This window comes from Pinus tabuliformis, chromosome 1_1 (genome assembly GCF_031772625.1).
Source record: "Pinus tabuliformis cultivar Carrire ecotype Pingquan chromosome 1_1, CPIR1, whole genome shotgun sequence".
NCBI classification, from domain to species: Eukaryota; Viridiplantae; Streptophyta; class Pinopsida; order Pinales; family Pinaceae; genus Pinus; species Pinus tabuliformis.
Window position 1 is genome coordinate 380,326,329 of NC_142297.1, and position 144,179 is coordinate 380,470,507.

Below are 144,179 nucleotides of genomic sequence, written 5' to 3' on the forward strand. Positions count from 1 at the left end.
TAGAAGGCTTTGAGAAGATGAAAACTTCGAAAGGAAAGACAATTTCAAGAGGAACGACTGCTTTTAGGAGTGATTCAATTGTTGAATTGAGGCTCATGTGATCCATATCAAGTTTAAGAGAAATTCTTCGGTGTAAATCACAAGATAAATCATTTGTTGACGCGTTTCGAACCAACAAGTGTGGTTCATCGTCAGGGCAAGTTGAAGAAACAGATCCAGCTTAGCAAGTTAAATAGTCTGAGCAGAGACTCCAACGGCTATGTTGACTAACGACTAATTTTGAATTTAGGACCAGAGTCAAGATTTAATGGAAATTAGTTAAATTATGTGAATATATAAATATAAATTAATTTAAAAATTGTTAAAGGTTAGTTAAAAAGGTATTGTTTAATAATTAAAAATTATAATTCGTTATTTAAATGGGACTTAAAGCGTGTGTATATATATATATATATATATATATATATATATATATATATAGATATATATATATATATATAAAGAAATATATACAAAGGTTAGTTAGAAAGATAAGATTTTCCTTTGGAAGTATAGAGTTACATGTGATACCTAAATTCACATGCAAGATTATGCTAAAGGGTCAGTGGGTCCCATGATAAAGTAAAAGTTTTTGAACAGTCGCAAATACTAAAGAAACCATATTTATGATTAAACACTTCAATCCAAATTCCAAGAGCACCAATAATTCAGGTTTGTTTATTTTTCAATTAATTAAATCATATTGGCAATGTTCGAAAACAATGCCTCACCAAACTCATTCGAAAACAATGCCTCACCAAACTCATTCTTGTGTTCGTGTACTATTTGTCACGACACAAATAGTACAGCGAATCAAATAGTATAGTGCTTTGCTGTAAAAAATTCTGTTTTTTTGTTTTGGAGATGGATTTTCTTTTAGGATTTGAAATTTTGACAAAATGAATATAGTCCTATGGATGATCCGAATCATAATTTTCTAATCAATAATCACAAAAAGTTTAAAATGTACCTCTACCCCTTTGCGCGTGAAGAAATCCAAGAAGAATAAGCCTATTCTGAAGACTTTGATGCAAAGCCAAACATTTGAACTCGTGAACAAAGGGGGTCGCGTCCGCATTGGGCGGCTCGCCCTGCAATCCCCGCGCGGTGTACTGACATTTAAGGTCTTGTTTTGGGTGGTACCGCTTGGGGGCCGCCCACGTGGGCCTCGCCAGTCCCGTGTGAAATGTTTTGGCGCGTAATATGACATGGGCCCGCCCACCCCATATGCACGCAGGGAGAACTGAAAATGACATGCCGCTCTCATCAAATATTTTCCCTGGAGTTGTGGAAAAACTGATTGCCCTAATTATGAATGTCGTCAAATATTTTCCCTGGAGTTGTGGAAAAACTAATTGCTCTAATTATGAATATCTTTATGTCTCTGTAACGCGGACCTGAAGATTTCGCGGTCAAAGATTATGACCTTTAGTGTGGAAAAACAACTCAGTCTTAATTATTGAAGTCTATATGTGTGGGGAAACTGAAGGTAGCGTGGCAATTCTATTGAAATAAATTTTCAAAAACTTATTAAAAAAAAACATTTATTAACAAGATTACCAAAACCTATTTTACATGAACAAATTTATTATTATCTTACATTAAAAAAACCTCATTATTAATAATAATTAAAAAATATACCACACATATATTTTTTTAGGAGTACAAAGCTACATGTGATACCTAAATTCAATACAAGATTACCTCATTATTAATACTAATTAAAAAATATACCACATAAACTAGATTTTCATGTTACCTCCTAAAGAAAATGCTCTTCCATTGAGCTAGCACACTCTAAAAAATTATGTGAAGAGTTATGCCAATCCTTAAAATTACATTTATTGTCATTGATTTTAAATTAAAGAAAAAAGGTAAAAGATAAAAATTAAAAACTAAGAACAAACCCAAACACCAAACCAAGTGAAGAGTTATGGCAATCGTTAACATTACATTTATAGTCATTGATTTTAAATTAAAGAAAGAAGATAAAAATTAAAAACTATGAACAAACCCAAACACCAAACCCAAACAGCTTGTGGAAGCTCTGAAATTTGTGACCAAGGCACTAGTGTCTTTGCACACCCTTTTGTTTATGCACAGGGATCTCAGGTGGGATAACATGATGAAGAACATTGAATCAGATGAGTGGTTTATAAAAGACTTTGAGGATGCCATTGGTGCACCTCAGATTTACCCTCATAATCTTAGTGGCTTGAACCATGCTCGAGATGTCTAGGGGTGTTCATGGGGTTAAAGTTGATGTGTGGAGTACTCGACACCTTATCAGGACAAGTGGGCTAAATATGTTTGAGTTTTTGAGGAATTTATAGAATAGATGCTTGGAACAAGACCCAGATCAGAGGCCTTCTGCTACAGATTGCTATCATCACCTTCTTTAGTTGCAGTATTCCCTTACTGAGATTAGATATTTTCAACCATGGTCAATTCTCATTATTACTATTCATAGGATCCAGAATCACATGATTATTGAATGTTGTATTATGAGAAAATTTGATATATCTAATGAAGAACTTGTTTCAGATTGTACACAAGGAAGACACCCCTTCCTAGAATGTCATTAGTTCACAGTGGCGATCTCATGTAAACATGCTGCATTTTTCATAACATTAAGCTGCTTATCATAACCTTGTCACTCAATTCTAATGGAAATAAGCATATTTCGATGGTGTTCCCTGATAGGGGGATTTTTAAAAATGGGTGTTCTGATTTGTAACTTTGATATAATTCGATTTTTAATTCCATGAACTGTATGCTTATTCTATTATACAGTTTGGTGTATGCCACGCTAGAGAAATTGAAACAACAACTCTCTCCCTTTTTTTCATTCAAATAAATTATATATAAAGAAAGCTTTATTTTTTTATGGTTTATGGTGAAGGGCGCATGATATTTAATGCTTAGCGTATCAAATAGTGTTGAATGTTAAAGACACTGTAGTGAAAGGAAAAGCACAAAGAAGTGCAGATGATATTTAATGCTCAGCGTATCAAACAATAATGAATGTTAAAGATCCTGTAGTGAATGACAAAGCATAAAAAATAATTGAGGACTCAATTGTCCATAATACCCAAGTGCAATTTACCCATGTAGAAGGCCCCACACAGTTTGACATCATATAATAGCTAAAAAAAATAATAACCTGAATGACTTGAATACAAACATCTCATGTAAGACTAGTGATAGAACAACCGAGAGTGCACCTGGACATTTTCAATTCATTTGGAGACCGATTTCTGCAGTCTCATGAAAGAAAAAAGTTTTGCAGTTGGCCCCCATTTCTAACATTCAACATCATTGGAGATGAATAGCCAAAAGAGAGCAGCTCAATGCACCCTTTAAAATTTTCACTTTTTTTCCATTTTTCTCCATTATATCATATAGACATGTTATGCTCAATTGAAAAAATGATTTATCACCACAGCCACACCAAAATCTCACTGTTTCAATCCACTCCAAACTTATCTCATCAACTACACAGGTTTTCACACACATGCATCTTATGATAGAAGAGAAAAAGGCTCTGCTAGGTACTGGAAACTTTAGATTCCAAGTAGAAGGAAAAAATTAAATCCATAGCTACAACATCGCTATATAAGTGGGAAAAGGGAAAACAAAAGTGATACAATGAATCTAGTTCTTCCTCAATTGAATGAAACTATGAAATTACAAATATGTAATGTAGGAATACTTTGATTGTCATGCAGAATCCAACTTAAACTCTATCCACTAATTCCTCCAAGAAAGCTTTCCAGCAACTAATAAAAAGACAAATGTAAGAATAAGCCAACTGTCAACAACCATATAGGTAGGGCAGGTCTACCCTTCCCTAAGGGCAGGTGCCGAATACAATTGTGAGCTTTTGCCATTAAGTCCATCAACCTTGTTAGATCCTTTGGGGGCAGTGACTATGCCGAGAGTACCCTAGGTGACCAGGCGGCTATGACCTTATCATAAACATGCAGACTGTAATTGAGACCAACTGGGATTTAGGAGTGTGGCATACTACGTTGAGAGAGCCTTAGGTCACCAGGTCATTATGAACCTAATCGTAAATAGGAAAACTGTAACTGATCAAGAATTATCGCACAAAATCTTACATTTGTTTAACCTCGAACATTAACAACTGACGCCCAAACAATAAATGGATATGGAAAAAAAACTGAAATAAGTAATTTGAGGATGTTCTAGTTTCAATTATTCCTTGAAATAATTTGCTCGACACTATTGGAAAAACAATATATGTAAACCAATCAAAATTTCCATATCCAAAAGACTGAAAGAATATGAAGATGAAGTGTGAGTTTACTGAAAAAACCACTCTTTTCCTCAAACCCCGTCTTAAGGGTTGTAACAAATCATTCTCAAGCAGCACACGGACAAGCAAAAATTCAATCAGTCCACAGATGTGTAGAAATTTTTGTTTTCCCACCCCGGTTTTCAGTTTCTCCTTATTTCTCCCATATAGTTAAATGCCCTTTCCCATAACCATACATTTAACAAGCTGAAAAAAATAAATTTGCTGAAAACACAAATTCTGGAAATTTTACAGAATGCTGGAAATTGCAGAAATAAAAATCAGCAGTAATAAACAGCCATTAAAACACATTTAAACACTGAGATTTTTGGTCAATGTGACCCTGGAAAAACCCCCTACAACTCTTGGGGAAAACCAGTTTGAGAGCTCTTCTTTATTTCTGAAAATTGCCTTTTACAGTGAGAAATTTTCAGCAAAAAATCAGCAAGAAAATTTACAACTTATCTCTTTTCCCATGCTTCACAGCAAACTAGAAATTACAGCAAACACGACAACAATAAATGTTGTACGGTATCCTCGATTTTTGTGCCCACTTTTAGCATTAAATGCTGCTATATGGCCCTCGTTTTGCGTGCAGAAAAACCAGCAAACTGCTCCTCGATTTTTGTGCAAACCTCTCCTCGAAAATCTTGCCAAAATCTGCCTTTCACTGTGTGCTGAATCAGCTCTACAAATCTGCTCAACTGCTGCCTTGGAATGTGTGCCAAGATGCTGTCTCCTTCTCCTCCCTGCTCAGAAATTTCTCTTACTCTCTTGCTCTCGTTCTTCCAATCTGCTCATGAAAGAATTGAATCGAATGTGATCTTTTCCTCCTTTTCCTCCCTTAATATAACTCCAAATGACTTTTGGGTGACCCAAGTGACTTTTGGGTGATCTCTAAATCCAATGGTTGAAATAGATTTAGATCAATGGCTGAGATTAAATGCTCATTTAAATCTCACTTTTTATTTTTTAATTCACGCCACTTTAATAAAGTCCCACTTAGTCATTTATTTCCAAAGTCACTTTTCCTTTCTAATTTTTCATTGACTTTATAAAAGTCACTTTAAAATTAGACTTAGTAACTTTATCACTTAAAGTCACTTTTAAATTAGATTTAACTTTATAAAATTATAAAGTCACTTTAGGAGAAAAATTAAATTCTTTTGGACACTTTTCCCTAGGCCAAAGATCAAAGCCTAAGGGAACCACTTGTCCTCCGGTACCAAATTTCAACACTCCCTCTTACCGAGGAAGGTGTTGCTCACCACACCCATCTTGTCTCTGAAGTAGACATGCTTGCCCCGTGGTAAGGCTTTGGTGAGGATATCTGCAACCTGCTCATCAGTGGAAATATACTCAAGCTTCACAACTCCCTTCTGAACATAGTCTCTGATGAAATGATATCTGATCCCGATATGCTTTGACCTGTCATGAAATACTGGATTCTCCGTGAGTTTAATGCAACTCTGATTATCATAGTAAATCACTGAAGGTATTAACGGCTGACCAAATAAGCCAAACAACATCTCGCGAAGCCAGATAGCCTCACAACTAGCTATACTGGCTGCCATATACTCTGCTTCCGCTGAACTCACTGCTACTGACTGCTGCTTTCGGCTGAACCATGACACTACTGCTGAACCCAACCCAAAACAGTACCCTGAAGTGCTCTTCTTATCAGAAGCACAACCTGCCCAATCAAAATCAGTGTATCCTGCCAATCTCACTCCATCTCCCTGCCTGTAGTCCAGACCATAATCCACTGTCCCCTGCAAGTATCGCAAAATGTGTTTTGCAGCCACCTAGTGAACCTTCCTAGGCTCACACATAAACTGACTCATCATGTTGACTACAAAACAGATATCTGGTCTATTGTTGACCAATTACATCAAGGAACCAATCAGCTGCCTGTACAATGTGGGATCCACCAACTCGAAATCCGAAGCATGAAGCTTCTTCCAGTTGGTGATCATTGGTGTCGACATGGGTCTATAATCCTCCATGTGGAATCTGCTAAGGATGTCCACAATATATTTCCCCTGCCCCAGGAAGAAATGCCCCTCCTCCTGCCACACCTCCAAACCCAAAAAGTAATGCATCAAGTCGATGTCCTTCATCTCAAACTCCGTCGCAAGATCTCTCTTGTAGTGCTCTATGAGTCTCTCTGCACCTGTAATGATCAAGTCATCCACATACAGCACCAGAATGAGAGGCTCCTCACCAATCACAATAAAGTTAAGGTTCGGATTTGCCTCACTCTTTGTGAAACCCATCCCCTGTAAATATGTATCTATCCTGGAGTACGAAGCTCTGGGAGCTTGCTTCAGGCCATAAAGGGCCTTCTTCAGTCTGCACACATGGGACTCCTTCCCATGCACCTCAAAGCCCTGTGGCTGCTCAATGTACACCTCCTCCTGTATGAAGCCATTGAGAAATGCGGTCTTCACATCCATCTGGTGGATCTTCCAACCCATCTCTGCTGCTATCGATATAATGGAGCGGATCGCAGTATATCGAGCCACGGGAGCGAAGGTCTCCTCATAATCAACTCCCTCTACCTGGGAGAACCCTCTAGCCACAAACCTCGCTTTGAATTTCTCAATGCTGCCATCTGCAGCATGCTTTACCTTGTAAAGCCATCTGGAAGTAACCACGGATTTGCCCTCAGGCCTCGGCACCACCTCCCAAACATCATTCTTCATGATAGAAGAATACTCCTCCTGCATGGCCTCTCTCCAGACCTGCTGGCTAGCTGCCTCCTCATAGCTAGAAGGCTCAGAGTCAAGGATGCTGGTAACCATCGCCATATAGCTACAAAACCTCTCAGGTGGTCTACTCTCTCTGACCGGCCTCTTCGGCTCAGCAAGAGATGTGGCATCTCTCAGGGTGTCCTGAAGCCACTTGGGCTTTCTCTTCCCTGGGCATGCTTCTCCCATAGGAGAATGAAACTCCTCCTCCTCATCACCATCAGTAGCCTGAACTCCTGACTGTCTATCTGTTGTCCTCCTGCCTGCACCTAAACCTGTAGAAGCTGAGGCACTGTGTGAACTGTCCATCAATGGACTCCCTAGTGAACTACACTGTGAACTGCTCTGCATGCTGCCCGGAGCACCACCCCTCTGGCTCGATGAGCCACTGCTCACTGACGGACCTGACATCCTCATAGATGTACCTCCGGATCCTTCTGATCCCTGCCCACTAGATCCCTGTGACTAACTCAACTGCTGCTGAGGGTTTGGCTGATCCAGATACTCTAACTCCCGTGACCTCCTAAAGGCCCTGTCCTCCTCGAACTTCACATCCCGTCTGACAACAACTCTCCTCTGTGCAGGAATGTAAATCCCAAAGGCCTTTGAGGTCTCACTGTAGCCCACAAAGATACCCTTCTCTGCGGTGGGCACTAGTTTGGTCCTCTTCTCCTTGGGTATATAGGAGTATGTAATGCATCCAAAGATATGAAGATGACCAATATCAGGCTTCTTCCCAGAGAAAGCCTCCTCCGGAGTCATGTGCCCCAAGGCACGATGCAGACTCCTATTCTGCAAGTAAACAGCTGTGTTGCATGCCTCTACCCACAAGAATAATGGCAACCCCTGATCATGTAACATGGCTTTGGCAGCCCCTATGATGGATCTGTTCTTCCCCTCCGCAACCCCATTCTGCTAGGGGTTGTAAGGAACAGTGAACTCCCTCCTAATGCTTGCCTCCGCACAATAGTCAACAAACTCTCCAAGGGTGTACTCTCCTCCATTGTCCGACCACAAGGACTTGATCTTTCGACCTGTCTGAGTCTCCACAAGAGCTCTGAACTCCTGAAACCGCTTGAAGACCTCACTCTTGGTCTTCAAAAAATAAATCCAAGTCCTCCTAGAGTGATCATCAATGAATAAAACATAGTACTCATATCCACTCAAGGAAACATGAGACATCCGACCACTCACATCGCAATGAATCAAATCAAGTATCCCTGTCGCTCTGCTATCACTGCTGGGAAAAGGGGATTTGGCAAATTTGCCCATCGCACAACCTCTGCAAGTATGAAAGTGATCAGTACTGAAATCTGGCACACCTGTAGTGATCTCCCGCAATGTCCTCAAGGCTCCATGATACATATGTCCCATCCTGCAGTGCCAAATCTCACACAGCTCAGAACTGCTAGCTCTGCTGTCGGTACTACTGCTCAATGCCAAAAGGGGCTGGAATGCAAACTTGTACACCTTTGCATGGTGTACACCTATCACTCTAGCTGAATCAGCTGGAGTGCCCCTGGGATACATCAACACCTGTCCTCCCCTGAACAGTACCTCATATCCTCTGTCCTCCAAAGCTGAGATGGATATGAGGTTCTTCCTCATCCCTGGCACATAAAGAACCTCTGACACCTTCAAGGGAGGTTTGGACTCCCTCTGAAATGTCACTGTCCCCACCTCGACTGCTCTAACAACTCTGTCATCACCGAGTACTACCTCAATATCAGTGCCACTCTCTGAAAGCTCTGAGAAGTACTCACGGACTCCTGTCATATGACGTGAAGCCCCACTGTCCAAATACCAGATACCTGAAGATGCTCCGCTAATCGAGGGAAAAGCATGCTCCCTCTGAACCTGTGTGGCAGGTGATCCTGCACTAGAGGACTCACACGTAATGAACACAAACTCTCGGTCAAAACGACCAGCAAAGTCCTCAATCTCTACTGAAGCTGCCACGTCCTGGTTCTTCCCCTTCTTCTTCTTCTTCTCCGGACACACAACTGCATAGTGTCCCATCTTTTGACAATTCCAACACTTCACCTTGGAATAGTCCTTCTGTGTGTTCCCCTGTTTACCTTTACCTTTGTCTTTCCCCCACCACTGCTTGTGGAAGCCTGCTTCTTCCCTTTGCCTTTCTTGCCTCCTGCCACCAGTGCTACATCCTCATCCTGCTCAACTGGCTTGGCTTCCCCAAGCTGACCTTTCTTGATCTCTGTCTGAATGCAATCATCCCAAAACCTCTCCCATGTGGGAAGGGTCTCACGTGCACAAACCCCATCAGCAAAGTTCAACCATGAACGGGGGAGGCCATTCACTGCAATCCGCACCAACTCAGTGGGTGGAATGGCCTCTCCAATCGCTGCCAACTCATCTCTCACATTAGTAATCTTTGTGAGATATCCAGCTGCACTATCATTACCCATCTTAATGTTCTTCAGCTTCTCCTTCAGGACCATCTTCCGGTTCTCATTGGTACTCTGGTAGAGATTGGACAATGCTATCCACATCTCATGGGCATTGCTCTTTCCTCTCACATGAGGAATGCAATGGTCTTTGATTCCATCTAGAATCAGCCTCTTACCCTTGTTGTTCTTTTTATTATAAGCTGTCAACTGAGTAGCATCAATAGGCATAACAACATGGTTCTGTGTGGTATGCACCATGATATCCCAGACTTCTGCCTCCTCAAAGATACTCTGCATTCTCTCCTTCCAAACACTGTAATTTATATACCCATCCAGCCTATCCTCCACCCTCAATCCCAATGACATCCTGCTGTCCTAAAACTGAAAAATAGCACTGCTGTAGTAAAGATAAAACTATTGTTTATGAAAAAATCATCTCGCTGGAATTTTCTGAGTGAAAAATCAACAACTGTAATTTTTCCTTTTGCTGTCCCAAACTGCCCTTCAGCACTCAAGCTCTGATACCATGTAAAAATTTCTGTTTTCCCACCCCGGTTTTCAGTTTCTCCTTATTTCTCCCATATAGTTAAATGCCCTTTCCCATAACCATACATTTAACAAGCTGAAAAAAATAAATTTGCTGAAAACACAAATTCTGGAAATTTTACAGAATGCTGGAAATTGCAGAAATAAAAATCAGCAGTAATAAACAGCCATTAAAACACATTTAAACACTGAGATTTTTGGTCAATGTGACCCTGGAAAAACCCCCTACAACTCTTGGGGAAAACCAGTTTGAGAGCTCTTCTTTATCTCTGAAAATTGCCTTTTACAGTGAGAAATTTTCAACAAAAAATCAGCAAGCAAATTTACAACTTATCTCTTTTCCCATGCTTCACAGCAAACTGGAAATTACAGCAAACAGGACAGCAATAAATGTTGTACGGTCTCCTCGATTTTTGTGCCCACTTTCAGCATTAAATGTTGTTGTATGGTCCTCGTTTTGCGTGCAGAAAAACAAGCAAACTGCTCCTCGATTTTTGTGCAAACCTCTCCTCGAAAACATGCCAAAATTTGCCTTTCACTGTGTGGTGAATTAGCTATACAAATCTGCTCAACTGCTGCCTTGCAATGTGTGCCAAGCTGCTGTCTCCTTCTCCTCCCTGCTCAGAAATTTCTCTTGCTCTCTTGCTCTCCTTCTCCCAATCTGCTCATGAAAGAATTGAATTGAATGTGATCTTTTCCTCCCTTAATATAACTCCAAATGACTTTTGGGTGACCCAAGTGACTTTTGGGTGATCTCTAAATCCAATGGCTGAAATAGATTTAGATCAATGGCTGAGATTAAATGCTCATTTAAATCTCACTTTTTATTTTTTAATTCACCCCACTTTAATGAAGACCCACTTAGTCATTTATTTCCAAAGTCACTTTTCCTTTCTAATTTTTCATTGACTTTATAAAAGTCACTTTAAAATTAGACTTAGTAACTTTATCACTTAAAGTCACTTTTAAATTAGATTTAACTTTATAAAATTATAAAGTCACTTTAGGAGAAAAAATAAATTCTTTTGGAAACTGTTCCCTAGGCCAAAGATCAAAGCCTAAGGGAACCACCTGTCCTCCGGTACCAAATTTCAACAAGATGCACCACTAAATAAAAAAACTAATACATAGAGAATGGAATGGGCAAAATGTTTTAAAAAAAGATAAGAAAGAAACCAATTTAAAAATAAATAAATAAAATAAAATAACCCCCAAAAGCAATTTTTAGAGTGCATGAGAACTTACCCTCTCAAGCTCATCCTAGATTTCCTGCAACTTTTCAATGGAGAGCACAAGCTCACCATCTATGTGCTCTTCCTCTTCCCCTTTTGATCTCTTGGACTTGTCCATCTTGCCGAGTCCTTCTGACCCAAAAGTCCTAAAAGTCCAACAGAGTCGAAGGCATAGGCAGAGTGGTGGAGAGGGAATGGTCCTAGCATTCATTATTACCTCCAAAAACGTTGCACGCTCCATCTTACCATCATCAATGAAGAAAACTTCCAAAGCTTAAAATTTAGATCCTATCATTCATTATTACGTCCAGAAATGTTCCATGCTCCATCCTGCCATCCTCAGTGAATAAAACTTCAAATGAAATATTATCATTAAAATACCAAACAAGTTGTTGATTATTTATTACTTCCACCTACAAATGAGCATTTTCCAATCTAGGAGATATGTTTTGAAATAGTACCATTGGTTGTAGTGTGTGTGCTGAGCTACCAGGCTGCAATGGTGGCACCTAATTTACCAGGAACGAAGCTTAGGAAAATGACTCAAAATAGATGTTCATCTGCATCTTATTAAACTAGCAATATTTATAGTAAATAGAACTAATATCTCAACTATTTTCACATTTTATGAACTACACCTATAGAGGTCCAGCAGCTACAAGACCAAAAGAGTTATTCTAAGCTTCAAGCTATAAAAAATTTGACCATCGCGCCATCTAAGTTTTCCATTGATATGAAGGCCTTGACATACTGATGATGCAAGTAAAATAGGCAATGGAGGCCTACACAAAGAATTAACCAAATATCACAGGTTGCTTTAATCAGGTTGACACTTATCATAGTAAATAGAATTCACATCTAACAACAATAAAGCTAATTTTTTCCATTTGTTATTTAAAAAAATGAAATGGAATTGACTATCTAATACCCACCCAAAGCCTACTACTCACTAATCTCTAGGGACAAGTGCATTGCCTAAACCTATCAAATAACCAAGAAGATCTAGGACAGGAGGTGGAGTTGCTGCTATGGGTACTACTTTTGATTGAACATTGGGACCATTGGCAAGTGAAACATTGATTTCTATCTCAGTGGCTGATAATTCTTCATATGGAAGGTAACAATTTACTTGCAAGTTTGGAGGTAACAAGGTACATTGGTAAGTAACAACGTACAACGTACATATGGAAAGACATATGGGAGGTAACCTGTACAATCATAAAAAGTTGTTAGAAGAATATATGTGTGCTTTGACTTCTCAACAACATCAAGGAAAGACTTAATTTCAAAAATAAATTCTTTAATGATCTTTGTACCTATTACTTACCACTTCAAATAGAAGTGTTGAGCGTGACAACTGCCAAAAAAACATATTATTATTAGACATATTGGAAGTAAACTTCTTGAACTAAGCATAAAATATAATACTTATACTAGAAAAACCTATACAAATGCAAACATCTCAAACAATTGTAGGAATTTATAGGGTAAGTTCCTTAGACAGAACACCAAAGGACACCGCTCACAACCAGATCACAGATCAATACACCAGTATTTTTGATGTGGTTAAAACCCTCAAAGAGGGAAACAGTCCACGGCCTGAGCCAACACGGCCACTTCAGGAAATTTATTAATAAAAGAATGAAAATTTACATAAGCTTCTCTCATAGATGGATTACCCTACAAATGACCCTCCATGCGCTTTAAATAGAAATCATGGACCAATCGGGTGTCAAGCCACGGATCAAGTGTCGGTAATACCAAGGAGAGAATGAACCGTCGGATCACTACATATTGTGACCGTCGGATTGTAAGTTACAAAATGTACAAGGTAAAGAAACACACTTTACCTAACTCTATACTAGACAAAGTTGTACTTAACTATTTCCTATGTGTCAGAATATCCTAACATCTCCCCTTAAGAACAACTTGGGATAGGATTGAAGGATTTACAAATATGACACAATAGGAGAAGGAAGGAGGCACTAGAGCCTATCCCCCCTTAGTGACAACTTCCTGAACTCCAACCATAAGTCAAAGTTTAGTGAACTTCGCCTCTGTGAGAGCCTTTGTAAAGATGTCTGCAACTTGATCATCTGTTGAACAATATTGCACTTCAAGAACATGGTCATGGATGAGCTTTCTGATGAAGTGCATGTGCAATTCAATGTGTTTGCTGTGCTGATGTTGGACTGGATCTTTGCATACCTGAATGGCACTTTGATTATCACACCAAAGTGTAGTTGGATGCTGCTACTGAAAGCCAAACTCTGATACGATCTGACGAAGCCACAAGGCTTCCTTACTAGCTTCTACGGCACCACGATACTCTGCTTCTGCTGATGAAAGAGAAATGGCACCTTGTTTCTTGCAAGCCCATGTAATAGGTCTTGAACCAAGAGTGAACACATAACCGGCAGTAGACTTCCGATCATCAGGGTCACCAGCGCAATCGGAATCAGTGAAACCAACCAATAGAGGAGATGCTTCGGCACTGTAATGAATCCAAAACTGAACTGTACCTTGAACATAACGAAGTATTCTTTTAGCTGCTTTCCAATGACTTTCACGTGGTTTTTGCATAAACCGAGCAACAAGGCCAACGGCAAAGGAAAGGTCAGGTCGAGTATGGGTTAGATACAAAAGTTTTCCTACAAGTTGATGGTATAAGGTAGCATCAACTTCAGGAGAAGTACAAGTGATTGAAAGTTTGACTCCAGACTGGAAGGGAGAAGGGGCTGGCTTACAGTCTTCCATGTGAAAATGGCGTAGAATATCACATGCATACTTGGACTGGGAAAGGGCAATACCCTCCTTGGATTGCAAGACTTGAAGACCAAGAAAATAATGTAAGTGTCCTAAGTCTGTCATTTCAAATTTATTTTTAAGGCTGAACTTCACATGGTTTATAAGGTTGGGATCACTACCGGTAAGGATAAGATCATCAACATAAAGAACAAGAATGATAAGAGACTTGCCCACTTTCTTGGTGTAGACAGTATTGTCAGAATGACACCTAGAAAAGCCAGATTCTAAAAGAAAGCTATCCATTTTGGCATACCAAGCTCGAGGAGCTTGCTTGAGACCATAAAGGGATTTCTTAAGCACCAAAGGACACCCTCACAACCAGATCGCAGATCAATACACCAGTATTTTTGACGTGGTTAAAACCCTCAAAGAGGGAAACAGTCCACGGCCTGAGCTAACGCGGCCACTTCAGGCAATTTATTAATAAAAGAATGAAAATTTACATAAGCTTCTCTCATAGACGGATTACCCTACAAATGACCCTCCATGCGCTTTAAATAGAAATCATGGACCAATCGGGTGTCAAGCCACGGATCAAGTGTAAGTAATACCGAGGAGAGAATGAACCATCGGATCACTACATATCGTGACCGTTGGATTGTAAGTTACAAAATGTACAAGGTAAAGAAACACACTTTACCTAACTCTATACCTAACTCTATACTAGACCAAGTTGTACTTAACTATTTCCTATGTGTCGGAATATCCTAACAACAATGACAGATGAACTTAAGCCTTTTCATTGAAATAACTTACCACTTCTTTGGTATCCATTTTAGAATCCAAACTAAATCCCAAAACTTAGAAGACTGGCCATTGTTGAACTTCTTTCCTTCCCATTCTCAAGCTTAAAATGGTGATCCCCATGCTTATGATCATAGGGCATAATAGAAATGGCATCCAATAATCCAGATAATGCCATCAGCTGCAAATCCTTCTATGCTAAGTATTTATTGTAGCTTTTATGGAGGATATAGAGCTTGTACCATGCATAAGGATGATACAAATGACTTTCTAATATCTAAAATATCTTTGTTAACTTTGAATAGTAGATTGTCATCATTGGAGGTTTAGGAATATTCTTGACCATACACAAGGCCATGAATATCTTCTATAGAGTGAAAAGCTTCCTACATATCATATGCCATCTGTCATAAGAAATAGTATAAGGAAAAAATATATTAAAAATAAAAATAATTTAGCTCACAGACTCTATAGTAGGTTCATGAAATTTCACTCAACCCAAATCTTCCTCTGCAATAGGGTATTCTCGAATAATTAATTCCTACAAGTTCAAACTATATCAACCTTCCCATCTAGACAAATATAATCCTATATCTAATTCAATAGATAACATTTTAGATTTCTACCACCCATTCGATAGTGATAACTTCTTAAAGGTGTGCCAAAAATCTACTCAACATGACATCATAACTATTTACATCATGGGCAATATTGGTAAACACCCAACCAAAGATAAATGGTTTCTAGAATATGATTTTTCTACACATTTCCCTGATCCCAATTCAAATTTCCCTCATCCCATTTCACAGTGGTAGCCAACAATCCAGATGATGCCATCAGCTGCAAATCCTTCTATGCTAAGTATTTATCTTAGCTTTTCTGGAGGATATAGAGCTTGTACCATGCATAAGCATGATACAAATGACCTTCTAGTATCCAAAATATCTTTGTTAACTTTGAATAGTAGATTGTTGTCATTTGAGGTTTAGGAATCTTCTTGACCATACAGAATGCCATAAATATCTTCTATAGAGTGAAAAGCTTCCTACATATCATATGCCATCTGTCATAAGAAATAGTATAAGGAAAAAACATATTAAAAATAAAAAAATTAGCTCACATATTCTACAGTAGGTTCATCAAATTTCATTCAACCCAAAGCTTCCTCTACAATAGGGTATTCTCCAATAATTAATTCCTTCAAGCTCAAACTATATCAGCCCTCCCATCTAGACAAATATAATCCTATATCTAATTCAATGGATAACATTTTAAATTTCTAGCCCCCATTCGATGATGATACCTTCTTAAAGGTGTGCCAAAAATCTACTCAACATGACATTATAACTATTTACATCATGGGCAATATGGATAAACTCCCAACCAAAGATAAATGTGTTGTGCCTTTTTCCCATAAGCATTTATTAGCATACCCTTTTTAGTTGAGAGAAGATCCTTTGGATAGTGGGATACAATCTTTAGTTCTTGTGAGGGCATCCAAAAATCACCCTTGGATAATTGACTGCTAGCATCTTTACAACAGTTTTTGCTCACTGAGTTGATACTTGTCTCAGTGGAGCTTTCCTTGAGGGTCTTTTGCCCAACACTTTGCCTTAAGGTAAAAGTGTGTATGCATTGTTGTATGTAATCTTGATCTTCCATATTATCAATACAAGGAGATACAGATCCACCAGTTGAATATGCAATAAGTGTGAAATCAAATAGCTCAAACTATTCACACTTTGTGTTTTCATCGAAGTTGGCTGATGTTGCATGTTCTTCATCAGAATTTGTCCATATTTGTCCATACTGTTGTATTTTCTTTTTCTACAGTACAACTTTCATCCACACTGGCCCCTGAATGTGATTTCTCCTCATTCATTTCTTCAACCTTATCCTCATTATACATCATACTGGACAATCATCATTCTAGTATAGAAAAACCTCTGGATGTTATTGGTGAATAATTATAGTTAATGGGTTCTCATGTAATGATTCCCAATACCAATGGAACAACATATAATTTGAATCACTCAAGTAATGAATCTCAATTTAACAACATTATAATATAATTACATTCTACCATAAATACACATCAAGAATGCTTTGCCTCGTAGATTTCAGCACCCATGTATTTGATGGATTTATTGGAATGAAGGGAAATTAGAAAGCCAATGATCTCCTACAATTATGTATTGCCTTGTCTAGTAACCATGGCCTCTTAGACAACCAAGATTGAGCTCCAACTCACCCCAGCAAATGAAAATAATGCTCAGCGGAGAGGGAAACAACTCTAGTAAGTAGAAATCCACCCAAGAACGCTTAAGAACACTCCAGGCAAGGAGAGAGAAATTTTTAACAGTTGTATAGAAAACAAATTAGCAACTCCTTGAGGAAATACAATAGCTCCAGAACCGTGGCAGTTGATCTCTAACTCAACAAGAGAGTGGATTATGAGTAACTTAGAGCTGATGCATTTCATAGAGCATCAATCAATCAAGAGTTTCTGAATGATGCTAATAGAAATTCAATGGAGAGTTATTTATTTAAGCCATGAGCACAAAGACAGGGAGCACATATAATATAACTAAGGAGTAATAATGATGATAACTCATACACCATAAGTTTATTATATCTTAGGAACATATATTAGATGAGAGCCTAGCACATTGCCTTTATTGTTAAAAGAGAGATGTCCATGTGCAAATTAACCCTCGCTCCATGTGAGACTATTGTAGCATAGCTACTATGGGAAAATGAAGGAATTGTTCATGGCAGTTTAACACTGAATTGAGAAAGTTTTAGTGTTTTCCAATTAGGGCTATTACATCTTGTCACAGGAAAAGATTGTAGGACATTTCAATATTACAAAGGCAACAATACAGGCATAGTCACTCTTTGTTTAGTTAAGTCAAAGCTCATGGAGAATGATATCTAGGTGTTTTAGCCTATATTAGACCTCTTTTGGGTAGAAACAAAGAAAGTGAAAAAGCTCGAAGTCTGTAATCCAACGGGAGAAGAAAAACTGAGGATAAAAAGAAGTTTACAACACTTGAAGAAACCAAAGTCTGTGACTAAGCCGAAACTCAATCTAAAGCTATCTATTTGTAGCAAGATCTGAATATCTATGGTAAAGAGTCAAGGTTTTGCTATAGTAGTGAAAGATCACTAATAGAAGGCAAAGAGTCTAAACTGGAAGTTAGTGCATTATAATAAGAGACTAAACCTGTAATAAGGACAGAAATTCAGAAGCTGCTTCTAACTTTGACTAGGCAGAGACTCAACTATTGACCTTGACTTTAAGAGGAGGGCTGACTTGGAGGGACTCTTTGGTCTTGTGTTGGATATCTCATTTTGAATAAATTCAATAAGAGGAGGATTGTTGGGATTTCCCCTATTGAGAGGTTTTGCCCTGGGTTGAAAGCCTAAATCTCTGTGTCTCGTACTTCTTTGTGTTCTTGGAAGGAAAATTTGTGTAATTACTTAATGAAAGAGAAATATTAACTAACAAAGAAAAGAATACTTATATAGGAGTTTACTTCCAACTATGAAGGAATGCAATGAGGACATAAAATTTGTAAATCTTAAACTTGGCTAGGCCACTGCACCTCCAAAAAACTGACTCATTAAGCCATAAACTAGAAACCTTCTGTGGAACTCCAAAAACAGATGAATTAGAATGAATTATCAACGAAAATCTAGGGCCTTTACATTTCCCATATTGAGAGGTTTTGCCCTGGGTTGAAAGCCTAAATCTCTGTGTCTCGTACTTCTTTGTGTTCTTGGAAGGACAATTTGTGTAATTACTTAATGAAAGAGAAATATTAACTAACAAAGAAAAAAATACATACATAGGAGTTTACTTCCAACTATGAAGGAATGCAATGAGGACATAAAATTTGTAAATCTTAAGCTTCGCTAGGCCACTGCACCTCCAAAAACCTGACTCATTAAGCCATAAACTAGAAACCTTCTATGGAACTCCAAAAACAAATGAATTAGAATGAATTATCAACCAAAATCTAGGGCCTTTACACTTTACATTTGACAATCTATTGCAGTATGAATATTAAGGTCATAACTATTCATTTATATTGCACTGTTGTAAGAAAGGATGATCATATTTTATATATTTCGTCTAGTAAGGCCTGCACTTCATCATTGCCAGCTCTAACCAAGGTTTCATGTTCCCATTGTAATTAACAACAGCTGCATTGTCAATCTCTAAATAGTCCATGCTAGGATTATATCCTAAACCTAGCACATGCCAAGACTTGTCCAAAGGATGGGTCAAGCCATAAAACGTTCAATCCAAGGGGTAGTGTTCCAAGCTTCCACAACACTCTATCCTCATTCTGACATACAATAAAAGAAAAACTTAGAAATCGAACAAAGAAAAACCCATTAAGTTTTCTAGCTAATTACTTTAGATTTACTTCAAATACTTTAAAGTAAGCATCACAGGAATTAACATAAACAAACCACACTACACACTTACCGTGTTCTACCACTTGTGATATATTCCAATTATATCTTGTTTCTCCCATTATTTCAGATCAAATACATTCATCCGATATGCCCAACCACAAGAATTAGGATCAAAGTGCCTGGATATGTGCAGATTGGAAAAATTAAGGTATTTGTCAAACCGGTGAAAGCTTTCTCCACAAGTTTCCACTGAACCATTATCCTTTCCATGAAGATCTAGTGACCACAAGGGCGTCAAATCTTTCTACACCACAATATCATCTTCCAAGAAAAGGATCTTGTCCATTTTGGGATAAACTTGTGGAAGATAGAAACGAAGATGGTTTAACATTGATAAATATTTTGGATTTATATATTTGAAATTGGAGGAATGTGCTGAGAGTGTAGTCGAGTGATCTTCCTTAAAATAGTACTCTTTCATAGATGCAGATTCAAGTTGGTGAAGTACAGGGCAATAGGAGGAATTGAGCCATTTAAAATCATCAACATTTTCTACATGTATCACAACTTTCCTTGGGCGATTAAATAAAAACCACATTTTCATGGCCCCAAAATTTAACTTGTCTGTTATGAGATGAAATACATGTTTCTCATATTCCTGCAAACACAAGTAAATCACCTACAATGAAATCCAAATATTAAATGTAAAATGTAGCAAAACTATTGGACTTCCAAACTTTAGAGTAATTTAAATTAATAACACTTCACCTTAGCATTCATGATAGTTGAATTAACAACCACAGATGCGGCCAATATATTATCAAAAAATAATGCATAGTGATAAAGAGTCAGATCCTCGAACTTGTCCTTTTTAGAAAATTATCGCTTTTCAAGAGGAAGAAAGTAATAATCTATGGTCAATCCCATGGATAGACAGTGCAAGCCCTTGGGAACAGACTTTGTTGCCACCTGACTTAAAAGTTTACTTTGCTTTTCCAAGGTCCTTGCTTGTTTGGAGACTGAAGCATGGCTTGCAACTTCGTTGTTACTGTCGCACAGCCATAAAATTGTTCTCTAGCCTTGTATAGGACATGATCCATAGCCTTGATCTTCTTAGGTGCACTGAAACATTCATATCAATTATCGGTCATGAAAAAGAGAATGAAAAACAGAAATATTGACAAACAAACTGCAACTTTAAAAGAAACAAAGGATATGAACACCAAATGCAAATGGAAACACTTACTACTCTTGATTTAGAAGCAGCCAATGCGAAAATCTAGGGGGTAGTGTTCCAAGCTTCCACAACACTCTATCCTCATTCTGACATACAATAAAAGAAAAACTTAGGAATAGAGCAAAGAAAAACCCATTAAGTTTTCTAGCTAATTACTTCAGATTTACTTCAAATACTTTGAAGTAAGTATCATAGGAATTAACATAAATAAACCACACTCCACACTTACCATGTTCTGCCACTTGTGATATATTCCAGTTAAATCTTGTTTCTTCCATTCTTTGAGATGAAATACATTCATCCCATATGCCCAACCACAAGAATTAGGATCAAAGTGCCTGGCTATGTGCAGATTGGAAAAATTAAGATATTTGTCAAACCGGCAAAAGCTTTCTCCACAAGTTTCCACTGAACCATTAACCTTTCCATGAAGATCTACTGACCACAACGGGGTCAAATCTTTCTCCAACACAATATCATCATCCAAGAAAAGGATCTTTTCTAGTTTGGGATAAACTTGTGGAAGATAGAAACGAAGATGATTTAGCATGGATAAATATTTTGGATTTATATATTTCAAATTGGAGGAACGTGTTGAGAGTGTAGTCGAGTGATCTGCCTTGAAATAATACTCTTTCATAGTTGTGGATTCAAGTTGGTGAATCACAGGGCAATAGGAGGAATTGATCCATTTAAAATCATCAACATTTTCTACATGTATCGCAGCTTTCCTTGGGTGATTAAGTAAAATCCACATTTTCATGGCCCCAAAATTTAACTTGTCTATGATGAGATGAAATACATGTTTTTGAGATTCCTGCAAACACAAGTAAATCACCTACAATGAGATCCAAATATTAAATGTAAAATGCAGCAAAACTATTGGACTTCCAAAATTTAGAGTATTTTAAACTAATAACACTTCACCTTAGCATTCATGACAGTTGGATTTACAACCACAGATGCAGCCAATACATTGTAAGAAAATAAAGCATAGTGATAAAGAGTTGGATCCTCCAACTTGTCCTTTTTAGGAAATTTCACTTTTCAAGGGAAAGCAAGTAATAATCCATGGTCAATCACATGGACAGATAGTGTAGGCCCTTGGGAACAGTCTTTGCTGCCAGCTGACTTAAAAATGTACTTTGCTTTGTCAAGATCCTTACTTTCTCGTCTGCAGACTGAAGCATGGCTCGCAACTTCTTTGTTACTGTCGCACAGTCATAAAATTGTTCTCTAGCATTGGATATGACATGACCCATAGCCTTGATCTTCTCAGCAGCACTGAAACATTCATATCAATTATCAACCATGAAAAAGAGAATGAAAAGCAGAAAGATTGACACACAGACTGCAACTTTAAAAGAAACAAAGGATGTGAACACTAAATGAAAATGGAAGCACTTACTACTCTTGATTTAGAAGCAGCCAATGCGAAAACTATTACCTTTGAGGTAGATCAGAATCTGCATTAGCCTCACCCAATGTACACTAACATTCTTTAATACAAAGCATCAATTCATGGTATAAATCAAGATTAATCCTAGCCTAGGAAATGCTTGAATACACCCTAGCCATGATCAGTTGGTTTCACATTAATCTAACAGTGGAGTCAGAATTCTCGTTCTCATTCTCCTACCTCCAAATGCTATATTTTCCTAGGACAACAAAATCTACCTCCTTGGAACATTTAATTGCTACGTTTTCAAGCTCAACTCGTTTTTCTTCATCCTGTTGAATCAACTTTGTTGACCATTCCTCCCTCGTCTTTTGTCTCAAATGCTGTAAGCATTAAACTACTATAAAATAAAGCATACTATGCTAAAATCTAAGATATATAAATTTTTTCTATTGGAGAAGTAACATTCAAAAAGGATTTTGGAAAATAATATAACAATTCCCTTTTCCATGAGAACAAAAAGTAGCGATCTAGTGCAGTAAAGAATTTTACCCTCCGCAAAACTTTTGTTGGACTTCCTTCGAGCTGCAAATGGTCTGCATTACAACAACCATTGTCCTAAGAGTTTGACTAGACATTACCTTACAGTAGGCTACCAACATCATAGACCAATTAACTAGGGAAAATCAAAACTTACCATCAAGATCATTCTCTTTGACGTCTCGATGTTCACTTCCTATGTCAACCTCTTGAAACCTCATAAGAAGTTCTTCGTCAATGGAAGTTTTTTTCTACACCTCATCATTCATTTTACCCCCCTTAGGATTTTCCTTGCCTTCTTCATTGAAGATCACACCATCTTGTTGCGAATGTAACTTTTCTAAGCTGTCTCCAGAAGTCATTTGCCTCTGCTTGATGTACACCATTAGAAATAGAGAAGCACCCCTGCCAATGTCAATTTTCACTTCCTGCTTAATACAACCCTACTCAACTACATAGATCATCATCACGTAGGTTTCCTTACATGTTCAGTAGAGAAAATAACCAAAATCTTCGCCAATCGTACCTCAGAGTTAGTAATATCCCTTTGGTTTACTTCGGAGGGCTTTTCTAATACCCATGAGGAAGATAAATCATTTCGTCCAACAATATTCAAGCTTATAGTTCCCGAGTCCTCTCTGTTAGCTGTTATGACATCAATCACCTGCCCAGTAAATAAAGTTTATTTTCAATTCTATGCTCAATAGGGGAGAAAACAAATTTAAGATATGCAAATACAGCAGGTTTCTTATACTTGCCTCCTTTGGGAAGAGAGAGTCAATGCTCTTTGTTAAACTCTGCTTTCTCCAGTCATCTACCTATTCCTATGAACACCACAAACAGATAGACAAGAGTGATTTTAAACATATGACAGAGCTCTAGTATCCTCAATAGTTCCTCTCTATTTCGATCCACTCAAGTTGATTAAATTTCAGTTTAGGGACACTATTTATTTTCTAGGATTATACTAACGTAAGTGCAAGTGCATTGCCCAGATCCTGAAAAAGAACAAAATGGCCATAGAAAAATAGAATCGGTTTTCAAGATGTGGAAAGAGAATACAATTCTAATAGATCCATCTCCTGAGATGTTGTGCCCTGTTTTTTTAAATGACAAACAACGCATAAAAGGTTAGGTAGAAAGACTTGATGGAGAAGAATATCTATAAAAATACTGAAACACTAAAAATGGGGTTGCTTTGCTATCATGGATATGCTAAGATCGAGATTTCATTACACATGAATAATAAAATGGTGTGTATAATATCTATCATTTTTTTGGCCAACGTGCTCTGAACACTATGGGAATAGTGTGAAAATGATATGTATAGTAGAAAGTAGCTGGTGAACAAGATTGTCGTTATGAATTGGGTCTAGGTTGGGTGGATCAGAACTGGTTTTAGCTTGACTGATGAGAAGTGGATTTAGCTTTATGGATGAAAAGTGGGTCTGGATTGGATAATGAGGGGACGGGAAGAATGATTGTTACCTTTCCCACCCAAATTCAATTCCCATGAGTAAGATGTTGAAATGAACTCTTAACAAATATATTTTTATAATACCCATCCAGCTTATGTAGAATCTAGTGCACACTTAGTACCATCCTCCTTAGAATGAGGAGTTCCCAGCGAATTCACCAAGCAGTTGCCCAACGAATTTACTAGTCATATGCATTTCCCTTTGTTAAAAAATGGAAAGTGCATTGTTATTTCTTGCTATCAGGATGAATGGTTTCATTATCTTTGGCAAGGGTAATTACTCTAGGGGCAGTTGGTAAAACCTTTGCTCTTGCATGAGAGAGGTACAAACTTTGAGTCTTTCTCCTGGTAGGTATTGTACCGTGTTAGTATAGAGATGGAGTTCATAGCTTGACATAGATCAAATGAAAGGAAACCTATAAAGAAAACTCACAAAATGTCTAGAAAAATGTTAGAGGTGCTAAAATTTTGACTATAAGCAAGGAAATTAAGTTTGATAACATCTACGCCTTTAGATCCCATGAAAAAGCTAAAAGGAAAATCAAATTCCAAAGTAGGTCCATGGGGTTTTGGTTCAATGGTTAACTGGGGGTGGTGAAGGCAAATCAAATTTCGAAGCAGGTCCATGGGGTCTTGGTTCAATGGTTAACTGGGGATTATGATAATTCCTCGCCAAGGCTCAGATCACATAAATACATTGTTCAGTGGTTTCTCAATGAAAGGGATCTTTCTAAAATAGTATAAGACGACTACACTTCACTGTAATGGAGATCTTACTTGAATGTTGTAAGAAATCTACACTTCATTGTAATACTACCAGATTAAGAAAGGGCATGCTTGCCAACAAAGATAAATTAAACGTAAACCCACCCCAAAAAAAGAGATAGAAGCAACCTGACGAGCAAGGAGGGCAGGAAGAAGCTTACCAGTGAGGGAGGAGGGTAGGAAGAAGCTTACTAGCGAGGGAGGAGGGAAGGAAGAAGCTTACCAGTTGTAGATGTAGATATGGAGTGACGAAACCTAGCTTCCAGAAAAACCAATGGCATGACCACAAAGATAACAAGGAATCCCACCATAGCTATTCAATGATGAAAAGCCTGACCTCCCCATCCTCCATTTCTATCGTGCTGGTAGCCCTGCCACCCTCCATTCCACACACCTCCTCTTTTCACAGGCATCTTTAGCTCTCAACCCTAACACCACATTTCTCCTTCTCCTCATCCTAAACAGACATTGAGTAATGCAACCCTTACTCAATCATAATCCTCTACATCAAACCCATATCATGGTTAGCAGAAAAATACGAAGTCAGCAACAACCAAAAAAACCCTTAGATCTCATATATACTTTAGAGCATTTGATAGAAAATTTTACCAAAGGCATTACGAAATGGATAGATTAATTGATTTCGTGCAATTTTGAGAAAGAAAGGGACACTGACATGGTAAAAACCTAGATGAAAATGGGCATAGGAGTCGAAAGTAGACAGATTTGAGGGTGTCTATCTCTGTTAGCCTTTTTAAAAAAAAAAACAAAACATATAATTAAGGGAAACACATCATTCGGATTCAAATGCCAACATAGATGTTATTATTAATGGGGATCCTCGCCAGTCTAGCTAATTTTTCATACACTACGACATAGGAAGAGGAGGAACAGGCAGGCAGTGTTGGGTATATATGACACCCCTCAACTTACTAATTTAACTGAGCAGGTATCAACTTGGCCTGCCTTGCATTGAGGCATGTAAAGGTAAAGGGAATGCTAGGGGGGTAATTTGATGCAAAGAAAGGGTGAATTATGCCTCCTTGAATGCACATCATGAGACTTCGTTTAAGATTCGCGATTCTGAAGCTGTGAGAATACTAGAGTGTAAGCACAAGAGAGAAGCTAAACATATTGTGATCTAACATTTAAAATGGTGACTTGTTGATTTATTTCTCATTCAGAATGAAGAGAAAAAAAAATTGATGATTGGGGGAGAGAAATGATGAGTGTTTTGTTGAGTAAAGGAAATACATCATTTTGAGGCCATGGATAGATCTTAATGGCCTGAGATGCCAGTGTTAGTAAAACCTTACCTAAATGCCTTATGACTGCTACGTGGATGAGTGTTACATTATTGATGCACTAACCATAGGGAGATGGTATAATATTCATAGTTATGGGTGCTTACAAAGCTGGGTTTTCATATACCTATGAACTGAAAGGGAAGCAAGTACCCTTTCTTCAAGATAGGAGTAAGGATGTAGATTTCAACTCGCCGACAATTTTTTTTTTTTTAAAGAATACTTTTTACACATCTTGTGTCCATTAGTACGAACTGGTTTATAAACATAGTGTTGGATTAATGTCATAACACTTATAGACGTTGTTTTGATTCTCAGAAAACATGTTGTATGTTGCCATCTGCTTCAAATTTTGCACAAGAAATAATTGGTACTTTAACAAGACTTGAGTGTGCCAACATGGACTGAAGAAGAGGTTATTAGCATTGCAAACCCTCTTCTCAGATCGGTATGTCAATTTTAAATTTAGCAAAAATTGGCAATAAAACATATGATGTTCTAGAAGATAAAAGATAGATAACACAAGAATCTACAACTTCTTACCTCTATTGTTGTCATGTTTAGCATGCCCCGCCAAAATGGCATCAAAGTTAAGGTGAGAGCAAGGTATCAGAGCTAAGGTGAGGGCAAGCCCAAGCAAGGAAGAAAGAAATCACAAGAAGTTTTCTGACAACACTGACCTCCTTCCTCTTCAAAGATCAGTCATCGTGAAGCACTGAAAATCCTACTGCAAAATTCTAGGTTGCATATCCCAGAAAGGAAATGAGATCAAGGCGTCACCAATCAAGCATCTCTAGGATAGAGCTCTCTATCAAATTGTTGGTCAAATGATCTATATATAAGGCCTTTTGTAATGACTACAGCCAAGAAGCTTTGGTTTCTTTAGGGCCAAATCTTCTATTATGAAATCACCCTTGAATTGAATTTGGTTTGGAGATAGTGTCTCACTCAGAATTCATTCTCTGTTGCAAGTTTATATAAAATCATATCTAAAGCTATAAATTTCCCAACATCTAAGTTCATATATATAATATTATTCTTGAGCTCATTGACATGACTTCAGCCTTGTATTGGGCTTTTTCTGTCTCATAGAGAAGTATAAAAGGCTACAAAAGGTGAAGTATCCTCAGCCCTAGGACATCAATCAAGAGGGTTTGAAAAATAGTGTTCGTGGTTTTCCATTGGTTAGATGCTTATTGAAGGTATAGGATCAAGCTTTGTGCGTCTCTGAGATTCTAGTATCAAAGGAAAGGGGGTTCATGACAAATAAAGATCATTTCAAGGATCTTCAAATCTGAAACACAATGTTCTAAAATCTCATTTAAATAGGTATGACTGTTATTGGTGTCTAAGCCAAATGCATCTCAAATTTTTTTCTCATATCAACTCATTGAGGCAATCAGGACACACACGTGGGTTTAGCCTAGAGCCATCACTTTTTATATGATTTTTACATCTTGGGTTTAAAAAACCTTTATATACTCTAACTAGTAATTTCTAGTACCCATGCTCGGTGCATGTTGCACATTAATTTTCATAGCTGCCAAATTTACATTCCATTAGTTAAAGCTAGGATGGAATTAATCTTAGTCAAAGAAGTCTATTTTAATTGATGGATTCGAACTAAATTTAATTTACTATGGTTTTTCCTTTCCTTTAATTTACTCTGGTTTCAATAACCATCAAATCTTACAAAGACATAAATTCGATAATAGAACTGGAGTCAGATAGAGACTTGCCGCTGTGAGAAATGCATACAATCAAAAGTTCTTTCCCAAGGCTTGGCGGGTCGATGGGCTCCATGAATTTTTTTCCCTCTTCCCTAGATTTATCAACGGACTTTGTTGCAGTAGCCTCAGAGGGGTTTTTGTTGCTTGTGCTAGGGAAAATGTATGATTCCGAAGGGGATGTCCAACAACCGAAGCTTTTTCATCAGTTACTCGAGTCCAGAATTTTTGGAATAGATCTATTAACCTCTTTCACTGCCTTGGGGGAGAAGGTGACAACCTATAGAGAGAGGGGAATTTTTTGGGTGATAGTGGAAAGGAAAAGCCCTGTTTGAACCTTATGTGGGTCTAGGGTTCCGTAGCGAAATCATGAGCCGAAAAAGTTCTAGTTAGGTGTCCCATTCCATGCACAAAACCCCAACAATCCCCTACCTCTATCAAACTGGAAGGGAAAAATAGGATACTCCTAGAAAAACGTTGGTCTCCATTGCTAAAACCTCCTCCAGAATTCAAAAATTCATGGTTTGAACAAAATTGCTGAAACCTTCTCCAAAATTCAAAAATCTAGGGTATGAACAAAATTGCGTCACCCATTGTTCTTCTTCCATTCTTGAAAGCTCCTCGAGGGTGCTCCTTGAGGGTTTGAACAAAAATGGCATCGCCCACCTAGAAATTTTATTTGGTGACTGGTACATGGGAGACAAAATGTCTTAAATAAAGTTATTAAATTTCCACGGTATGTTTTAACAAGCTCTTATGAAAATATATATATATATATATATATATATATATATATATATATATATATATATATATAGATATCTTCTAATGCCTCTCAATGTCTTCCATGGGGAATTTTGATTATGATAAATTTAATAAATAAAATGAAATTTTAAGATGAATTCATGTAGTAGTGATTCGATGGGATGGAATCATTTTTAAATGATTTGGAAACTTTTTTTCATGATGTTTTCAGATATATATTTTTTTCTAGACAGTTTCACCTTTTTTAAAGGGGGAAGAGGTGATAGTCTCTTGTAGTAGTGATTGAATAAAACGTAATCATTCTTAAATTTTTGGAAACCTTTTTCCATGATGTTTTTAGACATTTACCCTTTTTCTAAAAAGTTTCACCACTTTTGAAGGGGAAAGAGGCGACAGTCTCTTGTTACTCTTTCACAAAAGGTGTCATGTCACTCCTTGTCAAAGGGACTAGAGTGACACGCTTCAAAATGTCACATTCTACCATGGTTTGAGTCCAGATTTTAAGCCAGTGAGGTGGAAGGGTCTCTAAGCTTGTTTAGGTGTACAGTTAAAAATGAACATTTCACTGTCATTCTCATCTTCAAATAAAAGCTCATGGAAGAGCTCAGTCTTCTCCTTTTATCAATCTGATAAATAGTTTACATATGGAAGAGGGTATATCTTCGCTACAAACATGGGCTATAAAGTTTGGGGCGTTATGGGAAAACAATAAAAAGGTTTGTTGACAAATGTAGATCCTCCCAATCTCCCCCAAGGAATAGGCCTCGGTGAAAAATGGCTACATGAATCTTCAAAGGAAATTTAGGATGAATATTGTGCTTGCAAGCTGAAGTTTCATGAACAAGAGATGTGAAAGGATATTGTTGGGATGTTTAGGAAGAATTTAAAGCAAGATACGTAAGCAAAGAAACCCCAAGGAGGAACCCAAGATAAACATATGAGGTCTAACCCTTGTCCTAAGTCATCAAATGCTACTTCTTAACAAAAATTCTTTTATTGGTGTTTGTGGATAAAAAAAATGAGAGGGATGCTAATGATAGGGAAGGTAGAGTGAAGATGAGATAGATGAGATCGAAGTTTCCCCTAGACAATGCCATTTCCCCTATCCCCCAAAGTCTGTTTCCTCTTCTTAATGAAAGGCATATTACATTAAATATATAAATAGTTATAAGCCATGCATTTTGACGCCCTTGTACATTATTTTTTATTAATGAAAAATATTCGACTTACAAAAAAAGATAACACACTATACTCACACACAATGCAATAAGCAAGCCCCCATCAATGTTATGCGCTACTTTAAATGGGTTTAATAGCCTTGGATGGCTCTAACAATCATATTTGAATGTATATGATGTTAACTAATTTAACCAACAAAACATGCCTTCGACAATGGTAACTAGACTTACACTCCACTTACTGCATTAAGCAATCATGTGAGGCTTTGATAATTGTAACCAAACATACAAGTCATTGAACATGTTAACCATCCTAACACAACTTTAATAGTGATAACCAAAATGTACATGTTACTAATCAATTGACCATTGTGTCATGCCTCTAACATGTGCAATTGAACATAAATGTTGTTGATGGGGTTGACCTATCTAACATATCTCCCACAATTGTAGTCAAACATGCATGTTGATTCGGTTAATCTCCGAGACAATGTTAATCAAAAATACATATTAATATCCAACCTAACATGTCACTAATAGTGACAATGGAATGTGCATGTCAATGGCTAAGCTAATTGACCTTATATGTTGTTCATTGAGATGATTAACACATAGCTCACTAAGCTGACCAAGTTGACAAACCATTGGTTTTGTCATTGAACAAACATGCCTTTAATAGACACAACTAAATGTACATGATGTTACACCAGTAAACCATCATGACATGCCTTTAACAGTAGTAACAAAGTGTGCAAGTTCTGGATTTGGAAAACCAAACTAATATACCTATGATAATCATAATTGACCATACATGTTTTTTGTGATCAACCCTTCAAGTTTTCCCTTGCTTCTATACAAAATTAAGCATTCCATGCAACTCTCAAATTAACTTTGATACATATAGAAATTAATTTTGTATTTACATGTTCGATTTGTGTTAAGTGTTTCCCCTTGAAAGGTCACAGGATTCAATCCGATGGAAATTAATGTATGTACACATCCATGGATTAAATAGTTAAAGCATTGAATGGAGGGCATCCCTTGTCTCACAAACAAGGGGGTCTCATATGTCAACTTGGCAGCTACCTACATTATAACTTAATATTAAATAATATTCTTGTTTTTTCAATTAATATGAATGCTTCTAATATTTAATATATTGTTAAGGATATTACACCTTCACTAATTAGTGAAGTATTTAATATTGGATGAGAGAGTTGTAAGGCTGAAATTTTTCCTACCACAGGTTAAGTTTGGTGTTTGTATTATATCAATGCAAAATTAGATTTCACACCTTTCCAGGAATCAACCAAAATCATTTACACATACGAATCAAAGGCATTCAATAGATGGTTAAAGAAGAGGTTGGGAGGAGTTCACTGTCATATCCATCCAAGGGTTTCCAAACTAGAGAAACAAGGGCATGTGTTTGATTTATGGGCTAACATTTGAAATATTGCTACGAGGAGAGGAGTTTGTGTGTTTCCGGGAAAACTAGTGTCTATTCAGATTTTCTAGTCCCACTAAGATGGGTAGCTATCTTAGAAACAAACAATTCAAAGTAACTTGTGTTTTCCTTTATGGGAGATAGATGAGAGAGAAGCAGAGAGCACCAACCTTAGTCTTTCGCTTGGCTCCTTGCTTGTTTCCTCTCTCCTTTGATAGAGCTTCACCACTCCTTTCTCACTTGTCCCGCTTCAAAGAACACCTGTAGAGTCAAAGTAGCAAAATACCATCAAAGCATAGAGATCTATGATACCATAAACAATGTAGAATCAAATGTACACTAACCATACAAATGCATACACAAATACAAGATTCATAAGTACACAAGTATATGGAGGAAAACTCAAATAGCTTTATCGATAGTAGAAGTAAAAGAGAGGATTACAACCCAGTTGTCTGATCCAGCATCATCCTCCAAGCATGAAAGCCCTCTTCACCTCATGAAAAGCTATATCACACAATAATACAATGTTTCACAGAGAAACGAATAGCACTTCCTTACAAAATACAAAATTCCATCCTCTGGATCTCTAGGATGAGGGATCCATTTATAGATATTTGCAGAGAGGTGAGTCAACTTATGGGTTTTTGATTAGTGTCATTTCACTAATAATTCTTGGTTCCACTTGGAGATTTCATGATCTCTTACTCATCTCTGGGTGAATTCAGAGAGGTAAGTGTCATATGAGCAGTTTCTAGAAGATTCTCTGAGTTTCCACCTAGCAAACTGCCTCTTCCATTTGTTTTCTCTCTCTCATCATACCCTATAGAAGGGCTTTTCAGTATGCATCGCACCCCTTGTACGTAACAAGTGAGATGCATCACACCCTTAGCATGGAGCAGTCTGTATGGTCCAGTTTTGACCAGTTCTGAGTAGTTTTTCAGGGACAACTTCTGGGAAATGGTGTAATCAGTCGTCCTTGATCCTTTAGGGTTTGAAACAACACTTTTAGGGGTTTGATATCCCTTGGTTTATTGACATATGTGATTGGTGTTGCAGTGCCCAAATATTTTTATAACAGTTGCCCCTTAAAGCATGAGGTCATAAATCTTTTGATGTCGGGTGAAATGCTTTATCATGAGGATCCGAGGTTTTTCGAACTGGAAGGTAACCTGTAATAAGATACAATACAATACATTATCTTCATAATATTTTCATGATCTAGCTGAGGCGGGCATTCCCATGCTCAGCTTTATAAATTCATTCTCATGTACATAGGACAGACAACCGTCTGTGTGGCAAACTTATGATTCTGGTAGAGCCATCATCCCTTAGCTTGGATGATTATCTGTGCAACTATGGAGTACATTTGATGTCTTTATTTTCCTGATTATTTCACAGCCCGGATATATGAAACTAGATCTGGGGTCTTCAAACTCGTTCAATCTTCACCCGATGTACAAATTGATCCATGTGAAAAAATGTTCTGATGTTGAACATGGAAAGACATCACCTGATTACTAGCCAATGATGTACGTTGTTAACAGGCGTGAGAGGAATCACCGATAATGATAATGAACCTCAAGGTACTACAATTTAATTCATGTGGTGTGAATACATGAGTCGATGTCGAACACCACACAAAATCTTTTTGTCGAAGGCCATTGATGTAAACCTATCGCCGGAAGTGAGAAACTTGCCATTGAGGCATGCAAGCTTCAAAGTACTGAAAGGGTTGTTCCTAAGTCAGCTTCTTAGTTAATGGGCTGATGTCGACAAGAAGTGACCTGTCGTGGGAGGGCCTTAATGAATCCCACATCTACGACATGGAACAAACCAAATGATTTTGTGGAGGTGAAAACAATTTGATGACACAAGGTTCAGGGATGTGGTCATGAAAGAATGGAGCGTGAAGGTATTGCAGTGGATGAGGCGTTACCTGGGTTGGTGAATTCTCTGAGCGACTTCGCTTGAACATATCGGTGACACTAAAATGGATTGGTAGCGCTAACCCCAAAAATGGATGGTACAGAGGACCAATGGTGATATGACTGGTGAATGGAATAACCCAACCTGACTCAATCATCGCGATGGAGTGAAAGTGTCATGTTCAAGAGCGACCTACTACCAATGAAGTTCTTCAAGTTTTCTTCCCCTTTTCTCCAGTCATTGTTGACCAGTACCTCTTTATTTTTTTCAATATTGACGAGGATAACATATGCTTGTTTTATAATTTTCCCTTCAGGCAAACCTATCACTATGTTTTAGTGAGCCTAGTGACAGGGAAACTCGCTCTTTTCCCGATGGACAAGTTTTTCGCTATGGTTTTAACGAGTTTAATGACAAAGATAACTCGGTCCTTTTCATGTTTAGAGAGTTTGAAAAGAGACGGAAAGGAAACTCCAGTAGTCCTTTTTCATGGTATAATCCCTTAAGTCCGAAAAAGTATAAAATAATATGAAAGGGATGAATTCTCGATAGTTTTAGCAAGCCAAACAAGACAAGCACTCGATATTTTTGTGTAATGATCCTTCAGGTCCAAAAAGATTAAAATATAGAGGAGCCATGGCACTTCCCTTTACTTTAACGAGCTGGAAAGGCCAGTAGCTTGGCAATATTTTCATATTTTACGAGTCTAAAAAGAGCTTAAAAGAGACTCATTTTTGAGGAACGAGTGATATTTTCGGGTAGCAACTGGTTCCAGGTAAGTTTGGAAATTTTCAAGCACGGTAGTCTAAAAATGGTGGCTAACAGAATCACTCATCACAGCTGTTCCTCAAAAGGGTAAACAATCAAGTGGAAGCATATGATCGACTAAAAGCGTGGAGGTGACGGTAAGAACAAGACCAAGGCTCAAAATGCTAATAGGAATGTGATCACAAAGGTTATTTATCGAGAGGCAGGTTTATTTTTTAATGAGCTTGAACTTTGTGCCAACATGTGCTCAGTGTTAGGTTTATTTTTTAACGAGCTTGAACTTTGCGGAAACATTGCTCGTACCAGCCATCTTTTAAAGATGTCTCTTATTAGTAGGTTCATTTTTTAATGAGCTTGCCCCATGCGAAACTTTGCTCATGAGCCTTTTGTATGCAGGCTAGGAACAACCAACTACAGAACTAAGAGTTAATAAACTACTAAGGTTAGGTAGGATAGTTTCGTACAAAACATTTCCTTTGCTTTGCCGGGCTACCGACAAAGGTGAATGGTGGATCAGACCAATCACCTAACCTAAGTAGTTGAAGTTAGTAAAATACTACGGGGTTAGAGTTATGATGGTTGCTTTTTACTTGCATAAAAAAGGTTTGCATGCCCCCAAGTATAAAGAAAAGTAGAGTTTCCAGGTTACCATATGGAAGTCCTTACATTAAAGCAAGATTGTTTCGTCTGCATAGCAGACAAAACACTTCCTTGGCTTTGTCCATCGAAATAGACAAAGGTGAATGGTGTGAGCTTCCAATCACATAACCATCGAGGAGATCTTGTTTCAAACTGATCCCATATTCTATATGGACTGGTGTGTCAGACCAATCATATAACCTACGGCGAGGAAATCTTTTTCCAGACTGATCCCATATCCTAAACGGATGGGTGTGTCAGACTGGTCATATATCCTACAAGGAAATCTATCTTTTATCTGGGTTTTCCTACCGAAGCAGACCAGGGTGCATGCCCCCTGGGTTTCGTCACATTCACTGAATCACTCGTGGTCATTAGGTGGATGGACTGGAGGTTGATGAGACATCCCTTGTGCAAAGAGACCATTCAGGGATGGCATTTGACTAGTAGCCATGTTTGAACTAGGGAATGAAAGTTGGTCAACAAGTTGTACCATTCTGCCTTCATACAGGAAACACATCACCCAAAAGAGTGAGGAAACAATAGCTCCCATGCTGTAAATGTAGTCACACCCAAGGAGTAGATTGTAATCTAGTGGCCCTTGGACTACCATCACGTTCAAATGAATAGTTTTCCTTCTCAAAGTTATAGGCAAATTTGGAAGGATCCCTAATGGTCGACTAGTTCCTTTATTGAAGCCTGACAAATTTCGAATCTCAGGTAGAAGCAATGGCGAACCAAGCGCTTTCCAAGCAGTTGAGGAAAGGATACTCATGGAAGCCCCTTCATCTATGATAGTGCTAGCCATGATCATTCTGTAAACTTGTACTATGATTCGGAATGGTACATTAGATTCCAATCAAAGGAAACAACTAGATTGCTTGGAGGAGGGACCAAATAAATGGCCAGATGAATCTATTGAAATGGGGAAGTTCCCTCTTGTGGTAGAGGAATGGGTAAATTTCCCCCATGTTCATCAGACTCTGTATTAAAAAAAAAGAATTTGAACGATGTCATTCTCATTCTGTTTGGAGACTGTATCATCTGAAGGTGGACCTTCTAAAGACAAGAGTGGGTCGATTGCTGTCTTGACCTATTGAATTTGGTCCGGTGTGGACTTAGAGGGTTTATCTTCAATGATAGGTATTTTGACCTGTAATAGAGGTATGTTAGTTAGATTTTCAACTAGCAATGGGCTTGGCAAGAGTTTCTTGTATCCAGGTGGAAGTCACTGTGGTGAAGTAGGATGGTTATCCAAGACTCCTTTAGCTTCGTCTAGAAAAGGACAATGGTGGAGGGCATGATCACCTTCACACAACCTACAAGGAAATTTAGATCTTCCTTTTTGTCCATTGACTTCATTTTCACTAGTTGATGGTGTACTCTCAACATGATCGACAAAGGTTCAAGACACCAGATTGTGCAACTGGGGAGACTAGTCTCTCAAGATCTGCGGGATGCAAGGAAAATATCGATGATAGTGGTTTCCTTTGCAAATGACACATGGAGATTTGGGTTTGGAAGGTGCAGTGTGTGGATTTTTTCCAGATGATGCATGGTTGCCCCCTTGCACAGCTAGCTTCTTCTTCTTTTTCTCCTTCCCTTTCTTCTTCTTCTCAGCTACTTGGTTTTTAGTATCACTAGTTTCACCAAGCAAAGAGGAAGAAGGAGAGGGAGAAACAAACGAAGTAGAAGGTGGGGGAGAAACTCCAGTATCATCTGGTTACTGATTTGATTGTTGAGGAATTACGATGTTTTGAATGACAGAGGTCAAGAATAGCCATACTGGCAGGCCAATTGTGAGTCCTAGAAGGGACAATGTAGCCATGTATGGAGCACCAATATCTCCCCAAGAAGAGAAAGGACTAGGATTTCCCCCAAGGGGAAATCCTTGATTGGTGGACTCCATTATCTCAACCTAAGACCAACGAGGGAACAATGATGTTGTTCCAAATTAAATAAATTTTATGACGCCTTAACACAACTTTCTTTTTCAATTTTTAAGAGTCAACAAAAAGCTAAAGGTGACTCTAGTCGCCTTCGATTTTTAATGAGCCTGAAGTGACAAGTTCTCAGATGGAACTTTTCTTTTAAGGAGTCGAAAAGGAACGAAAGTGACTACTCTGGAAATATAGACAGAGGGATTACCAAACCAATTGCAAAATTGCAATATACACCTCCGTGGTAAATTATAGAGAAATTACCGACGACTTTACGTATGGCAGTCAATCTTCTCGAATTCTATGTTCAATGCATTGAGATCGATAGGGCGGTAGACATGGCTTCCTAAGGATAAATGATATCAACCTATTGTGGTCTCCCAATATATACTCGACGGTACGTTGGAGCACAAGTCCGTACTAGCACTTGTCGTATCAAAGAGGAGGAATCACCCAACCTATGATGAAAATGATAGTTACCAGGCTCTACGATGTCAGAATACGTCTCTAACCTAGACTTCTAGATGTTGTGCGTTAGGTTCCAAAGCATTTTTATGTTCATTGAGGTTTATTTTATAGTTGATCTTTCTTAAGAAGTTTTCCTTTCAAGGTTCACCATGTGATGTAGATGTAAAATTCCTAAATATGCAATCTAAAATGATAAATAGTCGTTTATTTTCTTTCAGTAATGAAAATCCTAGCTACTAAGGAATGAAGAGTAAGATTCTTTCAACAGAGAGTAGAGAGCACACACTAAATGCACTTTTCCTAAATCAATTTCTGCATGCAATTTAAATGCAAATGAACATGCATGTATTTGTTTTTTTGCTTGCTTAATTTGTGAATGCCAAAAAGGAAAATAAGTATAGATCTGAACTACTTTCTTCAAAGTGACACTTTAGCAATTTCTTTTCAAAAACGAAAGGAAAACTAAGACGACACTTTCAATTTTGAATGGAAAACTTCTTTCGACACTTCAAAGAATTGACAATTCAAATCAAATACAATGGTAAAGCACAATCGACTATATAAAAGAGGAATACTTTACGACACTCTTTCTCTTGACTGAAAATGACAGTTGCAACACTTTCGAGTCAAAAGACGATAGTTCGATTAAGCTACTTTTTGCAAAGGAGGACTGCAAATGACGAAAAATACATAAAAACATTCACAATTCCTTATCAATGGAGGCTGAATAATGTAAAGGAAGAAGGCTTCAATAGTTATATACTGATCATAGGCTGCAAAACTACTGAATAGAGTTGAAAACAATGAAGAAAAAACCAAAATATGGAGAGGGAAATAGTCTCATTCAATGATCGCACCTGTCCTTAAGGGAAACAAGGATGCATCTCACCTGCAGCACACAGGAGGTGTGATGCATCTAGACTGCCAATGAGAGACAGTGCGATGGTCCAGGGACAAGTCTAAGCTTTGTTTTCACCCATAGTTTGCAGCTAAGTTCAAGGATTTAGGCTGAGCTTATGATAGACAGTAAACACAAAGTATAGAGGTATGATCTAATGAGGTTATTGAGCTACCACCAAGGCACTTAGGATGTTTGCAAGTTAGATGTTCAGTTCATAAACCAACCTGGAGATTGACTAAAGCAGCGTTGATCTACTTTGCAGTTGCATAGCAAAAGCAGTTCGAAGGCTAGCTAGCTTAACTTCAGGCTCTGTCTGTAGTTTATAAAGCAAACAACAGTAACAAACAAACAAACTATTCACTCCCCAGTGGAGTCACCATTTTGTTTCTGGGAAAACTAATGTTTATTCAAATCTGCTAGTCCCACTAAGATGGGTAGCTATCTTAGAAACAAAAAATTCAAAGTAACTTTTGTTTTCCTTTATGGGAGATAGATGAGAGAGAAGCAGAGAGCACCAACCTTAGTCTTTCGCTTGGCTCCTTGCTTGTTTCCTCTCTCCTTTGATAGAGCTTCGCCACTCCTTTCTCACTTGTCCCGCTTCAAAGAACACCTGTAGAGTCAAAGCAGCAAAATACCATCAAAGCATAGAGATCTATGATACCATAAACAATGTAGAATCAGATGTACACTAACCATACAAATGCATACACAAATACAAGATTCATAAGTACACAAGTATATGGAGGAAAACTCAAATAGCTTTATTGATAGTAGAAGTAGAAGAGAGGATTACAACCCAGTTGTCTGATCCAGTATCATCCTCCCAGCATGAAAGCCCTCTTCACCTCATGAAAAGCTAGATCACCCAACAATACAATGTTTCACAGAGAAACCAACAGCACTTCCATGCAAAATACAAAATTCCAGCCTCTAGATCTCTAGGATGAAGGATCCATTTATAGATACTTGCAGAGAGGTGAGTCAGCATCTGGGTTTTTGATTAGTGTCATTTCACTGATAGTTCTTGGTTCCACTTCGAGATTTCATGATCTCTTACTCATCTCTGGGCGAATTCAAAGAGGCAAGTGTGATATGAGTAGTTTCTAGAAGATTTTCTGAGTTTCCACCTAGCAAACTGCATCTACCATTTGTCTGCTCTCGCTCATCGCACCCTACAGAAGGGCTTTTCAGTATGCATCGCACCCCTTATGTGTAACAGGTGAGATGCATCACACCGTGAGCATGGAGCAGTCTGTATGGTGCAGTTTGGACTAGTTCTGAGTAGTTTTTTAGGGAGAACTTATGGGAAAGGATGTAATTATTTGACCTTGATCCTTTAGGGTTTGAAACAACATTTTTAGGGGTTTGAGAGCCCTTGGTTTATCGACATATGTGATTGGGGTTGCAGTGCCCAAATATGTCTATAACAGGTGGGAGTCCTTATTATGAAAAGGCCCTACACCTCTTCATTTATTTCTTAAGGTAGGCTTGAAATAAGTGATTATAGATATATGATACATATAATATGCAAACCACTCACAACACAACAATATTGAACATTTGCATGAGACATAACTTAATTTATTTTCAATATATTTTTGCTTTAAAAAAGGCAAGATATGCTACCATGATGTAATACAATGATTCACCAATATTGGGCACCAAACAAATGACTTGGACCATAGACGTTATGTACGATGAAAATCATCCACTATAAGCTACGATTATTAGCCACTCTGACACCCCTCATTTATGGTCACTCATTGAACATGCACATGAAATTTGAGATCATTGGACATGGTTAACATGCTTTGGTTAACACAATCTAGTATGTTGTGAGGGCCTTGCCTACAATGCAAGCTTTCTAATGCCCTTTACAACAACATTGCTTCACAAAAGGTGACATTTGACATTGATTCATAATTTTGCCTTTTTATATGAGAAATAAACTAAATGGTACTTCTCCCTTATCCAAGATAATGCTCTTCATTACAAATTGAACAATGTATCATGGCACTGCCTTTCTCTCTTTGTGTGAACTTGCTCAATTAGCATCTAGATACCTTGTGAGACAAAACTCAACGTATGTATTGTATTTGGTATTGTGTCAATTATTCAATTTTTATGTCTTAATATTGTGTTAATGGCCTTCCAATGCATGGTCTCTCTTGAATCAGAATTTTGACATGGAAAATCCCAATTTTACAATTTTGGCAATTAGAGGCACAATGTTGGGACAATGTGTAACCATCTTGGTGGACAATGGGGCAAACAAAATTTGTATTGATGCACAATTGGTGGAGTGTAGAGGCATTCCTAGATTGATATATATCCTGAACAACGTGGGGGAGAGAGGATTCCCATGCTTCACCTCAGTTGTCTTCTTGATTGTTGGTTCGATATGTTGAGGATATGGTTGATGATTTGATATTGAAGTCCAAATCCTTCCTTGACCCTTTAGCCAATGAGGTGTCTCCTAAAGTATCTCCAATAATATCCTATGAAGAGCCATAACATTTAACCTAGAATTAGGGCCCACCACGATCATCTAATAATTAATTGAAATAGCACTAAACCCTAATTTACAGATTGGGTGAATCATATGGTCGAACTATGCCAGTGGGAACCCTAAATAAATGTCTTGAAAACCCCTTGATTTTCTACCTTGATGTCATTCATCTCCCAAATTTCTTGTTGGATACAAAAGTCCTAGAAAACATGACAAGGAAGATGAGACGGAGTTGACAAGGACATTAGGTTGTCCTAGAACATCATAAGGTGCATACACATGGATGAACATGGAATGGGAATTAAGGCCATAAAGTATAATAGAGTGTTAGACAAATAGGGTGCATCAAAATATTTTTGGAGTGTCCCAAAGGGCAATATACAATTCTTATCTCCTCTAAAATACAATATACATTTATTGTGGTGATAGTAACCACAAGATTCTTAGAACTAGTGGTATAGTGTTTGGCCATGAATGAATATGTGGAAAATAAATCTAAAGCTTTCGACTCACTGGCATAAAATAGTTCATGGGGCAAAATCAAAATTTCAAGGGACATGTCAAGGATCTCTGGTAGAATGGGGTTAGTAGCCAAAGGATACCTTTCAAATAATTTAAGGAGGGTAGCGAATATTTAGAGGAGGCCAACTCAAGAAACCATAAAAAAGAAAAGGGGGAAGGTATCTAACAAATATGGTTAGAGTAGGCATCAAAATCCCCATCCTTGAATGAAATGGTGGTTTACATAGGGCTCATGAGAGAATATGGGAAGGGGGCTAGATTGGCATGGTCAAAAAATTAGAGAAGGGTTTTATCTACTAAAGGAATATGGGATGGAGGTTATGTCTAAGTTCAAGGAGGCCTTTAGCTTTTTTGACAAGGATGGAGGTGGATGTATCAAAACAAAGAAGCTTGGGACAATAATGCATTCTTTGGGTCGAACCCCCAATATATATTGGAAGTGGTCCAAATTGAGAATTTCTTGCTACATTTTTTAAGACTGCCTCTCTACAAGAAAGGGATTATCAACCACCCCTATCCTACACCTAAGGAATTCGAACTTCCCTCTTGACAAAGATTTTGTCAAAATGTCAACATCTTACTCCTCTATTAGAATGGAGTGTAGCAACATCATCTGCCTCTACACATAGTCTCGTAAATGGTGATATTGGATATCTATATGCTTGGATTGATCATGAAATATAAGATTCCCAGAGAGATTGATGCAACTCTAATTATCACAATTGGATCCATCATCTGACCAAATAGTCCAATAAATATCTTTCTCATCCATATCGCCTCACATGTTTCTTGACTTGCAGCCATGTATTATGCTTTTGTCTAGTTGAGCACAACAGATCTTTGCTTCCTATCGTACCAAGAAACAACTACAAACACAACACTAAAAATTACACCTGATGTACTCTTTCATTCCAATGGACTTCATGCCCAACTGGTATCTATGAAGCCACACAACTTCACTCCCTCTGCTCGTCTATACCGTAGCCCAAACTGGGTATCACCTGTGAGGAAACGTAAAACATGCTTCGTTGCCTTCCAAAATAGTTTGGCTGACCTAACTATAGTGTGTCTTAGCTCGTTGACTGCACATCACATATCTGGTCATGTGTTCACAAGATACATGAGTGGACCCACTAGCTATCGATAAATGGTAGCATCGACTTCACCTGAAGTGGCATCCACCTTCCTCTAGTTTTTCGTTAGAGATGTTTCCATGGGTTTACAACTCTCCATGCAGAATCTCTGCACTATCTCATTTTCATAATTTCCTTGAGAGACAAATAATTACCCATGACCTTGTCATACTTCCAACCCGAGAATGTAGTGCATGAGACCCATGTCCTTCATTTAAAATTACCTTGCAATGTCCTCATTGCAAGATATGATCAACGTCTCATCACTAGTTAAAATAAAATTATCAACATATAAGAAAATAATAAGAAATTTACCTTCTATCCATACGTGATGAGGTTTACATCTGGTTCACTTATGGTGAGGCCCAAACCGGTGAGATAACTATTGATCTTGGTGTAGCAAGCAGGAGGTGCTTGCTTGAGATCATACAGTGCTCACTTGAGTTTGCACACATGAGACTCTTGATCAAATGTCTCAAAACCTTTTTGTTATTCTATGTACACCTCCTCCTTAATAACCCCATTCAGAAATGTTGTTTTTACACCCATCTGGTGGATATTCCACCCCATCTGTGTAGCAAGATGAAGAATTGATCTAATGGATGAGTACCTTACTACAAGAGAAAATGTCTCCTCATAGTCAATTCCCTCAACTTGAGAGTACCCCTTGGCCACAAATCTAGCCTTATACTTCCCTATTCTTTTGTTTTTTGCCAGCTTCACCTTGAATATCCATCTCAAACCCACTATTGATTTATATGTTGTTCTTGGGATCTTTTCCCAAACATGGTTCTTTGAAATGGATCCATATTCCTCCACCATTGCATCAACCCATACAAGTTTCTCTATTTCTTCCTCAAAATAGGATGGCTCAATCTATATAAGCTCAGTCATAAGAGCCATGTCGCCAGTGTACCTCTCAGGTGACCTCCTTTGCTTACGCAAATTTGAAGGGTATCCCACATTCTCCCTCACATCTTGAAAAAGTCTATCAACTTCCTTAGTTCTTTTTCTGCCTTCTCTAGAGGTTTTGCTTTAATGAATGTCTCCACTCTCTGCTCCACAATTTATGGTTGCTCTACAACTTCTTGAGGTTCCTCTTTTTGAGATAAAATCTCATCTTTTGGTGGCATCTAAAGCTCCCTCTGAAGAGAGCACCACATAGATTTATCCTCATCAGCATTTACATCCCTTCACATAACTATCATTATGAGTGATGGCAAGTACACATGTTAGTTGTGGGGAGTTTTTGTGTAACCCACAAATACACTGAATTTTGCTATTGGCTAAAGCTTCTTCCTTGATTCTTTGGAGACATGGCAGTAAACAGAGGCTCCAAAAATCTTGAAGTGCAACACATCCGGCTTTCTTACCGAGAAAGCCTCCTCTGGTGCAATATCATGCCAAGAATCTGATGAGAACTTCAATTCTGCAAACAAACTTTTGTATTGCATGCCTCAACCCACAAACGCAGAGGTAGGCCTTGGTCATGCAACATAACCCTTGTTGCTCCCAAAATGCTATGGATATTTCTCTCAACCACCCCAGTTTGATGTGGGTTGTGGGGTGTTGTCAACACTCATCGAATGCCTTCTTTCGCACATAAATTTTTAAATTCATTCAACACATACTCACCTCCATTATTACTCTAGAGAGCCTTCACCTTCTTGTTGGTTTCTTTCTCAAACAGTTCCTTGAATTCTATGAACTTTGAGAATGTCCCATCTTTCTTTCACATGAAGAGTTCCAACACTTATTTGAGAAGTCATCAATAAAAAGAACAAAATATTTGTGTCGGGTAGTGGAGGCTATAAAGAAATGTCCACAGAGTTCAAAGTGGATCCTTTCCTGGAATGCATGCGCTTTGTTGCCTCAATCATGAAATTTAGATTTTATGTACTTCCCCATGGTACGTCCTTTGCATACATCCTGCTGCTCAAGTGTTCCTTTAGGGAGGCTAGTGGATAGTTGTTGTATACTATTCGAGGTGCCATGATGCAAATGGCCAAGGCTTATGTGCTAAAGTTCACCTACGTCATGGCCCTGCACTTTCTCTTCCTTAGTTTTTAATGCAACACAATATTCCACATCTAACTTATATAGATTCTTCACATAAACCTCTATCTTCTTCACCTGTCTTGTGGCTATGTGTCTCAGGAATGTTTTTCCTTTGTTGAAGATCACGTCATAACCATGGTCCTCCAAAACTGCAACATAGATGAGATTTTTCTTTAGGCCTATAACAAACATGACATCCTTGAGCCTGAGAGGGGAGCCTGACACCCTCTGAAAGTTAACTGTACCAATACTGGTCATGTTGTGCCTTCCATCGTCCCCTAGCTTGATGTACATATGGAGATCTTTCTCCTCCAAGTCACTGAAAAGTCTCTACACCTTGTCATGTGGAGCAATCCACCTGAGTACTAGTACCACACGATCCCCATCACTATGTTGGACATGCATGCGATAAGGGTAAAGTCAAGGTCGAACTATGAATCCAAGGCTTCACCCACTGCTCCTCCTAAGGTCTACTCACTTGCCTCTTTCTGTGGGCACTTCGTGGCATAGTGCTTGTATTCGTGACAATGGAAGGATTTAATTTTTGACAAATCTTTCTTCTTTCTCCCATGGTTGGATTCTGGTTTGGTTTGAGATTTCTTCCCATTTTCCTTTCTTTCCCTTCCCGACCAATACAAATTTTTCTTCATCCTTACCCTTGGATGAGGTCCCATCTCTACTATTCTGCCTTATTTCCTCTTGTACCAAATCGTACCATAAGTGTTCCAAATTTGGTAGTTTCTCCCTCCCGTTCACTTAATCTTGATAGGTATGCAAACACTTGGGAAGGCCCAGAAGGTATATTATTACCAAGTCATCCTTTGAAAGAGTAACACCAACTCTTGCAAGCTCATCATGAACTTGTGTGAACCTCATCAAATATTGAAGCGTAAAGTCATTCTTCTACATCTTGATATTTCAAAGTTTATCCTTGAGCACCAACTTTTTGTGGTCACTTACTATTCTAGAACAGATTTGTGAGTGCCTACCACATTCCATAAGGATTTTCTTTCCCATGGAGATTGCTGACAATGTGGTCTCGTACTCCCTCCAATATTATTATCCACACCTTGGCTACAACTTTCTTCCACTGAGCAAGGTTTTGGGCATCAGATTTTGCTGGTTTTGTAACATCTCTCTTGATGTATTCTTGCAATCCATTGTCATTGAATACCTCCTCCATGCGATCATTGCAGTCAATGAAATTAGAGTTGCCTTCCAAGGAATACTCTAGCCTCAGCCCGTTGAAGGTCATATTTTTAGTTCTTAAGAGATCTTTCTACACTAAAATGCAAATTCGAACCTCCCAAGAAACAAATTTGAAATTCTTGCTATAATGTGAATCCTGCTATGATATGATGTAGAAATTATGGTGTAGATTTGCAGCTCATCTTGAAACTTTTTCAAAATCATAAGACACAGACCTACTCTACTACTCTACAAAAGCTAATTCACAATTTAGAACAAAAATTTCAGACATGCAATAAGAAATAAAACACATGCACACAATATTTTTCATGGGGAAAGCAATCTTCTAATAACTCCAATTCCTTCTTGCATCAATATAATGAATATAGATGTATTACAATTGATTTACTCAATTGTGCACAACCCGTAAATGAATAACCTATCCCTCTGCTCACTAATAATCTCAAACCCAAACTTTGTCAATTTCTACCTCTGCTTGAGCCCTTATATCCTTGTGCAATTCCTTGAGAAATTAGGATACTATTATTTAGGTTTTTTCCAAAATGGATTGCACAATTCCTAAGGTTGATCATGTGACTACATGCAAAACCTGTACACTCAAGACTAGTCTACAACTAATATTACACTGCCTTGGAATCTCCACCATAGCTGGGGAACTCGAATTGTTTGCATGCACTAGAAATTTTGGGATGATTGATCACTTAACTAGATGATCACTACATTTGACTGAAGTCTTACTACACAACTAGCCTTCCACTAGTTCCTCCAACAGTTAGACCTAGTTTAACTGAAAACAACTTGAGATAACTGACTTTGACTGGTACAAATTAGAAATCACACATGCTTAACTAAATTCTAACTCCTCCAACTCGAATTGATTGAGTAAAATGGGTGACACAAACCATGTCATACAAGCTAATTGCATCCAAGTTGTCTGTTGATGTGGAAATTTAAATTTTCTCAATTTAATCAAGGAAAAATGAAATTGAGAATTTCTTGCCACATTTTTCAACAATACTTCAAGTGAATCTAATCCATGTTGCCAATCTAGCACAACAATTTGCTAATAACAATAACCAATGTATATAAGTAGCATTCAAAATAAATAAAACAGTAAAAAAACACATATTAAAACACAATCGATGGAGACCCCAAAAAGTACTCCAACTATGTTACCACCCATTAATGTTCTTCGAAAGTTCCTCCATCGCTCCTCTCATGACGCACACCTTTGTTTTCAGCCTCCATCACTCTAAATCCCATTAGTTGTTGTCAACATCCATCACTCTATTAAAAAATTGTCTTAAAATTCCACACCATGTAGTAGTCTAGAATGCAATGACATACTTTAGGAAATTGGTTCACTAAATTATTGCCTAAGGTAAAAGAAGGTTTTAATATGTAAAAACCTATCCTACATGCTGCATTTTGATCAACCTAGTAATACATGACTAGGTGATCATTTTTTGGGTGATAACAGATTGTTTCCCAACATAAGAGTTTGAGGGGAACATCGTATGATGGAAATATGTTGTAGCTTCACTTTCGCAAAACACCAAAGGGGAGTCACAAGGAGAGAGAGAGATCACTCAAGTAATAGGAAGGAGTGAAGTTGGAGGGGGTGAAACCTACCTGTGAGATAAAATTTTCCTTTATTGATGAGTACAAGATCTCAATAAGGTAGGGAAGATATACCCATACCTACGAGATAACCAAGTACAAATGATAATGGTGTGCCTAACAATATATTTCTGAGGTACATAGTACATGATATATGATATGCTGGCATCAATGGGGAAAATATGATACAATGAGATAATGATCCCTATATACATAATTTCCTCGAATATAGTGGCCAGGATTGATACAATTAAGTATGTTGATTTAAGGAAATGAGACATAATTCCCCCACGTTGGTGTGGTGAAGGGGGGGAGGCGGCAGATCACAACCAAAGAAGCCCTAATGAATAAGAGAGTTATTTAAAAATCTCAATGGACCATTTTAAATAGAGGTTCATGTTGTGAGTTATGCAATCAATAGAAGCAAAGCCATTGAAATAAAATTAACTTCTTTTGAGGCTAGATCGTAATTTTTTGACATCTAGGTATGTGAGGGGATACCTGAAGGGACATCCCCTCGTGAGGTCTAGAACATCTCACACACACCTCAGAAAATCTAGGAAAATCTGCTAGATCACTGAACCACCAAGTGCATGTTTCTTGTGTTAGGATATTTCGACACATAGGAAATAGTTAAGTATAACTTGGTCTAGTATAGAGTTAGGTAAAGTGTGTTTCTTTACTATGTACATTTTGTAACTTACAATTCGACGGTCACGATATGTAGTGATCCGACGGTTCATTCTCTCCTCGGTATTACCGACACTTGATCCATGGCTTGACACCTGATTGGTCCATGATTTCTATTTAAAGCGCATGGAGGGTCATTTGTAGGGTAATCCGTCTATGAGAGAAGCTTATGTAAATTTTCATTCTTTTATTAATAAATTTCCTGAAGTGGCCGCGTTGGCTCAGGCCGTGGACTGTTTCCCTCTTTGAAGTTTTTAACCACGTCAAAAATACTGGTGTATTGATCTGCGATCTGGTTGTGAGCGGTGTCCTTTGGTGTTCTGTCTAAGGAACTTACCCTGTAAATTCCCACATGGTATCAGAGCTATTTGAGGGCCGCGTCCGTTGGTGATCCAAATCTGAAGCTGGTAGAACTGCATCCAACTGTCGTTTCCTAGATCTACTATTTCTGACTACTTTCGGGCTGAGAGGACTGCTCTATTGTGTTGGGAGCATCTGTTCCAGTGAGGAACCCATTTCATTTCATGCAAAAAGGTTTCCGGTAGCCCTAGCTGCGTCATTTTTAAGATCTGGAGGTATACAATGTTTATTTGCAGTTTATAGTTATTTTCTCTCTGTTTATTTTGGTTTCGGTTTATTTAGCTTTTTTTATTACCAGATCTATACCTTTCATTTTTGCGTCTTCTCTTTGCCCTGTGACTCTGTGCGATTTGGGCAAATCAGAAATAGAAAGGAAGGATTTTTCTCATGCGTATGCTCTTTTCCCTGCGCCTTAGTGTGATCTCGGAAAATCAGAAACATCGAGGAAAATATTTAGTTTCCGACTAAAGCTAACTTCGAGCCGTAAGGTTCATTTTCTTTGCATGTCCGTGTTGGGTTTTGTGTTTTTTGTTTTGTAGGAAAAAAGAGCTTTCTCAAAGCAAGCACGCAACCCAAAGCTTCAACCCCCCCCCCCCCCCCCCTCTCTCTCTTTCTCTCACTCAAATTTTTCTCTCTCACTCAAATTTTTTGTATAGCTCAATTGGTTCAAAGCTAGTTTATGAGAGTAGAGGTCTTGAGTTCAAATCTCCATTTTGTGGGGGCGTTTTTTTTTCATTTCCGAACATTCCCGCACTTCATCGGCATCTTCAACAACTTTTCTTCAAAAATCCATAACTTCTTCATCCGGAAGCTGTTTTCAGAGCCGTTTTTTTTAAACCAGCCTAATTTTTCGAGATATTTCCATTGGAACACTTAGTTTCAGTATCTATAGTTTCAATTTTATTTAAAATGGAAAGTCCATGCCAAGTTATTCTTGACAGCACCAACTAATTCCAATGGTTGTCCTACATGGAGGATTTACTTAGAAGTAAAGGTCTCTACAGAATAGCCTCAAGCCAAGAAAAGAAACCGAAAGATGAAGATAAGGTTGCTAAATGGGAAAATAGGCAAGATCAAGCACGTGGTTTGATAGGGATGTCTATTTCTCTAGATCTTAGATTCCATATTGCAGAACTTGATACTCCTGATGAAGCAATGAAACAGATCAACAAAGTTTTTGCAATTAAAAATGAACTTAGAGCTCATCAACTTGAAAATGAGTTGCTTACATTGGACCCTAATAATTTTTCTTGCATTGAAGATTTCTTGTGAAAATTCAAGACCCTTAGACATCTCTTGGAAGGTGTTAAAGTTAAGAAAGAAGATAGTAACCTTATCTATTCCATTCTTACTAAGTTGGGACCAACCTATTCTGTGTTTGTTTCCACCTTCCATTCTACAAGAGAAGCCTTCATTTCTCAAGGACAAGACTACAAGTCCCCTTCCTTTGATTCTTTTTGTGATTCTTTAATAAGAGAACAAGAAAAACTCTTACACCTTGGTCTTCTTAAACTTGGAAACTCCTCCAAGAAAGCGTTAGCCGCCTAGCAGCAACCAAATTCAAAGAATCCTAAGAAGTCATATCCTAAAAAGAATGGTCCTAAACCAAATAAGGGTCCTAAGCAATCTCAGCCTCAAAATGAAAAATCATTTCAGCAAAATGATAAGACAAATAAAAACAAAGGGAAGAAGTCTGATAGACATTGCAACTTTCATAATCGAGATGGCCACTTAGAATCCAAATGCTTTAAGAAAATGGAAGCCTTGGAAGCAGAAATGAAGAAGCATAACATCCATTTGGAGCACTCTTCAACTTGAACTTCATCTTCGGGAATGGCACTTTCTGCATGTGGTTGTCAATCATCTTGGTCTGGTTATGCACTAAATGTATCTTCTTCTTCTCATTCTCATGAGTGGCTCATTGATTCTGGAGCTTCTTATCACATGGCCAAAAACAAAGCCATGTTTTCTTCTTTAAATGATTGTAACACCGAAAATATATATGTTGGTGATGATAGATCTATTAATGTTGTAGGGACTGGAACTGTTCATCTAGACAATGGTCAATTTAATGATGTATTATGTGTTCCAACCTTATCCTGCAACCTTCTATCTGTATATCATATAACTCATTCAGGTGAAGGTAAAATCGTTGAATTTTCACCTCACGATGTTGTAATTAAGGACCTAAGAGATCCTAGACAGATTTTAGCTACTGGCATTGCTGATGATTCTACAAGGTTGTATAAGTTTCACAACTTTGGGTCATCAAATCTTCCCTCAGTATTTGTTGCTCATAACGATGAAGTGAGCAAACTTTGGCATGAGAGATTTGGTCACTTAAACTATCACTCTCTTCAGCATCTATGTAAAGAAAATATGGTGACAGGTCTTCCAATGGTATCTTGTAGATATGGTGTTTGTTCCGGATGTGTACTCGGAAAACATCATCGGGACAGTTTTGAAACACGTGCCTCTTGGCACGCCTCAGCCCCTTTACAGCTTGTGCATAGTGATTTATGTGGTCCACTTCCAGTTGTTTCATTCTCTGGCTGCAAGTATTTCTTAACTTTCATTGATGATTTCTCCAGATGCACTTGGGTATACTTCTTAAAACTCAAGAGTGAAGCATTTAACACATTTTTGGCCCTCAAGGCCTTTGTTGAAAAACAATCTGGACATAAAATTCTTAAGCTAAGATCTGATAATGGCAGAGAATATGTTAAAAACACATTCATCAACTTTTGCACTGAGAATGGAATTCAAATGCAACATACTGTTCCATATACTCCACAACAAAATGGTGTAGCTGAAAGGAAGAATCGCACCTTAAAGGAAATGGCTAATTGTATGCTACAATCTAAAGGACTTGGTCTTAGTTTTTGGGCAGAAGAAATTAACTGTGAAAATTACACAATAAATCGCACTCCTACTAAGGTTTTAAAGAATATCACTCCAAAAGAAGCATGGAGCTCAATTATACCATATGTAAGTCACTTTCATGTTTTTGGAAGTGAAGCATGGGCCCATATTCCAGATGAAAAGCATAACGCTTTAGAACCTAAGAGTGAAAAATGTACTTTTGTTGGATATTTTGAAGATGTCAAAGGCTATATACTTATTCCACTTAAGTCCAAAAATGTTATCATTAGAAGAGATGTAAAATTTGCTGAAAATATATCGGCCTGCGAGCCTAGTCCGGCGGATGTGCCACCTCTCCCTATCTCTCCTACTTTTGAAAACATTTCTTCTTCAGATGATGAAAGTGAGGATGACAGTCCTTCCCCACCATCTCAAGATCCTCCTTCAGCTCCTCAGTTTCCAAAATGGGTCCGGCTACTCGAGATGCAGCAGGTGATCTTGCCGGTGATCCTACAGATCAACAATGTACACATTCTCAGTTTGATAGAGCCTCTTCTTTACTGGCTCAAGCTCCAGTGAATTATGATCCTAACACCTTTGTAGAAGCTTCAGGCCATCTAGATTGGGAAGTAGCTATGAATGAAGAATATCATTCATTATTGGCAAATGATACATGGGATCTTGTTCCTCTACCAAAGGGACGAAAACTTGTTAGATGCAAATGGGTTTACAGAACCAAGTATGGACCATATGGGAAAGTTGATAAGCATAAAGCTCGTCTTGTTGCTAAGGGTTTTTCACAAGTTGAAGGCATTAACTACACTGAAACCTTCTCCCCTATTGCCAAAATGAACTTTATCCGCCTTGTTCTTTCCCTTGCTGCCTCTTTCAAATGGGAAGTCCATCAAATGGATGTTAAATCTGCCTTCTTGCATGGGGACTTGCATGAAGAAATCTACATGGAACAACCCATTGGCTTTATAAAAATGGACTCCAGCCTTGTATGTCGGCTTAAGAAATCCCTTTATGGTCTCAAGCAATCTCCTTGAGCTTGGTATGCCAAAATGGATAGCTTTCTTTTAGAATCTGGCTTTTCTAGGTGTCATTCTGACAATACTCTCTACACCAAGAAAGTGGGCAAGTCTCTTATCATTCTTGTTCTTTATGTTGATGATCTTATCCTTATCGGTAGTGATCCCAACCTTATAAACCATGTGAAGTCCAGCCTTAAAAAGAAATTTGAAATGATAGAATTAGGAAACTTACATCATTTTCTCGGTCTTCAAGTATTGCAATCCAAGGAGGGTATTTCCCTTTCCCAGTCCAAGTATGCCTATGATATTCTACGCCATTTTCACATGGAAGACTGTAAGCCAGCCCCTTCTCCCTTTTAGTCTGGAGTCAAACTTTCAGTCACTTGTACTTCTCCTGAAGTTGATGCTACCTTATACCGTCAACTTGTAGGAAAATTTTTGTGTCTAACCCATACTCGTCTTGACCTTTCCTTTGTTGTTGGCCTTGTTTCTCGTTTTATGCAAAAACCACATGAAAGTCATTGGAAAGTAGCTAAAAGAATACTTCGTTATGTTCGAGGTACAGTTCAGTTTGGGATTCATTATAGTGCCGAAGCAGCTCCTCTATTGGTTGGTTTCACTGATTCTGATTGGGCTGGTGACCTTGATGATCGAAATTCTATTGCCGGTTATGTGTTCACTCTTGGTTCAGGACCTATTACATGGGCTTGCAAGAAACAGGGTGCCATTTCTCTTTCTTCAGCAGAAGCAGAATATCGTGGTGCTGTAGAAGCTAGTAAGGAAGCCTTGTGGCTTCGTCAGATCCTGTCAGAGTTTGGCTTTCAGCAGCAGCATCCTACTACACTTTGGTATGATAATCAAAGTGTCATTCAACTATGCAAAGATCTAGTCCAACATCAGTGCAACAAACACATTGAACTGCAAATGCACTTCATCAGAAAGCTCATTCACGACCATGTTCTTGAAGTGCAATATTGTTCAATAGATGATCAAGTTGCAGACATCTTTACAAAGGCTATCATAGAGGCGAAGTTCACTAAACTTCGATTTATGCTTGGAGTTCAGGAAGTTGTCACTAAGGGGGGATAGGCTCTAGTGCCTCATTCCTTCTCCTATTGTGTCATATTTGTAAATCCTTCAATCCTATCCCAAGTTGTTCTTAAGGGGGAATGTTAGGATACTCCGACACATAGGAAATAGTTAAGTATAACTTGGTCTAGTATAGAGTTAGGTAAAGTGTGTTTCTTTACTATGTACATTTTGTAACTTACAATCCGACGATCACGATATGTAGTGATCCGACGGTTCATTCTCTCCTCAGTATTACCGACACTTGATCCGTGGCTTGACACCTGATTGGTCCATGATTTCTATTTAAAGCACATGGAGGGTCATTTGTAGGGTAATCTATGTATGAGAGAAGCTTATGTAAATTTTCATTCTTTTATTAATAAATTGCCTGAAGTGGCCACGTTGGCTCAGTGTTATAGACATTTTTGTGCCTTACAGCTCTAAGCATGAAATGTCCATAAACTAAGGGATCCTAAGTCCCTAAAAGTGTTTTTCCGACCCCTAAAGGAACAAGGTCAACAAATTACAGCTTCTCCCAGAAGTTCTCCACCAGAAACTGCTCAGAATCAGTCAAATCAGGATCATTTCAGCTACTCCACTAGCTAGCTGCATTGCATAGAACCCAAGTACACTAGCTAGGTACATTTCAACGCACCTAAATGCACTACCAGGGTGCGTTGAGCGGGAAATGACAAATGGCAGTGCCATTCCGCGAGGTGGAAAGACAATGGAAACTTCCAGAATCTTCTCCAATGACACTTGCCTCACTGAGTTCGACCAAGGATGAGTAAGAGGCTCTCAGTCTCCAAGTGGAAGCAAGAACTGACAGAGAGAAGACACTAGTCAAATGACAAGCTGACTCATCTTCCTTGCATACATCTATATATGGATCCCTCATCCTAGAGATCCAAAGGCTGGAATTTTGTACATTGCAGAGAATTGTTGTTGGTTTTGAGATAGATATCGGAGTATTGGGTGATTTATGATTTGTTGGAGGTGAAGAGGGGATTCTTTGCTGGGAGGTTGCTGCTGGATCAGGAATCATCGGTTGTAACTCCTCCTGGATCTTCTTGTTATATCAATAAAACTATTTGAGTTTCTCCTACATGCTTGTGTATCATTGATGTTTCTTACATTTGTATGTTTAGCTTAAATCTGATCCTAAGCTATTTATGAATATAAATCCATGTCTTTGTGTAGTTTCCTTCTTCTGTGATCTTACAGGAACTTGGTGAAGCTGGGCAAGTAATGGAGCAGGTAGCTGGAAGCTGTCAAAGAGGAGAGAGATTGGATCAAAGGACTAGCGCAAGACACAGGTTGGTTCATCCTATTCCTCTTCGTTTATAGTTCATAAAGAAGAATACGAAAGTAGTTTTCTCTGTTTGTTTCTAAGGTCACTGTCACACCTTAGTGGGATAGGGTCGTTCTGAATAGACACTTTTCCCGTTAACAAAATGGCGACTCCACTGGGGAGCGTGTCTAATTAGTTTTTTTGTGTTTCTCTTGTTGTTTGTTTCATAAACTTAGAGGTAGCAATCGAACTGCATTTGCCATTAACAAATGCAAAGTAGACATCTGCTACTTCAATCCATTCATTGGATCTATTTATGATTTGAACAACTGATTCACAAATGATCTGATTGCCCTTTGTGATAGCTCTTAGACCTCTTTTAAATCTACCCTCTGATTGTGCATTACTGATTGCTTTTACTCGGCCAAAAACCATAGATTAAATTGCAAACCGTGACCCAGAACCCGGATAGAATTCTCGTTTCTACCCCAGCGCAGGCACTGTGAAGAGTTCCTGCATTTCATCGTAGTTCCCGAGAGGGAAACTTGCGCTGCAATCCAGTTCCTCTGTGTAACAGGTGCGCTGATCAGCCTTGCCTTATGCAGCTGAGGTTCTTTGCTTCATTCTTTCCAGTTTTGTCTATGATTTTTGCAGCCTGTGATTAGTGTATGTGTCTGTTTAAAAACCCCTTTTCTTTGCCATAATTCCGCCTCCTTTGTACAAAAAGACTGTAGATGTTTTTGTGTGTTTGTGGCGTCATTTACAGTTTTCCATTGCAAGAAGTAGAATAGTCATACTGTCGTCCTTTGATTTAGATCTGTCGTAAGTGTCGGTTTTGATCTTAGGAGGAAGTTTATTTGCTGTTGACAGTCGATTATGCTTTTACTTTTGCCTTTGGTTTGAATTTGTGACTTTCTAGTGTCGAAACGAGTATTTATTTCAAAATCATAAAGTGTCGTAATCATCTCTACTTTTTTATTTCGAAAAGAAGCTTGTTTGTGTTTGTCACTTGAAAGCAAATTTAGATTTGTACATCAACTTTCTTTTTAGGCATCAATATTAAGAAAGTGAAAAACAAATACATGCACATGTGCATTTGCATATTGACAGTCTGTTTGGCTTGATTTAGGAAAGTGCATTTACAGTGTGCTCTTTGCTCTTTGTGAAAAGATTGTGTCTTTCTTTTCCCCTTGTAGCTAGGATTTTCATTGCTGAAAAGAGATAAAAGTTTGCTTATCATCTTTAGATTGCATTTTAGGAATTACATCTACATCTCGTGGTGAACCCAAAAGGCAAACTTCATAAGAAAGATCAACTTAAAATAAATTGAATGAATCTAACAACGCATTGGAACTTAACGCACAACATTTAGAGGTCTAGGCTAGAGACGTATTCCGGCGTCGTAAAGCCTGGTAACTGTTGTCCTCACTGATGGTTGGGTGATTCCTCCACTTTGAGACGATAAGTGCCAGTATGGACTTGTGCTCCCACGTACCGTCGAGTATATATTGGGAGACCCCTATAGGCTTAAATCCTTTTATCCATAGGAAGCCGTGTCGGCCGCCCTACTGATCGCAATGCACCGAACACAGCGTTCGGGAAGATTGACTATCGTACCGTAAAAAGTATTCTGCTGTTTTGCGATTGGTTTGGCACTCCCTCTACCTAGATCTCCATAGCAGTCCCTTTCGTTCCTTTTCAGACTCCTTAACGGAAAAGGTCCATCTGAGCACTTGTCACTTCAGGCTCATTAAAAATCGAAGGCGACTAGAGTCATCTTTTGTTTTTTTTCGACTCTTAAAAATTGAAAAAACAAGTTGTGTCAAAGCGTCTAAAATTCATCTAATTCGGAAACATACTTCCCCTTTATTTTTAGTTGATCGAGTAATCCGCGATCGTGGAAGAAAGTCAATCGAAATCGCTAGAAAATCTTTTGGATAGACTAGATATGTCTGAACAACCATCGACATCTAGGAATGTGTCATCTGACGCAACAGCGGCAGAGCCTCCTGCTGCTACTCCAACGATGTTCGCCGGTATACCATCTGTCCTGGAAAGTTGTCAACAACAAGCTGGAGTCCAATCAGGGACTGTTTCGACGACATGGTTAGTTCCTATTTCTTCATCCAGATTATCATCTGGTATTTCTTATGTTGAAACTCAACAAATTGATCCAATATGTCTTCAAAGGCCAATCTACCCTTTAAGTACTGGATTGCCACCATATGGAGGGCAGTATTCCTTTTCATTGTTCCCTCCCAGAGAACAACCATATGGGAGTTTACAACAAAGTTCAGGTCAAACTGGAATTACATCCAGCGGTTGGGTACCAATACTGCCTCAGCAACCAAGGGTTGTATATTCAATGCAACCAGTCCACCTTGTGTCGAATATTCCCACTATACCTGATGTGGTGACTGCGTCGCAAGTACAAGTGCTACCTGTTGTATGTCAACCCCAAGTTTCTCAGGTTGCAATACAACAACCTCTTGTCTCGACAGCTCAATCACAACCTCAGGTTAGTGCCTCCTTATCTGGAGCGACTTAGGCTCAAACAAGTACTGTGACTCCTCATCTTGGTCAATCATCTAGTATTGGGCATCAGCAAATGGTCCAACAACCATGGCTGGTTCAATCTCAACAACCGCCATTCCAGCAATCATATCAAGGACCTGAGCAACAAGTCTTTGTAAGTAATGGGCAACCCCATTTCCAAAGCGGTTATCAACAACCATATTATAATGGTTATGCCCATAAACCTTGTCAAAGTTGCCAGCATCAGATACACTATGCTGGTATACAAAGACCCACTGCTCAGGCGATTCCATCTTATCCTGGGTATGCTTCGCCTAACCTGAATCAACAGTTGCCCTTTGTAGCAACTCTAGAATTACCAGATCTAAACTGGCTGACGAATGATCCAATTGCTTATGCCCCTTGGTGGCCAGTGATTCCGCATAAACTTCCGTAAGATATTCCTAAATTTAATGGAAATCCGGGTGAAGACCCGTCGAATCATGTGATGACATTTCATCTGTGGTGTTCATCAAACACCCTAAACGATGATTCGATTAGGCTTCGCCTTTTCCAGAGGACGTTAACTGGTCCGGCAGCAAAATGGTATATTGAATTACCTAGAGCTTCGTTTGACAACTTCAGTACCCTAGCCACAACCTTTTTAACCCATTTTCAATTACCGATAAGGTACGAAACGGGAACGGAACTCCTTACCAACTTCAAACAAACGACGGCCACTCACATATCTGATCATATACATGAGTGGCGACGTCATCGTAGAATGGTAAAAACGTATGTTCCCGATCAGCTCTTAGCTGAATGGTTTATCAAGTCATTACTACCTTCCATCACAGAAGATGTGGCAAAAGGGGGAGTCGTCACAGAAGAGCAAGTTATCGCTCGTGCGCAATATTTGGACTTGATTTACACTCAGTCCGGCACACTCTACGATAAAATACCTGACGCCCCTAGACCGGAATTCTCAGTTCCTCCTCCTCCTAAATTAAACAATGACTCTCATGCTGGCGATGGCATGATTGGCGCGACAGACACGAAATTGACAAAGGTTACATCCAAAAAGGCCCGTAAGGTTTCTAGTCAAAATGCAAATGAGGAACTTCTTGCCTCGGAAGTAAATGCCGTGTCGACCGACAAGGGAAAACAACTAAAGCAACTAGGGGGCAAGAAGAAAAAGAAAGGGAGAAAAAAGAAGCACGATAAAGCTTCTACAAACCCTTCTGGGCAAAGGAAACCCCCTGCGGGGTGTCATATATGCGATGAGGATCATCGGACGAGAGATTGTCCACATAAAGCTGAAGTTAAGAAACTCTTTAAGAGTTCAAAGACCTCAGCAGTATTGACTAATCCGTTTCCAAACCCGGGAATCAAACTGGTTGCTAATCAAAATGCTTCCCGATCCCAAGTGCTTATGTTGTCTATCTCAAAGTAGCAAAATGATGCTTTGACAAGGAATAAAGATTACGGGAATCCACAGCTGTCGAATAACAAGGCTAATGAACAACCTAGTAGTTCGACAACAAATTTGACCGAAGTTGTGCCGCCCATCATTCCTGAGCCAATGATAAATCTGCCAAAGGGAGTAGTACACAAATTGACATTTAATCCTCGTGCCAAAGTAGCACAGAATTATAATATAATAGAGGACCTAGCCCAATCGCCGTCCGCTATGTCGACACTTGAGGAACCGCAAAATTGCCCCTCCCAAGAGCAAGCTTTATTATCAACAATAGGTGGGATTGACCCAATGGATTCCAATCTTGTGGCCTTTAATCATAAAGGATATGACCCTCAGTTACCAGCTCAACTAACTTTCCTTATTCAAGTGAAAGCCCTCAACAAAACTGTTCATCGAACAATTATTGATGAGGGGTCATCTACATGTATTATGTTGATGAGGGGTCATCTACATGTATTATGTCGATGAGTTGCTGGAAAAATTTAGGCTCACCACCCTTGTCGAGATCGTCAACGACATTAAAAGCATTTGATGGACGATCATACACTCCATACAGGATTTTAAGTAACTTGCAAGTTGAACTGGGGGGCAAAACAATAGAAGTTGATGTTGAAGTAATCGACGGAAACCTCGATTACAACATCCTACTGGGAAGGCCCTGGATATATGCCATGGCCGCAGTTGTGTCGACCTACTTCAGGAAGATTGCATTTCCCTTCCAAGGGAAAATTACAATAGTCGACCAACAAACATTTCTCCCCAACAGTTCACAAGTTACGAGAAGCATTCCAATGGTCTATGGAAGCAATCATTCGCTTCAAAATATTGGAGTAGGCCTCCTAAAAGACCCTGCCTTAATGGGTACTTTTGCCCTACCGCCTCCGAGTAATCTGACGGAAGTGGCCACAGTGGGAACCTGCAATATGAAATCTTCTATATCTAATGGATTCGGAAGATTCCTAAACATTTTGTCAGCATGGATCATCGCCCTAATAGAAATATTGTAGCAATCAATTTTCTTGGCCTGGGGGGCAAACCCAAATCAGCGCTCATCGAGTGTTTGGATAGATAGGTCTAAGGAATATGGCACCTCTTCAAATCCTTCGTCGCATGTACATTCAACAGACGAAGGAATCATTCATTCAATGATAGGAGAGGCACCGTGGGAAGATTACCACCATGGCTCCCGTCTTCCAAATTACCACGAAGGTTATCATCCTTAATCATCCTTAATCATCCTTCAGTTTTTGATTCTCTATCAAATACTATAAATATGGTAGATTTCGAGGATGGTTCTTATCTCATGTCGACCTCGTTAAAAAATGAAACAAGGAGTCATGAGGATAGTTCTTTTACTGTGTCAACCTCATTAAAAAATGAAACGACTCCCTTTCCAAATCGAGTCTTTGATTATGATCTCGTAAAATCAAAGACGAGTCTTTCGAAGATCTCGAAGGTAAACCTTCATTCCAACCACCGAGATGAATGAAATGAAGCTTGGGGGGCATGCACCTCGATTTGCGTTATTATACTGGGGGCATGCAAACTTATCACGAGCAGTGTTACTGCAGGGTTCAAGCTTGTTAAAAAATAAACCCGCAACGAGAAATGTTACCACAGGGTTCAAGCTCGTTAAAAAATAAACCTGCATCGAGCAGTGTTACCACAAGGTTCAAGCTCATTAAAAAATAAACCCGCACCGAGCAAGTGTTTCCACCCGCGTTTAAGCTCGTTAAAAAATGAACTATTCCCTGGTAAATAACCACCGTGAATGTAGTACTTCAGCCATTAAAGCCTTGGTCGTGTTTGCACCATCACCTTCACTTTTCCATTGGCTGATCATTCACCTCCATTTGATTGTTTACCCATTTTGAGGAACAGCTGCGAAGAGTGATTTCACTAGCCATCCTTGTGACACTGCCGTGATTGGAAAATTCCAAACCTTACCTGGAATCAGCTGCTACCCATTTTATCACTCGATCCTCAAAAGACGAGTCTCCTTTAAGCTCTTTTCAACTGACTCGTAAAATATGAAAATATTGTCGAGTCCTTGGCATTCCAGCTCGTTAAAGCGACGGGAAGTGCTATCCCTCTTCTAGATTTTAATCTTTTTTGGACCTGAGGGATTATTGCAGAAAAAGATCGAGCGCTTGTTTTGTTCGGCTCGTTAAAACTATCGAAAATTCATCCCTTCTGTATTGTTTTATACTTTTTCGGACTTAAGGGATTAGATGACGAAAAAGGAATTTTGGAGTTATCTTTACGTACCTTTTCAGACTCTCTAAAAATGAAAAGGACCAAGTTATCTTTGTCGTTAGACTCGTTAAGAAGATTAATAGCGACAAACTTGTCTTTAGACAAGAACGAGTTTCACTATCGCTAGGCTCGTTAAAACATAGCGATGGGTTTGCCCGAAGGGCAAATTATAGAACAGGCATATGTTATCCTCCTCAAGCTTGACAAAAATAAAGAGGTACTGGTCAGCAATGACTGGGGAAAAATTGGGAAAAACTCAAAGAATCTTTATTGGTAGCAAGTCGCTCTTGAACATGACACTTCCACTCCGTGTCCGAGTCGGGTTGGGTTGTTTCATTCACCAGTCACATCACCATGGTCACGCCATACCATCCAAATTTGGGGTAAATGCTACCAATCCATCACATAAGTGTCGCCGACATGTTCAAGAGAAGTCATCCAGAGAAGTCACCTGTGTCCCATCCACTACCATACATTATACTTCATTCTTTCATGACCGCCATCCCGAACCGTATATCATCAGGTTGTTTTCACCTCCATCAAAATCATTTGCTCCGTTCCATGTCATTGATGTGGGATTCATTAAGGCCCTCCTTTGACGGATCCCTTCTTGTCGACATCAGCTCATTATCCAAGAAGTTGATCTAGGAACACCCCATTCAGTACTTTGAAGCTTGCATGCCTCAATGGCAAGTTTCTCACTTCCGGCGACAGGTATACATCAATGACCTTCGACCGAAAGATTTTGCGTGGTGTTCGACGCCAAGTCCTTTATTCACACCACGTGAATTGTACTGCAGTACCTTGAGGGTCATCATCATTACCGGTGATTCCTCTCGCACTTGTTAACAATTTACATCATTGACTGGTAATCAAGCGATGTCTTTCCATGTTTGACTTCAAAACATTTCTCACATGGATCGACTTGTACTTCGAGTAAATATTGGACGAGATTGAAGACCCCGGATATAGCTTCATCCATTCAGGCTGCGATATATATTCAGGAAAATAAAGACATTGAAATGTACAGCATTGCAGCACAGATAATCATCCTACCAAAAGGATGATGGCTCTATCAGAATCATCAGTCTACCATCAGACAATTGTCTGTCCTATGTACATGAAAATGAATTTATAAAGCTGAGCATGGGAATGCCCGCCTCAGCTAGATCATGAAAAATAGTATGAAGATAATGTATTGTATTGTATCTTATTACAAGTCTCCTCCCAACATTGAAAGAACTTCAGATCCTCCTAATAAAGCATTTCACCCAATAAACGACCTCATACTTTAGGGGGCAACTGTTATAGACATTTTTGTGCCTTACATCTCTAAGCATGAAATGTCCATAAACTAAGGGATCCTAAGTCCCTAAAAGTGTTGTTCCGACCCCTAAAGGAACAAGGTCAACAGATTACAGCTTCTCCCAGAAGTTCTCCACCAGAAATTGCTCAGAATCAGTTAAATCAGGATCATTTCAGCTGCTCCACTAGCTAGCTGCGTTGCATAGCACCCAAATACACTAGCTAGGTGCGTTGCAACGCACCTAAATGCACTACCAGGGTGCGTTGAGCGGGAAATGACTAATGGCAGTGCCATTCCGCGAGGTGGAAAGACAATGGAAACTTCCAGAATCTTCTCCAACGACACTTGCCTCACTGAGTTCGACCAAGGATGAGTAAGAGGCTCTCAGTCTCCAAGTGGAAGCAAGAACTGACAGAGAGAAGACACTAGTCAAATGACAAGCTGACTCATCTTCCTTGCATACATCTATATATGGATCCCTCATCCCAGAGATCCAGAGGTTGGAATTTTGTACATTGCAGAGAATTGTTGTTGGTTTTGAGATAGATATCGGAGTATTGGGTGATTTATGATTTGTTGGAGGTGAAGAGGGGATTCTTTGCTAGGAGGTTGATGCTGGATCAGGAATCATTGGTTGTAACTCCTCCTGGATCTTCTTGTTATATCAATAAAACTATTTGAGTTTCTCCTACATGTTTGTGTATCATTGATGTTTCTTACATTTGTATGTTTAGCTTAAATCTGATCCTAAGCTATTTATGAATATAAATCCATGTCTTTGTGTAGTTTCCTTCTTCTGTGATCTTACAGGAACTTGGTGAAGCTGGGCAAGTAAGGGAGTAGGTAGCTGGAAGCTGTCAAAGAGGAGAGAGATTGGATCAAAGGACTAGCGCAAGACACAGGTTGGTTCATCCTATTCCTCTTCGTTTATAGTTCATAAAGAAGAATATGAAAGTAGTTTTCTATGTTTGTTTCTAAGGTCACTATCACACCTTAGTGGGATAGGGTTGTTCTGAATAGACACTTTTCCCGTTAACACTCAGGCCGTGGACTGTTTCCCTCTTTGAGGGTTTTAACCACGTCAAAAATACTGGTGTATTGATCTGCGATCTGGTTGTGAGCGGTGTCCTTTGGTGTTCTGTCTAAGGAACTTACCCTGTAAATTCCTACATCTTGATCGTGTGATAATGAGTTGAATTTGAGCATGCGAGGAAAAACCAAGTAGAAGGGAAATAATGATTCACTTTGCTTGATTAGAGGCACCAAGAAAGGATGAAAGATGAAACCAAGGTACACCATCATCTAGACTACTCTCCTAGAATAAATGTGTTGATGTTAACAAAAGTAGGCCCACTAGAGTTTAGGAAATTATGAATCCTCAACAAAGGCACAAGGATCATAGTATTATGGCTAATAATGACTAACATCGGGGATGATAATTGGAAGATATGGGGACTTGTGGAGTTATGATTTACCTTGTCAGAGCATAACATGCAAGGTTGACCTTGTAGCGACTGACACAATTCCATAAGGGATGGTCAATTACTCAGACAGAGGATTTTCAGAGGTACATGAGGATAGATGGAGGTCAAATATAAGAAAAATGGCATGAATGCGACACATAGATGGATAATATATTGTAATAGGACTCAATGGGACTTTGAACAGACTCCATAGATGTGGGGGTGACTCATCTCTAATGCTTTGAAGAAAGGTGACTATATGATGCTTCCACATGGGAAAGGCCCGCATCGCGCCATAATAGAATGAGTAAATAGTGATTACTCGTGACAGAACTTGACTCATAATTCTAAAAGTTCAAAGGAAAAGTGGTATGAGAGTACATGTGACTCATATTAAGAGATTTGATTTAATGCGCCAAAGTGAGACCTCATGGAAAAAATGGCTTTGTGGTGAAGTTTCAAATTAGGAGAAACATGGAGCAACATTGTAGAGATCGGTGAGAGAATTCCTTCAGTGCTGATGGTTTGTCAAACCGAGCTACCATTTACTCCTAATGGCCAAAAAAACCTAGAGTTTTTCCTATAAAAGGGCTTCTTGCCCCCAATTCCAATTCATTTGTACATTGATTTGTTGGAGAATTTAGAGAAGAGTAAGAGGTACTAAATCTTGGTGAGCTCATAGCAGAGTCGTTGGATTTCGAATATATGACTTACTAGGTGACCTTACTTGTCTAGAAATGGATGCCTCTTGGAAGGATGGTTTCTCATGAAGAATTAAGGAAAGAAGGTTGTCCATTTAATTTATGAAAACAAGACATTATGTATGGAAAATATACAAGTGAAAAGATGTTTATTTTTAGAATAGACAATATCTCCTATCTCTCTCTCATCCCAATCCCAAAATCAATAAGGAATATCATTTAAATTTAATGCCATGAGCTACATTTTTAAGACATAGTTAGGATTCTTAAGAAAATTACCCAAAAGGTAACACAATTCTTGTTATTGTTAGACCTATGCATTAGGAATTTCTCTAACATCCACTTTAACAAGCATCTTTCCATGTGCTCAATATTCTCAATAAAAATAACATACTTTTTGGTGTTGACGAGTAATTTCTATTAATTTTATGCTTTTATGGATCTTGGGGAATTCCTAAACATAAAATTCTTAGACTAACTAAGAAGCGATCGATTTGTAATATTCTTTTTTTTTGTGGATATGGTTAAAGTGGACAGAATCTACCCATGGTATTTACCGTGGTAGTTTCCCATAGGATTGACCCATGGCATTTGCCTTCATTTTTCAAGTGAAAACAATAAAATAAAGTCTCTAGAGATTCAATGAAGCATATAAAAGGGGATAGGATCCTTATAATGTAATCATCGAGAGTTATTTATCTATTTTTCTTTTGTTGAGAGCTTGTCAAGGCAAGTTCTAGTTGATCCCAAGGATGAAAACCCCATGGGAGTAATTTCTCTAACGGATCCATCGAGGATCTAAGATTGTGCTTTAGCATCTTTAATTTCTCTGTTGATGGGAAGCCATACATGCCAAGGCACGAGCTTTAGTATTGCTTCTGTGGGCATGTAATTTTGTTTATATTTATTCACATAAATCAGAGGTTGTATTCTCAGATCTTTACTGTGTTCAGTGTTTTTACTGCAAGAATTTTATTAGAACACCTACAATGTACCAGAACTGATTAAAATTTTGATGATTGGGAAATTACAGTGGTATCAGAGCTGTGCATCCCGAGAGTTATTACTTTATTGCAAACAAAAGAGAAAACATTACTTTGCCAAATTTTTAGATTGGACTTGGGTCTACTTTACGATATTTATCCATTCAAGTTTACGGGGTCATGATCGAACCCCTATCGGATTTGAGGGTCTCTTTTCAATTGTATTGCAAGGCTGTGAGATCCGTTGTAGGAAGTATTACCATCTTGACTATAATTTGATTACCGTCTATAGAAATCCAATGGAAGAGTTCAACTCCTTCAAGTGGGTCAAACACCAAGGGTTCAAAGGCTAAATTCTAAGCACAAGTATCATATTGGATTATATCCGTTTCATTTCAAGATCAATGGTATGAATATATTTTTGTAATCTATATTGGAAAGGACCTGGATCATTTAAATATAAGTAGGAGACCCTGCCTTTCGATGCCATTTTTAACTTGCTCATAGATCTAAAGAGTCTCCTTGAAATAATTGTGGATTGATTTCATTGGAGGTAAAAGATGTCAAATTACAAAGGCTGGAAGGTCGAGCTTCTAAACTTGATCCCAAGGAAGAATATAAATTGTTTAATCAAGCTCATCCTAGGATTGAAGTTGAACCCATAGCCAAACTTAGAGATTGATCACTTGGAGGCCACATTTCTTTTGCAAAGACTGAGGGTTTCAAGGGTCCTTGCTCCACGCATTTTCTAGAATTCTTTCTCTTGTAGTGTTTTCTTCTCAAAGATGTACGAAAAGAACCCACTTAAGACTGTGGATGATAAATAGTATCAATGGAGTTCATCAATGAAAATAATCAGAGTTACAATAGTGAATGCAACAACGAAAATAGTCAAAATGAATAATGAATGGAAAACCCTTCTATTTATAACAAAATATTGAGTTATCCTCGAATAATGAGCAATAATAAAATATTTTTAACCCCATTCTTGGAATAATGACTTGGAATATTTTATTGTATTTGGTTGGGAGGGAAAAAATATTTAAACTTTTATTTAGAAATAATAAATAAATAAATGATTTATTTATCATCTCAACAAATTGGTTAAGGAATAATAAAGAAATAATTATTTATTTAATTATTCCCAAGGGATGTTTCAAATTTGACAAGGAATAATAATTAATTATTCATAGAGAAAAATAAGATAATTAATAATTTATCTGTTGAATTTTCATAATTGGGTCAAATATGACAAGGAATAATAATTGAACAATGGTTTAATTAATTATTCCTAGAAGAAAATCAAATAAATATTGATTTATCTAATTATTCTGCATGAGTTTAATCATAAATTACTTAACAAAGGTGGTTTATTAAGTAATTTTTCATAGTGAAAGAAATTTTACTATTATAAAATTCGCTTTACACGATGTAGTTCGATCCATCTAGTAAATTAGGCTAGATGATCAATATTTTGGTGATAACAGATTTCCCCCCAACATACAAGTGTTAGGAGGAAAACATATGACCGAACTGTGTTGTAAAGACACAATCACTACACAACAAAGTGGAGAGAGAGAGAGAGAGAGAGAGAGAGAGAGAGAGAGAGAGAGATACCAATACAACTGAATCAAGAGGATAGGGACAGAGGGGTAAGGCCAATGCAAGTAACCTTTTACATTGTGGTATTGGACCTCAATGAGGTGGGGGAGGCATACATATACCCACCGAGATAACTTAGTACAGAAATAATGGCGTTCTGAGAAACATCAAACCGAGTAATGAAGTACATGCTAAATGGTACATGGCACGTTGGCATAACTGACTCAAAAAATAATACAAAATGTCCCATATATATAATTCAACTAAAAATATATGAGCCAGGATTCAATATAATATGAACTGATTACATGAGAGATAATGGCCCTTCCCTCAAAAAATGGGTTGGAGGGAGGGTAGAACAACCGAAGAGGCCATCTTGAATAAGGAAGGGATCTGCAACACTAAATGGATCATCTGAAGGAGATGTGCATGCTATGAACAATGTGATTGGTAGGAACTGAACCCATTATATTTTCAGAACTGCATCTAAGGCTGTAGCATAATAGGAATGCATCCGAGCATGTGGGGGGCTACCTAAAGGGCCACCCCCTCATGAGGTCTCAAACATCTCACGCACACCTAGGAACCACTGGTACAATCTGCTGCATCACTGGACCATCGAGTGTATGGATCACGAACATGAAACAACCAAGTCAAAGGGCAATAATGTGTCCCTCTACTCAATCCAAAGTACCAAACAGGGATGGAAGTTGGAGCCAAGATACACCGCCCTCTAGGTCGTTCTTATGGAATAAATGAGTTGATGTCGACAGAATAGGGCCCACGATAGGTGAGGCAATGAGGATCCTCAACTAAGGTATGAGGGAAAATAGTAATGTGACTGATGGACTGACACCAGGTATAATGGAAAATGAGGGATTGAGGGACAAATAGAGGACTTCCCTTGTCAGAGCATAAAGTGCATGGTTGACCTGGCAGCGACTGACTCAACTCCAGATGGGATGCGAACAATATGAATGGAGGCCAAAATGGCAAGACGAGATGAACAATATCAAAATATGGATGGAATACTGTGAGATGATATAATGGGATATGAAACAAACTCCATGGATGCAAGGGTGACTCATCACGGATGCTCTAAACAAGAGTGACTCAATGACGCTGCCACACAAAATAGGCCCGGTGGGGAACATGAAAAAATGAGTAAATGATGGTTAAACACGATGAAAATTAACACACGAGATGACAAGTTCCAAGGGAAGGTCGTCCCCAAATTACAAAAGTCGCATATGAAGAAATCCAATTTTGAGAGGCGACGAAGTGACCCTTCTTGGAAAAATGGCTTCCTAGTAAAGTTTCAAATCATCCAAAACTGAGAAACACTCATTATAGTAGTCGATGAGAGATTTCCAATGATGTTGATGGTTCGTCAAGCTGAGCTACCATTTGGTCAAAGTGGGTGACAGAAAAATTGTGGATTTTTCTATGAAAGGACATTTTCCCTCCAATTGGAATTCATTTTTTAAGTGAGTTGTGGTAAATTTGGAGAGGAGGAAAAGGCCCTAAATCTTGTGGAGATCATAGTGGACAAACCGGCTGTCAGAATTAGGATCTGCGACTTTTAGGTAGGTGGCCTTACTCATCTCTTCAATTTCAGTTATTTATTTCCTAATTTTTGGCTACTAGGAGACCCTTCCTCCTCTTCACAGTCTAATCACACCTTTTGTGCCTAGAAGTGTGATTTGGGTTACAGGAAACAGGTGAAAACCTGTGAGCTCACACTTTTTGGGCATAAAACTGCGATTCGGGGCTGAAAAGAGTGGTGGTTTACTCACTTGGTGGGGGTTGTAGGTTGATTAGTGTAGACCAGTGTTTTCTTCTCTCAACTGACAAGACATGTGGTGTTTTGCAGGCATGGCAGAGCTAAAAATCAACTGGTGTGAGTGAGACTTGGATACCCTCCGATCCGAGATTCATATGGATCAGGGGGTTCGAGGGGTGTTGGCTCACTATGGGGTTCTCAAGTTGGTAGAGAACCCATTGATGAGGGCAAGTGAGCCCTTGCTATTGAGAATTGTGAGCTATTGGGATCTAGACCATGAGGTATTTGTCATGCAGGGGCACAATATTGAGCTCACATTACAGGATATTTATTTCTTCACTGGACTCCCTCCCCTTAGAGTGGTGGGGGATATCCATCTGGTGTTTCCTTGTGGGAGGAACATTACAGAGTTTGTGGAGTGCCATTGTCCACAGGATGTGCATGTGAAGGGCATGACTATCCTGATTGGTGATTTAGATCAGCTAGAGACACAGGTTGTTTCCACAGTTGTGCTACGGGTCTTGGGCAGCCATGCATTCCACAACATCACTGGTGGGTAGATGATGTTGGTTGAGAGTGTTTTGGCTAGGACCTACTGTGGGTGGGCCAAGATGATGTTGTCATTGGTGAAATGATAGTTAAGTCTATGCATGTGAGCCATGACTATGCTTTTGGTACAATACTATGCACATTCTTCTTTGAGAAGATACCCACCATCCTTCCTCATGTATATATCCGATATGGGGGCCCACAGGAGCCCAGGATCTGCCACTGGGGGCAGCTACTGCAGAGAGGAGGACAGGGAGTTGGACAGGTGTTCCAACCCATGTTTTTTGCACATTGGGATTAGATGCCCCTCTAGATTGACGATTATCCTTATAGCGGGATGAACTATCAGGGAGATCCTGACTTGCCACATTCCCTCAGGCAAGCATGGGGACCAAATGGTAATTTTTAAGTTGCTATTTTTATGGTGCATTTCATATTTTTATCACATGTATATGGTACTAAGTGTAAAATATGTGGTATGCAGACATAGCACCGGTAAAACCGGCAAGATGTGGGGTACTCTTGACCAGAGTTTCTGAGCGCGGGTGGCATTAGCTAGACAATCGATACATATATGAGTGTAACGGCCTTCCCTTAGAGTGGTGAGGTATGATGCTGCGCATGGCGATGGCTGGTCATGCAGTAGATGATCTATGTGTAGGTGGGGCAGAGCCTTTGGTGCATGATCCTTCGAATAGTGACTAGATATGGGGGCATGTGGGTCCCTTTGATTTTGTTTTAACATGTTATGGGCATGTCGGATGTATTTAGAGCTATGGGCTTCGAACACTTATATGATACATAATATGATTATGCATTTTTATATGATGATGATGGTTTTCCATGTGTTTTGTTTATGGTTGTCTTTTGTGGTATACATGTGATAAATGCCAATCTAGAGTGTTATTTGCAATGGTATCTACATAGTTATTTTCAGCTCTAAGAACTTGACTAAAAGTAGTGGTTTCAAATTCATGTACCAACAGCTTAACAAGCAGATATTTTCTAAATATGACTTGGTTATGCACATGATACACACCATTCAATTGCATGACAAGTAGCAAGGAATATAAACGAACATGAAGATGAAGGATGCGATGAGAAAGGGAATCGACTAACAAACCTATCACTGCATCATATTCGGCCTGGTTATTGGTGGTAGATCCAATGCACACGTCATTCATAACGACAAATGTATGCAAGGGGGTAAAATGGCCTAGGATGTTGAGACTATATTCCTGGAGAAGCGACTTGCACCATCAACATGACCGATATATGATGTGGATGATGGATCCATCTGAAAGGTGCAAAAGACGACAGATTAGATGATGCATCCTACGTAACTTCATGACAGAAATAAAGACATGCAAATCAAAGAGATAAGATATAAGAAAATTTTATTTAGGTAGATTGCATTGGGATTATTAGGAAGGAAATGGCCTTTAGAATCCTCCATAAAATATTCTCTCTTGCCTAAGTGCAAGGGTAATTAGGGGTAGACATAGCTTCCATGATGTCCTCATCAAAATGGAAGATGAGGAGATGAGAGGAATATTGACTACATCATGCGACACAGTACCTAGTGCATCAACCTGAGAAAGAAGGTTCACATACGCATCATATGGAATGGTAGACGACGAGATAGTAAATGAAGGATCTATGTATGTTGAGACTTGGGATTCTGTCGAAAGAGGTTGAATAGAAGCGCGCTTAGAAACATTAGAAAGGATTGCCTATGAGGAACTCAAGGATGATGACAGGTAAAAGATATGGCCCGTGGTGTCCATCATCTCGACATCTGGGGAAGGGATCACGATGGTGGGACCGGATTCCCCCTATTTTGGTTTACTATTGGTACAAAAATCCATAGGAAGAGGAGAAGGTGATCCATTATGAGTGGTCTCATATTCGCGATGTGCCTTAAGGAAATCACAAAATTCGTTGAGATGAGGGCAATAATGGGAGTAGTCACGATGATGATCACATAGGGTTCAAGGGTGATTTTTGCGTAACGTTCTGAGTTTCTTGCATGGAACCAGTAAGTTAACATGGACTTTAGGGATATTTGACTCAGGGAACATTTCATGAACCAAAGGTTTGAGATGAGGAAGCTCAAGATAATTATTGGTCGTGTGCCCCACAACTTTACACAAAGCGCATGGAGGTGACGACTTTGGGGCCTTGGGGATTGGAGGAGGTTGGGGAGCCTTGTCCTTACGTTCTTTCCTCTTAGATTTTCCCTCCTATCCAGATGCTTTCACAACAAGAGTGGGTTTCTCTTGAGGTTGTGATGGAACCAAAGTAGTGGTAGGGGCTGTAGGGACCAGTTGAACCAGGGTCAGAGCATGTTAAGGTCTTAGATGACTATGAAGAATGCTTACAAGGGGATCAATGTACCATATGGGGATCCCTAAAGTCGTGTTAGGAAGGACCAACGGAGGCATGACAGGGACATAAAATATTGCAGGAGGGGGAAATAAGAAAGGTATCTGGCCTGCAAGGTAATGTCCCAGTGGAACAACAATTGGATGGTTGAGACCTAGAGGAACAGTTCCTGTGGGAAGATAGGAGAGGCACCAACAAATGGAGGAGGTCTTAGGGGATGGATCTAGATAGCTCGGATGGGATGGTAACCGCATGGTGTGGAGGAGCTCATTGTGGATCGAATGTACTAGACTGCTTGAGGACAACCCGTGACGTTGAAAGATTTAGGCTTTAAGATGAGAGGGGGAGGACCAAGGAAAGAACACAACAATGAGGAATCTTTATAGACTCTCAGTGAAACACCAGTGAGAGGAGTTGAAGACTTCTTATCTAACACTGATGAGATAATGGACTTGGGGGTCGTGACCGATGCCGGTTCGTAGTAAGTCAACTGATCTATGGTAACGATATTCCCTTCATGGGGGAAGCACATCTTGCAGAAAACCGTAGATGCGACAGTTGACATGGCATATGTGTAACTACGACCCAAGAGAATTTTGTAATCTAAAGGGGCATCAATAACCTCAATATCTACATGGACAATCTTGCTTGCAAGGGTCACTGGATAGTTGTGGTACATGCTAAGAGGCTAGGAGGAGTGTCTGTCCCAAGCATGCACAGTGATGGTGGAGAGGGACAACTCATGTGACTAATTTTTTTTCCAAATGGTAGCGAACATCACATAGGTGGATGCACCATCGTCAGTAATGCATCGAGAGATGATGACATTACAGACTCGAACTAGTACCTAGAAAGCAATGGAGCAAGGCAATGGGGGATGTTTGGATGTATCAACTGGGAAGACAATCAAACAATCGTCAGAAGGATCTACTATGCCCAAAAAAGCTATTAGAGCTTTCTTTTGAGATGGGCATGACTGGAGTACATCCAGCGTCGACATGGAGGCTAGTGATTGCCCCAAGTCATCTACTATACTATATGTATGGGCAACTCGGTTAGAAGCTGTGTTATGGCGTAATGGTCCCTTTGGGATCTTGGGAATTGCCTCAGCTTTAGGTTGAGGGATCTGTAATGGAACATTTGATGTTGTAAGAGGTGTAGTAGAAGCTTTGGCTTTGGACTCAGTGGCGAATGAAGTTGATGGCTTATCGTATTGATGCGATCGAGTTTGCAAGTTGATATCGGAGGGATTAACCTCATCAGAGCTCATCATGAAAATCTAGTAGTCACCAGGACCAGAAGGTTGGGGAGGGTGGGCTGCCATACCTGGGTGAGGTTGAGAAGAAACAAATCCTTGTTGAGGGAAAGGATTTGTAAGCATTGTCGGTTGAGATGGTGCAGGATCCTGAGGCAATTGTTGGCCTCTAGAAGCTGCTTGAGCTTCCCACATTTGGCACATCAGGGGTAAGATAGGACACTCATGTGTATAATGGCCATGTACACCACAACATGCACAAGGCTTGTTCGTAAGAATAGCCTTGTTTTGCTTGGGTTGGATTCCTTTTTGTTGGTTGTTGGTGTTAAGCTGGTTCCCCTAGGATTCATTAGGTTGATTACCTTGATTACCTTGGTTACCCTTGTTACGGTTGTTACCCTTCCCCTTATTATTTTTCTTCAAATTTTGGGGATTGGTTGCACTTTATTGTGAAAACACTTGACCCTAAACACTTGACCCTAAGGGGGCAGTAGCTGCGGGGGCTGAGGATGCATGGAAGGCTGCGGTGTTAATGCTTGAGGCGCTGGAGTGCTCGACTATTCATAAGGAGGAGCAATGGTTTGGTAGATAGGTTAGGGCCCTAAAAACATGTTGCTAGCAGGAGGGGCATAAGTGTTGGAGGAATTGGTGCCCCCCTGTGGATGGCCATAACTTTGCTGAGTATATGGGGAAGGATGTGAAAGGGTTCCAATGACACCGTGGGCAATGTGAGATTCCCCTAGTGCATTGGAACCTCCAGGATGGGGAAGGTTCGGAATCACAGTATAGATAGAACTGGATTGCACATAAATCAGGTCATAACTCAGAGCGATTTGGAGAGCTTCTTCCTCAATCTGAGGAAAATGGGATGTGACATCTTTTCCAATGGGTGCTAAAAGGCTCCTGAGAAACCAACCTAGATAGACACAGTCTTCTAAGTGCAGGGCATGACATGTGCTCCTCCTTCTATACCACTCTTTAACATGGTCAGAAAGGCGAGTGGCAGAGGACTGACGAAATGAGGTCAGTATATTTTTACCAGCATTGTATCAGAGAGGTGGCTAGAAATATGAGAGGAACAATTTGGAAAGCGTCATGAAAATGGAATGAAATGTGGTAGGCTAGTCTACATACCATTTTGTAGTGTCTCTAGTGAGCGTGCGTTGCAACAGCCGAAAACGAATGAAGTCATTGGTAATGGATTTGGATGAACACCACATGTGGAAGGAGTGAACATGATCAGTAGGATCCTCTCCAGAATTACCCTCAAAATTTGGGATATTTGAGGGAAGCTTAGTTAGCATAGCATGCCAACCAGCATCGTGGTGTATTGGGTCGTTTATCAACTGGCTAAAATCTAGGAGACTTAAGCCAGCCATAAAACAGAGTAATGGAGTTTCCCAAACGGTTCATGAGATTTCTCCTCTAGATGTGATCACTAGGGTAGAACTAGAGCCAACACTAGGTTGGGTTCCTACACCAGTTGTCGGTCAAAACATGGTGACAATATGTGGTGAAGGAGGCTTAGAATCAGAAGAACCAGGAGAAGAGTCGGTATGGGGACTCAAAGGGCTATCAACTCGAACCTAGTGGGGAGGAGTAATATGCCCGAGTGGAAAATGGGGATGAAGCTATAAGAGTCTCTATGACAAACGCCTTGGTGGCATAATGGTCGTAAGACACATGTGACATGAAAATGGTGAAGGGAGATCAACAATATGACTTTGTCTAAATGAGGGGAGATAAATTTATTATGTTCAGTCTTGGCTTGGGGGTGTAAACCAACCGCCCTTTGCTTAAGGTGTACTTGTGTGTGCAACTATATTTATTGATTAAGCCCAGATCGTGTTTGTAAAAAAGAAAAAATATTTTGAAAATAAACTAAAATTAACAACAGTAAATGAACAGCAAAACCATTAACTAAACCCCACCCAAACTGAATTTGCAAACACTGTGCTGGTTGGTGGTGAAATCAACTGAAAACACACTAAAAAGTTCAAGGGATCTAAGTGTTGGTGTTACTGGGATGAATTGACACTAGGCTACTGGAAAGTAGTGCAGCAACAACAAAAAACTAGAGAGGAAGATCACTACAAAAAGATAGGGAGATGGGTGTAAATCCTAGGCCAACCGATGGGACCCTATGGCCAATGACGAAACAAGGTTTAATATGAAACCATGGATGGAAACAACCTATCTTTGGAGATCTGAAAGAAAAGGGTACAGATCTAGAAAATATGGCTGAAAGTGCAGGAGAAACTCAGACATCTTACTCAGCTAAACTCCTCCTATAAAGGTGGAAGCGTACTAGAAGCCCTAAGGGGATAAATTCCACTTTGACAAGTAAATCAGAGTAGATCAAGGCCTAAGCAGGATGAGAGAGAGGTTAAACAACCCAACACACAGCTCTCGACAAAACCCAGAAACAGATCTGATTAAAACTCGGAAACCCTGAAATCGTAGGTACTAACCTATTTTTAGGGGGGATCACAATTTTTGGGGTGAAATATGCACTCTAGACTCGAGATCGCACTTTTTGGGCTAAAAAGTGTGATTTCTGATCCTTGATTCCTGGTTAGAAAATCTCAGAAAAAACTACCGTCTCTGTCGCAACTCATTCCTGTGACCTGTGGAAAAGACGAGAAAACTTGCAGAAGTTAGAAATTTGACATATCTACGGTTAGAAAGCTAGTAAATAACATTAAGAGTATCAACAAATAAAAAACCCTAACCTGAAAACTGAAGGTCACCCAAGTTTTTGGATCTGAAGTAAAAAACTAATGGAGTTACCAATTTTGTTGTAGTGTTTTCGTCTTAAAGATGTACAAAAAGAACCCACTTAAGACTGCGGATGACAAACAGTCTGAACAATATAAATGGCTACTAAACATTGTAGATTTGCAGCAAATGATGGAAACCAAACCTAGCAACGTCCTAACCTATGACACAATCATAGTTAAACAACAAAAATAAATAGTAATAACTCCAATCATCCAATGGAAACCAGATATACAAAGAATATATTTTATTATAACACCTTTGAAGGGAACAAATAAATTTTACCAGTCCCCCTCTATGGGATAGGTTCTTGTCTATCCTAAAATGTCTTCAGATTGTTTAGAGTCTCTCTCCTCTATAATGTGAAAACCCAACAAATAAAATGTTTGAGCTTAATGGGAACTCAAATGGCAGAGAAATGGTGTGTGGCAATGAAAATAATAAGAGTTACAGCAATGAGTGCAACAATGAAAATAATCGAAAGTGAATAATCTATGGAAAACCCCTCTATTTATAACAAAATGTTGAGTTATCCTCGAATAATGAGCAATAATAAAATAGTATTAACCCCATTCTTGGAATAACGACTTGGAATATTTTATTATATTTGGTTAGGAGGGAAAACATATTTAAACTTTTATTTAGAAATAATAAATAAATAAATGATTTATTTATTTATCATCTCAAGAAATTGGTTAAGGAATAATAAATAAATAATGATTTATTTAATTATTCCTAAGGGATTTAGTCAAATTTGACAATGAATGATAATTAATTAGTGATTAATTAATTATTCCTAGAGAAAAATAAGATAACTAACAATCTATCTTTTGATTTTTCATAATTGGGTCAAATATGACAAGGAATAATAATTGAACAATGGTTTAATTAATTGTTCCCAAAAGAAAATAAAATAAATAGTGATTTATTTATTTGTTCTTCATGGGTTTAATTATAAATTACTTAACAAAAGTGGTTTATTAAGTAATTTCTCATAATGAAAGCAATTTTACTATGGTAAAATTGACTTTACATGGTGTACTTTGATCCATCTAGTAAATTAGGCTAGATGATCAATTTTTTGTGATAACACTTTCATCAAAGGGGACTGAGTTAAACAGGGAGAGAGGGCAGAATATTTTTTCTTTAGCAAGTGAATCTGAGGGCCATTAAGGATAGAACCAATAGCCATAGGCATAGATTGCATCAAAACACTCTACTAACATTGCCGAGCTGTGGATCGGGTCGACAATGGTCTGATCCACCATTTCACCTTCCGGGAGGCACCTCACCATGAAAGGGAGTATTCAAATCACTAGAGCAAGGAGGTTGGCTGAAAATCGTGTAGACCCATCAAATCAATTGCATGGGACTATACCACAAACATAAGGGAATTCGAGGCACTCATAACCAAACAACCGCATTGTTGATCTAAAGGGTGACGTTTCTCAGTAACAATTGAGGTCGCAAGGAGGGTAATTTTGTGTGTTAAAATGAACACCGAGCCATCTAATGAGTAGAGGTGTTAGATTGGTTTCAGCCTCTGATTCATTTGAATGGAAGGCAAAAGGGAGTATGAGTGTTACATGTTGATTAGTTGATATAGCCTGAGCATTGGTCCCATTGCCAAAACACTATCAAAACATTTGTCTGAGCAGAGAAAGGAGTTGAGCGCCCCCATATCTGTTCCAGGCAAAAGGAAGTGGACATAGCCTGGGCATTGCACTGTCACCACAACCCTCTAAGGACAGGAAGGAGCCGAGCAAGTTTCATAGGCTTCGGTTCTGGCATTGACCATCGATTCATTACGAGAGCCAAAGTTGTCGTCACTCTTAATAGCAGAGACAAGATTATTTTTGCTGTAGCATCAGTCAAGGAGCCAACCATGTTCCTCTTTAGGTGCATGCCAAAGTATTTGTTTTATTACATTAGATAAATTGATCTTTCTACATCAAGATCACTCACACATTAGTCATAAAGGCAAAGACACCGTGTTTTTGTAGAATCGAGTAAATTATATTTCATCAAAAAAAATTGTGGTGGGTCACCATAATCAAATAAAGTAATGCTATGTCTTTTTTCGTTATATAGTATGTTGCATTATGTGGTTGGATTGGTGTAGAGGTTTATCATTGTTGAATATAATCTTATACCTATACATTTGAAACCTCTAACATTAAATTCAATGTCAAACATGATCCATTGATCACTCGCAGGGGCATAATTACTGGGTCCACAAATTCTTGATTAGCGTATGAAGATCTAAGTCTTTACTTGAAAATTGATTCTCTTTCCATCTAGATAGATTTTCTACTAAAAAATCTCAATGTGGAAGCATGAAATATGGTAGGTTATGCACTAAAACATGTTTATAGTTTTGAAAATTTTGATTGGTTTTAGCATTTGACAGGGGGTTTATCAAATTTTGGAGTTTGACGATAGAAAGGAGATTTTGTGTTTAAAAAAAAGGAATAGGAAAGGAAGGAGGTGGTACAATCATCTTACTATTACCAATCAAGATTGTATTTACCTTATCTTGGGGTGAAATCCATTGAAGAATTAGTGTATTCATGCTTTGGTATGAGGGGAGATGGGACTTTCCCTAGAAAACACTCATAAAATTTTGGACAAAATTCTAGATAAAATAAAAGAAGCATGGGGCCTTTTCTTAGCAATACCACTTTATAATAGAATAGAAAGTCTTTCTAAAAAATGGTCTATGCCATTATGCAACAAAAATGCCCATGGGAAGTGAAGGAAGGACAATGAAGAGGAGCTAAGTTCTTCGCACCTGCAATGAACAAAGTCAAGCATAGACCTTTAGAAATTGGAGGAATTAGACACATGGCTCTTAAAGGTGGGGCAACCAGAATGGAGGAAACTCAGTTGGAATCTCAAGCCATCTATGCATGCATTAATGCAACGCAAACTCTCGGAGCATCCTTGTGAAGAGGTCAAGGTCACAATTGCTTCCTATCTCAGCGAGATCATAGCTTTAACATCCCAAGTATTGTCTTACAATGATCATGCTTCCTACCTTTTAGAACCGATGTAGAAATTTTAACAGTCATGGCAAAATTCAACTTTGGCACATTCATACTGAATTTGGAATGTGATGAGTTGATATTTTAGTTGCTCCATAACTTTTACACCAATGTTACATCAGCTCATTCAGACCATGCCAAAACAAGCATGCAAAAGATTATGTCTCTATTATTAGAAGGCCATGCTCACATATGCAAGATATTAAGATGTAAATTGTTGACCATTTGGAGGAAGGACCACAGGGATCCTATGATCTAGTCGAGAATTTTGTCAGGATGTAGTTTTTAACTTTGTACAGAAATTAGTTGCATACGAATTCTAAAACACATAAAATAAACAATAGCGAGAGTATAACACATAAAACACATATACATAGAGATTTTCCCCTGGATCCCAAAATCGGGACTACCAGCTTGATTTTTCATTATGTTCCTTTCAATGCTATAATACATATTTATACGTGCCGAAGCATCCAATACCATGGACCGAAAAAACCGTCGCGTCCAATACCATGGACCGAAAACCATCGCGTCCAAAAAAACATGTGTAGAAATCATGCACAAAACCATAGGTGGGTCCGCCCAACCTAACATAGGGTCCAAAATCAAAATTTTCCGGGGCGTTGCCCCAGACCCCATAAAGTGGGGTTATGGGTGCCCCTCAAACCCCCTGTTAACTATGTCGAAAGAATATAACACAACCCAACATTCTCCCACTTGTTGTTTTCTTTCCACAGGGGGGCACAAGAGAGCTTAGTCATTTATCCAGCCCTGCAACACCCATTGTTTCTCTACAGCAAGAGAGCTCACAAATTTTGTCAATGCATCTGTAGTATTCTTCAAAGTGTCCACCTTTATCAGCAACACCTTTTTGTCTTCTATCATATCCCTCACAAAGTGATACTGAATATCAATGTGTTTTGTCTTTGAATGATATGCGGGGTTCTTTGCCAAGAAAATTGCACTTTGGCTATCACAGTCTATCCTTATAGCTCACTGTACTAACCCCATACTTGAACACAATCTCTGCAACCAAACCACTTCCTTGCTTGCATGAGTGGTTGCCATGTATTCTGTCTCTGTAGTTGATAGTGCCACTACAGATTGTTTCTTACTCATCCAACTAACTGCACCTCGAAATAGGTTAAACACATACCCACTTGTAGATCTTCTCTGATCCATATCTCTAGCCCAGTCTACATCAACAATGCCATGAATATCCAACATTCTATCCAATCCTGGTCTTCCTTGGTAGCGCAAACCATAGTCACTAGTGCCACGCAAATAGCTAAAAACCCGCTTCACTGCTGTCCAGTGCTCCTTCCCTGGTTTTGACATAAACCTGCTCAATACTCACACTGCATGTGCAATGTCTAGTATGATACAGACCATTCCATACATCAGGCTATTGACTGCACTTGCATATGGAACACGGGACATGTCCTCTTCCTCTTCTTGTGTCTCGGGACACTGTTCAATAGATAAACTCACACCTATAAGAATAGGAACCTTCACTGGTTTACTATTCTGGATATTAAACCTCTACAATATTGTCTCGACATACTTCCTCTGGTTCGACCAGAGCTTCCTCTTTTCCTGATCTCTTTTAATTTCCATGCCCAAAATATAGTTTGTAGCACCAAGATATTTCATGTCGAATTTGGAGGACAATTGGGTCTTCAAATCCTGGATAATTTCTTTGTCATTTCCAACCAGCAACATATCACCCACATACAAGACCAAATAAATAACACGGTCACCAATTAATTTAAAATACACACAATGATCTGCTTTGCTTCTGCTAAAGCCAGGTCCCCGTATAAATGTATCAAATTTCTGATACCACATCCTTGGTGACTGTTTTAACCCATAGAGAGACTTCTTTAACTTGCATACCAGTTCTTTCTTACCCTTCACTACAAAGCCTTCAGGTTGTTTCATGTAGATTTCCACTTCTAGATCCCCATGAACAAATGTTGTCTTCACATCCATCTGTTCTACCTCAAAATCAAAAGCAGCTGCAACAGATAAAAGTAATCTAATAGAAGTCACCTTGACAATAGGAGAAAAAATATCACCAAAACCAATTCCCGGCACCTAGGAATAACCTTTTTATACCAACCGAGCTTTGTATTTCTCCACCTTTCCATCTACATTTGTCTTCTTCTTGAACATGCATTTGCCGCGAATGGGTTTCCTTCTAGCTGGCAACTCCACCAAATCCCAAGCCTCATTTTTGTGCAAAGATGCCATTTCATCAACCATGGCCTCTTTCCAGAGTTTGCCATCCTCTGAATCTACTACTTCCTTCACAGTTCTGGGATCATTGTCAGTAATAGATAATGCAAAATTTGAACAAAAGGCAGATGGAGTATACCTTTCTGGAAACCTTCCTTCTCAAGCTGATCTTCTCAGACCCGGAGTTTGTGGCTCTCCATCTTCTGATTCCTCGTCTGCTGTAGAGTCTGACTCTTCCACCTTTAGCTCAAACTCTATCTTCTCAGGTTCCTTTGGTTGGATTTCATGTTTAATAACATCTTTCACCTCTCTGAACACCACATCTCAGCTATAAACAACCTTCCTTGTTACTAGGTTCCAAAGCATATAACCCTTTAAACCATCCTTATACCCAATAAAGATGCACTTTTTAGATTTACTATCCAACTTGGTTCACTTCTCCTTTGGAACATGTACATATGCATCACATCCAAATACCCTCAAATGTGAAAGAGAAGGTTTCTCACCAGTCCATACCTCTTGTGGAGTCTTATCCTCCAACACTTATGAAGGTGAACTGTTGACTAGGTAAAATGCTATATCCACCACCTCTGTCCAGAATTCTTGTCCTAACCCGACACCATTGAGCATGCTTCTTGCCCTTTCCATCAACATCTTGTTCATTCTTTTTGAAACTCCATGTTGCTGAGGTGCATATGGAATAGTCTTCTATCGTGCTATACCATACTTCTTACATAATTATTCAAATTCCTTGCTGCAAAACTCTCCACCATTATCTTTCCTCAACACCTTCATTTTCTTCTCTGTCAGATTTTCCATGAGAGCCTTAAATTCTTTAAACCTGTCAAAGACTTCAGATTTCTTCTTAAGGAAATATATCCATGTATTCCTTGAGAAGTCATCTATAAATGATACATAGTACACAAACTTACCCAGTGATGGAACCTTCACAGGTCCAAACACATCACTGTGTGCAAGCTCTAATATTTGTTTCGGTCTCTTACCAAGAGAGGGGAAACTCACTTGATTCTACTTCCCATATACACAATTTCCATAGAAATCAAAATCCATACAGCTATTACTCATACCTTCTACCATACCTTTACCATGAAGTATTTAAAGGCCTTTCTCTCCTATATGTCCAAGCCTTTCATGCCACATCATGGTCTTCTCTCTAGAGACCACTAGATTTTCTGCTCCACTTTCAGGAACCATAGAACTGTTGCACCCATCAACAACCCTGCTACCTTGAAGCTTGTACAGAGTTCCAATACGAAATTCTGATGTCAATACCAGTGGTCCCCAAACCATCTTGTAGGTATCTTTCTCGAACACTGTCTTTACACCTGCATCATCCAGCTTGCTTACAGAAATCAGATTTTTGGCCAATGTAGGAATATGTAGAACACCCGGAAGTGTTTTAACCCTTCCACCTTGCAACTTCAACTTTACTTTTCTGCGACCAATGATTCCAGCCTTCCTATCATCCCCTAAGAAGACATCACCACCATTGTATTTCTTATACTCGCAGAACCACTCTCTATGGGGAGTGAAGTGAAAGGATGCACCTGAGTCAATCAACCATGCCTCATGATCTACATGTGTACTTGAAGAAGCCAAGTACACATCCCCACCTTCAACTGAGGTAATTTTAACCTCTGTAGAAGGAGCATCATTAGATACCTTTCTTTTATCAGGAGCTTTAGATTTACAGTCCCTTTTGTAGTGCCCTTCCTTTCGACATTTCCAGCTCACCACCTTTACAGGTTTTCCTGGAGACTTGGATCTCCCTCTAGATTTAGATCTCCCACTCAATGACTTATTTTTATTTTTGTTTTTGGACCATCCTCGTATAGATAAGGCATCATCGTTCTGGCTCTCCATATTCTTTCGTCTCATCTCCTCTGTCAGCAAGTGTTATTAAACCAGCTCATAAAAAGATAGAAAAGATAGATAAACGCCTTAGAATTCAACCTCCTCGAGGGGGCAACCTCCTTTACATTACACAAATGAACAATTCTTGGATGATACAAATGACTAGACCTCCTTTCTATATATAGGAGTCTAAGGGGTCGTAATATAATCAGAGCCGACATAACAATAATAATGTAAGGACACAATAATAACAATGGTGGGCTTCTATGGGGCACAATAGTAACAATATGAGGACTACATGGGTACAACAATATAATAAGGGCATTGTACTAATAAAAATAAGGGGTTACACTAGTAGTATAGGGGCCTAACATGCTGCTCTCCTTCAAAAAGTGTTGTCCCCAACGCTTGAGTGGTTCTTGATTCTTATGTATAAAATTCTTGTCCTCCCATGTCGAATCTTCAGCAAATAAGTTCTTCCACCTGATGAGATACTTTGAAATTGATCGATTTCATAGCTGTTGGGTTCTTGTTTTTGTGGCTACTCCTTGTTACAATATGATTTTTCCTTCCTTTTCAAGTTATGGAAATATTATTTGAATTGGGATCTTCTGCAACTTTTGAATTAGTGGCCACACTTCTTCGTCCTTCTTCCATTCATCCCTTACCTCATTTATCCAATCTGGTTGGATAATAGAAATAGCACAAAACAATGCTTCCACATCCTCATCCTTTCTCGAGAATGCATCTACAACAAAATTTTGCTTCCCTTTTCTTTAATGATGTCAGAGTCATAACCGAGCATATTTGTGACCCATTTTTTCTAGTCTTCTAAAGATAATATTTGTTCTAAAACGTATTTAAGACTATCATGATCCATTTTTACCTTGAAGTGTCTTCCCATTGGATAAGGTCACCATTTTTTAAGTGCATGTAGTATTTCCAACATTTCCTTCTCATAAATAGCTTGCTTGAGATGTAACCATAAAAATACCCAATCACCTACATCAAATGTTTTTTCACTGCGATGTTGATCTACTTGTTATTTCATTCGATTCTGCACCAAACTGGTGTTATCCTTTAAAAGTTGGAGAACTTGTTGTCGATGCTCGATGTGATCTTTCACTGCTTGAACCTTTTTCTTCTTGATATGTCCTTCTATCTTGAGAGTTTGAGGAGTGGTAATTTCTTCCAATGCTTTACAAGATATGGTCGGATTCATTTCTTGATTCTCGATGTGATCTTTCACTTCTTGAACATTTTTCTTCTTGATATGTCCTTCTATCTTGATTGTTTGAGGAGTGGTAATTCCAGCCAATGCATTACAAGATATGGTTGGATTCATTTCTTCTTTCTCAATGTGATATTTCACTTCTTGAACCTTTTCCTTCTTGATATGTCCTTCTATCTTGACAGTTTGAGGAGTGGTAATTCTTGCCAATGCTTTACAAGATATGGTCGGATTCATTTCTTCTTTCTTTGGGGTTGTATCTAGCATATATCCTCTTCTTTTGATGTTTCTTAATCCTTTTCTTCATCCTCTTCATACTCTATGTAAAATAATTTCCTCTCAGCACACTTATGACCTTTAGTGCATTTGCTATCACAATTGTAACAAAGCCTTTTTTCTCTTTTTTCTTGCAATTGTTGTGGTGTAACCCTTGTAGCTTGTGGAAGGCTAGGAGAAATAACACTTCCATCTTTAGAGTTGTGAGGGGTAGAATTCCTTGGGCTAGGAGAAATAACACTTCCATCTTTATAGTTGTGAGGGGTAGAATTCCTTGTTGCCATAATTTTTCTTTCCACTTTGTAACAAAGCCCTTTTTCTCTTTTTTCTTCCAATTGTTGTGGTGTTGCTCTAAAGAAGGTGTTTCTCTTTGTATTCTCATAATGTGCTATAATTTCCTCTGTGAAAATTTACCACATAACAAGCTGTTTATGAAGACGAAGCACTTTATACCATAAAAAGTGATCTTGTTCTAAATATGAAGATGTAATACATACCTTTTGTAACAGTGCTACACCATGTAGATCAAAATATTTCTCCATCTGTAGTAACCAATTTACCAGATCCTTGCCATCAAACTTCCTCATCTCATTTTTTCTTGATTTTAGGAGCTCGATCTTGAAATGACTGTAACTCTATACTTTAAGATCTATATGTTCTGCAATTGCGACCTGCAGTAGCCCTCTGCATCCTCTTTCCAATGCCACCAATCTGATCAAATTTAGATTCTCCAAGAAAGAGTTATGCACAATCTCCCAAGATGACCTGATTATATACCTTCTCAGAAGAGCGAAATTGTATCAAGTGCAACGTGTCACTGTTTTGACCTTAGGATCTCAAACACATTCACAGGAAACTACAGTCCGTCCTCTTTCTGTAACTTCTTATGAATTTCAATTTGATGCTCAAAATAAAAGTTATGACTATTTTTCCCAGGTCACCTATTTGGAATGAAATTCGGGAGTCTACAAAAAGGCCAACTTCCTCAGATCCTATCTCCACAAATGTAGTGCAAAAAGCTCTGAAATTCGGACCCAAGGTTCATAACGATTTCGGCCCAAATGGGTTTTTGTTTTAGCATCTGAAATGTCGTAGAAAAAAGTTATAGTGAAAATGCCATGGTGACCTGTTTGGAGCAACGAAACCCTAGAATCCAAAGCTCTGATACCAAATGTTATGGAACCAGCTCACAAAAATATAGAAAAGATAGATAAACGCCTTAGAATTCAGCCTCTTCGAGGGGGCAACCTCCTTTACATTACACAAATGAAAAATTCTTGGATGATACAAATGACAAGACCTCCTTTCTATATATAGGAGTCTAGGGGGTCATAATATAATCAGAGTGGACATAACAATAATAATGTAAGGGCACAATAATAACAATGGTGGGCTTCTATGGGGCACAACATTAACAATATGGGGACTACATGGGTACAACAATATAATAAGGGGGTTGTACTAATAACAATAAGGGGTTACACTAGTAGTATAGGGGCCTAACAGCAAGGCTGAGACTATTTCATCAAACTGCAAGGCAGTTGCATTGCTACCTCTTGCAATAACTAGACTATCCCAAGAATCTGGTAGAGAACACAACAAACTGATGCACTTATCTTCATCTGAAATTTTAATATCAACAGATGCTAACTGACTTACCATAGTATTAAATGGATTCAGATGCTCTATCACCGAGTCTCCATCTTTCATCCTCAGGTTATATAGCTTTTTCCGCAGGAACAATTTATTCACCAGAGACTTAGATTTGTACAAAGTCCCTAACTTTTCCCACAAAGCCTTCGTTGTAGCTTCCCCTGATACATTCAAAAATACTGAATCTGAGACACACAATCGTATTGTGCTCTTTTCCTTCCAATCCAACTTCTTCCATTCTTCATGAGACACTCCCGTTGGTTTAGTACCCAGATCTATGGCGATCCACTGATATTTGTCCACCAACAGATCCTCCATCTTGAGTTTACACAACTCGAAACTCTGACCATTAAATTTCTTGATCTCTATCTTTCCATTGCTCGCCATCTTCTTTCACCACCATAATCGATCTCGTAGATCTCCCACTAAACAGGGTCTACCACAGGCCTGAGCGAAACCCCTCAGCAACAAAGGCATCCCCTTGAAGCCAAAATTGCTCCGATACCAAATGTAGGTTTTAACCCTGTATAGAAATTAGATGCATTCGAATTCTAAAACACATAAAATAAACAATAGTGAGAGCATAACACATAAAACACATATACACAATGATTTCCCCTGGATCCCAAAACTGGGACTACCAGCTTGATTTTTCATTATGTTCCTTTCAATGTTATAATACATATTTATACATGCCGAAGCATCCAATACCATGGACCAAAAAAACCATCGCGTCCAATACCATGGACCGAAAACCATTGCGTCCAAAAAAACATGTGCGGAAATCATGCACAAAACCATAGGTGGGTCCGCCCAACCTAACATAGGGTCCAAAATCAAAAAATTTTGGGGCACTGCCCTGGACCCCATAAAGTGGGGTTATGGGTGCCCCTCAAACCCCCTATTAACTATGTCGAAAGAATATAACACAACCCAACACAAGAAAAACATAAAATTACTCAAAAGGGTGCTCAATACAAAGGAGTTGATAAGGATTGATGGAGGAAGCAAGAACAAAATATACATCAATAATGAACTAAGGATGAGAGGACTATGCTTTATCTACAAGGGACCTTGGGCCCTTAACCATTCATGTCCAGGTGATAAGAGGAAACAAGGGCAGATCATGAAGATTCATCCATAGTTGGTTTCACTGGTTTCTAGAAGAGAATCTATGAAGGATCCAAGCAGTCAAGTACAAATGGTGAGAAACAACACCATGTTTTTCAGAGAAACTTATAAGACAGGTCGATGATAATCAATCAACTTGACAAAGTAAATCGGGAAAGGAAGGAGGGAATTCCTCCTGATGATGAGGTAGTTGAGTCTATAGATATCCAGGAGAACATCCATAAAGAGTATGGAAAATCAGGTATAGATAACAGTCCACCAATACATCCATGTTTGACAATCAAAGAGGGTGGACAACTTATCCCCACATGTGAAAAAAGCTAGGAAGAAGACATTATAGGAGAACCAAATGAGGAGCCAATAATAATAAACCGACATGATGAGCATGATCATGTAGGGTATCATGACAAATATAGTATGCAGGATAAGCCATTTCTGGAGGGTCAAACAAAGGTTCAAGTTAAAGTTGTGGTCATGGGGCATCCAGTGCAGTCAAATATAGAGACATTCTGTAGGGCACGAGAATTCTAGTAGAGGACTTTTGGGAAAGGATCATGCATTTCAAGACAGATCTTACGATGTTGAAGTAGAGAGTCGGGGCAGCCTGAGACACTGTCTTACAGGAGAATAGAAAATTTGAGGACCTCATAGGGGTATGTGTTGAATCAATGACCCAGTTGTCTAGTGTTGAGGAGCGACTCAAGTCCCTCACAAGGCAGGAAGAGGAGTACATTTGGGAGTTGCAAAGCAGCCCTCTACAAGAGTACATAGATAAGGCTTGCAGCTCTACCAACCTGCCATTATACATTGGGGATAGCAAGGAAGAGTTATACAAATGGATCATGATGGGTGATCGGGTGGAGCAACATGAGTTGAGAATCAGGCAACATCAACATGGTATATTTATTCCATGTGCATGGATTCATGCATTATATACTTCCCATGAGATGGATTTAAGAGAGATTATGAGTTGGACCTCTATTGACGAGATACTCTTAGCAGAGGGCATATTGCAACTTGGGCCCTCAAGCACAAGTAATGATGAAGGGCTGAGGTGGTGTAATAACCAACATGTCCTAGGACTTAGGTGGCATTAGGATCTAGGAGAATCCATTGGGGGTAGGATCGACCAAAGGATTGTTTTGGATTCAGGTATCGAAGGATCCATTCATGATCATTTAGAATGGAGGCATGGAATAACACATTGGGTTGTATGGGATCTTGGTATCAATATACAAATGCTTCTTTTTTGGATAGAAGTGGATTACCTGAGGGCAAACAATCTTTGGGTGGGAGGATTTGTAAGATATATATATATATATATATATATATATATATATATATATATATATATATATATATTTGGATATGGTCAAAGTGGATGGAATCTTCCCATGGTATTTAATGTGGCAGTTTCCCATGGCATTGGCCCATGGTATTTGCCTTTGTTTTTCGAGGGAAAACAATAAAATAAAGTCTCTAAAGAGTCAATCAAGCCTATAAAAGGGGATAGGAGAGTTATCTATCTATTTGGCTTTTGTTGTGAACTTGGCAAGGCTAGTTCTAGTTGATCCTAGGTATGAAAACCCATGCGAGTAATTTTTGTAGTGGATCCATCTAGGATCTATGATTATGCTTCAATATATTTAATTTCTTTGTTGATGGGTAGCCATACATGTCAAGGCACAGGATTTAGTAGGTCTTGTGTGGGCATGTAATTTTGTTTCTATTTATTTACATAAACAAGAGGCTGCATTCTTAGATTTTTATTGTGTTAGGTGTTTTTAGTGCAAGAATTTCATTAGAAGACCTAGAGTGTACCATATCTCATTAAAATTTTGATGTTGGGATATTACAGGATTCAATCACGCAATATTTGCATGTTAGTGGAGCCCTATAAGCCAAGTAGACTTTCGTCATGGTTTTTCTAATATTTTGACAAAATTATCACCATTCAACAATGGGGTTAAGGTCCATTGCAATTTATTCTTTCTAAATGAAATAGTCAATAAGCATTGCTTCCATAATTGAGTATAATTTCTATAAGTTCAAAATATAGATCCAAATATGCATATACCAAATAAATGGCTAACATGCATACATATAAGCGTAGTAGTTATATTTCTCATAATGCGTTTTTAATGGGGGATTAGCCAAAAAATATATTCCATCCTTCCCAACATAGCTTCATCTACAATATCCTAGTACAAACAAAATAACCAAAATTGCTTCTCTAGAAGGCTTTGAGAAGATGAAAACTTCAAAAGGGAAGACAATTTCAAGAGGAGCAACTACTTTTAGGAGATAATGAGACAATATGTGTTTTACTTGAATTGTTATTTGAGTTTTAAATATTGTGACAAGGGATTTTCATTGTTTTTAAGTATTTTTAGAAAGTGTTGACATCTTGAAAATAAAAATAGAGACGTAGTTAGAGTAAAAATAACTCGGAAACAATCATGAAACGTCATGGCCTATTGAGGAGGACATCATAGCTTGCTTAGAAATATTTTTGAGTTTAGCACATTGATAAATAAATTCTAAAAAATGGTATTTTGGACAATAGCTTGGCAAGGCCACAATAAGTGGGTGTCTAAGAGGAGTTATGGCCACAATGCATGGGTGTCTAAGAAGAATAACTCTGCTAAAATAGTACAGTGACTAGTTGTCTCTTTAAAAGTCTATGTACATTATTTTTAATGCGAGGACAATAGCTTGGAAAGGTCACAACAAGTATGAATCCTATATAAAGGATAAAGACTCCCCATTGAGATATATTGAGTCTTATTTTGTAATCGAGCTCTGCTCTGTTGGAGGTTGCCCCATTGAAGAGGCAAGTGAACACTGCTTTCATCTCTTAATAATAAAATACTTCTTGTTTTTATCATTTTGTTCTATGTTCTGGGTTGTATTTCTTTGCATATTTGGTATTCTGGAATTTCTCATAGGTCAAGAGCATAACAATTTATGAGTGGTACATGGAGGCTTTTCCAATGGTTTTTAAAACTACCATTCTCCTTCAACATACCATGTGTGGTTCAACAAGTGCAAGGTTATGTTATGATTGTGACACCTTGTTAATCTTTGAAATATATTGCAACCTTTTCTTTGCAAAGTATACATGAATTTGATCATCCCATCACATTTGTCTTTCTATAATCCTTGGATTTACTCCCAACATGTGAATAGATTTTATTAAGACTTGTATATTGAAGATACGAACTATTGACATGATTTTAATGGTGTCTTCTGCTAATAATTACAAATCATGAATAAGCTTACATAACACAATGCCTTAATTTGTGGATGGGATCATCAAGGCTACTTCTATTCATGAAATGAATATAGTACTTTGAATATAGTACTCTGGATGATCCGAGTCATAATTTTCTAAACAATAATCACAAAAAGTTAAAAATGTACCTTATCTTTAAAAACTAAAAATATTTACATTTTTCACTTTAATGAGAACGAATATTGTTTTTTAAAATATTTACTTTTTTCGCTCTAATAATAACAAAGATTTCAATTTTTTTTTCCGCCCAAGCAAAATAACTTTGCCCCTTTACGCATGAAGAAATCCAAGAAGAACTCCTCTGTCACATTGCGCGTGCAGAAATAACTCGTCTGCCCAGTGGGGGTCGGGTCCGTAATCCCCATGCTGTGTACTGACATACTGGGTGGTATAACTTGTTTTGGGGCGGCCGGCTGGGTGGTATAACTTGTTTCCGGTCCCGGGCGCGTAATACATGGGTCTTGTTCCACCCCATTAACGGCGCATAATAATTGTTGTTCTGCATTATTTAAACATATTATTTATGTAATTTAGATAGAAATTATATATATATATATATATATATATATATATATATATATATATTTAAATTTTATATTAAAAAAATAATTATTTATTAAATGATTAATAAATTTTAAGATTGTGTTTTGTATATTTTATTTAAATTATTTTAGGAATTTAATTGAGTAAACTACAATTTTGTATTTTAAATTAATTAATATTAATATAGTGTAAAATATTAATATTAAGATAATATAATTTAAGTTTTTAAAGTAATTTTCATAATTTTTTTTTTTTTTTTTCCCGTAGAAAAAATCGTAATTTTATTCATATTGATAAAATTACATTTTGTAGATGCCATAGGCATATGCAGATGGCTGATCCTGTAATGACAGGCAACAAACAGAGAAATAACACTAAATAGCAGATGACTATTCCTGTATTGACAGGAACCAACAGAGATAGAATAACAGAAAAATAATATGTTCCAGCAAGCCTAAACTTTTCTTCCCTTCTTCTTCTCCACCCGACGCCATCCTCCAGAGTCAGCTGTGGGTGTAATAATAGCTAGCTGGTTTTCCATTGGGATCAATTGTAGTTCTTTGTCTGATTCCGAGCCCTCTGAGCCATGGGTTCGCTTGATGCCACTTACTTCCATTTGTAACTCTTGATGCAGATCTGAAATGATCGGCCCCGTATGAGTAGATGGGGTAATCACTTCCTGAGTTTGTTTCTGTCCCATTTGAGAGTCTGGTTCCGTCTGGTTCTCTGTGGGCTCCACATTTATGTCCTCTTCTTCCAATGGGTCGGTGTGCTGCCAGCCTTTGGGCTTTTTTTGTTGTTTCTTAGTTTTCCTGGGGTCCTTTCGAGCAAATGGGCAGTCATATTGAAGGTGCCCTGTCTGCATGCAGCTCCTGCACCGGAATGCTGTGTTCTCGTAGTCAAGCTGCTGTATCCATTGAGTATTATTGAAGTTCAGCGTGATGTGGTCAGGTAGCCCCTGACTCAAGTCCACTTCTACACATATTCTGGCAAATGTAAATATTCCCCTGATAGCTCTGTCTTCATCCGTTTTTAGGAATTTCCCTAGAGAATTCCCAATGGCGATTAACACTTTTTGATGCCAGAAGTGTAGTGGGAGCCCATGTAGCCTTACCCATACAGGCATTGTTGAGACTATCATTGTATTAGCATCGAAATCCGAGAACCAGGGGGTGGTGAAGAGGCCAGCACTGCCCCAGAACCAAGGCCCCTGATTGATAATGCTGTCTCTTTCCTGTTCTGTATTAAATCTAACTATGAAAAACCCCTTGGGGCATAGATAAATTTCACAGTTAGGTGTCCATGTTGAGAAGATCCATTGATGCAGGGCATCTGATTTTGGCCAGAAGCCGTTGAATCTACAAATAACTGCAGTATTAGATAAATCAGTGTGTAGGCTAGTTACCTCTGGCATAGATACTTGTAGAGTTGGTGATTCTGGCTTTTGTTCAACAATGTAGGGTCCTGGCAACTCTGATGGTGGTGCTGCTTTATTTTTCATTTTTTCCTTTCCTTTTACTGCATCCCGAAAGGAACCTGTATTTTTAGAGCTGGTTCCAGAGCTTCCGCCACGCAGTCGGAGAGTTAGGATAATGGTTGAATCGTTGGCGATGCCATAGTGCTGGAGGGTTTTGTTGTCCTGCATACTGTACCCTGAGTATATGAGGTTTTGTAGTCGTGCTGGGGTTCCATGGCGACCCTGTATTTCCTTTTTTAGCTCATGGATGCTCATTGCCTTGCTGAGCCGCATGCAGTAGTGTTTGCCCTCAATCAATTTGATGAAAATCTGAATCAGATCTGCATCTGTGTGGATTAGATCGGTCTTGTGGAGCCCTTGCTGAGCCAGATCTGCGTCCCTGCGAAGTGGATCGCTCTTGTGGAACCCTAGCTTTGCTGGATCTGGCCGACTGGGAGGCACGTCGTTCTGTTCAGCCTTTGTTTGAGTGGCCATTCCCAACCTGGGCGTTTCCTCGTTGTCTTTAAGCGTAACCGAAACAAGGTAGGTTTGCAGATCTGGTCGGAGATGGGCTATATCCCCCATGCCATGTCGAAGTTTGATGGGTTCTGACGGCACATGGGAGAATAAAACCTGGGACTGTGGATGCGTCCATGACCTGTATGAAGGTCGACCTGCCGCTGGGAGCCGATCCACCACGAGGATTTTGTTTTTTGGCCCGCCGCGAAGCCAACTCCATGTCTGAGTAATTGTTTTCGGCAGCCCTGCATTCGATTTCCTTTGGGGGCTAGCTGCTATCGCACCCCCATCCTTTTCCTGCATCGTGGCGGCGTTGCTCAGACATCCAGAAACCCTCGCCATCTCCTCCTCTCAAAGTGGATTTTTCACAAGTCTTGATGCCCAGTTAGATGTTAATTTCCCTAAACTTAATAATAAAATTATTTATTAATTTAATATTATATGATTTTTTCTTTTCAAGTTTGGAAATGGTGAGGCTATATTATTATCATATACATCCATCACTCTTTATCTAAAATCCCATAAACTATTAATAGATATTTAAAAAAATACAAGTTAGTAGTTATAATTTATCAACATATTTTAGAATTTTTAATGGAGTCGTCTAACGAGGCAGAGGAATTGCCCGGGTGGCCAAAAGTGCTTGGAATCCACCCAAAAAAATTCAAAAAATCTTGTAGAGACAGTTTTTGAATCGTGTTTTTGATGGTGGAAATGGATTCAGCACCATAAAAAACGTCTAGGACACCTAAAATTTTGAAGTTTAACAATTATAATTTGGATTTACAAAAATCCTTGCCGGATTTTCTCTAAATATAATCGGAATTTCCATAACTTTCCAGGCAACTCCTCTGCCTTGTTAGACTACGCAATTTTTTATATTAGAAATTTATATACTTCAATTTGAAAATTTATATAGAATGATAATTATTGCACTTTTATCTTTAACATTGATATTAAAATAAATTATTAATATATAAATTTTTATCCTTTTATTTTAGTTTTAGAATATATTTTATTAATATAAACACTAATTCAGTATATCAGATAGTTGAGACTATATTTAAATAATTAATATATAATTTAATGTTATTTTTTAAATAACGTTGTTATGAAATTTTGGGTGGCGGGGGTGGTGGCCCGCCACCTCATTTATGAATTTTTTTTTATATTTATAACGAAGGGGTTGTTTTTAAATTTTTAGAAAATAAGGGTCATTGGGAAAATTAATGAGGCCACAATTTCGGCCGATTCCAGGAGCTAGGTTTATGCCTCAGGGTCGGTCAATTTGTAGGACACTTAAACTTGGCCCACACCCCAACTTTGACCAAAACTTTGACTAGCCCGCTCTCCCTCATATGAGCTCAGATTGATGAACCGTTCACACCTCCACGATTAGGACGACGAGATCTACACTCTAGTCCTGGGTCAAAGTAATTCTGAGCACTTTGATTTTTGAGCATTCATAAGCCCTCTTTGTCCTGTGTGTCTCTCTAGAGCCACCTGGATCACTCCTTGATGTTGCTAAGGTCATTTTTTTTTATCTAACATTTTCCAACATTTTCGGGTTCTTAGGGTGTTGCAAGCCCACATGCAAGCTAGAAAGTTTTTAAAAATTTGGATAATACTGCAATTCAGAAGATAGTTTTAGCAGCTTGGATCAAAATATCCAAGTTACTTATGGCTCCTTTCTTTATCACGGAAATGGACCACGTTGGATTCTTCATTAACATCTTTGTCTTTAAACCCTTGTTTTTTTGTTTGAGTACTTTATTTGTCTTCTTTAGCCTAGAGTTTTTGTGATACCAATAATACATTCACTTTAGTATCTTATGACTGTTTTCTTTGAGATTCTCATTTTCCCCTTTCACATGTTTCTCTAGGATTTCTAATTGAGTTATTTCTTCTTTTAATTTTATAATATTGTCTTTATCCCTATAAAAAGTTAAATCGTTATTATGTATGGGATTGTGAATGGTAGGTGTTGGAATATCACTGTTGAAAGTACACTCAAGAGTAGCAGAGCCATCCTTTACTTTTTATTTTTGTGCTTCTTGATACAAAAAATAAAATAAAATAGATATGTTTCTAAATTCCATTGACCGTTAGAATTTAGGAGAGGGATCCTTTACCTCTTATTTTTGTGCTTTTTGATCCAGACTATCAAAATAATAATAATATATATGTTGCTAAGTTTCATAGACCGTTGAACCTTTTCTTTCAGGATTTGTCGCTAATCTTTCTGATTCTATTAGCTCTGCAACTTTCAAATTCTCAAACAAAACAACATTGTCTACTTTTTTCATGCTTCATGTGATGCTTCTACATTTGTTTTGTCTTCTGGTGTCTTCATTCCTTACAGAATCTTCCTTTTAATGCTCTTTTACTTCAGTTCATATATCACAATGGTTTTTTTTGTAGCTTCCCATGGATTCTTTGTAATTGCTTTTGTCACCTTTCTTTTTGGTTCTAGCATGATCCTTTTTATTCTTCTTCCTTTCATATCTTATTTTCAGCCATTATCGTTTATTAAGTAGCATTGATTTTATGGTATCTTCAATTTCAGTAGCATCTTCATCTTCCAATATCATCATAGACTCGAGTCTTAAAATTTCTTCTGTCTCTAAGATTTCAATGTCCTCTCTCTACTAGAGTTTCTTTGACTTCTTTATTTTCATCTTGAGGGTAAGGGTTTGAAAAAACCCTACCTCTTCTTCCTTTTCTCTTTGGACAAATATTTTTTTTCTTGTAATGCCTCAATAAAATAATTTATTACTAAACAAGGTTCCCAATTGTCACTTCTTAATTTTTTTTTCCTCAACAAGAATTTTGATTAACCCAATCTAATATAAGACTTTGTCAAGATTCCTAGAATTCTTCTAGATATTAAATGCCATTATTCTAGGGCTACTGATCAGCTAGTAGGCTAAAATTATCTCCTTCTCCTTTAGAAAATGCATCAAAATCCTAATATGGTAGGAAAAAATAGTTTCATGCCTACCTTCATAACTAATAAATTTGTAGAGAATGAACAATCGCTCCTTTGACATTGTTACACTATATAGAAAGTATCCTCTAATTCTATCTCGGAATTTGTGAACACCATTAAATGAATTAGAGCTTACAAAGGAGAAAACTATGCAACACAAAATCAATGAACTTTTTTACATAATGTGATTCATTGGACGATATCAGTAGCCTTAAATTTCTCAGTATGGCTCCCATTGCTTACAAATTAATCCTCTAGCTAATCATAAATTGGAATAACCCTATATGAACTATTTCAAATTTTTGATTTATTTAATTCTCTATGTAAATGGATTTACTTCAAGGTGCACATTAAATAGGACTTATATCCATTATCAACTTTACAAGCATATCGGGAAGCCCATTAGAGGAGTAATGTAGTCTACCTACTCCATTACATGAGAGATATAATATTATGACCTTATTATCACTCTGAAATCATTTCCTGACGTAAATATGGCATTCATAGGTTTTAGTTGAGGTTCCAGTTTTAGTTGGGTGACCAATTTGGTGAAATTCACTTATTATGGCTTCAATGCTAGAAACAATTACTAAGACATTCAAGCACCATTTTTAATAGTTCTGATAGTGCTTTTGTTAATTCCAAAAGGCTTGAGGACAAGGCATAAGGCCTAAATCATGAACTCAATGTTAAGCACCTGTAATACTTTATTAGGCCCAAAGGCCCCAATACTGTTAACCTTAGAAGCCTTCACAAAACCAGGCCCTTGGTGCACTTGTTGTAAATTAACAAAAAGAGTTAATCTACAGGAATGTTTGTTTCACATGGTCCATTTATTAGCCATACCTATCATATAACATTGCATACTTATTTATAGTTTTAAATTAGGCTCAACTCAAGCAAACAACCTACTTTTACCATGGGCAATTCCTAATGTTATGGGTAAAAATCCCAAAAATACTATCCTAAAGTATTTCATGTTTAAGGGTTGCTCTTTAATTGACATTAATGTGCCCGATATCCATTTAAGCCTAGTCCTCAAGATAGAAATTGTGGAAATCGTGGGTTCATGTCATTTCTCCAACAAAGATTGTTGGAAATATTATTTTAATTAATGTGAAAGATATGGGAAGACTATAGATGTTGAAGATAAAGATTGTAAGATGAAGATTGTTGGAAATATTGTTGTTCGACTTTTGATGCCTAGATTGGATATCTTATCTTTGAATTCATTTTTACTCTAAATACCTAGTTTAAATGGGAGCATAGGATATATGGTTCAAATGATTATTCTTGGACATTTCCAATGGTATATGTTGATATATGTTGCTCGTGCTAACTCCAACACAATGAGGACATATGAAATAAGATTATGTCAAGTTGACTAAGCCATGTAGTATGAGTTAGCTCACCCAATTTTACAAGTAGGGGTGACTTGAGTATAATTGAAAAACATCTAAGCTCAAAGATATTCAAAGTGTGCAAAAGAACCTAGGGAATACTATTGACATTTTAAAAGTGGAGTAAAAATTTGGTTTAGGAAGTGAATGAGTCATTTTACCATTTTGTGATGTTTTAGACAGTGAAAATTTGAGGAGATAAAAGTATGATATTCATGTTACATGAGGTAAAAATTTTATTCATTTATTTTCTATACTTTCCAAGATATGCCCTATGGAAGCTTTCCTAACTCATTGGTCCATTATACCATTTGATATATGCCCTATTTATGCACATGACAAGCTTTATAATATTATTAGAAGAAATTGGTACATGGTGCAAGGTAAAAAAGGGACATTATGTATGGAAAAGTGAGTGTTTACTTTGATAATGGTCAATCTCTTTCTTATCTCTCTCATCCCAAGCCCAAAATCAATAAATAATATATTGTTCAACATTAATGCTTGGAGATACATTTTTAAGGCATAGTTAGGATTCTTTAGAAATTTATGGAGAAGGTATCACAATTCTAGTTATAATTAGATCTATGAATTAGGGATTTGTCTCTAGCAACAAGATTAACACACATATTTGCATTTGCTAAGAGAGAAAGTGAACAATATATATTCTCTATTAGGGTAGCATACTTTGTGATCTTCATGAGTAATTTATTTTAACTTTGTGGTTCTAGAGATCTTTGAAAGCTCTTAATCATAAACTTCTTAGACTAAATAGAAAACAATGATCCAATCATAAAATATTTGCATGTTAGTAGAGCCCTATAAGCCAGGTAGCATTTCTTAAGATACTCTATAATGTTTCGATAGAATTATCACCATTAGTGTCCATTGCAATTTCATTTTTTAAGTAAAGTATTCAAGAAACATTGCTTCCACTATTAATGATAATATGATATGCTCAAGATATAAATCCAAGAGGTAGTGTTTATGCACTATATTTATCTACTAAATAAATCCCTAACATGTATATAAGCATGGTATTTATGTTTCTCATAGTGTGTTTTTAATTGGGGAGTTAGAAAAAAATATTTTCCATCATTCCCAAGGTAGCTTCATCTACAATATCATCATCATCATATTCTAGTATGAGAGAAATCACCAAAATTGCTTCTCTAGAAGGATTTGGAAAGGAAAAAGCTTGGAAAGGAAAGATAATTTCAAGAAGAGGGACTCCTTTTCAGAGGCAATGAGGCAATAGGTGTTTTACTTGAATTTTTTTTATGGTTTTAAATATTGCGATGAAGGATTTTCATTGTACAAGTGTGTAACATTATTATATAGTACTGACATCTGATAAATAAATGTAGTAGTTACAGGAAAAGTAATTCAAGAATAATCAATAGACATCATGGCTTGCTGAGAAGGATTAGCAATTTTGGCACACAGAGAGACACAATCCTAGGTGGGAATTCAATCACAAGCATCCTAGAAGTTTCCAAATGTTACATGGAAAATCTTGTATGGTGTTTCCCTAGTAACGTAGGTTGTGAAAATATATAGTTCATGGTGAACTACGCTCTCATATTTAGGGCTATGAGAAATGGTTTTTAGAAGGAACATCATATTTCTTTGGAAGCCATAGGGAATGTTATTAATCCTACAACTAATTCAAAATGTAAAATGAAAGTATAAAAACAAGCATATGTGAATATTTTACAACTTTGGGGTAGTGGATAATGCTTGATATTTGAAATGGGGCTCCAAATTTTGGCAGGTTCTATGCTTGTAAATTTTAATGGAATTCCATGAATAATAACTTTCTAGATGATATTTTCAAACCATGAACTTGAACTTCCATTGGACATAATTAGTTGGGATTAATACTCCCTTGTCATTTAGATAAACTCCCTTTTTTTATTTATTTTGGTTCAAAATCAAGTCATCACTAATTACTTTTCCAAGAATTGCAATAAACCTCATTGGGATTTATGTTAGGGTCCAACCCTAACCCCTTTATTTATGTAATAGGGTCGAGTCATAGTTATAGTTAGTCAAAGAGTCAATAAAGCTCGTATTAATAATTGTAAGTGGTTGACCTGCATTTAAGAAAGGGACCACAGTTAGTTGCAATAGATGGTATTGAGAGAACCATGATAATGACCCATGGTATTGTATTTATGAATCCTATATAAAGGGTAGAGACTCCCCATTGAGATATATAGAGTCTTATTTTGTAATTGAGCTCTGCTATGTTGGAGGTTGCCCCCTCGAAGAGGCAAGTGAACAGTGCTTTCATCTCTTAATAATAAAATACTTGTTGTTTTTTTCAATTTGTTCTATGTTCTGGGTTATATTTCTTTGCATATTTGGTATTATGGAATTTCTCAAAGGTGAAGAGCATAGCAATTTATCAGTGGTACATGAAGGCTTTTCCAACAGTTTTTAAAACTACCATTCTCCTTCAACATACCATGTGTGGTTAAACAAGTACAAGGTTATCTTATGATTGTCACACCTTGTTAATCTTTGAAATATCTTGCAACCTTTTCTTTGCAAAGTATACATGAATTTGATCATCCATCCCATCACATTTGTCTTTCTATAATCCTTGGATTTACTTCCAACATGTGAATAGATTTTATTGAGACTTGTATATTGAAGATGCCAACTATTGACATGATTTTAATGGTGTCTTGTGTTAATAATTACAAATCACAGCTAATCTTACATAACACAATGCCTTAATTTGTGGATGAGATCATCAAGGCTAGCCTTATTCATGAAATTTTAAAAATGACTACAACAATTACAATCTCAAACTCCTTCCTAAAAAACAAAATCTTAGGGGTCAAAGGAAAGGCTTTATGTAACCTCTTCTCAACTTGAAACAAAATATAAGGAGGTAGGCCATAGGTTCTCCACCACCCCAACTTAAGTTCAAATGAATGGTTTATAAAGTGGTATGCGAGATTCATCACAACTGATTTGAGAGATTCATCACAACTAATATTATTACATGAAAGCACTTGATACTAGATAAAACTATATACCTTTTTAATAATATTAACCACGTGTATCAAAAACTATATACATTTTTAATAATATTAACCACAAAAATAAATTTCTAGGAAAATAATGAATCTAGTGATTCTATTGAAATAAATTCTCAAAAAGTTACCAAAAAAAAAAAAACATTTATTGACAAGACTACCAAAACCTATCTTACATAAACAAACTTATTATTATCTTACATAAAAAAAACCTCATTATTAATAATAATTAAAAAATATAACACACATATATTTCCTTCAGAGTATAGAGCTACATGTGATACCTAAATTCAATGCAAGATTACCTTATTATTAATAATAATTACAAAGTATACCACATAGACAAGATTTTCATATAACCGCACTAGATTTTCCTTCCAAAGTATAAAGCGACATGTGATACCTAAATTCACTTGGTAAAAGTCCACCAAAAGAAAGAGTTACTTACAAGATTATGCTAAAGGGTCAGTGGGTCCCATGATAAAAGTACAAGTTTTTGAACAGTCACAAATACTAAAGAAATCACATTTATAATTAAGCACTTCAATCTCAAAAAGAATAACTCGTATGCCCAATAGGGTGTCCACAATATGTCATCCTCCTGACACTGGTCTTTGCATGATTGATGATGTCATTCATGTAAATTTAATACATGAAAACTTCAAAACTTAACCCTGGTTGGGACTGTAGATGGTTTTCAAATTCGAGTTTGGAGTTCACCCACTTCTATAAAAGGTTGGCTATGCAATTGTATTTCTCACCTCTTGCTTACGGAATTCAATCAATCCACAGATGCACCAATAAATCAAAAAAATAATACATAGTGAAAGGAATGGGCAAAATGTTTTAAAAAAAGATAAGAAAAAAACCAGTTTAAAATAAATAAATAAAATAAATTAACCCCCAAAAGTAGTTTTCAGAGTGCATGAGAACTTACCCTGTCAAGCTCATCCTGGATTTCCTATAGCTTTTCAATGGAGAGAACAAGCTCACCATATATGCGCTCTTACTATTTCCTTTTTGATCTCTTGGACTTGTCCATCATGCCCAGTCCTTCTAACCCAAAAGTCCTAAAAATCCAACAGAGTCGAAGGCGCAGGCAGAGTGGCGGAGAGGGAATGGTCCTAGCATTCAATATTATCTCCAGAAACATTGCACACTCTATCTTGCCATCCTCAATGAAGAAAACTTCCAAAGATTAAAATTTAGATCCTATCATTCATTATTATGTCCAGAAATGTTGCATGCTCCATCCTTCCATCCTTAGTGAAGAAAACTTCAAATGAAGTATTATCATTAAAATACCAAACAAGTCGTTGATTATTTTCTGCTTCCACCTACAAAAGAGTGTTTGCCAGTCTAGGAGATATGTTTTAAAATAGTACCATTGGTAGCAGTGTGTGTGGTGAGTTACCAGGCTGCAATGGTGGCACCTAATTTACCAGGAACGAAACTTAGGAAAAGGACTCAAAATAGTTGTGCATCTACATCCTATTAAACTAGCAATATTTACAGTAAATAGAACTAATATCTCAACTATTTCACATTTTATAAACTGTACCTGTAGAGGTCTAGGAGCTGTAAGACCAAAAGAGTTATTCTAAACCTTCAAGCTATAAAATATTTGACCATCGTGCAATATAAGTTACCCATTGATCTGAAGGCCTTGGCATACTGATGTTGCAAGTAAAACAGGTAATGGAGGTCTACACAATGCATTAACCAAATATCACAAGTTGCTTTAATCAAGTTGACGCTTATCATAGTAAATACAATTCACATCTAACAACAATAAAGCCAATTTTTTCCATTTTTTATTTACAAAATGAAATGGAATTGACTATCTAATACCCACCCAGAGCCTACTGCTCACTAATCTCTACAGACAAGTGCATTGCCTAAACCTATCAAATAACCAAGAAGATCTAGGACAAGAGGTGTAGTTGCTGCTATGGGTACTACTTTTGATTGAATATTAGGACCTTTGGCAGGTGGAACATTGATTTTTGTCTCAGTGGTTGATAATTCTTCATATGGAAGGTAACAATTTACTTGCAAGTTTGGAGGTAACAAGATACAATGGGAGGTAACAAGGTACAAGGTACATATGGAAAGACATATGTGAGGTAACCCGTACAAGCATAAAAAGTGCTTAAAAGAATATATGTGTGCTCTGACTTCTCAACAACATCAAGGAAAGACTTAATTTCAAAAATAAACTTTCAAAAATAAACTCTTTAATAATCTCTGTACCTATTACTTACCACTTCAAATAGAAGTGTTGAGCATGACAACTGTCCAAAAAACATATTATTATTAGACATATTAGAAGAAAACTCCTTGAACTAAGCATAAAATATAATACTTATACTAGAAAAACCTATACAAAAGAAAAAATCTCAAATAGTGACAGATGATCTTAAGCCTTTTCATTGAAATAAATTACCACTTCTCTGGTATCCATTTTAGAATCCAAACTAAATCCCAAAACTTAGAAGACTAACCATTCTTGAAATTCTTTCCTTCTCATTCTCCAGCTCTAAATGGTGAGCCCCATGCTTGTGATCATAGGGCATAATAGAAATGGCATCCAACAATCCAAATGATGCCATCAGCTGCAAATCCTTCTATGCTAAGTATTTATTGTAGCTTTTCTGGAGAATATAGAGCTTTTACCATGCATAAGCATGATACGAATGACTTTCTAATATCTAAAATATCTTTGTTAACTTTGAATAGTAGATTGTCATCATTTGAGGTTTAGGAATATTCTTGACCATACACAAGGCCATGAATATCTTCTATAGAGTGAAAAGCTTCCTACATATCATATGCCATCTGTCATAAGAAATAGTATAAGGCAAAAATATATTAAAAACAAAAATAATTTAGCTCACAGATTCTATAGTAGGTTCATGAAATTTCATTCAACCCAAAGCTTCCTCTGCAATAGGGTATTCTCCAATAATTAATTCTTACAAGATCAAACTATATCAACCTTCCCATCTAGACAAATATAATCCTATATCTAATTCAATAGATAACATTTTACATTTCTAGCACCCATTCGATAGTGATACCTTCTTAAAGGTGTGTAAAAAATCTACTCAATATTGCATTATAACTATTTACATCATGGGCAATATGGGTAAACTCCCAACCAAAGATAAATGGTTTCTAGAATATGGTTTTTCCACACATTTCCCTCATCCCATTTCACAATGGCAGCCAACAATCCAGATGATGCCATCAACTACAAATCCTTCTATGCTAAGTATTTATTGTAGCTTTTCTGGAGGATATAGAGCTTGTACCATGCATAAGCATGATACAAATGACTTTCTAATATCCAAAATATCTTTATTAACTTTGAATAGCAGGTTTTTGTCATTTGAGGATTAGGAATCTTCTTGGCCATACACAAGGCCATGAATATCTTCTATAGAGTGAAAAGCTTCCTACATATCATATGCCATACGTCATAAGAAATAGTATAAGGGAAAATTATATTAAAAATAAAAAATTTAGCTCACATATTCTACAGTAGGTTCATCAAATTTCATTCAACCCAAAGCTTCCTCTGTAATAGGGTATTCTCCAATAATTAATTCCTACAAGCTCAAACTATATCAACCTTCCCATCTAGACAAATATAATCCTATATCTAATTCAATGGATAACATTTTAGATTTCTAGCCCCCATTTGATAATGATACCTTCTTAAAGGTGTGCCAAAAATCTACTCAACATGACATTATAACTATTTACATCATGGGCAATATGGATAAGCTCCCAACCAAAGATAAATGTGTTGTGCCTTTTTCACATAAGCATTCATTAGCATACCCTTTTTAGTTGAGAGAAGATCCTTTGGATAGTGGGATACAATATTTGGTTCTTGTGAGGGCATCCAGAAATCACCCTTGGACAATTGACTACTAGCATCTTTACAGCAAGTTTTGCTCACTGACTTGATGCTTGTCTCAGGGGATTTTTCCTTGAAGGTCTTTTGCCCAACACTTTGCCTTAAGGTAAAAGTGTGTATACATTGTTGTATGTAATCTTGATCTTCCATATTATCAATACAAGAAGATATAGATCCACCAGTTGAATATGCAATAAGTGCAAAATCAGACAGCTCAAACTGCTCACACTTTGTGTTTTCATCAAAGTTGGTTGATGTTGCATGTTCTTCATCAGAATTTGTCCATATTTGTTCATACTGTTGTATTTTCTTTTTCTATAGTACAACTTTCATCCACACTGCCCCTTGAATGCGATTTCTCCTCATTCATTTCTTCAACCTTATCCTCATTATACATCATACTGGACAATCATCATTCTAGTACAGAACAACCTCTGGATATTATTGGTGAATAATTGTAGTTAATGGGTTCTCATGTAATGATTCCCAATACCAATGGAATAACATATAATTTGAATCACTTAAGTAATGAATCTCAATTTAACAACATTATAATATAATTACAAACTACCATAAATACACATCAAGAATGCTTTGCCTTGTAGCTTTTAGCACGCATGTATTCGATGGATTTATGGGAATGAAGGGAAATTGGAAAGCCAATGATCTCCTACAAATATGTATGGCCTTGTCTAGTACCTATGGCCTCTTAGACAACCAAGATTGAGCTCAAACTCACCCCACCAAATGAAAATAATGCTTAGGGGAGAGGGAAATGACTCTAGTAAGTGGAAATCCACCCAAGAACACTTAAGAACACTCCAGGTAAGGAGAGAGAAATTCTGAATAGTCGTAAAGAAACCAAATTAGCAACTCCTTAAGGAAATGCAACAGCTCCAGAACCGTGGCTGTTGATCTCTAACTCAACAAGACATTGGATTATGAGTAACTCAAAGCTGATGCATTTCAAAGAGCATCAATCAATTAAGAGCTTCTGAATGATGCTAATAGAAATTCAATGGAGAGTTATTTATTTCAGCCATGAGCACAAAGACAGGGAGCACATATAATATAACTAAGGAGTAAGAAATATGATAACTCATACACCATAAGTTTATTATATCTTAGGAACATATATTAGATGAGAGCCTAGCACATTGCCTTCATTGTCAAAAGAGAGATGTCCATGTGCAAATTAACCCTCGCTCCATGTGAGATTATTGCAGAATAGCTGCTATGGGAAAATGAAGGAATTGGTTATGGCAGTGAAACACTAAATTGAGCTAGTTTCAGTGTTGTCCAATTAGGGCTATTGCATCTTGTCACAAGCAAAGATTGCAGGACATTTCACCATTACAAAGGCAGCAATCTAGGCATAGTCACTCTTTGTTTAGTTAAGCCAAATCTCATGGAGAAAACAATGTAAACTTTGAAATGGCAACTATAAACTCAAAGCGGGAACTCTTGCCAAAAAACCCCCGAAAAAACATCAAAAACAATGCTAAAAATGAAAAGTGTGTATACTAGAACAATGATTTTTGTTTTTTAGGGCCAATTTTGAACATGTTTTAAAAATGGCAGTGAAAACGAAATTTTCGTCCAAAATACAACTTGAAAACAAAAAAGTGATGATACTCGAAAGATGATTTTTTTTAAGGTCAACCTTTAAAATGTTTAAGAAATGCTAGTAAAACCAAATTTTTATGTGCCAAACAAAGTTGTTTATGAGGAAAAAAACACATTAATGTTTTTGGTAGAATATCATTTTTCTTTCCTAAGTATAAATTCAACATATTCTCAACCATAACATGCTAGATACAAAAGAAATTGAAATTTTTTCAACTATAAAATTAAAAAACCATGACATTATTAACAAATTACATCACTAAATGAATTCAAAAGTCATTATTTGTATATTGAATAAAACATACATTATATCTCTAATTTAATATTGCATTGTAGATATTTTAAACAATAAAAACTATCATAATTAAGACATATAACGCAACGACATAAAAATGCCTCATAACTTCTTATTTAACACCATATGGAAATCATAAATTTTATTTCAAGATACGATGCATACATCAGTTATATAAACTATCTTAAACAATTATTCAAAATCACTCATATTTTCTTGCACACCATCAGAATTCACATCTTCAGATGAGTGACTAGATGCTGACGAAGATGTTCCATATTCCTCTCTTTCATCAACTAGTGCCCCATCTGAGTCCACATGCATGCCCATCATTTCAGGTTTCAAAATTCTTCTAGATCTACGACTGGTTTCAACAAACTCCCATCTCGACACTGTTCCTTCTCGTAACAACTTTTTCAGAATCTCTATTGTCTTGAAGTGAAGAGTTCCTCTCTTTGCTAAATTGATGTCATAAACAAGTATGTCAACATCCTCCAATTTTAATATGTCTATGCAGCGGTGATTTATATTTGTACCCTTTCTTTTTCTCTTTCCACCATCTTTTTTGTCAACTACCATCTCTGGCTTATACACACCATTGAATGGGTGTTTATTTGTGGCATACCAATGTACTTCAACACTTGTAACATCCTCATTTTCTGTAAAGACCTTTATAACTTTAGCAACCCAAAATGGACAGCCATTGGGATCTCCATCTGCTAGCACTGCGATCATGCAACCCTCATTAATATCATGTACTGAACCCCTATAAATGTTTTCCATGGCTTCACGTTGTGCACAAGATCTTCTGGAACCAATATACATCTCTCTTTCCTCTGCCTGTGAAGAATTAATAATACCTTGAGATTGTTGTTGTTCAATAATGTTTATTTCCTCATGTTTATTCGACACATTTTGTGTCCAAATAAATGGATTTTTCAAAGGTATATCTTCATTTTTTTGTTGTTGAAATGATATCACTTTGATTATTGAAAAATGACTCCCACCAAACTGAATCAACAATGTCAAAGTACTCATATGTATATCTAATAATTTTTTTAATTTCTTCGAGGCAATCAGAATAATTTATATCTGTATTTTGTCTGCGTGCATTATGAACTTCACCAATTGATTGTAATAACAATATTTTTGATGCAAATATTGGATTATTTGGAATGAACTTCAAAAATTGCAAACCTGATGACGTTGCCTATTCTGCAGTAGTTGAATACTTTTTGCCCCATATTAGTGTTTTCCCATCAATTTTTTTGATACAAAATTAATGTTGGAAGCTAATGTCATTAAGTTCTTCAATGCATTTCCCCTCACCATATGATCCCAGAATAAACCTTCGCATGTCAATAGTTTCTTCCAACATAAAAGTAGGCTCTGGCATGTATGATTTCTTAATACATTCAATTAGCGATGGAAATCTCCCAGATTCCTTCCTCCTCAATGTGATTGAAAAACGACTAAACATCTGATTAATATGGTCATGAGTGTGCCCAACAAGAAGGAAACCAACCTTTACCTTTTGAAAAATTCTCAATTCAACAAGCATGTTTAGATATCCAAAAACAACCTGATTTTTGCTTTCACGGCAAGTATTGTCCAATTGTAGATACAAAACTTCGGGAAGATTACAAAACCAATGAGGAAGCACATAATGAATTATGGTTATGGTCAGATTTGCATCATTATGAATATTTGGAGCTGTGAAGTACATCCTTGGCAACATTTTCCCATTAAAGACCATACAACCTGTTATCACTCAGGTTGTCCTTAAGCTTCGGAAAGGATACGGCCGAGGTAACCACTAACCAACTTTGGACTGCAGGTTCTAGCCCACCTGCAATCAGAGAGGGCTCTCTCTTTATGATTTAGCTTTGTTGAAATGATATTAGGCTAGCTAATGAGTTCAAGGGGGTTTTGTTTATGTTTGGTGGGAAGGAGGATGCTTTCAAATAGAGAGGCAATGCATAGTGTGGTAAGTTTCAAACCATTGGGCATGGAGTCATGGAGTAAGACTGTTGGTGCGTTTTCTCGGTGACAAGAGGAATATGGAGCAAGATAGCTGCATATGAAACCACCTTTAGACTTAAAGGGATGGAGTGAGAGCTAAGGAAAAGAGAGGCAATTAAGAATCTCTCAATTAAATTAGCAGAAAGAAAATGAATGAGGTCTATCTAGGAGCAGCTAAGAATTCGTAAACAACAATCATTCATCTATGAAATAGATTAAACATGAGCCGTAAAGGAATTCATATTTATGCCTAAATCAAGAAGAAAACATAAAGAGCCATAGAATCTGAGCATAGAGTGCAGCTAAGCAAATTCCAAGCCAATCTTTTGTTCTGTGACTTGAGCAATGTATGAAATTGAGATAACAGAGGTGAGAGACACTTATTGATCCATATAGCAGCACATGAATTCCATCATCCACTCTTCAACCATCAACAACACATCAAACAGTCCATACTCCAAGCCTTTAGCAGTCTTTGATTAAAGAAATCATATCAGATACAGAGCGAGTCTCTAGAGGAGTCATACAACCAACCAACCAACCCATTAAAACCGTGCAGCGGGTGGTACATATAGAAGAACATAGCTACAGACTTCCCTTGAACAGGTGTCAAGGGGAAAAATATCCCAAAAATATCTCTGAAAATAGACCAAAAGAGATCTGTGCAATCACTATCTTTGAACCTAATCTATGCTGGAAATAACTGCATAAAACATCAGAAACAGCTGCGCATGGGGCAGCTGGCATCTCAAGTCATGTAAACAAGGGCTATGCATGAGGCGACAGCCTCAAAAATGAGTGGAGAGAGGTCTTTGAGTCATGTACTGGCCTCATGGCCATAACTGTAAGTTGGGGAGCCACAACGGCTTGATGATGTTTTGCCGAATCTGCTGGGGCCCTTCTGTTTCATTTGCTTCGGAAGATTTTTCCTGATACTCTCTGCCGCTTCCCTGATACTCTTTGCCGCGTCCATGATCTTCCTTTGCTTTAAAAATGCTCTGAACTGTCACATCAAATCATTAGTGGCCGTTATTTGGCCCAAGTATCTGCTGCGAGGCGCCTTGTTGCTCCTGGGTGGTTGTCGGCCCTTGGCCGACTCAAAATGCTTTAGCAACACTTAAAGTCACGAACTGGATGAGTAAAGGGTCATTGAAGGCCTGCCGAGGTGGAAACCTGCCATTTGGGGCAATTTGGGCCTGGAGCGATCGAAGAATGGCCTGAGAAAACCATGATTTCTTTATGCCTGGGCGGGCACGGGCGCCGCACACAAAATCTTTGAAAACGGCCCATTTCCGAATAACACAGAAAATGTGTCCAAAATATGAAATTTCAATGAAGAATTGGCTTTTGGCGGGCACTGTAGCAGCCTTTAAATCCTGGCTGTTGGATCCGGCGCAGGTCGATCCAACGGTTATCGCTAAATCGCATCGGGGCGGACCGGGGGGGTAGCACATATGGGATCGCCGAACTGCGCGGACCCGATATGCTTTATAAGCCCACCTTTTATTGATATCGGGTCCGGCCCATCGGCGAGTTCAATCGGCGGATTTTAATAAAACATATAAGCGGACCCGATATTCTTTTAACTGCCCTTTATTGTATTTCGGCTCCGGGATATCGGAGCCTTCCCTTTTCGTTGTGCAAAGCCCCCTTACGGACTTGAAGTCCTTTATACGTCGCGCCTTAATTTTATTTCGGCTCCGCTGGTTAGAGACAAACATAAAGGGTGATCGCCGATATAATAGGGGCCGTCGATTTGGGCCCAAAAATGGATGGCTGTGATTAATTCGACAATTCGCTATCGGCGGGGCCCTGGGGGCAGGCAACTACCGACGCGATATAATATAACCTATGCCCCAAAACCTTTGAAAACCATAACATTTCGATACATTTAATGTATCGCATCGGCGAATGGCGGGGTGATATGTTTGCAATGTAACATGCCGAAAGGCACTGTTCGGAGACCTGCGCAAAAGGTTTATGATATGCCACTCCCCCCTCCCGATAGCGATTTCGCATCGGAGGGGAAACAAAAGGAACCATTTCTCATCGGAGCCATTATTTATACAAAAATGCAAGTCTTTTGAATTCGGAGGGGGTAACCTTTGGCATGTTAGATGGTTTATAAGCCATCAAAAGGGGTCCAATGGCCCAAAAAGGAGGAATTCATGCCTTGGAAGGATTCCAAAGGCACTTGGGAGGATTTCAATGGATTTGAGAAGGATTTTTCATGGTTTTTGCATGGTTTTGGGTCTTCTTATGCCTTGGAAGGAGTCCAAAGGCACTTAGGAGGAAAATGATGTGGTTTTGAGAGGGGTTTAGTGGCCAAAGAGGGTTTCATGCCTTATAATGGCAAACCAAGGTCAAAGGGGTGATTTTTAAACATGTAAAGGGGAATTATGCAAAGGAATGAGTCCTTATGCACTTGGGAGATAGTTTAGGGGGGATGAAGGGTTCTATGCATTGGAAAGTGTCCAAAATGCATGAGAAGATGGTTTGAGGGGAGAAATGAGGATTCTTGCTGAGTTTCAGATAAACTTAGCAATTTCCAAGGATGCATATGGTTATTTTTCAACCAGGGGGAGGGATAAATATATAGGGGAGTTATATACATAGTTTTAGTAGGGGAAGGGGAAATAGACAGGGAGCTACATAGTAGTGTTAGTAGTTAACATGAAAAATGATAAGAAAGCGCTAAGCATGTGAATCTTAGGCTATTAAGGGGGAGAATGATTCATAGAAGAAGTGTGAGAATTCCTTGAGTGAAGCAGATCTCCACCAAGGCAGATGATATGGAGAATGATAAATCTAAGAGGTATCAAGCAGATCTTGACCTCTTTGGGGGAAGTTAGTGAGTGATTTGGGGAAGAGGAAGAAGGGGGGAGTTAGACATGCCTCGCTTGAAGTCCTCCAACTGAAAAACTGCCTTCAACTTGTGATATGATGGATATAACACTTGACAATATGAAATGGATCACAAGCCATGATTCTGCAACCACAAATCTACCTACCCGAACTACTTGCCTAGCATTTTCTCTTCTTTTTGGTTTGGGTGCACTTGAATTAGCATACCCTGCTTTTCATTCTTTTCTTCTTGCTGTCCTCCTATCTAAATCTACACTTATTGCATCCAGGGGCTCAGATTAAGCTGTTGAGCACCCTTGTTTCTCTACCTAACTACAAATCTGCCAAGATTAAGCTGTTTGGACAGATGTTCATTCTCTATATTCTACAACATGAAATTGAAACCCAGGGAAGCCAAGATTAAGCTGTTTGGCCTTCCCATACTTGAAAACTGATCAAAAATGGATTACTTATCAAAACTGGAACAAAGTAGTGTCATTAAAACTAGCACACTCTCAAGCACACTTCTTTATCCAACTGTAGCGAATATGGAGCATTGCAGCATGCCTAGTACGACATATTTGGCATGCAAAAATGTCGATCATGAAAGATGATTAACCTGTTGCAGCAGGAGGCTAACAGTGGCTCCACTTGGGGATGGCTTTTCCTTTTGAAAAGCCAAGAACAGTAGGTCAGGCTACCTTGATCTTCTGTAGTTGCTGTTTATTGAAAACTTCTTGTGCTAACTGCTGAATGACTAGAACTTTAACTTCTAAATGCAACACTCCTCCTAAACTGAAACACTGTGAAAAACAAAGCATCGCCTTCTTTCTTCTGCGTGCTTGATATTTCATACACTTTTGCTTGAGAACTGCATTTTGAAGTACACACAAAAAGGGAACCAGCTGGAGCAACTCCTCTTAATTTTGTCTTTGAACAGGCTATAGATGTAACAATAAAAAAAAATGTTCCTCTGTTTTGATACTACTGGCTGAAGATCTGGAAGTCTGAATGCAGCATTTTTTGCTCCTTTACTATTGAGTGTATTTTAAAATATATCATAACCTGCCTTGTGCACCCTTTGAAGTAAGTCCATAACTGGGGGTGAAATTGATGTGCTTCTCTTTGAAATTCACCTCAAAAGAATAGAGGCTTCGAATGTTGTGATCCTTTGGCTTCCTTTCTTCGGGACTGCGCTCCTTTCCCAAAATTAATGCAAAGACAGAGCTTTGAAATGGGGGATTTGCGTGGGCTGTGCCTTCAAGCTTTGCTGCGCTGCTCTGTTGTGGTCAATGCTTATAGTAGATTTTTAAAATGGAGGACCTGCGCCGCTCTACCTCCATAACTTCGCTGCTTGGTTCCAATCAATCAGATTGCTTATAAAAACATAAAAGAAAATGCTTATATGTACACGCATTAATATACAAATATATACATCACAACCCTGTATCCTTAGATCATTGGATCGAGGTAATGCTTCAGCATGCGGCCATTCACAGGGCCCTCTTCAACTGCGCAGGAATCTAGAGTTTTGAGAAAATATGTATTATTTCCTTGAATAGCGCTGATGACAAATGGGCCTTTCCATAGAAAGTCAAACTTGGCATGCTTTCCCTTGTCTTCTCATCTTGAGTCCCACCTTAACACTTTATCGCCAATAAGGAAATCCTCAGCCTTAGTCCTCTTGTCAAACACCTTCTTCAGCCTTTCTTGTAACATTTGAGCTCTGTCATACACCTGCTCTCTGGTTTGCTGAAGATGAATGGTCTGATTGATCCTTTGTTGAATATCATTTGGTTCAGCTTGAACCTCCTGCAACAGCTTGATTACAGGAATGCCTAAAGAAGATGGAAATCTGGCCTCCATGCCATATACTAGCTCATAAGGGCTCATCCCAATGGATCTCTTTGTTGAAAGTCTGTCTGCCCATAGGGCATTGGTGAGCTTTTTATGCCAGTTCTTCTTGTTTTCTTCTAAGGTCTTCTTGATAATACTGATCAGGCTCTTGTTAGATGACTCGGCTAAGCCATTACCTTGAGGGTAATAGGCTGTGGAATGGCCTAAAGTGATATGGAATTTATGGCAAAAATTGATCATCTTTTTGGATTTGAAAGCAGCGGCATTATCAGTGATGATCTTCTCAGGGCAGCCAAATCTAGAAAGGATATTGCACTCAAGGAATTGGATAATAATGGTGTCATTGGCTTGCCTACATGGGATGGCCTCAATCCACTTAGTGAAATAATCGGTGGCTGTTAAGATCCACTTATGCTGGCCTGAGGAAGAGGGATGGATTTCTCCAATGAAGTCAAGACCCCATTGTTGAAAAGGCTTCTCGGTTGAGATGGGTTTCAGAGGCAAAGGAAGCAGCTTTTTCTTGCCTTCAAAAATTTGGCAATTGTGGCATGAGGTGGCAAACTTCTTTACATCTACAAACAAAGTGGGCCAATAGAAACCAGCCCTTAAAATTTTATCAGCAGTGGACTTCCAATATAGATGTCCTCCACAATCCCCTGCATGGAATTCTTTCATGAAATCACTAGTTTCATTCTTGGTCAAGCAATTAAGCAATATGCCTTCATGATTTTTCCAAAATAATGCACCATCTAAGACACAAAATTTCAAAGCCTTCAATCTTAAAAATCTCTTCTTGGTCCTGGACAATCCTGGGGGAGCACACAGGTTTAACCATACAAAGCAAATATCAGCATACCATGGGGATTGCAAAAATGTGTCACTGATCTGTGGAGTCGCCAGCTCCTGTTCATTGTCCATTTGGTTGATGTCTAAGGCTTGAAGGTTTGTTTCGGACATCAGTTTGGCTAAACCTTGTCCCTTTATCAGCTTGGTTGGTTTTATCTCTATGTCATACTCAAGAATTTTAGCAATCCACTTGCCTCTTTTGCCTTCTAACCCCTCTTGGGTTAATATGTCTTTTACAATAGCATTTGGCACATAAGCAATCACATGTGAGTATAGAATATAAATTCAGAATTCCTTGATTGCTTTAACAACGGCATAGGCTTGCTTCTCCATGATTGGGTATTTCATGGGGGCATCTCTTAAGGCTCGACTGAAAAAAGCAATTGGCTTTTCAGCTCCTAGATCATCCTTTTGCAAAAGGACAGCAGCTATAATATTATCAGATGCGAATGAAAATATGATAAAGTCCCTATCAAATTTTGGACTTGTGAGGACTGGGGCTTGAGTTAAGGCTGATTTGATGCCCTCAAATGCTTGCTTGGCCTCTAGAGACCACTTTACCTTGGCGTCTTTCTTGGGCATTTTGTTTAGCATTCTTATTAGCTCAGCCAAGTTTGGGATAAATCTCCTTAGGAAATTGATTTTCCCAAGGAATGTTTGTAATTCTTTTATATTCCTAGGATATGGGATTTGCAATATGGCTTGGATCCTTTCCGGATCAATCCTAATACCATCCTTTGAGATGATATGTCCAAGTAATTTGCCTTCTTCAAGGCCAAAGAGAGACTTCTTGGGATTCAAGGAAATGCCATATTTCCTACATGTCATGAAAATTTGCCTAAGGTGCTTGAGGTGCTCTTCATCAGATTTGGAAAATGGGGTAAGATCATCAAGATAGACAACTAGGAAATCATGTATTTCTTTAGCAAATGAAATATCCATTGCTCGTTGAAATGTAGCACCAGCATTTTTAAGTCCGAATGGCATTTTTACATACTTAAATGTCCCCCAGGGTGTGGTAAAAGCTGTTTTGTCTTGGTCATCTGGGTGGACAAGTATTTGGTTGAAACCTGAAAAGCCATCTAGCAAAGAGATTCTAGATGACCCCACCACCCTTTGCAAGATGTGGTCCATTTTGGGCAAAGGATAGTGGTCCTTTAGGGAGACTTGATTTAGATTTCTGAGATCTACACAAAGTCTGATCTCATTTGTTTTCTTTCTTGTGGGAACTAAGTTTGATACCCATTCGGAAAACCTAATGGGTGCAATGATTCCTGCCTCATACATCCTCTTTACCTCCTTCTCAACCAAGGGAAGGAGCACGGGGTTGATTCTTCTAAGTTTTTGTTTGAAAGGCTTCTGATTTGGTTTCAAGGGAATGGTGTGTTGGATTACTGAGGTGTCATAGGACTTCAAGTCCTCATAACTCCAAGCAAAGACATCTTGGAATTCTTTGAACAAATCCACATACTTTGGTTTTTGATCAGGAGGCAAAGACTTAGATAGTTTGATCATTTTGGGCTTTTCTGCTGTCCCAATGTTGTATTCTTCTATGGCATTGTTTATAGGCTGCATTTTTGGCTTTTTGGGCACATCATTTGCATCAAACATGTCTTCTAGTGGAGTGAGGCCAGCAGGCAGAAAGTTATCTTTTAGATCAATGATCTCAGCCTCTGTTTTGGCTATTTCCTCCAAATGCATTTGTTTCAATTCCTCTATGTTTTCTTCATCAAAGATGGTTGGCTGTAGCATTTTTCTAGCTGTTTGAGCTGTTACAGTTTGCTGGATTTGGTTCATTTCTTGCAGTTGTGGGTAATCCATGGTATCCTCATCAATGTTTAGGCCTGCAAATTCATGCTGTAAGGTAAGAAAATTGTTTATTTGAGCATCATCCTCGAACACTTGCCAGTCTTTAATGTTATTTGGGACAGCAGGCCTATGTTTTATTTCAGCAGTGAAATGGTGATTTGGCTCAAAGGGAGGCTTGCATGTACTAGCGAAAGTGGCTAGGCTGTGAGCATGGATGTTATGATTTCTTGAAATCTTGGCAAGCTTGGATTCAGAGAATGCATTGAGTATGTTGGTAGCAGCAGTCCTATAGGCTCTCATTCTGTTGTTATTGGTAACAAAGTTACCTTTGATCTGTTGGATTACTAGGTCTGAGTCACCTAGAATGGAAACTTTGGCAGCTCCCAAAGCTTTTAGCAATTTAAGGCCTAACAGGAGAGCCTCATACTTTTCCATGTTGTTGGTGCATCTGAAATTCAGTCTATATGCATGACCTTGTGCATGATTGCTATGAGAATTATGAATCCATACACCTACCCCTGCCCCTAATTTGTTAACAGATCTGTCAAACTCTAAATACCATGTGATTTCTTGCTTGTGGGTAGCCTCAAGAGTTTGAGTTATTTTAGGATTGGGCAGATTTGAAAATTCTGTTTGGGGAGGTTCTTCTTGTATGCTGGTTGCATTTGCTGTTGTGACAATTTGTTGATTATGTGCAACCGATTCTTGATTTATATGTGCTTGCTACTCTAAAGCCAAAGGCTTGTTATCAGTTAGAGGGCAGCTATCATCATTAAACAAAATAAAAGAATCCATGTCGGAATGGATTGAATAAATGGGAAAATTTTCAGGCTTGCTCTCACTACTTACCACGTATTTCATGAGTGTTTCTTTGTACAGTCTCTTTGGTTGCCCAAAGAGAGAAATAGTAGCGTAGGAAAGGTCTAATTGAAGGGAACCTTGGAGCTTTGCTCCCCATGATCTTGATAGGAGCATACCGTACTTTGGTGGGATATCAGCCACCACTATATCCATGAGAATGGTTTTGTTGGGATATTGGACTAAGGAGACACACAAGTCTTTGATGAGGCCTAGACATTTCACTTGACTTGAGTCAAATGAGTATAAATCTTTATAAGGTCTTGTAATGTCAAGGTTCAACTTTTCCATAACTGCTTTGGGCATAAGATTGTGCGAGGCCCCTGAGTCAAACATAGCGTTGTGCAAAACTTTGTCATGTATATGCAGACTGATATAAAAGGGTGGAACAGGTCCATGTGTTGATTTTCCGTTAACTTCTAGACCAAATAGCAGTTCTGGGGAATCATCGAAAATATTTACATCATCTTTGTTTCCCGGGATTTGGAGTGATCTTTGAATTTGTTGTCTATATACATCGTGTTTGGCAAGTTCTGAGAGGGGGACAAATATCTTGAGTTTTCCGATCTCTGCCTCTAAGTTAAATGGCTTTTATAGTGGTTTCTTGCTGTTGATAATAGCATTTTTTTCTTTTTCATTTGCATTCTCGGCGATCTTCTCTTGTTTATCAGCGTTATGGGAAATTTTTGCTTGCGGTTTTACATTTTCAGGAGTGTTTTTTGGGATGCTGTTTGAATTTTCTTTTGAGGAGAGAGGTGGTAGAGGCTGCTCAACAGAAGGCTGAGTGTCTGTTATATCTTCTATAGTCACTTGATGTGGGTTTGGGACAGCTATATCAGCTGGTTCTGTTACAACAACTTTGTTTTTAATCTTGTTGGTCTGTTTACCTTCTTTTGTCTTGCTAGGCTCAGAGATGTCAATGGTCCTAGTTCTGAGCTTATACTGTTTGTGTACCTCATACACAGTGGTATCATAACCCTGTTTAAAATCAAAAGACTCACCAGATTTAGTTTGAAACTCATTACAGTCATGCTGATTTTGGTCTTCTTGGGACAGGAAAGTTTGGTGTTCACCCTTTAGATCCATTAGGTTCATGTGAGTATCCTCTGTGGGTTCACTAGAAGTGGACCCTTCTACATAGTTATCTTGAAAAGGGGGTCCAATGTCATGGTCTAGGGTGGGTCTACCAGCATTTATGTTCTGGGTTTTCCTAAAATTTGGGTTCCTTATGGGGTTGGACTGCTGTCCTTCCCATGATGCTTTTCTCTCAAAATTTTCGACTCTTTCTCCCAGTCTTTGCAAGCCATTGATGATAGCATCGAGCTTTTGGTCAAAGGCTGAGGGTTCTTCTTTAAAGGTTGTTCTTCTTTCCATTCTCGCTCTGTTTCTCTTGGCAATCAAATTGGCTTCTACGGTAACAGCAACATTTTGTGCGTCTGCAAGAGTTGCAGGGGCTCGTTCTTTCAACTGATATGCCATATCAGGATCAAAACCGTCAGGAAATTTGTACAAGGCGAGGTCAGGTGGAGGCCTTAAGTTCTGTGGTATTGCATTGTAGACATTGTTGAATCTAGCACAGTACTCTAAGACAGTCTCTTGAGGGCCTCTTTTAATTGTATCATATTCAGCTAATATGTGCAAGGGGTCTTTCTTCTTCTCCCATCTAGTAGTAAAGGATTGGTAAAGCTCATCACGAGTGGTTATGGAATTTTCAGCAAGTGATCTGAACCAAGTTCTTACATCACCGGTTAGACTCTGAACAAAAATTCTCATTCTTACACTATCATCATCGATTTCATAGCTTTCGAAATAATCTTGCATCTTTTTGGTATGTTGAATGGCTGTGAAAGGACCGGTGGAATCGAAATGTGTAATTTTCGATTGGTAATCTTGAGGTAAAGCCCTAGCATTGGCAGGCAGTTGCAGGGATGCGTATCTATTAGCCATATTGATGGGGATAAGTGGAACGACAGGAACAGCTGGGATAACAGGAGTAACTGGAACGGTGGGAACAACAGTAGTAGCAATGGGAATATGTGCAGTGAATGAAGGTGTGGAAGGAGTACTTTGGGATGCGGATGATGAACTTGGGGAAGCAAGGGTAGACCGAAATAAGATCTTGACAGGAGTTGGAACAGCACTTGGCCGAGCTGTTTCAGAACTCAAGTCAGCAAAATCCTCTTGACTTTCTCGCTTCCTAATGATCTTTGGGATTAGGTTGGGATTCTCAAAAACAGCTGGAGGGTCTGGATCTGGGTTTGACCTTGTATATCGTGGGTTCTTTTTAGGAGCCAGCTTCCGAATCCTATTTCTGGTATTTTTATATGGATGTTTCAGTAATAGCAAATGACTGGTCAAAATTCGGGACAGCTATCTACAATTTAAACTAGCATGAAGATTGACTGAAGCAGCGTTTGTTTACTTCTGTTAATGCAAAGCGAAGAACAGTTTCAAAAGCTTCCTGGCTGGCATTCAGGCTTCATCTGTAGTTTAAAGAGTGGACAGCGATTGAATTGGAAAGTTTGATTTATGGTCTCAGCGAAGCTTTCTTACCTTCTTTGTGAAATCATCTGAGGAAAGTCCCCAGCGGAGTCGCCATTATGTTATCACTCAGGTTGTCCTTAAGCTTCGGAAAGGATACGGCCGAGGTAACCACTAACCAACTTTGGACTGCAGGTTCTAGCCCACCTGCAGTCAGAGAGGGCTCTCTCTTTATGATTTAGCTTTGTTGAAATGATATTAGGCTAGCTAATGAGTTCAAGGGGGTTTTGTTTATGTTTGGTGGGAAGGAGGATGCTTTCAAATAGAGAGGCAATGCATAGTGTGGTAAGTTTCAAACCATTGGGCATGGAGTCATGGAGTAAGACTGTTGGTGCGTTTTCTTGGTGACAAGAGGAATATGGAGCAAGATAGCTGCATATGAAACCACTTTTGGACTTAAAGGGATGGAGTGAGAGCTAAGGAAAAGAGAGGCAATTAAGAATCTCTCAATTAAATTAGCAGAAAGAAAATGAATGAGGTCTATCTAGGAGCAGCTAAGAATTCGTAGACAACAGTCATTCATATATGAAATAGATTAAACATGAGCCGTAAAGGAATTCATATTTATGCCTAAATCAAGAAGAAAACATAAAGAGCCACAGAAACTGAGCATAGAGTGTAGCTAAGCAAATTCTAAGCCAATCTTTTGTTCTGTGACTTGAGCAATGTATGAAATTGAGATAACAGAGGTGAGAGACACTTATTGATCCATATAGCAGCACATGAATTCCATCATCCACTCTTCAACCATCAACAACACATCAAACAGTCCATACTCCAAGCCTTTAGCAGTCTTTGATTAAAGAAAGCATATCAGATACAGAGCGAGTCTCTAGAGGAGTCATACAACCAACCAACCAACCCATTAAAAACGTGCAGCGGGTGGTACATATAGAAGAACATAGCTACAGACTTCCCTTGAACAAGGTGTCAAGGGGAAAAATATCCCAAAAATATCTCTGAAAACAGATCAAAAGAGATCTGTGCAATCACTATCTTTGAACCTAATCTATGCTGGAAATCACTGCATAAAACATTAGAAACAGCTGCGCATGGGGCAGCTGGCATCTCAAGTCATGTAAACAAGGGCTACGCATGAGGCAGCAGCCTCAAAAATGAGTGGAGAGAGGTCTTTGAGTCATGTACTGGCCTTATGGCCATAACTGTAAGCTGGGGAGCCACAACGGCTTGATGATGTTTTGCCGAATCTGCTGGGGCCCTTCTGTTTCATTTGCTTCTTAAGATTTTGCTAGATACTCTCTGCCGCTTCCCTGATACTCTTTGCCGCGTCCATGATCTTCCTTTGCTTTAAAAATGCTCTGAACTATCACATCAAATCATTAGTGGCCGTTATTTATCCCAAGTATCTGCTGTGAGGTGCCTTGTTGCTCCTGGGTGGTTGTTGGCCCTTGGCCGACTCAAAATGCTTTAGCAACACTTAAAGTCACGAACTGGATGAGTAAAGGGTCATTGAAGGCCTGCCGAGGTGGAAACCTGCCATTTGGGGCAATTTGGGCCTGGGGCGATCCAAGAATGGCCTGAGAAAATCATGATTTCTTTATGCCTGGGCGGGCACGGGCGCCGCACACAATATCTTTGAAAACGGACCATTTCTGAATAACACAGAAAATGTGTCCAAAATATGAAATTTCAATGAAGAATTGGCTTTTGGCGGGCACTGTAGTAGCCTTTAAATCCTGGCCGTTGGATCCGGCGTAGGTCAATCCAACGGTTAACGCTAAATCGCATCGGGGCAGACCGGGGGGGTAGCACATATGGGATCGCCGAACTGTGCGGACCCGATATGCTTTATAAGCCCACTTTTTATTGATATCGGGTCCGGCCCATCGGCGAGTTCAATTGGCGGATTTTAATAAAACATATAAGCGGACCCGATATTCTTTTAACTGCCCTTTATTGTATTTCGGCTCCGGGATATCGGAGCCTTCCCTTTTCGCTGTGCAAAGCCCCCTTACGGATCTGAAGTCCTTTATACGCCGCGCCTTAATTTTATTTCGGCTCCGCTGGTTAGAGCCAAACATAAAGGGTGATCGCCGATATAATAGGGGCTGTCGATTTGGGCCCAAAAATGGATGGCTGTGATTAATTGGGCAATTCGCTATCGGCGGGGCCCTGGGGGCGGGCAACTGCCAACGCGATATAATATAACCTATGCCCCAAAACCTTTGAAAACCATAACATTTCGATACATTTAATGTATTGCATCGGCGGATGGCGGGGTGATATGTTTGCAATGTAACATTCCGAAAGGCACTGTTCGGAGACCTGCGCAAAAGGTTTATGATATGCCACTCCCCCCTCCCGATAGTGATTTCGCATTGGAGGGGAAACAAAAGGAACCATTTCTCATCGGAGCCATTATTTATACAAAAATGCAAGTCTTTTGAATTCGGAGGGGGTAACCTTTGGCATGTTAGATGGTTTATAAGCCATCGGAAGGGGTCCGATGGCCCAAAAAGGAGGAATTCATGCCTTGGAAGGATTCCAAAGGCACTTGGGAGGATTTCAATGGATTTGAGAAGGAGTTTACATGGTTTTTGCATGGTTTTGGGTCTTCTTATGCCTTGGAAGGAGTCCAAAGGCACTTAGGAGGAAAATGATGTGGTTTTGAGAGGGGTTTAGTGGCCAAAGAGGGTTTCATGCCTTATAAAGGCAAACCAAGGTCAAAGGGGTGATTTTTAAACATGTGAAGGGGAATTATGCAAAGGAATGAGTCCTTATGCACTTGGGAGATAGTTTAGGGGGGATGAAGGGTTCTATGCATTGGAAAGTGTCCAAAGTGCATGGGAAGATGGTTTTGAGGGGAGAAATGAGGATTCTTGCTGAGTTTCAGATAAACTTAGCAATTTCCAAGGATGCATATGGTTATTTTTCAACCAGGGGGAGGGATAAATATATAGGGGAGTTATATACATAGTTTTAGTAGGGGAAGGGGAAATAGACAGGGAGCTACATAGTAGTGTTAGTAGTTAACATGAAAAATGATAAGAAAGCGCTAAGCATGTGAATCTTAGGCTATTAAGGGGGAGAATGATTCATAGAAGAAGTGTGAGCATTCCTTGAGTGAAGCAGATCTCCACCAAGGCAGATGATATGGAGAATGATAAATCTAAGAGGTATCAAGCATATCTTGACCTCTTTGGGGGAAGTTAGTGAGTGATTGGGGGAAGAGGAAGAAGGGGGGAGTTAGACATGCCTCGCTTGAAGTCCTCCAACTGAAAAGTTGCCTTCAACTTGTGATATGATGGATATAACACTTGACAATATGAAATGGATCACAAGCCATGATTCTGCAACCACAAATCTACCTACCCAAACTACTTGCCTAACATTTTCTCTTCTTTTTGGTTTGGGTGCACTTGAATTAGCATACCCTACTTTTCATTCTTTTCTTCTTGCTATCCTCCTATCTAAATCTACACATATTGCATCCAGGGGCTCAGATTAAGCTATTGAGCACCCTTGTTTCTCTACCTAACTACAAATCTGCCAAGATTAAGCTGTTTGGACAGATGTTCATTCTCTATATTCTACAACATGAAATTGAAACCCAGGGAAGCCAAGATTAAGCTGTTTGGCCTTCCCATACTTGAAAACTGATCAAAAATGGATTACTTATCAAAATTGGAACAAAGCAGTGTCATTAAAACTAGCACACTCTCAAGCAAACTTCTTTAGCCAACTGTAGCGAATATGGAGCATTGCAGCATGCATAGTACGACATATTTGGCATGCAAAAATGTCGATCATGAAAGATGATTAACCTGCTGCAGCAGGAGGCTAACACAACCGACCAAGTGAAACTGAATAAATTTTTCCTCGTAAATTTTTGGGTGTGCGAACAAAATGTGGTAAAAGTGTTTTCTTCTAGTCCATACCATCAATTATCAAACCCAAATATTTATTCGGATTATCATAACACTTCTTTTGATGCTTTTACAACTTATTCCTTTCATTTGTTTGTTGTTCGCGATGCTCCTGAAGTTCTTTGACAATTGAATCTACACAACATAAAAGAAAGCCATTAAGAAATATGTTTTCATACTTGATGAATATACAATTTTAAAAGTTAAAGTTATGAATGCTTACCTCTTTCTGACCCTTCACATTTATCCCATTTTGATTTAAGAGAAGCACATGTACTGCAAATCCCCATCCTTGTCTTCTTAGGAATACGGACATTGTTGAATTCTTGCTTCCATACCTTCACAAAATATTGATATGTAATAAACCGGTCATGTCCCTCAGCGCCTTCTGAATATTCTTTGTATAAGTTGTAGATTTCTCATCTTGAAAATTTTTATGGAATATGTATTGTCTCTCTATTTGGCATACATTCTCCATGCTTTGAGAAGAAGTATTTCATCCATGACATTGCAGTATTTGATAAAGGCCCAAACTGTCTCTTATGACATCTAAATAAAATGTGGGATCCCTTTCCAAATTTTCTTGAATTCTTGAGAGACGAAAATTCCCAATCGAATGAAACATTTTGAAAGATTTTCTACAGATAAATAAATTCCTAATATGGTAATCATAACCTGATAATGTAGATTGCATGCATCCAACCAAATATGAATTTTGCATGCTTTTATTCATTGACAAATATCTCTTCCTACTCTCTAATGAAAATTTGAAATCCATATGTTTCAAGCAAACATTTTGGCAACAATCAATTGAAATGAGTGTGCTGATAGAACTTCTCATTAGATATTCTGCTCTGCCCCTTGTATAACTAGAACATCTTGCATTGATACAAAAAGGTCTACTCCTACTCCTCGATACAATATTTCTTGGCAACATCTCCATCATTGGATCATCATTTGTATCGGGATTTTCATCATCATTAACATGAATGTTATCCACACTATGATCAATTGTGCTTTTCAAATATGAACTTGGAGGATATTCTTCATCTTCCCCTTCTTTAGTGCTATTGTCACAGTCCTTAGAATTCAGACTCAATGGAAAATTTGACTCAATGTTTATTGGATATTCTTCCTCATGTGCATTTTCAGCGTTGCTCTCATAGTCCATAGAATTAGGACTAAGTGCATCATCCTGTCCTTCATCACTACTACCTTTATACTCATTAGAATTAGGACTAAGTGCATTATCCTGTCCTTCATCACTGCTGCTCTCATAGTCCTTAGAATTAGGACTAAAAGGACATTGTGACACTCCATTCTTTTGAAATTCATCATCACGCTCTTCATCACTATTTCTCTCATAGTCCTTAGAATTAGGACTAAGTGGACACCATGACATTCCATTCTTTTGAAATTCATCATCCCGCTCTTCATCACAGCTACTCTCATAGTCCTTAGAATTAGGACTAACTGGACACCATGACACTCCATACTTTTTAAATTCATCATACCGCTCTTCATCACTACTACCCTCATAGTCCTTAGAATTAAGACTAACTGGACAGCATGACACTCCATACTTTTGAAATTCATCATCACGCTCTTCATCATTGCTGCTCTCATAGTCTTTATAATTAGGACTAAATGGACACTGTGACACTCCATTCTTTTGAAATTCGTTATCATGTTCTTCATCACTGCTGCTCTCATAGTCCTTAGAATTAGGACTAAGTGGACACCGTGACACTTAATTATTTTGAAATTTGTCATCATGCTCTTCAACACTGCTGCTCTTATAGTCCTTAGAATTAGGACTAAGTGCACACTGTGACACTCCATTCCTTTGAACTTCACCATAATGCTCTTCATCGTTGTTGCTCTCATAGTCCTTAGAATTAGGTCTAAGTGGACATCGTGACACTCCATTCTTTTGAAATTTGTCATCAAGCTCATCATCACTACTGCTTTCATAGTCCTCTGAATTCGGACTAAGTGGAATCTCTGACTCTTTATTTATTTGAAATTCTCCATCCCCTCTTTCATCAGGGCTACTCTCATAGTCCTTACGATTAGGATTAAGTGGAAGAATTGACTTTCTATTCATAGTAGAAGAATTCCCACTATATTCATCCATATGAATAGAGTTGTTATGCGATGAAGATGTTGATGCTATGTAAATCGAAACTTCACTATCAAGACAATCCATCCCTTTCAAATAGAAGATGTTGAATGATACAAATGGAGAGTCTCCTAAAGATATTATATAGCTTAGAGAATGAAATTTTCCCTCCAAAAATCCCCCCCCCCAAAAAAAAAAGTTTCACGAAAATATTTCCCTCCTAAAAGTTTGTGAGATTTATTTCTCTTCATTATTTTATTCTACAATTTAATGAAAAATGTAAAATATATATATATTTTTTTTTTGTGAAATAAATCATTAAATTTAAAATTGTAAACTACAACTTCTACCTAAATTATTTTAATAGTCAAAGTATATAATATTTACTAAACAATTGAATGTTTTTTTTATTTTTTATAATACATTCTGAAACAAATTAATCCCACATTCACCCCTCGCTTTATCATATTTTCTTTCATCGCCATAAAAAAATTAACATGTTAAAATTTTTTAAAACTAATTAATCCCGCATTCACCGTACGGTAAAACATCTCTGTAATTTCACCTATATACTAAATTCCATTACCACTATTACTCACATTACATCAAGGTTTTCTGAGGTTCGTTGAAAGATTTGGAATGAATTTGTGGAGGAGCTACATTGCTATCAACAACATGTTCAACGAAGAAATCTCACAATTAAAAGGTTAATTAAATTTTTTTCCTTGAAAATTTTCATATTAAATTAGTTTAATGAAGTAGTTTTTTTTTATTTTTTTTATTTTTTTTTTAATTAATACTTTTTGTGAGCCAAATTAACCAATATGTCTGTCATGAGCATGGTGGTCCCAGTAAAGTTGGGCACCCCCACCCCGCGCCACCTTGGCAGCCTTGCAGCCCTCCCGGGGTGGCCGGGCGATTCAGAGAATCACACGGCCAGCACGGTCGGGCTGGTGTAGGGTGGGTGGTGACGCCCCACCCTTCGCCACCTTGGCGGCCCACTCGCCTGCCTAGGGTGGCCAGTCGATTCCAAGAATCACCCGGTTACCATGGGTGGGCAGGCGGGCCGACGGGGTGGCGCGAAGTGACGGGCAGTACCCCACCCCGCTCCAGCCCGGCGGCCCACCCGCCCACCGGCGGTGGCCAGGTGATTCAGAGAATTTCCTGCCAACCCACTCTCTGCCCCCCCCGCCTCCGACCACCCGGTGCCCACCCACCTCCCCGCGCACCCGACCACCAGGCTCCAACTCGCCCACCTGCCCCCCCGACCACCCGGCGCCCACCCACCTGCCCTCTCACCCGACACCCACCTGCCCACCCACCCACTAGACACCCGGGCGCACAACTACTCGCACACCCAGCCACCCCCCCGCCCGCCCACCCGCCTTCCCGGTGCCCACCCGGCCGCCCACCCACCCAGCGCCCAGCCTTCCACTCGGCGGCTGTTCCCCCAGTGCCCGCCTGCCCAGTGCTCGCGCACCCACCCAACTGCCCAACCGACCACACACCCGCTCGCTCACCCATCCGCCCACTCGGTGCCCAACCCTTGCCCGCCCACCTGCCCCCCTCACCCGTCCACCTGGCACCCACCCGCCCACTCGCACCTCTCTCCATCCTATCTACCCGCCCCCCCGCCCACCCTCTCGTCGTGGCTCCCACCCCCCGGCCGCCCAATCGCCTGCCTACCCACCAGCTGCCCACGCCTGCTCACCTGCCCGCCCACCCGCCTGTCAACCTGCCCGCCCGTCCACCCGACTCCCACTTGCCCACCTACCCACCTAGTGCCTGCACCCGCCTGCCCACCCACATGACGCCCACCTGCCCACTTGCCCAAACGACAACCACCTACCCACATGACGCCCACACGATGCCCACCTGCTCGCCTGCCCACATGTTTGGAAGTTGATTGATGAGATTTTTAGCATGTGAGAAAACATTAGCATTAAAAACCAGAAGGTCAAAAAGACTAAGCCATTGATATGTAGCAGTAGTAAATTAGCTCCTGAAATGAAAAAGCTTCTAGAAGATATGACTATCACACCTTGGAGAGCAATGCAAGGGGTGAAAGATAAAAAAATTGTCAAAACAATATTACCTCGTGTGAAGACAGGGGAATTATCATTGGAGGAAATGTCTGAGGAATTTCAAAAGTAAGTTTGTTGAGTTATTTTTATTTATTTCTAGATTATAATTTTCTTTTAAATAAAACATGTTGTTCTCGGTAGTATTTGTTATACATATCATTGTATTAACTTTTTGTTACTTTATCTACACAGTCACAAAGTTTACATGAAAATTCAAGAACAAATGGTTAAATTGTTGAATGAAGATAGTTGGGATGAAGTTGTATGCAACTATCTAGATTCAAGTTCTACATCAACATTAAAAGCTTTTTATCTTGCATTTAAAAAGGTATCTTGATTTATACATTCATTTTTATTCATCTGTGTACTATTTTTAATTTACAATTTACACATATATTTGTTTATTTTATAAAAGATGAAGAAGGATGATAATGGAGCACGAGATAGCTTCTGAACCTTTATTGAAAAAATAAAGATCGAAAGACTGAGGAAGCAATGTATTAAGAATGTTGAAGTTGATCCAACTCTTACTCATTTCATTTGGAATGGGCTAGACACTATTCAATATAAAGTTATACAAGGCGACTATGAAGATATTTCTAAACTCATACCTAAAAGGGATTATGCCGTAGTTATTGCAGATATTCCCCATGGTTTCAACATTCTAAACATTGACTATGATAGTGACCCTTATACTTATCAAGCTCTTAATAAAGTGGTTGTAGGATTTGTAGAAATCACGTCATCACCATTATTGAGATTTGTGACATTTCATTTAGACACACAATTGGCAATGATATTGTCAAGCTTCAAAGGGTAAACAAATTCAAGGATAAGTTTAAAATGTATATTTGATTAATGTCGAAAAATTCATTTATGTACAAGTTAATTGAACTTTTACTATTTCATGTTACAGACAAAAGTCAAATATTCTTAACCATGAAGATCAACTATTTAGAAATGATTGTGAGTTCATTCATATTGATAGTTGGACAAAAGATGATAGCTATATGTCTATGATATTTAATCGGGTAGATGGAAAGAGTCATAGCCAAATACTGACTTATGATGTTGTTGTGAGAAAACTAACATATGAAGACAAACAAGCAAAAGGAGAGATAGTTAACATTTATCAAAAACCACAATTATTGATTAACTATCTTATAGACATATGTTCAAATGAAGAAGATTGGGTTCTGGATTCATTTTCTGGCTTAGGTGAGTTTTATTATATGGAATTGAATTTCAATATGTTATTTTTTAATTAATATGTCATTCTACTAATTTACTTCATTATTTCTTTTGTGCTTGATAATTAGGTACAACACTAGCATGTTGCCTTCAAAAAGGAAGAAATTGCATTGCAATTGAAAAAGATCCAATACAGTGCAATTTCATTCAGCGAAGAATTAATGCTCTTCAATTTCTTCGAGATGCAATGCAAGAAATTGGGTTGAAGAAAGGGGACTTTAGTGAATCACGTGTGGCAAAAAAGGCAAAGGAACCCCAACCACCATTACATGGAATGCTTGGAAAGGCATACATTGCGAGATTTGGAGACATCAAAGATCCATTAGAAGACTAAAATGAGCAAAAGGAAGCAGAAAATATTGTGGAAGAAGACAATGATGACACTCTAGAGGATGAAGAGTTTGGATTACGTGACATTGCTGATTAAATTTAAGTTATGCTTGGAAATCAAGCTCATTTTTTGTAACTATTAAGTAGTTATACTTGTAATGTTTTGACTTTGACATTTTATGAAAAGAATATACACTCAATTAAGGTTGTTATGTGTTCAATATTTGTAATATGTGATTTTCACATTAATTTTTAAGTTAATCATTATTTTTTGAAAAAAAAGTGATTATTATTATTTTTTTGACATGAAATTCATAAAAAAAGCTATTATTTAACCATTTTTAGTTAAAATTTTCGTATAAAAATTGTGATTTTCACATGTCAATTGTAGCAAAAAATTATCAAAACGTGTAGTTCTTTAGTTATATTTATGTTAAAAATGGTTATTTTCATGTCCATTATTGAAAAATATTGTTTTTTAGAAACAATTATTTCTTGTGGATTGAAAAATTAATTAACGATGTATAAATATGTAGAATATCAAAAATTCAAAATATCGACCTTCTTCTTTAAATATGCAAAACAATAAAAACCTCACTACAATAAAATTAAAATTAAAATAAAAACAAGAAAATATGAAGAAAAAGACCACTTCAAAAATGATTAAATTTACAAAATAATTATTTAAATTTCATACATTAGAAAAAAAAAAAAAAAAAAAAAAAAAAAACCTTTTTAAAAAAAGGCCTGGTGTAGAATTACCACATTTTTAAATCAGCATAAAAAACACTACCATTCTAAAACACAATGTACATAAAAAAATTTATAGTGCCAAAAACTATGCTCTAAAAAACACGTGTGTTCTGCATCACCCCTTTTCAAAATCGAGTCACTTTTTTGCAAAACGGGTAACAGTATGAGTTCCAGTTTCAAAGTTTACATTGTTAGAATGATATCCAGGCATTTTAGCCTATATTCGACCTCTTTTGGGTAGCAACCAAGAAAGTGAAAAAGCTCGAAGTCTGTAATCCAACGGGAGAAGAAAAACTGAGGATAAAAAGAAGTCTACATCACTTGAAGAAACCAAAGTTTGTGACTAAGCCGAATCTCAATCTAAAGCTATCTATTTGCAGCAGGATCTGAATATCTGTGGTAACGAGTCAAGGGTTTGTTGTAGTAATAGAAGGCACAGATTCTGTAATTGGAAGTCATTGTATTATAATAAGAGACTAAACCTACAATAAGGACAGAAATTCAGAAGCTGCTTCTGACTTTGACTAGGCAGAGACTCAACTATTGACCTTGACATAAATAGGAGGGCTAACTTGGAGGGACTCTTTAGTCTTGTGTTGGATATCTCATTTTGAATAAATTCAATAAGAGGAGGATTGTTTGGTTTTCCCCTATTGAGAGGTCTTACCCTACTTTGAAAGCCTAAATCTTTGTGTCTCATACTTCTTTGTGTTCTTGGAAGAACAATTTATGTAATTACTTGATGAAAGAGAAATATTAACTAAAAAAGAAAAGAATACTTATATAGGAGTTTACTTCCAACTATGAAGGAATATAATGAGGACATAAAATTTGTAAATATTAAACTTGGCTGGGCCACTGCACCTCCAAAAACCTAACTCATTAAGCCATAAACTATAAACCTTCTGTGGAACTCCAAAAACAAATGAATTAGAATGAATTGTCAACTAGAATCAAGGGCCTTTACACTTTAGATTTGACTATCTATTGTAGTGTGAATATTGAGGTCTCAACTGTTCATTTATATTGCACTGTGTAAGAAAGGATGATCATATTTTATATATTTTGTCTAGTAAGGCCTGCACTTCGTCATTGCCAGCTCTAACCAAGGTTTCATGTTCCCATTGTAATGAACAACAGCTGCATTGTCAATCTCTCAACAGTCCACACTAGGACTATATCCTAAACCCAACACATGCCAAGACTTTTCCAAAGGATGGGTCAAGCCATAAAACATTCAATCTAGGGGGTAGTGTTCCAAGCTTCCACAACACTCTATCCTCATTCTGACATACAATAAAAGAAAAACTTAGAAATCGAACAAAGAAGAACCCATTAAGTTTTCTAGCTAATTACATCAGATTTACTTCAAATACTTTAAAGTAAGCATGACAAGAATTAACATAAATAAACCACACTACACACTTACCGTGTTCTGCCACTTGTGATATATTCCAGTTATATCTTGTTTCTCCCATTCTTTGAGATCAAATACATTCATCCCATATGCCCAACCACAAGCATTAGGATCAAAGTGCCTGGCTATGTGCGGATTGGAAAAATTAAGGTATTTTCCAAACCGGTGAAAGCTTTGTCCACAAGTTTCCACTGAACCATTAACCTTTCCATGAAGATCTACTGACCACAAGGGCATCAAATCTTTCTGCACCACATTATCATCATCCCAGAAAAGGATCTTGTCTGGTTTGGGATAAAATTGTGGAAGATAGAAACAAAGATGATTTAGCATGGCTAAATATTTTGGATTTATATATTTCAAATTGCAGGAATGTGCTGAGAGTGTAGTCGAGTGATCTGCATTGAAATAATACTCTTTGATAGCTATGGATTCAAGTTGGCGAAGCACAGGGCAATAGGAGGAATTGAGCCATTTAAAACCATCAACATTTTCTACATGTATCATAGCTTTCCTTGGGGAATTAAGTAAAAACCACATTTTCGTGGCCCTAAAATTTAACTTGTCTATGACGAGATGAAATACATGTTTCTGAGATTCCTACAAACACAAGTAAATCACCTAGAATGAGATCCAAATATTAAATCTAAAATGTAGCAAAACTATTGGACTTCCAAACTTTAAAGTATTTTAAGTTCATAACACTTCACCTTAGCATTCATGACAGTTGAATTCACAAACACAAATGCAGCCACATTTTCAGAAAATAATGCATAGTGATAAAGAGCTTGATCCTCCAACTTGTCCTTTTTAGGAAATTTCTCTTTTCAAGGGCAAGCAAGTAATAATCCATGGTCAATCGCATGGACAGACAGTGCAGGCCCTTGGGAATAGTCTTTGCTGCAACTTCTTTGTTACTATCCCCTAGTCATAAAATTGTTCTCTAGCCTTGGATAGGACATGACCCATAGCCTTGATCTTCTCAGGTGCACTGAAATATTCATATTAATTATCGGCCATGAAAAAGAGAATGAAAAGCAGAAAGATTGACACACAGGCTGCAAATTTAAAAGAAACAAAGGATATGAACACAGAATGCAAATGGAAGCATTTACCACTCTTTATTTAGAAGCAGCCAATGTGAAAACTATTACCTTTGAGGTAGATCAAAATCTGCATTAGCCTCACCCAATGTACACTAACATTCTTTAATGCGAAGCATTAATTCATGGTATAAATCAAGATTATTCCTAACATGGAAAATGCTTGAATACACCCTAGCCATGTTCAGTTGGTCTCGCATCAATCTAATAGTGGAGTCAGAATTCTTGTTCTCATTCTCCTGCCTCCAAATGTTGTATTTTCCCAAGACAATAGAATCTACCTCCTTGGAGTGTTTAGTTGATGCGTTTTCAAGATTAACTCGTTTTTCTTCATCCCGTTGAATCAACTCTGTTGACCTTTTCTCCCTCCTCTTTTGTCTCAATTGTTGTAAGCATTAAACTACTATAAATTAAGGCATACTATGCTAAAATCTAAGAAATATAAATTTTTTCTTTTTGAGAAGCCACATTCAAAAATGATTTTGGAAAATAATATAACAATTCCATTTTCCATGAGAACAAAAAGTAACGATCTAGTGCAGTAAAGAATTTTACCCTCTGTCAAACTTTTGTTAGACTTTATTCAAGCTGCAAATGGTTTGCATTACAACAACCATTGTCTTGGGAGTTTGACTAGACATTACCTTACAATAGGCTACCAACATCATAGATCAGTTAACCGGGGAAAATCAAAACTTACCATCAAGATCATTCTCTTTGACGTCTTGATGTTCACTTCCTGTGCCATCCTCTTCAAACCTTGTAAGAAGTTCTTCGTCATTCGAAGTGTTTTTCTGCACCTCGTCATTCATTTTAGCCCCCTCAAGATTTCCCTTGCCTTCTCCATTGAAAATCACACCATCTTGTTACGAATGTAACTTTTCTGAGATGTCTCCAGAAGTCGTTTTCCTCTGCTTGATGTACACTGTTAAAAATAGAGAATCACCCCTGCCTATGTTAGTTTTGACTTCCTACTTAATACAACCCTACTCAATTACATATATCATCATCACATAGGTTTTCTTACGTGTTCAATAGAGAAAATAACCAAAATCTTCACCAATCGTACCTTAGAGTTAGTAATATCCCTTTGGTTTACTTCCGAGGGCTCTTCTAATACCCATGAGGAAGATAAGTCATTTCGTCCAACAATATTTAAGTTTAGAGTTCCTGAGTCCTCCGTGATAGCTGTTATGACATCAATCACTTACCCAGTAAATAAAATTTATTTTCAATTCTCTGCCCAGTAGGGGAGAAATCAAATTTAAGATATGCAAATGTAGCAGGTTTCTTATACTTGCCTCCTTTGGGAAGAGAGAGTCAATGCTATCTGTTAAACTTTGCTTTCTCCAGTCATCTGCCTATTCCTGTGAACCCCAGAGATAAATAGATAAGAGTGATTTTTAACATATGACAAAGCTCCAGTATCCTCAATAATTCTTCTCTATTTCAATCCACTCAAGTCGATTAAATTTCAGTTTAGGGACACTATTTCTTTTCTGGGATTAGACTAACGTAAGTGCAAGTGCATTGCCCAGATCCTAAAAAAGAACAAAATGGCCATAGAAAAATAGAATTGGTTTTGAAGATGTGGAAAGAGAATACCATTCTAACAGATCCATCTCCTGAGAAGTCGTGCCCTACTGTTTTAAATGATAAAAAATGCATAAAAGGTCAAGTAGAAATACTTGATGGAGAGGAATATCTATAAAAATACTGAAACGCTAAAAAGGGGGTTGCTTTGCTATCATGCATATGCTAAGATCAATATTTCATTACACATCAATAATAAAATGGTTTGTATAATATCTATCGTTTGTTTTGGCCAATGTGCTCTGAACACTGTGGGAACAGTGTGAAAATGATATGTATAGCAGAAAGTAGTTGGTGAACAAGATTGTCGTTGTGAATTGGGTCTAGGTTGGGTGGATCATAACTGGTTTTAGCTTGACTAATGAGAAGTGGATTTAACTTTATGGATGGAAAGTGAGAATGGCTTGGATAATGAGTGGATGGGAAGAATGATTGTTACCCTTCCCACCCAAATTCAATTCCCACAAGATTCAATTCCCATGAGTAAGATGTTGAATTGAACTCTTAACAAATATATTTATTAATACCCATCCAGCTTATGCAGAATCTAGCACACACTTAGTACCATCCTACTCAGAATGAGCAGTGCCCATCGAATTCACCGAGTAGTTGCCCAACAAATTTACCAGTCATATGCATTTCCCTTTGCTAAAAAATGGAAAGAGCATTGTTATTTCTTGCTATCAAGATGAATGGTTTCATTATCTTTGGCAAGGGAAATTATCCTAGGGGCAGTTGGTAAAACCTTTGCTCTTGCATGAGAGAGGTACAAACTTTGAATCTTTATCCTGGTAGGTATTGTACCATGTTAATGTAGAGATGGAATTCACAACTTCACACAGATCAAATGAAAGGAAACCTATACAGAAAACTCACAAAATGTCTGGAAAAATGTTAGAGGTTCTAAACTTTTGACAATAAGCGAGGAAAGTAAGTTTGATAACATCCGCGCCTTCAAATCCTACGAAAAAGGTAAAAGGAAAATCAAATTCCAAAGTAGGTCCATGGGGTTTTGGTTCAATGGTTAGCTGGGGGTGGTGAAGGAAAATCAAATTTTGAAGCAGGTCCATGCCATCTTGGTTCAATGGTTAACCGGGAGTGATGATAATTCCCCGCCAAGGCTCAAATCACATAAATACATTGTTCAATGGGTTCTCAATGAAAGGGATCTTTCTAAAATAGTAAAAGATGACTACACTTCATTCTAATGTATATCTTACTTGAATGTTGTAAGAATTATACACTTCATTGTAATACTACCAGATTAAGAAAGGGCATGCTTGCCAATAAAGATAAATTAAACACTGACCCACCACAAAAAAAGAGACAGAAGCAACCTGACGAGGGAGTAGGGCAAGAAGAAGCTTACCAGTGAGGGAGTAGGGTAGGAAGAATCTTACCAGTTGCAGATGTAGATGTCGGGTGACGAAACCTAGCTGCCAAAAAGACCAATGGCATGACCACAAAGATAACAAGGAAGCCCACCACATCTATTCGATGATGAAAGCCCCAACCTCCCGATCCTCCATTTCTACCACACTGGTAGCCTTGCCACCCTCCATTCCACACACCTCCTCTTTTCACAGGCGTCTTTAGCTCTCGACCCTAACATCACTTTTCTCCTTCTCCTCCTCCTAAACAGATATCGACCAATGCAACCCTTACACAATCATAATCCTCTACATCAAACCCATATCATGGTTAGCAAAAATATATGAAGTCAGCAACAACCAAAAAAACCTGTAGATCTCATATATACTTTAGAGCTTTTGATAGAAAAATTTACCAAAGGCATTACAAAATGGATAGGTCAATTGATTTCATACAATTTTGAGAAAGAAAGGGACACTGACATGGTAAAAACCTAGATGAAAATGAGCATAGGGGCCGGAAGTAGACAAATTTAAGGGTATCTATCTCTGTTAGCCTTTTTGGTTAAAAAACCAAAACATATAATTAAGGGAAACACATCATTCTGATTCAGATGCCAACATAGATGTTATTATTAATGGGGACCCTCACTAGTTTGGATGACTCTTCATACCCTATGACATAGGAAGAGGAAGAACAGGCAGGCAACGTTGGGCATATATGATACCCCTCAACTTACTAATTTAACTGAACAGGTACTGACTTGGCATGTCTTGCATTGAGGCATGTAAAGGTAAAGGGAATGCTAGGGGGGTAATTTGATGCAAAGCAAGGGTGAATTATCCCTCCCTGAATGCACATCATGAGACTGTGTTTAAGGTTCGTGATTCTAAAGCTACGAGAATACTAGAGTGTAAGCACAAGAGAGAAGCTTGTGATCTAACATTTAAAATGGTGACTTGTTGATTGATTTCTCATTTAGAATGAAGAGAAAAAGTTTGATGATTAGGGGAGAGAAGTGATGAGTGTTCTATTAAGTAAAGGAAATACATCGTTTGAGGCCATGGATAGATCTTAATGGTTTAGGATGCCAGTGTTAGTAAAACCTTACCTAAATGCCTTATGACTACCACAAGGATGAGTGTTACACTTACATTATTGATGCACTAACCATAGGGAGTTGGTATAGTATTCATGGTTATGGGTACTTACAAAACTGGGTTTTCAGATACCTATGAAGTGAAAGGGAAGGAAGTAACCTTTCTTCAAGATATGAGTAAGGTTGTAAGCTTTAAACCAGCTACAGAGAAAAATTTTGTTAAAGAATACATTTTACACATCCTCTGTCCATTAGTATGAATCGGTTTATAAACATAGTGTTGGATTAATGTCATAACACTTCTAGAAGTTGTTTTGATTCCTAGAAAACATGTTTTATATTGTCATCTGCTTTGAATTTTGCACAAGAAACAATTGGTCCTTTAACAAGACTTGAGTGTGCCAACATGGACTGAAGAAGAGCTTATTAGCATTGCAAACCCTCTTCCTAGATCAGTATGTCAATTTTAAATTTAGCAGAAATTGGCAATAAAACATATGATGTTCTAGAAGCTAAAAGACAGACAACACAGGAATCTACAACTTCTTACCTCTATTGTTGTCATGTTTAGCTTGCCCTGCCAGAATGGTATCAAAGTTAAGGTGAGGGCAAGGTATCAAAGCTAAGGTGAGGGCAAGCCCGAGTAAGGAAGAAAGAAATCACAAGAAGTTGTCTGACAATACTGACCTCCTTCCTCTTCAAAGATCAGTCATCATGAAGCACTGAAACTCCTACTACAAATTTCTAGGTTGCAGATCCTAGAAAGGAAATGAGATCAAGGCCTCATCAATCAAGCATCTCTAGGATAGAGCTCTTTGTCAAATTGTTGGTCAAATGATCTATATCTAAGGCCTTTTGTAATGACTACAGCCAGGAAGCTTTCGAATTCCTTCTCTATTGCAGGTTTATATAAAATCATATCTGAAGCTATAAAGTTCCTAGCATCTAAGCTCATATATATAATATTATTCTTGAGCTCATTGACATGCCTTCGGCCTTATATTAGGGCTTTCTCTATCTCATAGAGAAGTATAAAAGGCTACAAAAGGTGAAGTATCATCGGCCCTTGGACATCAATCAAGAGGGTTTGAAAAATAGTGCTCATGGTTTTCCATTGGGTAGATGCTTATTGAAGGTAAAAGATCAACCTTTGTGCGTCTTTGAGATTCTGGTAACAAAGGAAAGGTGGTTCATGACAAATAAAGATCATTTCAAGGAACTTGAAATCTAAAACACAATGTTCTAAAATCTCATTTAAATAGGTATGACTTTTATTGGTGTCTAAGCTAAATGCATCTCAACATTTCTTCACATCTCAACTCATTGAGGCAATCAAGACACACAAGTGGGTTTAGCCTAGAGCCATCACTTTTACATCTTGGGTTTAAAAAACCTTCATATACTCTAATTAGTAATTTCTAGTACCCATGCTCGGTGCATGCTGTACATTATTTTTCATAGCTGTCAAATTTGCATTCCATCAGTTAAAGCTAGGATAGAATTAGTCTTAGTCAAAGAAGTCTATATTATTTGATGTTTTCAAACTGAATTTAATCTACTATGGTTTTTCCTTTCCTTTAATTTACTCTGGTTTCAATAACCATCAAATCTTCCAAAGACAGAAATTCGATAATAGAACTAGAGTTAGATAGAGACTTACCACTACGAGAAATGGATACAGTCGAAAGTTCTTTCCCAAGGCTTGGCGGGTCAACGGGATCCATTTATCTTTTTTCCCTCTTCCCCAAATTTATCAATGGCCTTTGCTGTAGCAACCTTAGAGGGGTTTTTGTTACCTGCGCTAGGGAAAATGTATGATTCTGAAGGGGATGTCCAACAACTGAAGCTTTTTCATCAGTTACTCGAGTCCAGAATTTTTGGAATAGGTCTATCAACCTCTTTCACTGCCTTGGAGGAGAAGGCGATAACATATAGAGAGAGAGGGGCATTTTTTTGGTGACATTGGAAAGGAAAATCCCTGTTTGAACCTTATGTGGGTCTGTGGTTCCATAACGAAATCAAGGAGCTGCACAAGTTCCAGCTAGGTGTCCCGTTCCCTGTAAAAAACCCCAACAATCCCCTGCCTCTATCAAATTGGAAGGGAAAAATAGGATACTCGTAGCAAAACGTTGGTATCCATTGTTGAAACCTCCTCCAAAAGTAATATTTTCATGGTTTGAACAAAATTGTTAAAACCTTCTCCAGAATTAAAAAATCCAGGGTATGAACAAAATTGTGTCACCCATTGTGCTTCTTCCATTCTTGAAAGCTCCTTGAGGGTTTGAACAAAAATGGCATCACCCACCTCGAAATTTTATTTGGTGACTGGTACGTTGGAGACAGAATGTCTTAAATAAATTTATTAAATTGCCATGGTATGTTTTAACAATCTCTTATGAAAATATATATATATATATATATATATATATATATATATATATATATATATATATATATATATATCTTCTGATGCCTCTCAATGTCTTCCATGGGGAATTTTGATTATGATAAATTTAATAAATAAAATGAAATTTTAGGATGAATTCATGTAGTAGTGATTCAATGGAATGGAATCATTTTTAAATGCTTTGGAAACCATTTTTCATGATGTTTTCAGATATATTTTTTTTCTAGATAGATTCACCTTTTTCAAAGGGGGAAGAGGCGATAGTCTCTTGTAGTAGTGATTCAATAAAATGGAATCATTCTTAAATTTTTGGAAACCTTTTTCTATGATGTTTTTAGACATTTACCCTTTTCCTAAAAAGTTTCACCACTTTCGAAGGGGCAAGAGGTGACAATCCCTTATTGCTCTTTCACAAAAGGTGTCATGTCACTCCTTGTCAAAGGGACTAGAGTGACATGCTTCAAAATGTCACATTCTATCATGGTTTGAGTCCAGATTTTAAGCCAGTGAGGTGGAAGGCTCTCTAAGCTTGTTTAGGTGTACAGTTAAAAATGAACATTTCACTATCATTCTCATCTTCAAATAAAAGCTCATGGAAGAGCTTAGTCTTCTCTTTTTATCAATCTGATAAAAAGTTTACATATGGAAGAGGGTATATCTTGGCTACAAACATTGCCTATAAAGTTTGGGGCGGCATGGGACAACAATAAAAAGGTTTGTTGACAAATTTAGATCCTCCCAATCTCCCCCCTAGGAATAGGCCTCGTTGCAAAATGGCTACATGAATCTTCAAAGGAAATTTAGGATGAATATTGTGCTCACAAGCTAAAGTTTCATGAACAAGAGATGGGAAAGGATATTGTTGGGACATTTAAGAAGAATTTAAAGCAAGATACGTAAGCTCAAAAACCCCAAGGAGAAACCCAAGATAAACATATGAGCTCTAACCCTTGTCCTGAGTCATCCAATTCCACTTCTTCACAGAAAGTCTATTATTGGTGTTGGTGGATAAAGAAAAAAAGGAGAGGGATGCTAATGATAGGGAAGGGAGAGTGAAGATGAGATAGATGAGATCAACGTTTCCCCTAGAAAACACCATTTCCCCTATCCCCCAAAGTCTGTTTCCTCTTCTTAATGAAAGGCATATTACATTAAATATATAAATAATTATAAGCCATGCATTTTGACGCCCTTGTACATTCTTTTTTATTAATGAAAAATCTTCGACTTGCAAAATATAAAAATAACACACTATACTCACACATAATGCAATAAGCAAGCCCCCATCGATGTTATGCACTACTTTAAATGGGTTTAATAGCCTTGGATGGCTCTAACAATCATAGTTGAATGTATATGATGCTAACTCATTTAACCAACAAAACATGTCTTCGACAATGGTAACTAGACTTACACTCCATTTACTGCATTAAACAATCAAGTGAGGCTTAAATAATTGTAACCAAACATACAAGTCATTGAACAAGCTAACCAAACTAACACAACTTTAATAGTGATAACCAAAATGTACATGTTACTAATCAATTGACCATTGTGTCATGCCTCTAACATGTGCAATTAAACATAAATGTTTTTGATGGGATTGACCTATCTAACATATCTCCCACAATTGTAGTCAAACATGCATGTTGATTTAGTTAACCTCCTAGATAATGTTAATCAAAAATACATATTAATATCCAACCTAACATGTCACTAATAGTGACAATGGAATGTGCATGTTCATTGAGATGATTAACACATAGCTCACTAAGCTGACCAAGTTGACAAACCATTGGTTTTGTCATTGAACTAGCATGCCCTTAATAGACACAACTAAATGTACATGATGTTACACCAGTAAACCATCATGACATGCCTTTAACAGTAGTAACAAAGTGTGCAAGTTCTGGATTAGGAAAACCAAACTAATATACCTATGATAATCATAATTAACCATACATGTTTGTTTTGATCAACCCTTCAAGTTTTCCCTTGATTCTATACAAAATTAGGCATTCCATGCAACTCCCAAAGTAACTTTGATACATATGCAAATTAAGTTTGTATTTACATGTTCAATTTTTGTTAAAGTGTTTTTTCTTTAAAGGTCACAGGATTCGATCCAATGGAAATTAATGTATGTACACATCCATAGACTAAATAGTTAAAGCATTGAATGGAGGGCATCCCTTGTCTCACAAACAAGGGGGTCTCATATGTCAACTTGGCGGCTACCTGCATTATAACTTAATATTAAATAATACTTTTATTTTTTCAATTAATACGAATGCTTCTAATATTTAATATATTGTTAAGGAGATTACCCCTTGACTAATTAGTGAAGTATTTAGTATTGGATGAGAGAGTTGTAAGGCTGAAATTTTGGCTACCACGGGTTAAGTTTGGTGTTTGTATTATGTCAATGCAAACTTAGATTTCACACCTCTCCAGGAATCAATCAAAATCATTTACACATACCAATCAAACTCATTCAATAGATGGTTAAAGAAGTGGTTGGGAGTAGCTCACTGTCATATCCATCCAAGGGTTTCCAAACTAGAGAAACAAGGGAATGTGTTTGATTTATGGGGTAAAGTTTGAAAGATTGCTATGAGGAGAGGAGTTGGTGGGAGTCCTTATTATGAAAAGGCCCTGCACCTCTTTGTTTATTTCTTAAGGTAGGCTTGAAATAAGTGATTATAGATATATGATACATATAATATGAAAACCACTCACAACACAACAATATTTAACATTTGCATGAGACATAACTTTATTTATTTTCAATATATTTTTGCTTTAAAAGTGGCAAGATATGCTACCATGATGTAATACAATGATTCACCAATATTGGGCACCAAACAAATGACTTAGACCACAGATGTTATGTACGATGACAATCATCCACTATAAGCTATGATTATTAGCCACTCTGACACCCCTCATTTATGGTCACTCATTGAGCATGCTCATGAAATTTGAGATCATTGGACATGGTTAACATGCTTTGGTTAACACAATCTAGTATGGTGTGAGGGCCTTGCCTACAATGCAAGCTTTCTAACACCCTTTACAACAACATTGCTTCACAAAAGGCATTTGACATTGATTCATAATTTTTCCTTTGTATATGAGAAAGAAACTAAATGTTACTTCTCCCTTATCCAAGATAATGCTCTTGATTACAAATTGAACAATGTATCATGACATTGCCTTTCTCTCTTTGTGTGAACTTGCTCAATTAGCATCTAGATACCTTGTGAGACAAAACTCAATGTATGTATTGTATTTGGTATTGTGTCAATTATTCAATTTTTATGTCCTAATATTGTGTTAATGGCCTTCCAATGCATGGTTAGTCTTGAATTAAAATTTTGACATGGAAAATCCCAATTTTACAATTTTGGCAATCAGAGGCACAATGTTGGGACAATGTGTATCCATCTTGGTGGACAATGGGGCAAACAAAATTTTTATTGATGCACAGTTGGTGGAGTGTAGAGGCATTCATAGATTGATATATATCCTAAACAACGTGGGTGAGAGAGGATTCCCATGCTTCACCTCAGTTGTCTTGTTGATTGTTTGTTCGATATGTTGAGGATATGGTTGATGGGACAAATGTTGAGGATATGGTTGATGGTTTGATATTGAAGTCAAAATCCTTCCTTGACCCTTTAGCCAAAGAGGTGTCTCCTAAAGTATCTCCAATAATATCCTATGAAGAGTCATAACATTTAACCTGGAATTATGGCCCACCATGATCATCTAATAATTAGTTGAAATAGCACTAAACCCAAATTTAGGGATTGGGTGAATCATATGTTGGGACTATGCTAGTGGGAACCCTAAATAAATGACTTGGAAACCCCTTGATTTTCTACCTTGATGTCATTCATCTCCCAAATTTCTTGTTGGATACACAAGTCCTAGAAAACATGACAAGGAAGATGAGAGGGAGTTGACAAGGACATTATGCTGTCCTAGAACATCGGAAAGTGCATCCATATGGATGAACGTGGAATGGGAATTAAGGTCATAAAGTATACTAGAGTGTTAGACAAATAGGGTGCATCAAAATCTTTTTGGAGTGTCCCAAAGGGCAATATACAATTCTTATCTCCTCTAAAATACAATATACATTTAATGTGGGGATAGTAACCACAAGATTCTTAGATCTAGTCGTATAGTGTTTGGTCATGGATGAATATGTGGAAAAGAAATCTAAAGCTTTCGACTCACTGGCATAAAATAGTTCATGGGGCCAAATCAAGGAGAGTAGGGAATACTTAGAGGAGGCCAACTCAAGAAACCATAAGCAAGAAAAGGGGGAAAGTATCTAACAAATATGGTTAGAGTAGGCATCAAAATCCCCATCCTTGAATGAAATGGTGGTTTACGCAGGGCTCATGAGAGAATATGGGATGGATGGTACATTGGCATGGTCAGAAAATGAGAGAAAGGTTTTATCTACTAAAGGAATATGGGATGGAGGTTATGTCTAAGTTCAGGGAGGCCATTAGCTTTTTTGACAAGGATGGAGGTGGATGTATCACAACAAAGGAGCTTGCAACAATAATGCATCCTTTGGGTCAAACCCCCAATGTATATTGGAAGTGGTCCAAATGTTTTATATTCAATAATCTAGTGCCAAATACAATAAACCACAAAAGAGTAGTTCTAATCTGCCTATAAATGGAACATATTAAATACACCATTCCAAATTGATTTTACTCTGGAGAATCAAAGAAATAGATGATTCTGTTCATCGATCGCCTCCATATAGAGTAAACAACAACTAGGCCCACTCTATCCTTTACAGCACAGATTGTCCCATGCCAAGATGAAACCAGAAAGATACATTTATTGATATTCTTAGGTAGAGCAAAAATATGAAGCCAATATACAAAGATGCTCTAAATGACTACTCGAATTGTTATCACCCCAAGAAACTCACCTAGGTTGTATATCAGTGATGCTCAGGAACATTACAAATTCAACAATTATGTTGGATAAAATGATGGATAAATGGAAGATATGCTGCACATTCAAGCCAGATAACCACTCCTACTATGATTAACCCTAGACATGGGTGAACACCCCCAAACTACAAGGCTTTTAACCACCAACTACTCACGGTTTAAGGTAAAGGTGATGATGGAGAAGACTGATTACACCAGCAGATGCACAGGACCCTGTGATGGCCAGCTGCAACCAGTTAGAAGATCTGTAAAACTATTATTTAATACACAGACAGGATGACAGCTCCCTGGTATTAAAACAACAGCAATCTGCAAGCAATTTCAATGAACCACTAAATTATAACACAGAGGTGGGATGACAGCCCCTCTAATGCTAAACATTTACAGCACATCAAATAAATGCAAAGCAGGCACAACCTGGAACATAGAAGAAGTGAAAAGTGAGCAAGTGACAACAAAAGAAGCTTGTATTAGTTGGAAATCAAGACCAGAAGCTGCAGGTCTCATAGTATTTACAGTCTCCAGAAGTTGAAGGCTACAACAGACTAGCATTCATCAAACACTCATCAATCTCTTACATTTTTCTTCTGGGTATATATAGAGTTTGATTACAAAATTTCTCTATTGGACTACACGAGAAGGGGTCATAATGGACCACCTAACGTATTAATTCTCAGATATGGGCATCTGCTATGGTCTGCCTATGTCTGCACATGAATTCGACCTTCTCTGGTGCTCTGCAGTCCTCCTTTGAGTAGGTGGCGTGAAATATAAATGAAACCCATAACCATTGAATGCTTTGAACTGCTCGAGGTTGTCCTATTTCCTTCTCGGCCATGTTGTTGGTTAATTGCAGTTGTTAAAAATTAACTGCGCAGAATGCTGAATACTGGCCACCTTCTGTCTCTGTCTCTCGGAAAATTGTATCCTGGGTGCTGTCATATGGCGGAATAGGTCTTTGGGCCCTTGTGTTTCTCTTTAAATGGCAAACCGTGACTGTTTTGGTTATAAACAGTGGAACGCTGCAACCCTGCTAATTCCCACCCATCACTGCTTCTTTTGGACTTTAAAAGTCCTCAAGCATGGTTCAATTATCTATCAGGTCTGCCCTTCAGATCGTTGTCGCATGTCGCAGCCGACCCATTCCCTCACTTCCCTTTGTATTTGGAAATTCATAAAAACACTGGAAAAACATGAAGAATTGCCTCTGGCGGACTTGAAAATATATACATTTCACTTCCTGGACCCTTTCGGGTCCGGGCTTCATCGCTATCAGCGCTCGC

General features: G+C 38.1%; 2 pseudogenes; both read right to left on the bottom strand.

Moving 5' to 3' along the window:
- Positions 1–18,926: 18,926 nt before the first annotated feature.
- LOC149213223 (polygalacturonate 4-alpha-galacturonosyltransferase-like) lies at positions 18,927–92,774 on the bottom strand (annotated as a pseudogene).
- Positions 92,775–129,990: 37,216 nt separating this feature from the next.
- On the bottom strand, positions 129,991–132,253 carry LOC149213224 (polygalacturonate 4-alpha-galacturonosyltransferase-like; annotated as a pseudogene).
- Positions 132,254–144,179: the final 11,926 nt, after the last annotated feature.